The sequence below is a fragment of the Anguilla anguilla genome, chromosome 8 (genome assembly GCF_013347855.1).
Source record: "Anguilla anguilla isolate fAngAng1 chromosome 8, fAngAng1.pri, whole genome shotgun sequence".
Classification (NCBI taxonomy): domain Eukaryota; kingdom Metazoa; phylum Chordata; class Actinopteri; order Anguilliformes; family Anguillidae; genus Anguilla; species Anguilla anguilla.
The window spans coordinates 29387705-29531883 of NC_049208.1; the positions used below are offsets into that span (position 1 = coordinate 29387705).

Sequence of the window (144179 nt, forward strand, 5' to 3'; positions counted from 1 at the left end):
TAATTACCACAGTAACGTGGAAAAAAAATTCTCAGCTACAATCTACCTTTGAGTAGCAGTCTATCAGAAAGATATACCATTGATGCCTGATGACGTCTTATGCTTTTTAAAAACTGAATTAACTGCAATGTATGCGTGGTTGTGTACTAGCCTAGCATAAAGCTAACTGCCCTGCTAGTGCTTGAGGATTTCTGCATGCAAACTTGGATGAAGAGATGTGGCGAGTGTCTAAATATTTACATTTCTTTCATTGCCCAAAGGGGCAGGAATAGAATAAGCCACTTTACCTAGACGGCTACTGAGTCACCCGACGGTGCCGCTGTCAGCCTGCCAGAGTTCATTGCAGTGGAGGAAGCAGTGATCACAAGCTTGAGGTATTTGAACAAATGGTTCCCGCCGCACCCTGTCGGTCAGAGAATTCTTGCGCAGTTCACGTTGCTTTCCAAGCATTGTCTCGGCAGCAACATTCTAGAACATTTCCCAGGTCAACTTCCGCGGTGACCTGCATATTCCAAAAAACATTCATCATCCGTGTGCAGCGAGGACAGCGTGTTTCCACTGGACCTACGCCGGTGAAGACTGTCTTTGTAAACAACTCGGTTGTGAAACCGGATGGACACAGGGGGCACATTCACTCGCTCACACATCTGCAGTTATCATTTGTGGAGCACGGGTCAACGTTCCAGGTCTGCAGGGACCTCAAAGCGTTTATTCCACGAATTAAATTGCCTTTGATGCATGTTTATTTCAGTTGCACAATAGAGTGAGAGGAAATTTGTACTGCCAGGCCATTTTACATAACAATGAAACCAGTTTTTTCGAGAACTTATCACCCAAGTTAATCTCCCTGCTAGACTTTCTAATAAGAGTGAGAACCAGCAAGTGGGAGTCATCAGGCGCCAATGTGTGTGTGTCAGCCAGTGTCAACTCACCTGAACACCTGTGATCAAGGGTGAGAGGGGGCTTTCTGTTATCTTTGAGCTCAGAAAAGTCCCACATTATACATAATAAATCTCTTAGACCTCATTCAATTCTTACCTTTCGGACATTACGCATACTAAGGTACTTATTAAATGTCTGTTTGTGTTCATCTTAGCAGACTTCTTTGCCTTTGAGTCATCATACACTTTTATTTGTTTTTATGAAGAAATAAAAACTGAAGACTGATCTCTTAATCGAGTTGTTGACAAATTCTAAGGTCTTAATCACTGGTGATTCATTTGATTTTCATGGGGATAATATAACATATATGGGTTTATAGACTATTTGTGCCCCAAGGGTATATACTGAATAAATGGTTTGATGATATATCAAAGTATTCGGATGATGGACTTCAAAGTGTGGCGCAATTCTGTCATAGACCAAATGTTTTGATTGCTACCCCAATCTCATAATTACCATCTTTTGCAATATGAAGTAATGTTTTGGAAAACTGGCTTGTGGGGGATTTTACAGTGTGGACACATACTCTTGAAATGAGGCAGTGTTTGTTCTAAAGTGAGTATCAAGCCTACGGAAATGCTTTATGATTAAAGGTCATAGGAAGCATTTCCAGTTGCTCTTTGGAGTACAAACTACATGTGAAGCTTTGTTTGCGACCAAAAACTTTTTTGTTTGATTTCCTCTGAGGACACTACTATTGAACCCTTCTGTCAGGTACTTCTTAACAATTGTAAACAGCTTTATAAATATATAGCATTAAAGCTGCCCTGTGAATGAGTGTCTGCAAAGCAAATTGATATGTGGTAAAATATCATAAACAGAGTTCGCAGTGGGGAAGTTTTGTCTCAGTATACTACCATCCTTTCGTACCATATAATGAATCTTGGAATTTAAATATATGAATATACCGGTAATGTGGATATGGCTAAATTAAGTGAAATGTTAAATTGAATAAGATGTAGAAACATTGCCTTTTGTGTATTGAAAATGTGAAGACTTGTTTTCAAACTGTAGCTTTAGGGATTTGACAAGCACTCATAAACAAACATATGCTCTTGGTCCTAGGGGTCTTCCTGGTTTAAGCTAAAACATGCCTTACAGTTGGACAGTGCGCCAGTTTTTTCCCTTCACACATTCTATACTCTCAATATTTCACAGCACATAAACCCATTGAGAAATAGCTGCACAAAGCAGTTAACTGCTGCCATCTTGTGGGTATGTTGACGAGGAGAACTACATTACTATATTCACTACTAAACATGCACCACAAGTTTGCTGTACGTTTCCTAGTAGTGATGTAAAGTGTGGGCTACTATTTTCTGCCTTGATTTCCCAGAAGTATTCTACATAAACATTTTTTAAATAAATAAATAAATAAATAAATATAAGGAAACTCATTCATAAATTAGAAATTCAGGAAAGTTAAATCCATTGGAATGTATTGTTTTTGCAGGAGAATAAAATTTGTATGGGATTACTGAATCATATATTACAATAATATGAAATGTTTTTTTCCCCCATGCCGATTTAATTTTTTAACAAAGCTGGTAAAATGACCTGATAACATATGATCAGAATTAGTATATCTTGATCCTGGAAGTTTTTTTCAGAACTTTAAAAGGCATAATAATAATAATAATAATAATCTTTTATTTTGACATTTCTTTTTGCCCTAGTTGTCACAGGAAGTAGTAATTAAATTCTGTGCTCCACAGTCCACTGCACAGTTCTGTGGTCCACACTCTTTTCATCCTTTCTGTGTGGAAAGATGGAGGGAGTAAATAACATCGAGGATTTCGAGTCACGGCTTCTGGAGCTAGAAAAACGTGTGTATGGAGAAAGGGGAAGCCGGAACAAACAAGTGAAGGTAATAGACACCTATATTAGCTCACTAAAGTTTTAACGAATTTCTTATTTATTTCTCTGTGCTGCTTAATTATTCGAATTGCAAACGTTAATTCCTGGATAGAATAAGAGCATCGTCCCATCTAGTTTAGCCATTCTAAGTTGTCATTTGTGTTACTGATTAATGCAGTTCCGCAAATCAACTATTGATATCAAGGCATGGGCGTTCTGTATATTGAGGGAACACCGCTGTGTGAAGTGCTAAACTAATTCAGCGAGGTTATTTGAAACAATGTGGGCGTGGCCGAGCTACAATAGCCCCTTGTTGGGTTTCTCTGGAATATTGGTGCTACTGTGAAATCGGATATTTATCTTGTATCGCAATGTGCTGTCTATACGTATTATATTGGCACAGTTCAATTCAGTGTAGCTATCTCCTTAGCTAGCAAGTTAGGCTTACAACGTGTGATATGCTTTTAGTCACTTGTCACAGGTTCCTAACAGTGAATTGATCAGTATTTTTTCCTCAAATTCACCTTTCCCCCCCTGCCAGTGTGCTGATTCTCTTGTGAAGATCCAAACAGCGCTGGGAAGCACTGCCAACAAGAGAGAGCGCATAAAAATCCTACACAAAAAGAGTGAGTGCAGTAAAATGAATGCTCAGTTTTGGCCAGTGTGCTATTAACACTGAATGACCTTTCTTAATCTAGTTAAACTGCTGTCCCTGAAATTCATCATGTGTGTGATGAAATTTTACCTTCACTGCGGAGTACTGGTATTGTCATAAGACTTATTTGTGTTAAAGGGACCTTTAATTGTGGTTTCTCTGTCTCACACTGCAGTTGAAGACCTGATGAAGTATCTTGACCCTAAATTCACAGAGCACATTGCTGTTTCTGATAACATGAAACTGGAGTTTATTTTAGCCGGTAAGTGTCTGTCTTCCCAATGCAGATAGTCCCAAACAGCATCACTGTCTGGTGAGGAATAGAAGAACATCCTGTCAGGATTATGACAGGCAACAAACACTGAGGGAAATGGCTATGGAGTGTGAAATTGGAGTTCATATTATTAATTATCTGAACTGTTAGCAGTTGTTGCTCACATAAGACAGGTGAATGGGTGGTCAGGTTAGCTGTCAAGTGGCGTGGAGCTGAAACAGTGATGTACTTTGTTAAATAAAACATAAGCTTGGATTGTGGAGGAATTAAAGCAGCATGTACATCAGTATACAATAGGCAAAAGACCGATTATGTTTAACCACTACATGGTATTGCTGTTAAGATCATTCTTGATTAACTTCCCTCCGACGGGGCTGATTTGTGGCAAAACATTGTCTGCTTATAGAGGACGAGTTCCTGCTATCTCAGGCTGCGCTGCTGGAACAGGTTAGCAGTCTGCTGCCAGTCCTTGACAGCAGCTACATCAAAGGTCAGTGCAGTATGTCCTTCTCCATTTCAGACCTGCAGTAGGACTCTGTTGTATCAACCTGACTAATCTCAGCTCTCGGATCTTCAGGAGCTGCAGTGAAGTATAGATGCAGAAAACAAAGTAAAGGTTTTGTGTATTTTCTTCTGTCTGTTGGCGAGAGGACTAATGTAGCCTCTCACTCTTTCTGCTTCACAGCTGTTCCTGAGCATGTAACAAAACTGCAGCACCTGTCACAAATACACATGACACAGCAGGTATGGTGCCACCACCCTACCTCCTTCAGTCACTCAGGTACATCTTCGAGTGCTCTGGGACAAGGAGCTAAACAATGTGGGGTCTGAATGTTTGTGTCCCGTTCACAGGACAAAAGTGAGGCGCTGTCAGCCAAGGCCAGCAAACAATTAGAAGATTACAACAAGATGGTATCCTTTTCACCTTCACATGGTCATTGCTATAATCCTGTATCACCTCGGTGAATGGGACATTAGCTTGTATATGGATTTCTCACTTTCGGAGACTAATTTAGTCAACAATGGGTTGTTTTAGCAGCAGATGATCCCACAGTCTCACTAATGTCAGTACCAGTGGACTGATAGATACTGTATCAACTCCAGTGCCGGTTTAAACTAGAATAATCGTTATGAAGGACTTCCTGTAGCAGTTGCTGATATGGTGGTTAGATTAAGTGTGCAGTCAGGGTCCTAGGCTGATGGTCACAGTGAGCGAACTCTGGTGTCAGTGTTCCAGGGGTGAGAGTCACAGTGGGTGTGGGACCATGTTAGTCTTACTGCGGCGTTCCTTGACACCACTGAAGATGTTATTGCTCTCCAAGCAATTTTCCCATTGGGACGAGACACTTCGACAGCTGGAGGAAGCCAAGCAAGTCAAAGCAGTGGACTAGTGGCGTCGCTGTGTGGCCTCATTTACCATTTACCATTTGCCTCGTACGGCAACATCACTGCACCGTCTTCAGACGGCCCCTCACTCAACGCATGGCTGTATATGGGACCTATACTGCTGTTGCCTTTCCCACTCCAAAAAAAATTATTTCTCAAATATTTTCATGAAAATAAATCACCTGGGGCAGTAAAATGGTCACACAGTTCAGTGTTGGTCCATGCGGACAGCTGTCTATATCGTCCCAGTTCTGTTCCAAGCATGAGGACTCATTTATGTTAGTATTGTAACCAAATTGAAGCAACGGTTGGGCATATGTTGATTATATTACACAATGAATGTGTCTGTGTAGAAGTAAGAGAGGTAAATGGAAGTGATCTGCTGTGACATTGGGATTGGAAGCTGCTTTTTTATATTTCCAGAACCTGAAAACAATAAACTTAAGCTATCAAAGATGTCTAACATCAAATAAAAGTCTAGTAATTTATGTACTGAGTTTAAACATATCTAGTTGTGGATTTTAATCTTTGGAACCTATGGCAACACTAGTATACTGATATTGTGTGATCTCTTATTTTCATGCATCTAGGATATACAATATTTAAACACTTCCATGATCAAATACATGAAGCAGTTATAAATCAGTACAATAGTCCATATTGTGAAAATGCTTGGTATTTAATGAAAAGAAAGACCTTTAGATGGCAGTCAAACACAAGCTTCAGTAAATAATAATAATGATCATAATAGATTGCATGCAGTAATACACACCTTCTGAGCCTAAATACATGCAATTGTGTCGCATACTTGCCTCCAAACTAATTTTAATTTCACAATAAACGCATGTGCCTGCTGCGTCCTTGTCCATGTAGTCTAAAATACTTTAAACGTAAGTTTATTGGTTTGCGAAACAAATTGCCTTCTAAATACACGGCCTATTTCTTTATTCACTTTAAGCCGCTCCCTAGAGCTGCAAACAATAAGAATAAAACATCACTTGAAGCATGTACTTGCATAGTAGTTCCACTGAAGTCTCGGGAGTGTCTGAAAAATCAGCTGACGATCAGCTGCTTGCGGTCGTCCGTGAGCTGCACATCGACGTCATTTCCGGTAACAAAACGACTCCATCTTGCAGAAGTCGGAGAGGAGGTTGGCAGTTCAATTGTCGGGGATGTACTCTTAAAAGAAAATCAGGGGGTTAACGATAAAGATGTACGACTAAGGTCAGTAGAAGCAATCTGTTTCTTTCAATGGGTCAGAGTGTTAATAGATGCACACAGAATAAATCCACACGGTAGAGCCCAGGCAGTGTTGACATATTTGGCAGACGATTGCAATCCAGTAAACTAGTTGCTGTGCAAGCCGGCCACGAATACTGTCGCTGGACTGTATTGGTGATAAACCTACTCGGAGGATGTTCTGTTGATAATAACCTGTTAGTTGCCTCGCCAAAGCATTATGATGAGACGCCAGAAAGCCTGTTGAACTGCAAAATGCAGAACATCGATCTACATCGTAATACGGAACTGGTCGTAGTTTGCTACTAAGCAAGCATATTGTATGGACTACCAGCTATCATACGTTACCTGTCTCACAGCTAGCAATCTACATATCGAATCGTGTAAACTTTGCCCAGATTGGCACTGTACCTTGTCTAATCCGTAACTAACTTCCTAGACATTTTTAAAGTTTCTTTAAACAAAGTGGACACGGGTTAGCTGGTTTACTAATTTGAACACTTCGACAGCTAGCTAATGCTAATGTGGGCGACATTGGGATTTTTGTTTTATTTTACATGCCTTGAGATATACTACTAAAAAGAGAAATTCCGCGCATCCAAGCTTTCGTATCTTAGGCCTGTCTGTCACTGTCACAGCTAATTATTAGTCCCGTGAGATGCCGAACCATCCCACTGAACAAATTCTTTAGCGTTACAGCTAATCACTGCTAATTATACCGTGTTGTTTAGTATTGTAAGGTTTCTACTATATTCATGACGGCAAAATAGCTGTCAAATGTGTCTACTTGTGTGACATAACTTCATTTGCCCAGGCTAATCCCCCCTTCTTTCTTGCAGGCGGCCAAATGTTTTTAGGAACAGTAGGCTGCTCATTCCCGTCAGAGATCTTTTGCTGCAGAGAGAAAATCCACCACATCCCCTGTCTTTGACTGGTGTTGTTGTTGGTGCAGGTTTCCTGCTTTGTATCATGGAAATGTGGGAGCAAGTCTAACAGGAATTTAGCAGAATACATACCTAAGGGAGACGGCAGGATCAAACAGTAGTGACTCTTCCCCTGCTGCAGAAGGTGGGAGTCCTTACTATGAAACATGGACCAAGGTGTAGTTGACAGTCCTGTCACCCTTGTCATCAAGGCACCCAACCAGAAGTATGATGATCAGACTATAAACTGTTTCTTGAACTGGACGGTGGAGAAACTGAAAACGCACCTATCCAAGGTGTACCCCAGTAAGCCGGTGAGTACCTCTGCCCACTGTTTCAGTGGATGATATCACACCTGTTTTCTTTGATATTTTTGTTTATGGGAATTTTCTTATCCCTTGATATACCCCTGCGGGGACCACTGGTGTTTTGTAGAGAGTGTCTGTAAGACCACTGCCTCCCCAGCCCCTTCTGCATGGAGTCAGCTGTGTGCTCCCATAGTATCAGTATGTAATCAACACTCCTTTTCTCACTCTGTGGCATTAGATGGGTGAAATTGTGTGATTGTCCGTCCACAGTCAAGTGTACTGCAGTAAATATTCACTTCCTGTGCACATTGACCTCAATCGTTTGTCACATTAGGCGTACTTGGGGTTGGCTTGCAGTGTTACTATTAATGGGCCAAACTGGTATCGTGGTCATAGAGGCATATACCACGGGGAACAAATATACCACTTCATTAAGCTTACGCCACTGTGTAAGCAGTAACATTTTAATGGGCTAATTATTTAATAGGCTCATTAAGCACATCCTCTTCCATCCCGGCTGATGTGTGGTGAAAATTGGCTTCTGTGCATCACCCATGTGCAGGCTAATTTGCGGAGGTCTTTGAGATGAGCCCCTCCTTAGTAAAAGGATTTCGGATGCATGAAAAGTGCTACTTAAATGTAGTAATGCAATAATTTCCTACAGATTCCCAAGAACTGAATAGGCACAAAATTGTGGTGTTAGAGAAGAAATGCAATATAGATGTTGTAGAGATAGAAAATTTAGGCAGCATGTGGTATAGTGAGAAGTTTTCCTGTGAGAAATCGTGCTTATTACATCACCTGTTAATGTTGTGCTGTGAAATGCCTTTGTATTCCGATGATGCAATAATTCCTGCTTGACAGGCCATGTGATTAGGTTTAGTGAGAACTACAGTGTATTGTCACCTTAGGTGATGTAACTCAAGGAACTTTTAATATTCTAATTCTTTGAATTTTCCTTTGCTGAAGTTCAGTTCTGCATCAGAAATTCAGCTTCATTGCTCAGCTTTGCCAGGATCCCAAGTAGATTGTTAATGGAAACTTTGCAGCATAATGCAAACTTAACAGTATTTTGGTGGAGCAGATAAAAGCAGTGGTTAAGTGTGCTGAGTTACTGTTTAAAGTATTTTTTTGCATCACAACCCTTGTGCTTAGCCCAGTCTAATTGTTCAGATCTAATTGATCTTGTCATCTTTCCCTGATCCTGTTCTGGCTCTGTCCCCTCTGATTGGCTGTGCATTGGCTATGGAAGCTCCGCCCACGTCTCTCAATTATACACCTGTTCTGTTACTGGACTGCAGAAGTATGTGTCCCACAGGAGAGAAAGTATAGTAGGACAGAACGCCATAGGATCAGAGTAACTATTAGGCCTACTGTTTTTGATCGCTGGTTCTGGTTTCAGCTGCCAAAGGCCAAATAGCCTAGATGCAGTTCTTTATCATTTGATTAAGATTTGATTGGGGCTGCACACCTGTGAATGTTTGCATATGTATGGACGCATTTGTGCTTCTTTGCAGGGGGTGTGTCTGAAATGGCATGTGTGGACGTGTGTGTCTGTGTACAGATGTGTCTGTGTACAGGTGGTAAGACTCACGGTGGATGGGGGTGGCCTGGTGTCTGTAGAGCAGCCTGTCACATCTGTGGTTTGTATTGCAGTCTTCCAAGGATCAGAGGTTGGTGTATTCTGGGCGACTCCTCCTGGATCACCTGCAGCTCAGAGACGTGCTCAGGAAGGTATTATCACACAGTAGTTAGCTAGGTTAGCCCCATATAAGCAGGATTTTAAAAATATTTTAGCGATGGCTTACCATGGCTTCCAAAAGGTATTCTTCATCATTACATGTAGCTTATCTGAAGATCAAAAGGCGTTTCTTCTTGATACATGTAGCCTACCTGCAGGTCATGAAGGCTATCCTCACTCTACAGGCAGTTTTGCAGATCCAAAAGTATTTATACTGTTTGTACCTGTAGCTTACCTGTGGATCTCCGATACTTCTAACTCCTGCATGTAGCTCAATAACTGATTCTGTACCAAGAACTGTAATCTATTCACTTCAGGCATAGAGTCTAATCACCACATGCCTACTCTTCTCTAATTCATGTTCTCACTTATTTATCAGCGTTAGATAGCCTGATTATTTATTTCTCAATATTTTACCCTGACTGTGATCCAGGCTGATCAGTCTGTCTTTCCTCTTAATCACTCAGCAAGATGAGTACCACATGGTTCACTTGGTGTGTGCATCTCAGACGCCACCTGGATCCCCCCAGCCAGGCGGCAGCGTTGGCGCCCCTGGAATTCCCATCCCAAGTCCCTCGGTGAGTGACTGCAACCCCAGCTCCTCAACGATTGGGTACACCTTCACAAACATCCCGCCTCTCCCAGAGTGACCGTGACCACGCCCAGCTAATCTGCGTGTGAGCCCCTAACACCTAGGTCAATAGCCAAAGGACATTCTATATAGTTCCCTTTTCACCTTTTGGTAGGCTAGTGATGTGTGCTGTGGTTCATCTTGGTGTAATACGATTCAGTCCTAAAACCCTGGGTATGCTTTAGCTTTGGAAGATTGTGCAGTAGACCAAGCTCCATTGGAGTCAGAGGCACATTTCTTTCATCCTATCGCATGGAGTGCTTTTAAGGAGAGACCTTTGTGTGTGTCATTATTCAGACTGCAGACAGCTTGGGAGCTCCCTCTTCAGCTGCATCCCCCGGTCAGGACGGCCAGCCCAACCCTGATGGGCTGAGGCTTCGGGCAGGCTCCGCCCACAACTATGCCTACAACCCCGCCTTCATGCAAGGGTGAATCCTGACCCTGAACTTTTACCGCTGTTACTGTCTCTGATTCCAGCCTGTCCAACATATGATTTTCGGTGATGTGTTCTGAAATTTGGAGGTCTCCTACTGGGCTCCTTCAGTTTGTGTGGAGGGAGTTGGGAGTGCTTGCCCTCCATACCCCTGTCCAGCCCCAGATTACTGCTGGGTACTAAGCTTTGGGAAGGCTGCGGTGAATTTGGACTTATGTGATCTTTGTTTCCCATGCATGAATGTACTATTCGCTACAATGATGTTAAAGGCTGGGTGATGTTGTGCATGAACTGTACTGGGATCCGATTTTTCGCTGATGCTTAAGGTGTGTGTGTCTGTGTGTCTCTACGCGTGTGTGTGTGTATGTGTGTTTGTGAATGCCGTTAAAGTGTTAACAGGATTTCCCACTCCTGTAACTGGTTTGTGGGTTTCTCTTACAGACCCTTGGGGGCCCGGTTGCCGATGCAACAGGGCCTACCCGTGGGCGTCCCTGGCTACCCCATGTACAGCACTATGCAGCTGCTGTGGTGGCAGCAGATATATGCCCGGCACTACTACATGCAGTAGTAAGTCACATGATCATTCACACTACAACTGCAGTAATTCTACTGCACTACTGCCTTCCATTTGTATTACTGTAGTCCAGTTTGTTCACTGCCCAGTGACATAGGTGTTTCACATTATCACGCATTCTTTTTTATTTTTGTTACTTGCAATGATTTAAATGTAAAATGACTGAAGGTGCTCAGTTCCGTAAGTGAAGCCCATTGTGTGTCCTCCCTCCCCAGTCAGGCAGCAGTGGCCTCCACCCAGACCCCCAGCCTGGACCAGCCTCCCACACCCGGCCTGCCTCCGCCCCCCCAGCCCGTCCTGCCCAACAACCCCCCCCACGAAGAGCGACCCGCCAACCCCAACATTCAGATGAATGCCCAGGGCGGCCCGGTGCTGAACGAGGACGAGCTGAACCGCGATTGGCTGGACTGGGTGTACACCGTGTCCCGCGCGGCCATCCTGCTCAGCATCGTCTACTTCTACTCCTCCTTCAGCCGCTTCGTCATGGTGACGGGCGCCATGCTGCTGCTTTACCTGTGAGTGACGGCCCGCGCCTCTGTGCTTAACGCCGCGTCTCTCCGTTTGAGAGGCCGCGGCTCGGTGTTTAGGTACGTTTCTCTGAACCCACCCACCTCCCCGCAGGCACCAGGCTGGCTGGTTCCCCTTCAGGCCCGAGTTCGACCCGCAGAACCCTGGAGGCGGGGCTAACCGGGAGGAGATGGAGGCGGAGCCACACCGTGAGATCCAGGAAATGGTGCTTTGTCTCCGTCAACCCCTGCACGCTTTCAGCCCCTCTGTCCTCACTGAACCCTCCCCTCTGTCCTCTCAATCCCTCACTGACACACCTGGCTATTATCAAGCTCATTAGTTAGTTTAGTGTGCACAGTGATGGTAAATGTACAGAGGGACAGAACTCAGGGACTCTGGCCTTTAAGGTTAAAGAAGTTTGGCTTGGGTTGTGAAGTGATGGATGTGATTAGACTGCATGATAAAGCCAGTTCAGTCTCTGAGGGAAGATGACCGTAAGGTAAATTGGGTTGACCCCTGATGTGGCTTAGGCCATCCTCTGTCTGCCTGTCCCCTGTAGGAGCGGATAATGGACGAAGGGTTGGAGGAAGAGGAGGGGGACAGCGGGGAGGAAGGCCCCGACGACTCCAACGGCGGGCCCCGGCCTGGGTTCCTGTCCTCCGCCTGGTCCTTCATCACTACTTTCTTCACATCACTCATTCCTGAGGGTCCGCCTCATGCTGCCAATTGAACCCATGCAACACCACCTACTCCCCCAACCCCTCCCTGGAAACCCCACCCACTGGGGCTCCACTCCATGCTGCTGCTGCTAACGATCTTTTGATTTCTGCCCTTGGCCATTTGCTGAGCTCTCTGAGGCTCCACCCCTAGATTGCCAATCAGTCAATCAAGCTCCATCCCACGCTGTCAGCTGTACCCCACAAAATACACATATAAATACAAAATGGTCAGCTGTTTTGTAAAAAAAAATAATAATAAATACAGTCCAAACCTGAGGGAGGTTCCAAATCAACAGCAGTTTTCTGCTCAATGCTTAATGACATTTTTCAGGGGCGGAGACCAACAACCCCACCCACCACCTGACTGCCCTTGTGAAAGACTCCCCCCTCAGAAAAAGTAAAAGCAAAATATGGTTTCATCTCAAGGGGCATTATCCAAGAAACCAAAATTTTTAGATGAACGTTTCTTCATATGTATATAAGTACAGTATCTATTTACATGTATAAATACCTACATTTCAGTGCATAATGAACTTGATTAGTTTGAAAGAAGCATTTTGGAATAAACCTGCTTCAGTTACCTTGCTTATGTGTCTGAAAGCTTTTTTGTATGGAAGGTGGAATATGTATAGCAGTGGAAGATGAGAGTGATTGAGGCCTCTTGATTATTTTTTTCTGTCAAGAATCATTGATGATTCACTGTCCTTGAATTTGCTTTACAAATGAAAAATGTCCGAGTTGCAAAGAAAACACTGAGCAGTAATCGCAATACAACTGCAGTTGTAAAAACAATCTGAAAACATTTTAAAAAATAAACACGGATCAAGTATATCTCTACAAATGCTGCTACCTGGTGTCCCGATCTGTGCAGAATAGTTGTGCACATAGGTGACCCCTAGAGGGCGGTCATAATCCAGTATTGTAGAGAGTAAAAGATATTGGCCAGTACAGAGATTTTCTGACAACGTGGCATGTAGTTCAGGTATTTTTCCTAGAACTTTGCCCAAGTGGCTCGTTGGTCTAGGGGTATGATTCTCGCTTAGGGTGCGAGAGGTCCCGGGTTCAAATCCCGGACGAGCCCTTCTTTTGTTTTCTAAATAGTACCAAGACATATGTAGACGTGAGCAAAAACCCATAGTCAAGCAACCAATGTGTAAAATAACTTTGTATTTCTATATCCAGTTTTAAACTCGCCCTTGCAGACCACTTAAGACCTAAGAAAATCTGAAATCATGGACATTGCAGTCCACTTGAAACCCAAGAAAATCTGAAATCATGGACGTCAGCAAATATCCATAGTCAAGCAACCATTGCATAAAATAACTTTGCATTTCTATATTCAGTTCTAAACTCGCCCTTGCAGACCACTTAAGACCCAAGAAAATCCGAAATCACGGACGTCAGCAAAAACCCATAGTCAAGCAACCAATGCATAAAATAATTTTGCATTTCTATATCCAGTTCTAAACTCGCCCTTGCAGACCACTTAAGACCAAAGGAAATCTGAAATCATGGACGTCCATCTGTCAAAGTTCATGCTTATTTACGGAGCTATTGCTATTTCGGTGTTTCGTGCAGAAATCTTTGTTGATTCGGTACGTGTTTTAGATCACAACCAAAGAATTTGAACCCGCGTCACTAACGAAAAGCTTAGAGCCGCAATGTAGCATCTAGTTGGTGTGCAGCGCCGTTTTTGGCAGTGATTTGATTTCGGCCGAGTTGGCCTTATTGGGATGGCAGATATGCCATCCCGCCAAGTTACGGCTTGGTGGGGCGGCATGCCCCATACTTATAATGGTATCATCTTTATTTCCCTCAGGTTCTGGAAAGTACTGAGTACAAATATTCACAAATACTATTATTCACACTACCACTTGCTTCTGCATTTTAGATATAATTGTTCTTTGTTTTCCCCCCTTTAACTCAATGTAACGCTCTCTGTGAAGTTGGCACATACATACTTACTATATGAGCTAATTTGTAAAAATGGTTCTAATATCTACCGTAGCCTATAACAAAACCATCATCTACCGTAAATAAGTTTCGACATGTACGGGGGTGACGCAATGACTTAACTCAGGATAAATTAAAGTATGCTTTTCTCAGAAGATATGGCACATATCAAATTAATTTAACAAACAATCAGACATGCATCTTATGACCACTGGAAAAATGCTCGGGATCGAGCGCCCCCTCTTGGCCATGTGACATTTTTCATTTAAGGAAAGGGTGGGAAACCTCCGGCCCGCGGGCCGTATACGGCCCTCCAAGCAATGTCACCTGGCCCGCTGAATGTTTCCTAGATTTGATATAGCAGTATAATTTAAACCAGTATAATTTCCTGTTTTGAAAAATCGACGCTTATAATATAACAGTAATTTGCTAAACAAAATGAAATTTTGCCTTCGGAGATTAAGAAATAGGCCTAGGATACGAAAGACATTACAACGCATCAGCAACTGTTTCATCATCCAATTAAAATCTAGCAACGTCACTCGTGCAAGCCTTCAAATACGCTGGTGAACGGTTTAATTGGGAAATTGGCCAAACGAAGAGAAGTTGATAGGCCTACTGAAGGCCGCGTTTTTAAAGAGAAATGGACGGAGGATTACTTTTTTGTGGAAGTGAAATACAAGCCAGTTTTCTTAATTTGTGGAGAAGCTCTTCTCAAAAAGAGCAATCTTGAAAGATACACCTGCTGACGTGCAAGTTATGCTACTCTTGAATTAACAGTGGGAGCGGAAAAAATCAAGGCGTTGAGGAATAATATCGCTGCACAACAAGCGTCTTTCTTGCGGCCTAAAAAGGAGCTGGACAGTGTCACGGAGGCAAGTTGCAAGTCACTAAAAGCCTGGCACAGCAACGTGGATCTTCTGGATTTCTACAAGCAAATCATAAGCGTTGACGAATTTTCGAGTTTGAGGAAATACGCGTTGAGGATAGCATCACTGTTCGGAACCACATACCGCGGTGAACAGTTCTTCTCCAAACTCTCACTTGCAAAGCAGACTTCGTTCCAGACTCACAGACATCAATTTGGGAGAGCAAGCTCCGTATGGCAACATCAGTAGACCTACCAACAGACATTCCACAACTGGTTGAAGCAAAGTGTAGTCAACCACCACATTGAATTTCAGGTATGTTTTAGAATCAGTTATAAATCAAGTTTACTATGAACATTCAGTCAGCATAACATGGAAAAAATGTGTCTGTAATTAACATGAGTTCATAGCAGTTTATGGCCCACTGTCGTATATGCAAATATTAATCTGGCACCAGACAGGAAAAAGGTTCCCCACCCCTGCTTTAAGGGAAGTATCTTTGGTATCACCCTCTGATGCCTTTTGTAAACTACAATGATTTTTGTCATGTCCAGTAATCTTTAGGTAGCATATTCCAAGTTGCTGATAAGAGTGACGGAGTTAGGGAGTCAGAATACTGTCTTCGGGAAAACACGAATAAAGCGATGGAAACAGATATTGGAAACAGAAATTGGACCAATCAGAATCGAGTGTTCAGCCAAGCCGTTGTATAATTTCCAATAACGGGACAGCCCGTCGTGTTTATTCCTTACATAACACCGTTAACAAAACGACGTTAACAAATCACTGCAAGCAATGAGTCTGTTTTTATCAACATTAGACATTACAAAAGGGCGCATGCCACTGCACCGTCCAAAATGTAGAGCCAGGGCAAGATTAATTACCAGAGTTGCACGGAAAGGTAGCCTGCGTGTAACTGTTGTGAATGTCAAACATGCAAAAAGCATGGCGAGGGAACGCAAAATTAGCTCAAAATTAAAAAAAAAATCCCCACCATGACCCTTAGGGGGCTTCGTATTTTTTTCTTCCAGTCCAGGTTTTTTTTTCTTCCAGTCCAGTAATTTTTAAATTCCAGTCCAGGTTTTTTTTTCTTCCAGTCCAGTTTTTTTTTCAAATTCCAGTCCAGGTTTTTTTTTCTTCCAGTCCAGTATTTTTCAAATTCCAGTCCAGGTTTTTTTTTCTTCCAGTCCAGTATTTTTTAAATTCCAGTCCAGGTTTTTTTTTTCTTCCAGTCCAGTATTTTTAAAATTCCAGTCCAGGTTTTTTTTCCCTTCCAGTCCAGGTTTTTTCTAATTCCAGTCCAGGTTTTTTTTTCTTCCAGTCCAGTTTTTTTCTAATTCCAGTCCAGGTTTTTTTTTTTCTTCCAGTCCAGTTTTTTTTCAATTCCAGTCCAGGTTTTCTTTTTTCTTCCAGTCCAGTTTTTCTTTCCATCCAGTCCAGGTTTTTTTAAATTTTTTTTTAAATCTCACAACAAGTCATTTCTCAGGACACCTAGGCCTTTTAACAGTTCTAAAATCAATGTGCTACAAAATCCAGCATTCTAAAACAGTTTAAGGGGAGGTAACACTGTCAGTAACAATGACTTTTGGTTCCATATGGCCAATTTTGATATTTTTTGATATTTTGCTTCTATAACTTCTATAGTTTCATAAAATGAACAAACTAAAGGTAGATAATTGTTATAAATAGTTCATTAGATGATAATATAACACCATCGTCAAGTACACAAAGCATAAAATGAGCTTATGATAGCATCTTTTATGATTAAATGCCTCTGCAGTTTTAAAACTGACCTGGTTGAATCATATATTGTTAAAAAGCTTGTTTCCTGGAGCGTACTGCTAGAATGACCATAGGTTCAGACAGTTCATAAAACTTTAGTTAAAAATAAAAAGAGAGAGAGATGAAAAGTACAGTATGAGAATGTGGAAATATATTTCATCATTATTTATATGCCAATATTAAATCAATTTGATGCTTTGAAGGCACAACAATTGCATTGCCAATGAATATTAGGTTAGAAAATACAACGTTTGCCCGATTTAACGGGACGTATTAACCACGCCCACTTCCGGTCTTCTATCCGAATACAGATACACAGACAGATAATTTTGTTGTTTGAACAGATACAGATACAGATACAGATTCAGATAATGACGTCTCTGCACACCCCCTAGACGGAGTTGCATGCCGCTGCCATTTGGCGCGTGGGGGGTGTTAATGTCAAGCCCTGCATAGGCTTATAACAAAATTATGTTCAGGATGATCGGTTGAAGTGTTTCTTGCAAGCCTTTATTCCATTTATTATAAAATATATTTAATTATGTAATACATGAAAATAGTGAATAAGTGGTATACAATAAGCATAGCGTGCTGGATGCAGCATAAAATTGACCCCATGGATATGGTATTGGCTATGGGTTTTCTTTTGATACTGTACTGACACTGCAACGTCAGTTAAAATAGCAATGTACCTCTTTCCTAAGGCACTATGGTTCATAAGCTTGATGTTCATATACCTGAACTGAAATGAATATGTACAGACCAGATGTAAGGAGATTGCATCTGGTGTATGGAGCCAACATGCACTACATGGCCAAAAGTACACCGGGACAGCTCTAGCAGGCAGAAATTTGATGAACTGGCTTGTTGTAAACGTGGCATCCTATGACCGTGTTTATTTGAAAGTCACTGAGCTCTTCAGTACAACCCATTCTACTGCTAATATTTGTGTATGGAGATTGCATAGCTGCATGCTTGATTTTATGCACGTTTGCATTGGGTGTGGCTGAAGTTGCCAAACCCACTAATTTGAAGGGATGTCCACATACTTTTGGCCATATAGTATAGCCTATCTCAAGCTGTCAAGTGATTGATCTCACACAGGCACAGTTAGTAACAGCCACCTATAATTAGCTTGATGTCCATTCCCTGGGCACCATTGGGCCATAGCAGAGTGGGTGTGCACATTCACATTCTGAGCTAACCCAGCATTCCCCCCTCCCCCTTAAATGTAATATTAATAAAAAACAAAAAAAATTAATACAAAACAATGGGCTCGTCCGGGATTTGAACCCGGGACCTCTCGCACCCAAAGCGAGAATCATACCCCTAGACCAACGAGCCATCTGTCAGGTATATTTAAAGGTTAGTTTGGAAGTTCACAATCACATTCTTTTTTTCTTCCTAGATTTTACTGCCATCTAGTGTTTTTCCTCGTCATTTAGCAATAATATTTAGCATTCATTTTGAATACTGTAATACAGTAACAATTTCACAAAAAGCCTTATTCAAAACCATGGAAATATTCCCTTAAAAATTGTCTGTCCAAAACACTTAAATTTGTCCAGGCAATTCATTTTGTGGAGAGGTGAACCTTATCTAGAATCATGGAAGTTACTGATTACAAGAAACAATTTTTTCACATTATTTTTCACATATTTTATAATGTAAAAAAAATAACCCAAAAGGGTCAGTGTTTCAAACATAGATTGTATCGCTTACAATTTATCAATTATACATAAATTCGTAATGGATTGCGTACTCAGACCAGTTGGAAAACCACTAGATGGCAGTCAAGACATAAAAGTTCATTTTATCATGACGTGTGTGAGACTAACAAAACCTTTTTTCCTGGGCTTAAAGCCTGGATGAAAACCCTCAAGGTGAGAATAAAATATTGGGATCCTCCACTCTGCCCAACCCCATAGAAACCATCACAAAAAAGGCAAATAACGGGAAAATTAACAGTGCTAGATTTTAGTTGACCTGGGCACTCAGAAGCCATCAGTGCGTCCGCACACCACTGTTCCCCTTTCAGAATTCAAGTTCAACTTACTTTTTAAAGCAGTCCCTCTCTCCCCCCAAAGAAAGCAATGAGACCCAAGTGACCATTCCAATAGTAATAATAATCAACTCAAAAATTGGTGTATTTTGGCTTCACTTTCAGAAGTGCACATTTCAAAAGAAACCCAAAGGGATCCTGATTAGCACCTATCTCTGAGGTTCTACTCAAAGCAAGCAGAGATAGGCTGACACTATTAGTGGACTGGGGTACTCTGGCATTGTTTATATCGGATGTGCACTGCAGATTGGTTGCAAAGGCTATATTCTCACACAACTGCTTATCATGCAATTTTAAGATACAAAACAATGGGCTCGTCCGGGATTTGAACCCGGGACCTCTCGCACCCTAAGCGAGAATCATACCCCTAGACCAACGAGCCACTTTCAATGTATTTTGTAAAATACTATCTAGGAGAGTATGTGCCACGTTTATATAATTTTCACAATATTGGATCATGATTTCCCCCTAGTGGCTGTCTACAAGTAATGCACTGTATTAGAAATAATAGAAGCCAGTAATAAAAAACAAATGTTGAAATGAGCTGAAATTTCTTTAGCACATCTATGTTTTGAAATGAGATAAGTAATTGTTAACAATGGTATATAAATTCCTCAATCAAGTGCCTATCTAAAGAAAACAACATCAGGCATGTAATAACTTTTATTGCTCTGCTTCAACAATTACATTTTTCGGTTACAAAAAATATTTTATTCTCTCATCATTTCTAATATTTAGTGAATAGTCAGTGGAGAAAGGGACTTAGATTTTTCATTCACAAGAACATGACTGACAGCAGCTGTGAGGTGCCTCTAAAACATGGCTTTAAAGTACGACCCCATATCAAAGACAGATCAAAGACAGGGACACACTTGGTACAGTACATCTACAGTACATTACATCGCACTTGACATTAATGGATATAATACTACAGCAACCGTATTCGTGTTCTGTGACCTGTTGTACCACAATTAAGACACTACAAGCACAACACTGAAAGAGCAAAAATGACCAAACTGACATATTTCCCCCTTGGTAAGCTAATCAAACAGACAAAAAACTTTCATTAAAAAAGGCATCCAAATTAATATCTTAACAGTGATATTTCTCCTTTAATGTAAAAAAAAAAAAAAAGGCTTGGCAACAACTGGCATGATAAAAAAATGCATACAAGACCCCTCTCCATTGACAAAGACAATCAGCTGTAAAACATACTTCTGAAGTAATGTCTCGATGTATCGTCAGGGGGGCTTCCCTTGTAACCAGTAAAGCAGACAGTATCACAGTATGGCAGTGAAACATTCCTGCTGCATGGAAATGTAATTTGGGCATACATTTAAAACAATGCAATGAAAATCTCTTAGATTTCAACCAGGATTAAAGCTAATGTATTATTTCCCTTTCATTTGAAGAGTCGTTAGTACTTTCAATGCGAGGAACCTGAAACTCCAGTCCAAGTGCTACAATATCTGCAGGTTTTTGTGGTTTCCCTTCAAACGGTAGGTGTTGTAAACGAGGTATATAAACTCTTCAGCCAATCAATGACTCGGTGCTGAAACCACTGAGCACTGAAAACTGAAAACCAGCAGACACTCCAGGAGTTTGAGATCCCTGCTTTGTGTGAACTGTGTGCTGTAGCACTCAGTTCAGTACTTGCTGTTTTAGGCTTGATAGACATTGGAAAGTTCCGTTGAGATGGTCCATTATAGAGGAATGTTATAGCAAGTTATTGTATCTCCCTTGCATGTCAAGTGTTGTGTGTGTGAGTGTGTGCACGTGGGTGTATGTTAGGGTTAATTATTTTAATTTTATATGCCATAAGTCAATATTTATTGGAAAGTTATTTCCAGGGAAAGCTTTTTAGTTGGGTGCACTAAAACCACCACATATATGTTGCCAGCTAGCCAACTTCATTCATGCTCAGTATACCCAACCAATCACTTCCCTGATATACAATCCACATTGGATCACTTTAGGTGCCTTTTTAAACGCATTCACTAGGCACAAGAACAATACTGTTTACTCAGCGGTGCATTCATGGACAGGAACAGTGATAGAAAAAGACTGGTCCAGGATTAGCACACTCATAGCCAAGTGGTTGAATTCTGAACCAATGAAAGAGTGATGAATTCTAGACACAAATGCACACAGTTTCTGACACCATGTCAAATTATTGCTCAAATCTGTGCAAATAAGGGATAATGTATAAAACGATAAACATTCAAAAAAATAGATAATTTAATTTTTAATTATGGACTATATTTTTTTGGGAAAAAAATGTCAGTCTGAAAATAGCCTATTCTGTGCAAAAACCTTGTTAAATAACATAACCGTTAAAGCCACATTAATAATGAAAATTCCATCGTTTTTAAAAAAAGGAACTGATTAATAGCTATTTGAACAGAAGGAAAAAATCCTGTTAAAAAGCATTTATCTGGTTTGGAAGATGTGCATTATCCTCCTAAGAACCAGCAGTGCTTTTTTTAGGGGAAATGAATCTCTAGTCTTTATCCCAAGAACCGTATAGGCTATATTCTACCATGATGAAACCTACACCACATGGAACATTCAGTAAAAAATAAAATGAATAATATTGTAGAAAATATTTTCACTGCAACATGTTTTTGTCATGTATTCTGTAAAAAAATAAAAATAAAATAAATAAAATAAAAACTTTTTCTGCCGGGTCTCAGGAGGTTATATGATAATTGTGGAATGAATGCACACTGTAATGAGTATCATGATACATAAGAATAAAACTGACATTGAGGGTTCTAGAGGATCTTGAAATTGCTAAAAAGCATATGAATTCCTGAGTACATTAAATTAGGTACGCAGCAGTATATAGCGGTGTATTATCTCTCCCACTTATATGATTGTACAGTATATTAACCCTTTATTGGGTTAGGTGCCACATCTGGCTCTAAAAGACAAAAGTAAAGTATACATTCTCTGTCTCACAGACACAAAGATTATCTGAAGTGAGCTGAGCCTTCAAACATGTCATCCACCTCCACAACTGCATGGCTTTTTAGTACATAACAAGGTTATCCTTCAAAATAAATTGAAAGATCATGCAAAACAATATTTAAAATACAGCTGCAAGGAGGAGTATCCGGGGTTTAAGGACCACCCCCTATCTGTTCCTACTGTGAGGATGGACCACTGCATGAACTTGAGACCATTTATGGCGCAGCAGTAATATTCACACTGAATTTCTGATTGGAGCTCTATAGCTGCCTGATCAAGCATCTTGCATGACATTTGTGAGGTTATGTGATTGTGCTCGCCAAGTTGCATGGCATTTCGTCAAGCTGCTTAAATTCATAACCATTTACTCGGAAAGACATGACCTACAAGTTGATTGGATTATCACTGTGGCCTTTGACAAAACCAGACAAAAGGTCCATGAATGCAGAAAAGCAAATTTTGTGAAAATCAGTCAGATTTTGTAGGAGTAGCTTTCTAAGTGTTTTTTTTTTTCAGAAAATTTGAAATAGAGTGGAAAATCCATATGGTGGATGTTGTGGTTCCTTGAGGAAAATTTGTTCCTCATGAAGAGAAGGACCTGCATAGCATATTTTGCAATTCTCTGTAGAATAAGATGTTAGGGCTGAGCTCGTTAATGTAAAACATTTATGTGCACTATAGTGCCACCAGGTGGCCAATCTGCACCATATTTTATGCAGGGCAAGAGTTTAGCCATCCAAACCAACCTGGTCCAAATGCGAGGGAGAAAAACAATACGAAAAAATAACAAAATCAATAGGATTCCAATAATCCCTAAAGATCAACAGTACAAAACATGTATCCATTAACAGCCAATATTATATCACATATAAACTTCATGAACCCATAAAAACTCATCAACAGCAAATTAACAATGCTCCAAAGCACTGACTGGTAAGAATGGGTTGCAGTCAAAGACTATAGGGTACTATAGTTTTATATAGTAAACTTCTAAATAAATCCTGTGTTTATTAGGATTTGCTGACAGAAAAACATCCAGCTACACATACAAACACTGAAACATCATGTGTGTGGGTGGGAGCAGAATCACAACTTCAGACCTATTGCTTTGCTGGTCAGTTGATAGAAAACAGGTAATATTTCTTGACAGATTGCTCTTCCTTTATCAACTATTCATACTGGCATACAACGTGAAAGATAAAGGAGAAATAAAGACCTGACTGTAATCAATAAAATTTGCACATTTAAGCAAATGTTTCAATTTCATATAGACATTACGGTATTATAGCATCTGTACAGTAGCAGCAAATAGCATATAAATGCTGCCTCAGGTCAGCTGTAAGGTGTTTCTTTCTGTCTGTTTTTTCAGTATAAAATGGGGGAAATACGTGATAAAATGCAGCTGAAAAAACAGATGGCCCATGTTGACATGTTGAGCCATTTACTGTTTTGAAAAGGAAAGATTTTAGATGCGTAGGAGTGCATCTGAGAACAGAGAAAATGAATTTCTCTTTTTTATTTTTGAGAACCAATAAGAAGTGTCGATTCAGACAAACACGAATGCTCTTGAACCATGACAACATGGCCATCTCCTATGGCAGCCGTGGAGCTGGCTAAGCAAGAGCGACACAGAATGGAGCCTGCTCGACTCGGAGGGTCTCGGTCGACAGCGACAGGTTTGACCTCTGACCCCTGAACTTTGGGCCCGTCATTCTCAGGCTGTGGGGCAGGAAGTTGCGCCTCACCCCCGGTGATCAGAGGAGGGGGCGGCGGGTGCTCCCGTGTGATACCCTCACAGTGACGTCTCTACATCCAAACTGTCCTCGCTCTGGTCTCCCTCCACGGTGATCCTGACACACGCCATCTTCTCCTGGCTGAAATAGGGAGAGAGAAAGATGATGATGATGATGATGAGTGGTGTGCTGGAAGTTACTATACCATCAATGCACAACAAAGGTTAGGCTTGTAAATCCTTATATTTCAATTTGTGTTCAGAAAGCGATGCTCTCTTACCCACAGAAACGATAGTGCCCATCTTTGCAAGAACGTCATCAACTATACTATGTACAAAAACATAGTATAGTTGGCTTTGCTAAAAAGCTAGTGCAGGCACGTGGTACAATGACTTCTCTCCCTTCAACTCCCTCCCAACTGTTGCTGCTAGTGACACTCCTGGTGGTCGCAGAAGAGACTAGTGATGGATTGGTAAGTAGGCCCACTATTAGCTAGCGATAATTAAATAGCTTTTAAGCTTATATATCTGGAATTAAAGATTTGGGTATAATGTCTGGAGTTTGAGACTGCTGTTGAGTCTAATGTCAGTGTACAGTAGCTCAGTGTTACAACATTGAATAATCTGCAGGTTTGCATATACTGTACGATGGTAGAGCCTAGCTTATGTTGCTTTCTTTGGTGTTGTCGGGTAGTCCATTGTTACTGCACTGGACAACCTGTTGTAGCCTAGCTATGAGGAATGTCTACATATGACGTTACTTATGGATATGAATATGAATGAGTGCAGGATACACACCCATCTTGTCTGGATCTGCTGAACTAATAGTGTTTATTACAATTTAATGATTAAAATTGGGTTAAAAACCTGAAAGAAATATGAAGAGGACAATCAATTGTTACTCCTGGGGACCTTTAAAAACCCATAAGAGCACTTTAAAATCCATTCTAAAATCAACCAGCAACCAGCATAATGGTTTTAAAATATGACATGTGCACATTGCTTAGTTCTGATTAGTACCCTGGCTACAACATTTAGAACTTTTCACAGTTCATGAATTGCATTGCCATTGAATACAGCACTGCAATAATCCATTGTTATAAATGCACGCAACAGATTATAAACATATTCTTTGGAAAGGGAGGGTTTAACTTAGTTTTAACATTTCTTAAATGGTAACAAGCACATTTCTGATATGTGCATCAAAATCCAGGTCGCTATCACATAAAACGCCCACAATTTCCCTGTGAGAAATGACATTTAAAGCACTAGTTTTCAGATTGGATACAATCATTTTCCTCTTGATCTTATTACCAGTTTCCATAGCCTCTGTTTCATCTTGGTTCAATTGTAGAAAGTTATGAGCCATCCACACATTTATGTCCGAGATACAATTTAAAAGAGAGTCTACAGAACAAAGATCATTTGGCATGACATAACTGGGTTTCATCCGAATAAATTTATGCTGCATTTGTGGCTAATAGTCCCTAACAGGAGAATGTGTAGATTAAACAGGATAGGTCCTAGGATTGAGCCCTCGGGCACACCGAATGTAATGCTGACTCTTATTGAAGAACAATCAACAAGGGAGACATAATATTCAAGACCCAGCAGATTCTGAACCAAGTTAAAACTGTGACCGAAAGGCTAAGCCATTTTTCCAGCCTGGAGATACGGATTTCCTGGAATTTTCCAAAGATAGGATTTGTATTTCAGAAATCTGACAACTGCACGAACTCTAGCTTTTCAAGGATTTTACTCAAAAACATAAATTTGAGATAGGCCTGAAATTATTAATGGAAGAATCAAGGGTGTTCTTATTAAGAAGGGTTTAAATATGGTGACCTTGAATGTGGATGGAAAAATGCCAATCTGCAGGAAGTGATTTATAATATTCAGCAATTCTCCAGAAAGGCAAGTATAGACTTTCTTTAAAAACTGGTGGTCAGGGGCACAGTTGGATGGTTTGAGACTACTCTCTTCTTTAACAGATCATCATCAATGAGGTTAATGCTTAGCCTGGGAGTCATCTCTAAAAATGTGCATTCAGTGACTCCATAGTGTTCATAAGGGTCAAGCACGTAGACAAACATGCTTGAGATGAAGCAGATGGAATGCGAGAATCACAGGTGCATGTGATTTGACCTGAGGATAGTGTGGAAGGAGCCAAAACTACAGTACCTTGCACTGTGTCTTCGAACTGCGGCACTGTCAGAATCCATAGCAGCAGCTGTGTGTGCTCTATCTCCTGTTATCTCATCAGAAATGTTTATTACAGAGGGGTCAGATCTACAAGTGAGACAGAGACAGACATATGGACACACACAGGGGAAAAGATGAGGTACTCACTGGCAGACATGCAAAAATGTTTCTGCATTTTTGCAACTTCTAAACACTTGACCAATCACTGAGAAGGATCGCTACTCATTCCCAGTGCTGTGTGAATGATGTGCTGTATTAATGCTTTACTGTGGAAAAGCCAGTGCTAAATGGGTAAACTCCACTAAATTGTGGACGACGGATTATTCAATTTGATTTAAATGCGGACATAATTTAATATCTAATATATGCTGTGAAAATATTGCACTGGCCGTTCTGGGCATGGGAAAATGATAATAATTTTATGGCGTGGGCATGTCTACAGTCAGATAATCAATTAGAATAAAATATGAGCCTTAATGTCACCATGTCACTGTTGGTGATTCATGCTGTGATGATGTTACTCCATGAATTTAAATAGTTAATAATTTAATAAAACTCAGATCAAAGCGAAGGCCTGGTATTTAAACTTAACCCACCCCCTTGGGAGGAACTGCACAAAATTACTTTGTAGGATCTGCTTAAGAGAAAAATGACATGGATACAAACCTATGCTATGACTGTCATTTTACTGTGAGGCACTCAGAGGGAGATAGCCCTACAGTCACACCGCATTGCCTAAAAGGGAAGAACTCAAACATTCAGTTCTGTCCCAGCCTGCACATCCCATGATCCTTGGAAAGCATCAATGACCTGGCTTTGTGCCTGTCAATCCTTATAGGATTGCCGCCATCGTAGGGGATCGTCACCTCCTCCTCTTTATCCTCTTCCAGCATGAGCTGTGCTTCCTGTCGCCAAGAGACAGACGTGTCACAGCAGGAAGTCTGGTCTAGTCCCGTCACTATGAATTCTGTGCCAGAGTCAGTCAATGAAGCCCACTTAATTAAAACTGCCACAGTTAAACTTATACTATGCATAAAACTTCAAGAGCCCAGTCAGTCACTGATGTGGTGTCCACAGGATCGAGCTACCTTCTCCTTCTTCTTCTTATCGTCTTCCTTCTTCTTCTTGCTCTCGGGCATCAGATCGTCCAGCCAGCTCAGCTCCCGCTTGGTGAAGCCAAAGTCCAGCAGCTTACGAATGAAGACCAGAGCCAACACCTGAGAGAAAGAGAGAGAGGGAGAACTTAGTATATGCTTTGGCTCTGTACAAATATTGTTTTTGTCGTGCCAATAATGCTAAATTGAATTTAAATGAAATAAAGACAGAGAATAAGGGGAAAGAAAGAGAGAGAAGAGGACAAGAGAGAGCAAGAAACAAGGGGAGAGGAAGGAGAAATAAAGAAGGGATGAGACAGGCTAAATGAAACAAGGAAAAATGAGATGTATGTTTCTGTATAATGTGTTGTAAAAACTGTGCTATTGAGATTGAGAGAGTTTAAGAATGTATGTATTTGATTATTTATGTATTTATTTTTATTTCAGCATATCTACATTTTACCATCATCCTCCTTCCAACTGCAAGAAAAATTTTCCATACTTTAATAAAAAATAAATAATAAGCACTGATGAAGACAAAATGAAAAAAAATGGGCGTGTTGGTCAGGTGGGAGAGCTGTCGGTGTACCATCATGGGAAAGACAACAGCCGCTGCAGAGGCCTTGATGACCCACAGCAGCACCAGGCAGGAGAGCTGCACCAGGGTGAAGATGTGCACCTTCCACAAGGGGACGTAGCGCAGGTAGATCAGGTCCGGCTGGTGCTTCGCCGGCATGCCGAACAGCTTGATCCGATCAAAGAACTTCAAAGCAAAAAGAGAAGACAACGCATTAATGAGTGATGTGAGAAACTGAAGACATCCACTGGTGGGAAAGGTCAAGGCTTCAGTGATGAAGGACTCCAAATATACTGCCATTGTTCAGCAAAAAGAAAAGCAACCCATGAGGTGACCAACTGTCCAAGCTTCTTAACAAGATCTTCATTTAATCCTCAGGATATCCTCTCTCAGACAAAGCCAACAGTTCAGCCGCCTTCTAATAACGGTGCTGGAAGCAACCTGGAGCTAAAGGCTAATATTGGCATAACCCCCACTGCCCCCGGAGAATCTGTGGATTGCACTCTTACCTGAATGCCTTTCAGAGAAGAGGCTCCCATGTAAAGAAAGACGCCATATAAAACTGGCATGGGAATGAACTGAGGAGAGGCAAGGACATAAAACAGAAAAGTTCAAAACATATACAGACACCAACATTACAATAAGTTCCGCTATTATTTCTTATGCGGTCCTATATTTTTGACACTGAATGACACTAAAGCTGTTTAGGTTATAGCTTTTATATGAAAAACAGCACAAAGAGGTTTTCAAAAAATGCCGATCAGGTGTTGCGCCTCAACCGTACAGGCCTACAGAATTCCCTCTCACCTTGAGAACGGAGGTCATGAAGACGGACAGGCCCATGAGGACGAAGATCATAAGGCCGGTCACTCTCTGCTCCCGGATGCCCAGGAACTTGGGCTGCTCCCCGGGGGCGGAGCAGGCCGACTCCACCTTCAGGCTGTTGACGTGGGAGATGGAGAGGACGGTGGCCGCCACGAACCAGGGCAGGCCCATGATGGAGCACACACCCAGCATCAGAGACACCACCAGGAGGTCCAGGTGGTACCCACCGCCTTTCTGTGGGCCAGGAGCAGCTGGGTGAGTGTTAGCGCGACACAGGCAGGTATGGCACAGCACAGCAGGGTTACAGCACGGCACAGAGGATGAGCACAGCACAAAAAGAGCACAGCACAGTTACAGCACAGGTCACAGTGGACAGCACAGCACCGAGAGCACAGTAAAGAAGGTACTGTATATCACAGAGTGTATTGCACATTACTGAGATTGTGCAAGATGATGAATTAGCACAGGAAAAATGGGAATTGGTTGCACTGGCAGGACAGGGTGTATGTGGTGTAGAAGACGTCTCCTCACCTTCAGTTTGTGCTCCTTGCGGTTGATGATGACGGCGGTGATCTGCTGGTCCATGAAGATGAGGATGGTGCATAGTAGCGCAGGGACGAATGCTGCCAGGACCGTCCACCAGGGGTTCTCTCCCAGAGGATCGATCAGCCATCCCCGGTGCTTAGAGGTGGGCTGCAGGGCACAGCGTGACATCACAAATTACACTGGAACCCTCAGGGACCAAATGCACCGCAGCAGGCAGTCAGCAGCCAGATGCAATCCCTGACCTCATCAGCACACTGAAAAGAGACGCTAGGCCAGAATCCACGTTCTCACGTTTATTCAAGGTTTTCACTATATCTGGGACAAGGGCAGGCATTGGGCTGACTGCCACGGAATGCCCTTTGCTGGCAGCCACTGTCTGCGTGATTCTGTTACTGTATGTTATTCAATAGCATAATAAATCACAGAGACAGATTCTGCACTGGACTTAAGAGTGCTTTGATTTGTTTACCTACTATGCAATAGGACACAAATTAGTGACAAAATAGTCACAGGCATAACTCATGTCCCAGTCACAGGAGTCAAACCTGGCTATGTTTCCAAACAACCCTGGAGACAGACCATCATTACCTCAAAGCGGTCAGGAACATTCAGTTTTGGAGAGGGGACCCCAACCAGGTAATCAACCAGTACCATGATCATTATTGTGAGAAACACCGCAAAATCACTGATGGTGGAGCGCACCTACATGGGAGACAAACCAGCTTTAGCATAGCATAGCATTTCATCTCGGAGAGAGACGTATCTTTCTACTAGTCGAGAACAGTATTTCCCTCAACCTAGGCACACTCAGTTTAGTCCCGCAAGCAATATTTTCAGGAGACATAAACCCATTTTACTGTAGTCATACAGGCATTGAGACTCAGTTCTCAAAGCTATGCTGCAGACCAAAACTACATAATAGCATTCCTGGAGGGCTGGTGTGTATGCAGTTTGTGTATGTAGTCTGTTCCCACTACTTACCCTGGCTCAATTTGATAATTAGCTGTAAACACCAGCACTGGTTCATTTGTTGATTAGACCACAATGAAATGTTTCACATACAAGAACAATCTTCAGCTGGTATTAATGAGGCTATCAAAAGTGGAACTAGAATGTCAGACCACATACATGATTGGGATAAATAAGTAATAAAGAGCAGGAGTTGATATGAAATCCAGACATGGCTTTACTAGCTGAACCCTGTTGTGTACCATGCAGGAGATTTGAAAGCAACGGCATGAAGAAGGATGAGTCATCACTGTACCTTTGTGGGGAAGTAGCGCTCAGTCTTGAACTGCTTGAGGAAGGAGGACAGGAAGAATGTGGTGAAGAAGAGGATGATGGACCAGAAGAGGACGTCCGGGATGAAGGGGCCGTGGTGTCCACAGGCCGGGCCTGTAAATTCCCCATGGAAGTGCTGGCACATCTGTGCCGACAGAGAAAAGGGTCAGAACCGTGTGTGTGTTTGTGTCTGTGCGTGTGTGCGTATTGTGTGTGTATGCGTGTTTGAGGACACTCAGACACATTGAGTTCACTTCAGGTGAAGGATTCGGGTGTGATGCCAGTTTCCTTCCAGAACTGCAGGGTGTGTGTGTGTGTGTGCAAATGTGTGTGTCTGTTTGTGCCTGCGTGTGTGTGTGTGTGTGGACACTCACAGACACATTGAGTTCACTCCAGGAGAAGGACTCGAGTGTGATGCCAGTCTCATTCCAGAACTGCAGGGTGTGTGCAGAGGCGTTAGTAGGTTGAGAACACTGACACCTGGGAGCCAGCAAAAGAAAGCAGTGAAAAATTAAACTGGGATCCCTTCATTCTCCCCTGCTTTCCTTCCCTACAAAACCTGTCTTTATCAGTCTTCCACAACCTCTTCTTCCTCAATGCACCATTATATACCATAAATACTGACCTGCCATCTCCTAAACCTGCAAATCAAGTCACAAAACAGCAGCTTTGCTCTGAAATGCATGCACACATGCATACTGCAAACCAGCTCCTAAAACCACCCTGTTCTTCTTTAAACAGTACTGACACCAGTATTGTTTCATTGGCTTTTAAAGGTATCATTTCTACCTGCTTATAAATAATGTTTCTCTTATTTATTTCTCTATCAGCTAACCTATGGAGAATGGCCATAAACCTGATGATATCCACCACTGAAATGATGCTAAACCAATGCCATCGTTCCAAAACGCAACCGTCAAAAATACAGGTCCCAGTTCCCTCTGGCCCGGCCGAGTGTGATTTTCACTCACGTGTAGAAGGTGAGATTGTCCAGGTCGTTCTGCATGTTGATGGGGAAGACCTCCCCCAGCTGAAAGAGCTTCTCCAGGGCCTCGTAGATGAAGATGATGCAGATGAGGGCGGCGAAGGCTTCCTCTGTGAAGCGTGTGATGTAGCAGACCAGGGAGCTGGCGTCCGTGGCGACCAGCAGCAGGCACAGGAAGGCCGTCCACAGGCCGATGCATGTGCGCAGAGACAGGTAGGACAGGCCGTAGTCCCTGTGCACAGTGGGGAATCAAATTAATGCAACACAACGCATGGCCCCGCACTTTGCGTACGGCTCGACAAAACATGCTTGTGCCTTCTGATGGAGGCTTGGGAGTGCTATGAAGGAGGCAGGTGCAGTTGGCAACGAGTGACTGACATAGCACAATTGGCAATTCCAGACTGAAGGGAAAAAATTCCATCATGCTTCTTGACTGGAAATAGAGATTTGTAAGAATAAAACCATAATCAGACTACTTTTTACTAGCTTTCCATGGATTAGAATTATTTCCAATGTGAAAGAAGTCTGTTAGAAAGCAGACAAGAAGGTAAAATAATACTTTGGGAACTGCCAAATTGCTGGTGTGCTTACTGCTCCCTTATGCTAAAGGAGTTTAGAGCAGAGAGAGATTACCTTTACATGTAGTTAGGTTTGCAAGAAGCAGTGACTACAGGGAATTATAGTAAACTGAGCTGAAGTTTATCGGATTTGTTGAAGAACTCACTTGCAGAATTTGAAGAGGATCTTCTCAAAAACCAGCACCGGCCCCGTGCTGCCAAGGATGGTGAGCGGCTGTCCAGCAAACAGCGAGAAGGCCACGCCCGTGAGCGACGCTCCAAACAGCGACTCAATGGCACTCTGTCATCAGAGCAGGGAGGGGAGGGGGAGAGAAGGACAGGGAGAAAGTGAGGGGAGAAAAGCGAGGGAGAAAGGGTGGGATAGAGCAAATGGGAGAGGAAGAGAAAGAAGGGTAGAAAGGGAGAAGGAAGGAGAGATGGAGAATGAGAGACACACATTCCCATGGTGGAACTGACAGCAGACGCTAATGGTTACTGCTCTTCTGCCGCATTGTCCTCTGTCATGCCTGATTACTCTCCACACGCGTGTTCTAATGAGCTTCCTCAACAGCAGTTAGGACTAATGCTGGGCCCAGCTGTTTGTTCTGCAGCAGACAGAGCCTTTCAGAAAACACATGGCACTACTCGCCATGAAGAGTAACAAGTCAGAGACTGGGGCTCACAGTGGCGGGTAATGAAATACAGGAAGTGTTGCAGTGGTACAGTGACATATAACAGGGCACAGATAAGGCATAGAGCATTCAGTCACAGACTATTAGCTATTTACTATGAACAATATGGAACAAGGTATACAAGTAAGGAAAAAGCAATAGACAGTGTTAATTATTACAGAGAGTAATGAGTCAGGCTTATTCACTGTGAACAGTAATGATTTGCAATTTGAATGACTAGTGAGTTGCAGCCAGTGCTACTTATTACCGAGTGCTTACGTCTACCCTAAAATGTTACTAATAATGTACAGTTGCAAGTCAGGGCAGGTTTAACTTGCAGTGAACTACAATGATTCAGGGATAGTTACTCTATGATGTATTGCGCTGCGGTCAGTGTGACAATACATTAATTTTACCTTACAGTAGAGGACTGCAACCTTAACCCTGGAGAGGCATAGTGTCTGCTGGCTTCCATTGTTGCTGAGGACTTAAATAGATCAATTAAAGCAGTTTGTCCCATAAACTGAACTCACCTCACCTGGTTTCTTAGGTCAGAATTGCTTGTTTGCTGGTTGTAGCCCTTTGATGAAGGATATTTTAGATACTTACAGAAGTATGTGGTGGTGTGCTGGCTTTATAACACTGAATTTATTCACAGCTATTAACAAAAATATCAGTTTTTATGCTCTGTAGGTATTTCTTTCCTTGAGTGCGGCAGTCTGAGGTGCGCTACAGTGACAGGTAGTGATTTGGGGGTGGAATTACTATAAAAAGTCAGTTTTACCTGTGATACTCTACAATGATGAGTAGTGAGTCAAGTCCAAACTTAACATGAAAAGCAATGGTTCCGTTACAGCTGCTCTACAGTGAGAGGTAATGGGTTTTCACCAGTGGCACTCAGAGCAGTGACCGTTCAGGTACAGTTACCGCAGTACTCACGATGTTGCCCTTGGTGGCCTCGCCCAGCAGCCCTCCGAATGTGATGACGGGGGACATGCAGGCGCAGTAGAGGAAGAGGATGGAGGCCAGGCACTGCAGGCTCAGGGCATCGCGGATGTCACTCCAGTAGTACGGGACTTTCCGCTTCACATCCATGATCAAGCCTCCAAAGATCCTGACCGTGAACAAGACCCCAGGACTTGGGTATTAAACAACAGTGCATAATATCACTCTAAACTAAGCAAACCTATGACAACAGATTAAACTGAATTTCCTTCTAATTCAGAGGTCCCAGCACCTAATTCATGATGGGCTTGGTGTTAAGACATAGCTGTAAATCTGATCAAGGGCACTTTGCAGATCCTTCATATATTAATGCATACAGTATATGCATGCATTAATAATACACATACTGATTTTATTCAGGTAAAATACACTGATGAAGGGTACAGAAGCTTACATTAGCACCAGGAACCCCCTGTTCTAAGGATCCAGACTAAAGCCACCATGCCACCCCGATCACACTCCCGCCCTTCATAGCACAAATCCGGCAGCCACGTCAACAAGATGAAAGAAAGCAAAGCTGGCTCTTATCTCCTGGCAGTGAAGCAGAATAGCACTTTCCTCCTCTCTCTCTGCCTGCCCTCCCTCGGTCGCTAGCCTGTGCCTGACAGCACATGGCTTTTTATAGCAGTAGACTGAGGCTTTCGGCAGCCTTCGTAAATAATGCAGGTGCCTGCCTGCCTGCTAGCGGCCCCTGTGAGGTCATAACTAAACACAACTCAATGTCCTTTCACCGGCGCAGTTTACGCAAGTCTCTCATTTGCATTCTGTTTCTAACACGTCAAGCAGTACGCGCGAGTCTTTAAAATGGCATAAACGCGTTCACACAGTTGACCAATGACAGCCGGATAGCATTTTGTTAACGCTTAAAATACAGTGAAACTGAACACTGCAGAAATGCTAATGTGATTGTCCTTCCATGGATAGAGTTTGACATTTGCAATTGGTTATGAAATCAACACAGTGCATATAACACACATAATAAATCAACAGGCGTTTATACAGCGGCAGCCAAATCACCCAGCATCCTTCTCGTGTCCCAATACCACAGCTACGCTGGAGGTAGTGCTTGCATGGGAGACCTCATGGAAAACTACATTGCTGCTGTAAGAGGTGCTGCTAAGCTGGAAGCAGGCAGTCATCCCTCTGGACAAAGCAGAAATCCAATACCCCTGAATAGTGATGGGGGCACTGTGCTATAGAAGGGGCTGTCCTTTGGATGAGATGTTTAAACTCGAGGGCCTGACTCAGTGTAGTTGTTAAAAATCCCATGCCATTTTTTTAAGTAGTAGGGGTGTTAATCCCAATGTCCTATCGACTAATATCCAAAACTGTCTCTGTACCCCACATCATCCCCTACACCTTTTAGGCTACATAATCCTCTGCGTTCCATACCCACATGCTACCACTACACAAGGAAATTTAATTTTCAGCGGCATGCCTGCTAATTTCCTCTTGAATAATTCAAAATTAATTAGCTGTCCCTGCTGCAGCAAATTTAATCTTTACTTCTCGCATTATGGTAGCTTTGAGATCTTTAAACTTTGTTTTATGAATGAATCTCTAAACCACCTCCCCACTGCCAGTTTAATAAGACAGTGCTTTTATTTCAACTGAGCTTGTTTTCATATTCCAGCAGAACTGGCTGAAAGTCCCCTCCTCGGTCTGTCCTGCTTGTCCAAGGCAGCTTTGTGAAGCTAAGCTCCAATAGGTCATGACCTTCCAGAGGACCAATAGGGCCCCTGCATCCTGCTCACCGTCCCGTCCTCTGCAGCTCAGGCCCTGCATAGTGCTCCTCTTCCTTCATGGTCTCGGAGGGTGCGGCCGAGCCATTGGACAGAGTTGGCATCTTTCTCTTCATCTGGAAGTAAGAAAAGTCACCAATCCACACTGTGACCAGGAGTCGCCACGCTGATATTTACACTTAGCACCATTTTTAAAAGAAAGCTTTTTTCAAGAAACATTCACAGTATTCGTGTGGGTTTCAATATAAATGTCTATAATTTTTTTTTTTTTTTTAATCAGTCATCTTGTATTTCTGTGCTTACTAAGTTATTAATTTATTAAGTTACATCTCATTGATTATTGTTTTGGCAATATTTTACCTGTTGGTATGGATGGACAAAGAAGATCTATGTTTCACACATTCCTGTAACACATAGTTCACACATGCACCATAACCACAAAGCTAGAGTACTGACATATAGGGACTCCTTAGACTCAGTTACTACTTCATGCAGCATTATACAAAACAGCAGCTCAGACAACATACTTTCTTCAGAGAAACGATGAAATTTGGGTCCTGACCTGAGATGGTACATTCTTCGGGGGCTCGATTCGTATTGTGGGGTCCCATTCTCCTGGCGGCAACACAGTCACCTGGTCCAGAAACTCGTCGATTCCCGCCAGGAGATCAGTGCGGTCCTTGGCCTTGTATGCAACATCGTGAAATATCTGCCAAGAAGTCGATGATGACAATTTACAATATATTTGTGGTTTCTAAAAAAGTTATACCAATTGCTATTTTTGAAAAATATATATATGGGATATATTGGCCGGTCCCCTACATCTCCATGGAGATGTGATGACCCATTCTCAGCCTCAGCATGGTGAACACATATCTCCATTACCCTGACGCTGACCTTAGGCTCTTACCTCATCGGTCATCAACGTGGCCATAGACCTCCCAATCTCATGGTACTGAGCCCCTTTGCCATTAGGACCCAACATCAAAAACAAAAACCTGCCAAGGGAACAGCATTCGTAAGACTGAGAGGACAAGAAAGAGGTAATACAGTCCTTCACAGAACAATGCTCACTGTTAGCAATAAACCCAGAGCTGTGTGAACCTGACGGTGGGCAGAGAGTCCTGGGCAGAACAGAGCAGGGGCAAGAGATGAGAGAGGCAGTGAGAGGAGCAGAGACCGGAACTAATGGAGAAGTAGAGACTGGGACTAATGGAAGAGTAGAGACTGGGACTAATGGAGGGGTAGAGACTGGGACTAATGGAGGGTTAGAGACTGGGACTAATAGAGGGGTAGAGACTGGGACTAATGGAGGGTAGAGACTGGGACTAATGGAGGTGTAGAGACTGGGACTAATGGAGGGTTAGAGACTGGGACTAATGGAGGGGTAGAGACTGGGACTAATAGAGGGGTAGAGACTGGAACTAATGGAGGGGTAGAGGCTGGGACTAATGGAGGGTTAGAGACGGACTAATAGAGGGGTAGAGACTGGGACTAATGGAGGGGTAGAGACTGGGACTAATGGAGGGTTAGAGACTGGGGCTAATGGAGGGGTAGAGACTGGGACCAATGGAGGGGTAGAGACTGGGACTAATAGAGGGGTAGAGACTGGGACTAATAGAGGGGTAGAGACTGGGACTAATGGAGGGGCAGAGACTGGGACTAATGGAGGGGTAGAGACTGGGACTAATGGAGGGGTAGAGACTGGGACTAATGGAGGGGTAGAGACTGGGACGAATGGAGGGGTAGAGACTGGGACTAATGGAAGGGTAGAGACTGGGACTAATGGAGGGGCAGAGACTGGGACTAATTGGAAGGGTAGAGACTGGGACTAATAGAGGGGTAGAGACTGGAACTAATGGACAGCAGAAACTGGGACTGGGGGTGGGTGTGAGGTGGTGGCCAGGTGGGGAGTGTACCTGGTGGGCACAGGCACTTCAGTCAGGCCCGTCAGGAGGACAGCCGGTGACAGCCGGACAAAGGCAATTATGGGCCGTTCCAGGAAGTCTACCTCACCGACCAGCACATTAGAGGCCTCAGCCCCTGGAGGGATCTTCCTCATGAAGTTCATGTCCACCTGCAGTAGGACAGGGAAGGTTAGAGCCAGAACTGCAAGAAGCAGACATAGAGCTGGCAACAGACACTTAGCTGTAGGAGGCAGCAGAGGAGGTGAGCTGTGGAGACAACAGGGTTGCTAGTTGAGGGAAGATGTCACAAGATCAAACCCAACTGGACAGAAGAGACACAGATCCCTCTTCCCCCCTCCCTTACTCTCTCTCTCTCCCTCTGTCTGTCTCTCTCTCACTAACATTGCTTAGTTCTGCAAAGTCAAGCAGGAATCTTTTGTTTTTATGGCACATGACATAAGCTCGGCTACAAAGCTCGGACTGAAGAGGGAACTCACAGCTGCCAAGTGCTTGATCTGCCTGGTTTAGTTTATAGTTGAAGGGTTTTATATAAACTGGGGCATGCCCGGTACAAAGGAGTCAGGAATGCTGAACTTCTGAACTCTTTGACTTTTATGGACAGATCACTGGTGTGATCTCAAGCAATATATACGAAATACTCTGAAAATCAACAAAAATCTAAAATTCATGCCACTATAACGCATATAATGGACTAACTGTAAGATTCAACTAAAGGCTGACCTCTTTCAAAGTGTACACTACTTGTTTTTATTATCACTTATAGAGTGACAGGATCCATAAATCCTGGGCCTTAGCTGAAAACTGTGCTTTAAGAGTGAGCTCTCTTAGAATTATCTGTCCTAAATGTTGTGACAACCTGAGGTTCCTAGCCATAAGACCCCAATAAAGTAAAGTGGTTTGAATGCAATCCTGGAAGGCCACAATTTTCTATCTCACCTTCACCTGCTCCGAATTCACACACACAACTTGGGGAGAGAAGCTTAAATGATTTAGTACACACAGTGAGTCCACTCAACCGTTAGTGATTAGCTGAAAGCCTGCAGACATTGTGGCCATCCACCTCAATAGAGAGGCCTATGTATAATGTTGCTAAGCCCATGTGTAATACTTGTATAGGTCTACTAGAGAGATAACACCTTGCTGAAGTCCACCGTGCTGTTCTCCCGACTGACCCCTCCTCTGTTCATCTTGCAGTCGCCGGCCTTGCTGTTGTCCAGGTTACCAGCGGCACACTGTGGGGAGACCACCAGCCCTGCAGTGGAGGACACAGAGTGAAAAGGCTGTTAGGGGGTTGGTTGGGCGGTACGCATCGAAGAATACCTCTCTCAGGGTTTCTGACTAAAACTGGGCTTGTATTGACCCCCCGCTTTGAAGTATTAGGCAAATCAATCGTAAGTGACATCTCTTAATAACACTGAAAACAACATTTTTCTCTACCATGCCACAGTTACATCTCTGTTATTGAAATTAATATCAATTAAGGTACACAAATACAGTATTTCGATATTGGACTTTGCTAGTCTTGACCTCAAAACAGGCCAACAAAAACTGCTCAGATTTAATCATTCACATGTAAAAGTAAGGCCTATTGATAGAAACAGACAGGCCCTAGATTACGTTTCCAGCTGAACAATATTTTCAGAGACCACCCTCATCCAAACCAACAAGACCCTCCCAGGACCATGAATAACCAGACTGACGTAAAAATATGACCAGTGCTGGCCTAAACTCATTATAGAAAGATTAAAGGTCATTGGGCTCTCATGGTGCATTGCCAGCTCAGTACTGAGAGAACTCTATCCATGCTTATACATTTGTGAGCTCTGTAAGTGCATGGGAACCAACTGTGTCTTCTTGTTCTCAGAATGAATACTGACAGCAGTCCATGTAAACATAATTTCAACCTGCAATAAAGGTAAATCCAATTAATGTACAAAGCAGGGGGAAACAGACCAGGGCAGTTAAACAGACCATTCACATATTCAGCCTGACCCTACAGCGGTAAAATGTCAACAACAAAAAAAAGGCTGTGCCTTTTTGATATGGAAAGACAGCCATTAGACACAGTTACACAAAGACAGACACAAGGAGCCAAATGCAGCAGGCTTGGGGCAAGGGTGATAGAAAATAAAAGGAAAACACATCCCAGAGACAGCACTATGTAGTGGCTAGACTCTCGGATACCATACGTAACCTCAGCCAGCAATCACTAATCAGACAGACTTGAGATCTTTCACTGAGCTGACCCTGATCCTCCTAAGACGGAGAGCAGTGATGTCACTGAAACCAGAGACCGATCACTGGCATTCCTCACAAAGCGCAACACAACCACAGGGATTTGGGAGGGGGTGTTGAGTCCAGGAGGAGTAATAAAAAATAATCCAAGGAGATCAACTGGGGAATGTCTCTATCGACTACGGCGTGAGGAATTTACCAACGAGCCACAGAAAGTGTCGCTGGGTGCAAGGAGTACACGTTTCTCATGACTCTGACTGTAAAAAACCCTTGGCATGTCCGTGCAGACACATTCCCTGGGTTGTTTTTGTTGGACCACCGAAAGTGCCGTTTAAGAAAGGTCATCGGAGCAGTGCTGCTTATCGTCAGTGAGCGGACCGAGAGGGGCTGGCCTCTGGTTGCCCAGGACCCGCGAGTCGACCACATATAAACACCGCGTATCTGGAGCCTGCTCCCTGTGTTCTCTTGCAGCGCTCGAGAGCAGGATGACGGAGAGGGAGGTCACAGAACTTCAGCAGCTAAAATAAGACCCATTACCCCCTGCCTCTCACTTTTCCGTCCAAACCAGAGCCTGTGATTCTTTTGACCCCATCCTCCTCTATTAATACATAACAGACAAGAATAAAGAACAAGACCTTAATGTAGGCAGTGCTGTGCAAAGGCATGCTGTGCTTATATTTACCATGCTGTGCGCTGGGCTTTGGGTCTTGTGTGATTTTATTAGCAGGAGGAAAAAATAAACACTTTAAAAAGATGTCAGATGGTGATAGGAAACTACAGACATGTAATTCTTGTCCATGAAAAATATTAAAAGTTTAAAGTGAAAACAACAAAAATGCTAAACTTTGCAAGGCATGTAGTACATGCCTTAAGTTAGTGCAATAATTTAAAAGCTTTGCGTGACTGTACAGTGTCTAACAAGCAAACAAGTGGAAGTATGAAGAGATACTGGAAAGAAGAAATATAATCAAAGAAACAGGTTTTGAACCAACCACAGAGCTCTATGTGAATGGGAGGCACACGACAAGCCTGGTCAAGTATACATAAATGACAAAGCAAATCCATTCCAATTCCACACAATCTCCATTACACCGAAGAGTCTCAAACTGCAGTGATTGGCAGCAGATATGCACACGCACAGATATGCACACGCACAAAGAGCTCAATGAGGGTTGCTGTTGGAGAGGGCAGAATGATGTAAGGGGGCGGGGAGAAGTGATGTAAGCGGGCATGGAGAAGTGATGTAAGGGAGTGAGGAGAAGTGATGTAAGGGGGCGGGAAGAAGTGATGTAAGCGGGCAGGGAGAAGTGATGTAAGGGGGCGGGGATAAGTGATGTAAGGGGGCGGGGAGAAGTGAGGTAAGGGGGCGGGGAGAAGTGATGTAAGGGTGGGCGGGAAGAAGTTACGTAAGGGGGCGGGGAGAAGTGATGCAAGAAGGTGGGGAGAAGTGATGTGGAGGAATTCACCAGGCAAATGGTTAGTGATGATGGGTTTGTAAACAGCGATGTGGGGGAGGTGAAGAAAGAGAGGTTAAAAGAGTGATGTGGAGGGGGGGAGAGGGAGAAGGCGGTGGCGGTGGGGAGGACTGCAGGCTCGGTGAGGAGACAGGACTGAGGAAGCGGCCACATGCTGGTTGCTGTCGTGTCTCTGTTCAAGCCGTGACTCACACTGGCAAAGCTACACAGATATTTGCCTTCTGGTGGCAGTGGTAGTGACGAGCAGGCCAGGCCTGCCTCCTCTTCCTCGGTGGGGGGCGGAGACTCGTCGTCCTCGGGCGGGAACACCACCACCTCGGGGATCCCGTCCCCCTGGGCACAGGACACCAGCAGCTGGGGGGTGGGCTTCTGCGACGGGGGCAGGACCAGGGGCGGGGAGCGGCGAGCGCTGGGCGGCGTGCTTTGGGGAGTGGCGAAGGGCGAAGGGAAGGGGGAGGTGCTCGGCAGGAGGTGGTTGAGGAGAACGGAGACCCGCGACTCGCGCCTCTGGAACAGGCTGGAGGTGGAGGAGCCCGGTTTCAGGAGGGAGAGGCGGGAAGAGGACAGGCCTTCCCCTGGCAGCCGGAAAAGAGAAGGAGCATGACAGGAGAACCGAGAGAGAGGAAACATACAGCGAGAAAGGGAAAACAGATGATGGGAATACACTGGTGTATTCTTTCCTTGGGACATTAAAAAGCAAAGAAGAGGAAGGAGGAGGTGGTGTATTGCGGGCAGGGATGTGGGGGGTGGTGGTGGGGGTGTGTCTATGGAGTGCAAGTCAGAGGGGTTAAGGCAAAGGACACCGCACTGGACAGGAGGCTGTGTGAAACTTTAATTCTACTGTGTGAGTTAATTCAACTCTGGCAGAGCACATATTACTCTGACTGAGTGCACTGGGCCCCTCATGCACTAATATACTTTGTTAGAGTTAAATTAACACTGGACATTTTATTGTGCAGGGCAGGAGGGTAATAGACCGGTGAGAAGGGGGGTGTGTGCAGGCCAAGGGACTTGCCAATAAATGAATAAACCACCAATCACACGGAAGGAGAGGCGCATACGAAAAGACGGCGATGCTAGGGAGGCATTCGTGCCCAAAAGCAGAAGTTAAGATAGCATCAGCTCAACAGATACAAACCAGTTCAGAACAATACGCCCATTCAGTGATTACCACTGACACGTCTGTCCAAGCAAGTTCACGATTGAAATTATATCCATTCATGCAGTCCAGCATGCTTCTGGGTATGAGTGTCACATGGTGTGAAACATTTTCTGTCACTTCACCTCGCCTATACATATAAGTAGGTTCCATTGTAATTTTAAATAAGAAAATGAATTTAACACTATAAGAAACCCAGAACAGGTGGTGTTAATAAGGTTTCCTTCACCACTCACAGACAGTTAATTTACTTAGCACAATACTACCCATGTACAGAGCACAGTAGGCAAGTTCATTACTCAGTTGCCAGGTTGGGAGCAACAACAGAAAACTTCTGCCAATTATCCATGTTCCCAGAGTGTTAGGCTGTGCTGCTTCCCCGTCTGAAAGCGAGCCCCTTCTCACCGTTTTTGTCCAGCAGGTGGGGGTCAGAGTGCTTCTTGCCCATGTCAGCCAGGGAGCGCACGAGCGGGATGCGATTGCTCAGCTTCTTCTCGTTCTGGTGGTGGTGCTTCTTCAAGATGGCCTCCCGCACCTGCTCCCTCAGGGACTCGTCCAGCTGATTGGACGCCACCATGCTGTCCATGATCATGTCTAAAGGCAGGCATATGGGTCAGCGCATATGTACATACCAAACCGCACATACATGCACGGTACTAACACACATGTGCAGCTATACTGTCCATAGTGATGTCTGAAAGGAGGGAGAAGTCTCTCTCTCACACGCACACCCATGTACACGCACACGCACACACACACACATACACGCACACGCACACACACACCCGCACAGACACGCGTGCATACACACAGGAACGCAAGCACACACACTCACCTGCTATGTCCTCAATAGTGTTGGCCCTCATATCCAGCAGCACGGTGCCGTTGAGGATGCAGCTGCGCAGCTCGAACAGGCTGTGCAGGGACAGCGTGGCCACGTAGGGCTTACTCCAGCGCTCCCCGCCGTCCTCCACGTCCTCCTCGAATTTCAGCCACCTGCACGCCCACACAATCCATTAACGGAGCGGCCCCTCTGCTCCGGGAGCACTCACGGACTGCACTCAGGGGTACGCCATTCTGCACTACTCAACCCACATTCACCCATTCAGCAGGGACTCTGATTCTTTGTTCAGAGTACAGACCGTACAGGTCCGCAATAGAGCCAACTACAATCCCACCATAAAATTAAATTGACAAAAAATATCATAAAAATATTCAAATGTGTCAAATTTGTTAAAATGCGTCGTTAAATGTGTTAAACTATGCTAAGTGTGAAATATGTGTTGAACATGCTTTAATCAGCTGTTGGTCAGACTAGACAGCTAGTCCAGATCACACATTTTTGGTTTTCTATGTTCTTAGATACCATGCTCAGAAGTTATATTAAATTACCTTTTACCTGCCATCATTATGTTTTATTTGTGTCATACGCACATCATTTCCAGTAGATGCTTTCTGACTAAGGACTGTGTGATACCTGTGGTGTGATATTGAAGCTGATGAGGATGATAGCGGGTCAAACTGACTCAAACTGTCAGTAATTAAAAGAGAGGGTGGCAGTGTAGCATAACGGTTAGTGCACTGGGTTTGCAAGGTTGATGGCTAGTGGGTTTCAAAGCAATTAACCAGTATTGCTTCTGTAAATATCCAGCTGTTTAAGAACTGCATGTAAAAAGAATGCTAGCAGAATAAGTGTGTGCTAAATGCCTGAAACATAAATGTAACACTGAGTCCATTAATGAACTATTACCAAATTCTAAAAATAAAAGCGCATTTCATCAAAAATGCATTTAACCTAAAGTGATGCAGTGTGTGAAACTGTCATTATAATGTGCTGAAACACAAAAGGTAATGATGCAATATGTGGATGCAGGCAAAGCAGCCTAACATCTGCCTCCTTCTGAGTCAAGCTAGAGACACACGTGGCTGCAACTGCCTGCTAACACTGCTGCAAAACCCTCAGAAAAGCTTAACAATATCAACCCCATGGTGTACCAGGCCTCACAAAGCCGATTCATTTCACTGTGAATTGCTATCGCCCCTCAGATTGCAGTCCTTCTAGTGACACTCTTATCCAGAGCGACATACCACTTATCCAGAGTTCAACAACATTGCTGAATGGATAAAGCAGAGAAGCGGCAAAGAATTATGTCTTATATGACAATCAGGAAATCTGTTCATAAATAAAACCGAGAAACCCGAAATCAGGAAAAAATGTAACAGAATTTATAGAGTGCTCCTTTAGATGTAGATGGTGTAGATACATCTCTTTCCAGCCCATGATTAGCACACCCCTCTCCTGTCTCTGCCTATGAAATGTGGCGCAGACCAAGGTCCCGTTCGCTCATTGGCTGAAACAGGGGCGGGGCTCTGACCTGGCCGTCTCCTTCCACTCGTATTCCCGGCCTTCGCGGAAGGACAGCTCGTCCAGCTCGGTGAAGAGCTCGTGGGGGACGTGCTCCTCGTCATCATCCTCCGTGCCCAGGATGAACTGCACCCGCTGAGAGGGGGTGTCTGTGGGAGAGGAGGGGGGCGAGTGTCAGGAAACGGGGTGATGTGGGGGGGGGTGAGGGAGGGTGGGAGGGACGGTTTCCGACACTGTTCAGACGCTGGGCTCCGCGCATTCTTCTGACTCATGCGGCTTTGTGCATCCCTCCGACACCTACGCACATTCTGAGATGGAGTGCTTGGCAATGCCGGCACAACTACCACATCAGTCTGTTCTCCCAAAGAACTGTCTGTGCTTTACTTTACGGCTGCTTTTTATTCAGGTTTGGAGCATGAAATGTTCAACGTGCAATTTGAAAAGGAGCCTGCAGTTGGATGCTTGCTGAGTTAAGTGTCCAAGTAAGTCAGTTAAATGTATGCAACTACCGACGTCCCTGGTATAAATAGTCTGACCACTTCACTGCCTGTGAAGTTAAAATAGAATGTATTTGTGGCTTCTGGTAGTTGTTGTTGCTTTTGACGCATTTGGGCTGCAAAGGAGAAACGAGGCTGGAGGTTTTTTTTTCCCAAGCAGAAGTCCTGTGACGCGACACCTGTGTTTGCGTGTGAGGGTGCCTAAGCATGGCCCGCGAGCATATGCCGCATTATCGGGGGGGCGGATGACAGGTCGGGATAAAAGCAAGCAGGGAGCACAGAGAGAGATAAAGGCCGAATCTCAGCAAAGCTGACAATATAACAATGAGGAACAAGGGGCAGCCCAGAACATCAGCTTCATCTCCATTTAATCCGGCTTCCCTTCTCCTGCGGGCGTGCGCTCTCATTGGCTAGAACGGCGTGCGTGTGAGAGCGCAAATGTGTGGGACAGGGACAATGCTGCTCAATGACTCATACTCTGCTGCAGAACAACAAAAAGCCAATCCTGTCTCTGCTATCACTCTCGCACACATTTGTCTCCGAGGAGCGGGTTTTCATTAAAAGAAACGCCATCTCGAGCGGCATGAGGCTTAGAGGGAAACCAGGCAGCTGGATGTGTAAATTCACTCTCCGAATACAATTTTCGGGGCTGATCAAATTTCACCCAAAAATAGACAGTATTACGTCACATCCATTTTTTTGTAAATCTGAAATTTAAAAGCCTACCAGAACAACAGCTTTGACTGCCAAAAATAGAAGTACCCCCTTGCTCGGTATGTGGCTGGTATGCGGTATAGGGGTATTGCAGTTCTATACACATATAGGATGTCATTAGGAGTAGGACCGTGCAGTAATTACCCTGTGCAAGAGAGTCTCTGCCATCCTCGCTCTCCTCTTGTGGCTCTTTCCTCTTGCGGTGGTGCTTGTGACCTCGATGGCGGTGCTTGTGCCTGCTTTCTTTACCCAGTGGAACATGGACTCCCACGTACACAGCCCTGTGGCCTGCACAGGGGAGAGACACACAGGCCCGGACCTTCAAGGACCAGCTGTTCGTTTTAAAAGACGCATGATTCCCTAATTTATTTTCTCCTTTGGGGAATAGCATTTAGGTCCTGAAATTATAACATATATTTTTTTCATATTGAACAACATATTTTCAAAATCCTAGCTGAGCAATATATGTCACCACATGAGGTACACCGATACCTCTTCAGACAATAAAAAGAGGGTAAAGGAAATAAATGCTTGCAGCAATGTAATAATGTTACTATTACTATTCACTGCTGTACATTTTTATGCATAAACGCAATTCAATAAAAATGCCCTGATATTTGGATTTTATTTTTCCACACCAAATAAGGTATTGGAATTCCTTTAATTTAATTTGGAAAGTGTCTGAGTATGGAATTCCCAAGGGATGGACAGAGAGATGAAGAAAGTGGATGGAGAAAAATAAGAGGGGGACTAAAAGAGCAAAGATGAAGGGAGAAAGGAATGGCAGGAGAAAACACTTTTATTTTCTTTTAAGTTTATTAAAAAGAGGAATGTTTAAATAAGGGTCAGCCATATTTGCTTTTCAGTAGTAAATGTCTCACAGTAAATGGAGACACAATCCTGCCTTTTGTCATGCCCAATGAAGCTAATTTGAATTGACCTGAATTGAAAGAGGGACTGTGAGAAGGAGGGAGATAAGAGAAAGATAAAAGAGAGTCAGGGAAGACTTGGGGGAGGAAGAAAGTGCTCAGCTGCTTGACAGTGGGTGATGATGGCAGTACCACCCACTCTCACTGATATGAAATGAGATTAAGTCCTTCATTGAACATGCCCCCCGCTGTAGATTCAAAGCAGTACTCACTGTTCTCCTCAGAAATATTCACTCAGACAAGTGATTTCTCCCACGAAATGCCGAGTCTTCTGTTTAGACTTTGCCATTGCAAAATGTATTTTTGTCGTAACACAGTCTTCGTAGGCATGAGGGCTGAAGAACACTGAGATTCATGCACAACGTTTTCAGCATGTGCACTGAAAGTTATGGTTTGTTTACGCAGAAGCAACGCGTGCCCCACAGCCAGTACACTGTTAGAAACATAATTTCATAATCTAAAATGCTTCTCAGTCATCACTATTATAGCTTGTCAGATTACTGGCTGTGTGCTGGGCAGAAGTTATACTGTCCACGTTGAGTCATTGTGGGTCCCACTGGCTATACTGAGGGAATGCTTGGCCAGTACAGGTCAGTGAATAGGTGAGCTCGTTTTGCTGCAGAGAATCTAACAAACCGGAGATAACAACACTATTTTTACATAATACTTTCGGCATGTATGCAATGCCGAAACAGATAACAATGATCATTGTTGAAACAATATCTTAGACATTGGGTAGCATTGCTTTGTGCGGGCTAAGATAGCCAATATTGTTTCATATAACTTGGCGCAATTTGAAATCAATACATTTAATGGCAGGTCTAGATTTGAATGAATGACTTATATAGACAGTGCTTTGGGTGAGCAAGTTCTTGTACATTGAAAACCTGTTTTTCATCAGATATGACATTCATACCACCGATTCGATATGATTGTATCACAGGTGCGGAACAACTGCAACAGTAAATGAAAACACCTACAATGTGCATAGCCTACGCAGGTTTTTTCTTTGTATACTGATGTTAGTCAAGGGAACACATTTCCAATGATAATGTGAGAATAGCCACATACTGAGATTACGAAACATGGGGCTTCATTTATGAAAAGGAACTTTGTAACTTACCATGAAGTGAGTTGTGGTCCAAATCGATGAGGAAAGCTGCTTTTGTTTGTTTCTTAACATCCAGTTAAGCTTTTACAAAGCAAATAGCCTACCATACAGACCAATCTGGTGTGTGCTAATTATAGATGCCTGCTCTTTACCATTAATCATTTGGAACATCCTGAACACAAGCAAATTAGCTGAACACATTGACATTAAACACTGAACTAACTTTAAAGTCAAACACATCGGTGAGTACAATTAATTTATTCAATAAATATTAAACACCATTTAAAATGCCTAAGGACACTACATGTAGATGTTTTTCAACACCATCTAGTGTCGCTAATATCGTAAGCTGAAGCCCTCTTCTTGACCCCCTGTGCACCAGCCCTCTCGTTTTCCCTTGAAATGGCATTCTGTGAACTCACAACAGCAAACAGGCATGTTGTTTGTGATAGCAACTCAGGCGGCATAACTGCAGCAGCTGTCACATTCATACAGACAGGGACCTCATATTCTTTTTGTCACCTAGCATCCAATTCCTCCTAGAATACACTCTGAAAACCATGCCAACTTTTCTAGGACAGATAACTTCTTTAATGAGGTAAGATGGTGATTTATTGCCAATAAAAATAAAGCCTTATAACCGAAAATTACTTCTGGAACAGTTTTTTTACTTAGCTTGCTGAAAGTATTTCCTGCAAAGGTAATCACGCTGCTCTGTTCATTGGGGAGGAGGCAAAGGACTGGATTGCACAAACAAACCTGAAATGTCTACGGTAGCCTCATTGTACATTTATCCAAAATTACATTTATGGCGGCAGTCCCTAACGTTTGCAAAAAGGACATGACTCCTTCATCTTTAGGAACAGGTACCTGTTAGAGAAGGTCACAGATGGTGACTTGAGAGATGGTTGGCTATTGGGTACAGAATTATACTACTTGAAATATTAGAACTCTCTTCTGATGTTTTTACTAATGAGACGTGTTAACATTGCCAACATTTTAAGGTGACAGTGCCTATCCACTGCATCCATGGATCCTGCCACCTGTCCAAAACCCAACTCCACCAGACATGGAACGGCACAACAATGTTGCTCTCCTGGAAAAATGTATCTTAAATACGACGGTGCATTGAAATGAACCTGCTGCGGCTGTGCTCATTTACATAACCAGTCTTAGTAAATACCTCGCTAAATTGAAAACATGTAGCAATGCAGAATTTTGCAGCCCTAGCGGTAATTTGCGGCATGCTTAGTAAATATGGCTTTAAGTGTTCAACCCATATAAGTGGATAAATGACATAAGTGGTGCAACATAGATCACACCAATATGTCCTGGAGGCTGTGCACATGTTAGTTTTAGAGTATTTCTTTTTGTTGATAATGAACAATATATACAACATGGAAACCTGCTCTTTTTCTTTCACACACACCTAAAGTTTAGGGTCTCATCAGGACCAGATTGAGGCTGCTTATGATTATGTGTCTAGACTTTTTTCCCCACAGTGGGTGACAGTTGTAGAAAAAAGGCCAATGCCACTTGATTCCCTCTCCCGAATGTCAGCCATCTTAAGGAAGAGTGGATGAGAGTATTCACTTACTTTCTAGTTCTTCTTTCTCAAAGTTTGTGTTGCTTGTGGAGCTGGTCTTCCCATGATCAACAACTGCCTCATCATCTTGTCCCTAGAAAGGAAGGGAAAAAAGATCAATAACTTGCGATGGGCTGTTTCTGACGAGCGGCCACACAGACGCAACGTGCATGGCGTACGCTGCCTGCACAGTGCATTAGCACACAGGCAACGGTGATGACAGATCACATAAAGTTAACAGCCACAGCACAACTAAGGCACAGACACTGGAGCCATTAACACCAGCATCCTAGTATACACACAGATGGACAAGTTCACACACACTGTTGTGCCAAGTTCATTAAAATGACAGAGGCTGTCTGCCTTAGATGTTATATAACAACAGGTGTGCTGGAGGACGATACACACCTTGACAATCACAGGCGTAAATAATTCATCAGCCCCAGTCATTCTCTCGCAGGCATAACCATGATGACATTAATAGACCTGAACATTCAAAAGAAGGCAAAGGGGAGGTAGGCTATTAAATAGCACCCAGTACAACAGGCAAGGGTGCTGAGCTCCTGAGGAGTTGAATCCCTGGGTAAATACTTATTGCTGTTTCTATCATAATAAGGGGTGCAATACGCATATGAGCTATCAAATATACTACATCAGGAAGTTGCACGCATATGTAGGGATATAGATTTAAATTATTTGGTTTGTTCAACTGAAATACTGGTAAGTGCACAACCCCTGAAGTTAAATGTGTAAACTGAACCACCAGTCTTTCACTGATGTGAAGATGTAAATTCTGCCCTAAACATAAAACAGAAGCTATTGTTTCCCATACCAAAGTATACCCTTTGTCATTTTGGTTTTTTACATAATGCCAGATGCCTTATCGAAGAGTAGTTTATTTTTATCCTGTAGAATGTTTAAAGGCCCTCTCTGGATATCTGCCAGTTTAGGGATGCATGCTCATTTCTGTTGTTTGAACTGGTTGGAAAAACAGTATGAGAAATGCCCATGCAAGGCCATAACCTTCACTGTGAGCTGTAGAGATATGAATTGTTTTCAAACAGGCCTGGCGGCCAGAACAAATAAAGTATATCACTTACTGCTGGGCTGAGTGGATCTATATCACTCCACACTAGGCTGACAGAATCTGAATGTTACTATAATGATTTGGCAGAGATGGCCTATATTTCACAACTCTAGTGCTGCTATCATACCCATGCCAGTCTGTGGTCAATACTGATTCCACACAGAGGTTTAGATATGGATAGTCTGGACATGACAAATGTGATAACAACACAATGGCCTAATACTGAATAGAAAGGAACCTGAGATGGAACTAACGGTGTCAAGTGTCAACTTCAAGTGAACCTGAGCTCCTAGCTATGCTAATGTGTCTGTCACAGCTTTCTTATGACATCTTACACAACTTTGTCAACATTATTTCCTCTCCATGACACACAAATAAGTGCAGAGAAAAAGACATGCATGAGTAAGTGCACACACATACTTATATGCACAGGCATGCACAAGTATTCACCTGTACACACAAACACACATACATGAGAACATAAACAATCTCTCTCACTCTCTCTCTCTCTTTCTCCTATACACACACACACATGCACGCACACAAACACACACACATGCACACATCCATGCTGTCAGAGCATGGCAGGATAAGAATGAGGACTGAATTGACTGAGGAATAAAGGACAAATAAAGGGAGGTGAAGGAGAAGCCTTTTGTGCAAATACAGCAATGCTCTTATGCAACAACAGCCATTTGTGTTTATAACTATACTTTAGTCTCGGAGATCTGTTGAATACTCAGGGTAGCTCCTTCTACCTACTCTTAATTTAGCCTTTTCAGTGCATGTTCTGCCATGTAGGGGTTTGCTATTGCTGCATTAAAGTACAACTCCTATAATGTGTATACAACATGGACAGGACACTGGAAAAGTCTGTAAACACTGTCTTCACCACTGCAGACTACCTCAGATAAGTATGTAATCTAGTGACATGAGGAACTGCATTATCTTACTACCCGATACACATTTCTACACTGAAGCATCCAGAAGTTTACGCAGTTTTACAGAAGTAGGAAGGATGACCTTATAGCTACAGTGATCTCCAATTAGAGCCTCTGAAGCTGAGAAATGTCTGGTAGATTAGCACGCTTATTTTGGTACCCCTGTATTTACTATGACACCATGAGCTGCCTATTAATACATTTTTAATAAGCAGCATGCATGAAAATGAAAAGAATGATACAGCGATCACTTCAAAACAGTAGGGCTGCCTTCTGCTGAAGACAAAAAACTCATAATTAAATTATCAAAACAGTTAAAATATGTCTGCTGTAGAAATACATCACCAAACAACAATGATTTTTGGGCAGCCTAAATATATTTAGGACCCAGATATCTGACAAAGCTAGCTGACAGTTGGTAAAACAGTCAGCTAGCTTTGTCAGATATCTAGTTTTTAGATTATTGCCTTTGAGAGAGAGAAAGTATAATATGATATGGCAAACCGTAGGAAGGTTGCCTGTTTCCTCTCATCTGTCTTCTCTCCCCCCCACAGGCATGGAAAGGAAATAGTCTTGGGGCAGTTAGAGCCACGCTGAGGATCTTGAAAGTGTTTTCTCTCCTTTGAAAATTTTATTACTTTATTAGCTTTTTGGAGGAAACACAGAATGCAATCTGTGACATTTAATTGAAATCATTAATTGAAAGAGTTAATGTCTCTATAAATAATTATAGGCCTACAGTAGGAATCAACAGTTTTAGAAGCAGTTCCACATTGGAAACCAATGTGATGCAATTTTGTTTTGTTACATAAAAAATATTGTCTGTGAGGGTAGAGGTTACTACTGGCTGGATTTAACAGTTATTTGTCAACAAATATCACCTATGTTGTTAGAAGCAAAAGTATTCAATAGTTCAGCTGTATTACCTCCTAACATATTCATGCTTGGTCTTGTTAGAGACTAAAACCATTCATCTTTTGATGATAATATCATTGTGCTTAGCCGTGCTTCCAGCAACATACATTTATCATGTTTCAGATAAGGCAATCCTTGTCTGACCTCTCTCCCATACCTCCACCCTTCCACACCTCACCCAATCAGTGCAATCATGCTCTTCTGATCATTCATCAAGTATGCATGAGCCAGGAAAAGAGGGGGAGTTCCCTCCCCCCTTGCAACTACATAAAATGTGGGCCTTTTTTGTCTTTTAGTCAACTATTTTTGGCTGTTTTTCATCAGCCAGGTAACGTCTGTCAGGGTGGACATTTTGGGTTGATTTCTGTTGTTGGCATCTGGGGAATCTGAACCTTGCATCTGGACCTGATGTTTTCTTGGTGTTTGGTGCATGTTTGATGTTTCTGTCTTAAAGTTTATCTAGAATTGTTTACATTGTCATCCTTGGCTTTTTGGAATATTTGCTGTCTTTTGGTTTTTGAAGTCTGGTCTTGGTTTTATTGGGACTATTTAGGAGACTGCCACATTGTCATAGCTTCCCGTTGTGTTGGCTTCTGACGTTCTCAGGACTCGAAACCGCAGACAGTCACAGGAGAGCTGGCCTCTGGGGATATCTTGTACTACAGCAGTTATTTTGGCTCCTGGTGAGGTATTGTGCTGGATTAGGACAGGGCTAAATTTAAGTGCTCTGTTAAAGTTGCCTCCCACAGTAGAATACCTTCCAGTGACAGTGAGTTCCACAGGTCGGCCTGCTTTTTAATTAATGTGACTGAATAAAAATTCGGCTGGCTCCAGGCCTCAGCTGACCCCGCAGACTAAAAGCATCCCAATCTGGCCAAAGTTCAGCAGTTATGGAAACAATCTCTAGATGAGAGCCGGTTCCAAGATTCATAAGTCAGAAACAACTTAAACAACCAAAAATATGCAGTTTACAAAGAATAGAAAGTTCCGGAGGTCTGCAGGTAAGAGAAGTAACAAATGGAGGAAGAAAGTTTCAAGTGCTCTTTTAGTATGAAAAATGTTTTCAACAGTCAGTGAAAGACCAGGGTTCTAGAGCAGTTTGTGAGAGAGAAGTTGCAGAGAACTTTCATCCTTTTGCACTGGTATTTTTTTGAGCCAAGCCGTATTCCACGGCTGGTAGACACGGCTCAAATTGCTTTTGCATGATACTCGCTTCGCCGCTAGCAGTCATGCCACATACTGCCATGTCAACACTGCAGTGCCTTTTGCGTACCCCCGTTTTAAAAAATGAATTTAAAATTAATGACATGCTATGACAAGGAGCTGCTTTTATTTCTGATGCTGGGGTTGTGTTTTTCTTTCAAAAAGAAGCATACAGTACATTTGGCCACACAGGCATGCAGCATTGATGGATCTAGGCTGTGTGGGCACCATTATACTTAAAAGACAAAAAACATTGGTTTTACTGCAATAAAATTATTCCTTTTGTGTTTAGCAATATTCGCATTGTGTAGCTTAAAGTAAATAGGCTAAATATAACTAACTCATTGAATAAATTATCAGTTCAAGATCAAACCAGTATAAATATAGGCATTAAAAAAAATACCTGATTTTTATAATAGGTAAGGGGTATATGTTTCCTTGTCTCATTTTTTCATGGTGCCATTAGCTTAACTTTGTTTTATGTGTTTATTTGTTGATTGTGTTGCCTGCATTTGTCTGTTCCATGGTTTACTGGTATGTCCTTGTGACAAAATTCAGAAGCAAGTGCTGCTGGTGTACTTGCTAGCTCCAAAAACTATTGCAGTCAAGTCAACACCAGAAATGAAATCAGGCCATTTGTGAATCAGGACTTGCCAGCTCTGACAACATTTGAGCAAATACAAAATCTTCGGAATGGAAAACTGTGTGTGAGAGAAAAATGATCCAATAGCACAGTTTGTGAGAGATAACAGTCTTAGAGCATGTTCAGCTGAAAAGAGGTTCTAAAGCACCTTCAGTGAGAGAACGCTTCTAGAGCACAGTCAGCGTGAGGCACAGGTTCCACTTAATTTTAGTGTGAGGGCGATCTCAGAAACAGCCTGTGTGAGAGAATGGTCATAGAACTCGACCAGTGACAGGAGCAGATTCTGGAACATGGTATGAGGCAGAAGAGTTCCACAGCTCCACCACTTTAAGAGTCCAGTTTCAGAGCTCTGCAGGTGATATAGAAAGGCTCTAAAGCCCTGCCAATGACACTGCCAAAGGAAAGTGCAATGCTGCAAGGGGATCACTCCATCTCTTGCTTGCTTATAAAAGCCTTTTATTCATTAAGTGAAAGAACCCATCTCACCCCACCCTCTGCGCAGCCCTGCATATACAGAAAATTCATGTTCCATTCTATTGTGAAGCAGAACCATTTTAGCGGAACAGAGCTCTTCACTTTGTTCGGTGAAAGTCACTGCTGTACTTTGCTGTTTGTTGTTTGAAAACTGAGGTAATGCAATGTGCTCTATGCAGCTGTTTAAGAACAATAAAATACTGCATTTCACCCAGAAGCAGCGGTGTTGTAGTCAGGCTCTTACACAGAGGAAAGCTTGAAGGCTGAGTGGGCACTAACGTAGGAGAAATTGTAGACCCTTCCCTACCTGAGACCTACCAAGACCTTTGGACATTCAACACCGTGCTCTTTATCAGTGAAGCATGCTAACTAGTTTGTAGCTGTCAACCCCAGATTGTGTTATACTGCAAAATGCAGCAAGGGTTTATAGCATTTCTGCAACATTTAGTAACTGTCTGAGGTTGTGCAACTTGTGTGTGAGCTTGTTTGAGTGTGCATTGGTGCGTTTGGGTAAATATATTTGTGTATCTGTGTGAATGTGTGTGTGAGTGATACAGATACACAGAGAGAGAGAGAGAGAGAGAGAGAGAGAGAGAGAGAGAGAGAGAGAGAGAGAGAGAGAGAGAGAGAGAGAGAGAGAGAGAGAGAGAGAGAGAGAGAGAGAGAGAGAGAGAGAGAGAGAGAGAGAGAGAGAGAGAGAGAGAGAGAGAGAGAGAGAGAGAGTACATCAGTCTCAGTATAAGGTCCAATACTGTTCTCCTTCCAGGCGTGAGAGCTGCCATTCTAAAGCAGACTACAATGCCACTTACTCAGACAGCTCCTTCAGGAGCGCTGCCTCTGAGTCGAAAGGCGTGAGAACATTCCAGAATAATCCACAGGACCAGAGAGAAATGCAGCACCGCCTCTCTGGCCACGTGACCTCTGCCTCTACGACTCCAATTATCTCCGTTTCCCCTGGCCAGACTAACAGTTAACAGACCTGTCTCTGCCTAGAGACACAAAAGTTACTCAGCCGAGACCTGTGACGTAGGATTACTTTAACTGTCCAAACATGGATAAATCAGCGTCCTTTGCTTCCCTTACTATACTCCAACTCAGGAAGGAAGGATTTGACCTCTTCAAAGGAATTCATATTGACTGAAGTCCCAGTCATTATGAAACCACAGCTCTTTGCGTCGTGCGTAAGCGACATGCTAACACTGCAGCGGAACGTGGCACGTATCCAACATTAACCCAGCTGGCAGACTGGAGATCCAGGAACTCATAATAACTCTAGAGGTTGCATGTTGCCTTCTGATCAATTCCGTGAAATGAAACTGACACTTTTTTAATCCTCACAGTGCCTCTTCTTTAAAATGATATCTGTAGGATGCTGCCCTTTATGTACAGAATGAGCAGATTTACATGATAATGAGCCCAAATGAAAAGGTTAGCTAAAAATAGCTGTAATAACAGAAGTGTGAGGAAACCGAGAGATGGAAGAGCCTCCATTATAAATGGAGTTTGAGAAATGGGACAGAGTGGGATGGAGGAAGCAGAAGAGCAGGCTGAATGCAGAAGCCAGGAAGAGATCCGATCAAATCCGTTTTCCTCGCTGGAGAACCTCCAGGACATCAGAGGAACTTTCCACTGCCGGAGATAAAAGCCCGGAATAAAGCTCTTCTTTGAATTTATTATTCCACAGCGTGCCCCACAATGTTCAGCAGAGGAGCTGAACTTATACTCCCTGTTCACGACCACGCGCGTGTGTGTGTGTGTGTGTGTGTGTGTGTTTATGTGCATATAGTATAACGTGTGGCTGAGTATGTATGCGAATATTAGGAGCAAACGCGGAATTGCAAGTACCTGCTCGCGCCTACGACTGTACATGTGATTCTGTGTGCATAGCATATAGCCTGCAGCTTGTTTTTGGGTGTGTGCATGTGTGTCTGTGTGTGTGTGTGCGTGTGTGTATGTGTGCGTGTGAGTGTGGGTGTGTACGCATTTATTTACATAGGCATACGAGACACACAATGCAAGCAAAACCAGGTACAGACCAGGTAAACATTAGCATTTCTAAATGCATCCAGATCACCCAGATGGGCCTGATACTATCCAGCAGCACAGGCAATGAATCTTCCCCTACAGAGACAACAACAAGGAAGAGGCTGCAGTCTACAGTCTCCTCACAACAACAAGGACCCGGTATTGTGAGAAAATCCACTGTATTTCATGAGTCATGTTATATTACTGAAGGTTATTCACTGACGGGGACTGACTAGCTAGCAGAAGGCAGTCTGAAGCAGTCCATGTCATGAGAAAGTGGATTTTAAGTGGTGTAATCCCATGCGTGATAACGGAAGCAATGCTGTCTCTTTGTGCCCAGAGATGATCGATGATTGCCTGGCATAAAAAAACAGATACGTCTCTAATGCATTGCGTAGGCTGCAGTAACTCTGCCAATTCAAAATTTTCATTTGATTCAAACCTGGAGGTGAATTTCATTCTAAAGGCTCCTGGCAACCTAAAAATGAATGCTTAACATTTCACTGTGGCTAAAATGGTGAGATTCTCATTTCCGTGTCCTATCAACCCACAAAGGACAAGAGTGAATAATTAATGCACCTTTAATCCAGGCGACAGGGCTATGATGTTGTCTTAGAGAGCAACAATGCACTTGAACTTTAAAGGCGCAAACATCAAAGCAAAGCGGCAAAGTGTGTGGACGCGTGAGTGTGTGTATGTGCTCATTTACGTGTGAGTCTGTGTATTACTGCGTGATTGTGTGAATGAGTGTTTGAACCTTTGTATTCTCATGTGAGAGAGTGTGTATGAATGATGGATGTGTGTGTGCGTGTGTGTGTGCCTGTGTGTGCACGTGTGCGTATATGATTAAGTGCATGTATTCATATAGCTGAGAGTGTGTGCTTGAGTTCTATGTGTGTTAAATGTATGTGCATAAATTAGTGTGTGTGTGTATGGTTGACGGTGTGTGTGTGTGTGTGTGTAAATGTGTGTGGGCGTTTGTCCCCATAGTTTTCTACCTGAGCCAGCTTTAATTATTCACATAGTTATTTGAATGAGCATGCTGTGCTGAGAAGGCTGCTACTACTCCTCCATCCTTTCCTTAAACAGCACTGGCCACTGTGGACTGTCAGTCTGTGAGTCATAGAATATGTGATGCTCCTCTCTCACCATTTTATTCCATCTCTTCTGAGCTTTGGATTGTCTTAAATAACTGAGACCAGCACTGTTTAAAAAAAATCATAATGTAACAATCAATGATTCCCTCTGTTCCAGCCTACAGATTGTGAAATATAGTGCAGCGTACATGGTTTCAAACAAATCACAAGCTAATATAAAAGAACAGAAACAGTTTGTAGTCAGTGGCAACATTTGCAGCGACAATGGAAAACCTTGCTGGGAGGAAGAGCGTGCTGTTATTTACGGGATACCAGCCAGTCCTGCCCTAAATCTCAGCTGTGATTTACGGAGGCACAGCCACAAATACGGAGCCAGTGCACTACACCTGCTTCAGAGAGCTGACTCGCAACGTCTGAAACAAGATCAAGAAGAAGCATCTCCCTCCAAAACAGCCTCCCTTCCTCACACAGCCCGGCTATGAGCTATTGCTCTGCTGGGCGCTAATTCGCATAATCATTAATGAGTAAAGTCAACTCCACTAATGCATTTAATCATCTCTCAGCAATGAGCTACGAGATCGCACCGTCTCCCGTGAATGCAATACAGGGAGACACGGGAAGACGCACGTCAGAGCGCTCGTTAGCAAACGCTAACGTCGATGAGCCGATGAACGGAGCGACGACCAGCGACGGACCCCTGCTTAAAGCCCTCAGTAGAGAGCGGGACCCTGCGTCTGAGGCCTCGGCTCCGGGGCACACAGATAAAGGCAGTGCTAATATGACATTGGTGTCCTCTGCCTTGTGATTCACGCTGCAGGCAGGCGCGTGCCTGTGAAAAGCCTGGGAGAATTCGGCGGCAGGCTCCCTGCCTCCCGCTCAGGCTGCCGATGCAGGGCCCCGTTCCAGCCCCACGGGGTATCGGCGAGGAGTCACGTACCCCTCTTCTGGGAACCCGTCCCTGGGGTTTAACGCACGGCCCAGAATCCGAAGGCAAAGCCTGTCACGCGTCCAATCACTGCTGAGCAACAGGAACACACACACAGACCCGCACATATGCGCACACGCACGCGCACACGCTCACTCGAGCACGCGCTGCGCACGCTCTCCCTCAAACCCCCCCCCCCCCCTTCTGGGTCCCGCTCTTTTTTTCTCGACCTTTCTTCGTCCCTCAATTCCCGCCCTCCTCCATCTCCTTATTTCCCCTCTGTCCTTGTCCTCTACTCCTACCCTCCCTCCCTCCCTCTCTTCCTCCTTCATTACCATTCTGCCCACATATCCCGGTTCTGCTTCAGCCTATTCCTCCTGTCCCACGCTCTCTCTCCCTCCATCCGCGGCAGCCTCGTCCGCCCGTCCCCTCTTCCTCTCTCTCTCCCCATTTTCCCGGGGGCCGGCGGAGAGCCGCGGCGGCGCCGCCGATAAGAGCACTTCAGACCCAGCCCGTCTCCGCACTCCTTCCCCCTCCGTGGAAGCCCCGAAAACAAACGGCTCGGCAGCCTGGGAGAGGAGGAGAGAGACGGAGAGGCTCGCGCGCGCTCGCGGGGACCCTTACCCTCAGCACATGCTCCCCTTCGCCGGCACCCTCCATAGCAACTGGCGACGAGCGGCGGCGGGAGACGACGCCTTCTCCCTGTCACTCCCGTGTGCGCCTCCCCCGTCCGGGCGCTCCGATCGGCGGTAGGAGTGGTCAGGTGCGCGGCGGGCTCTCCCACGGTGCCGTGCTGCAGCTGCCTCCGCCAAACGCACTCTGTTTATACAGACAGAGCGCTGCCTGCATCAGACCTGCTCCGGTCACCGGCTGCTTAAGCGACAACCAATCCCAGCCACTGTGAATATTTCATCCTCCCAGCCAATAGCACACGCGCCCACAGCCTCTCTCATGCATGCTCATAAATGCAGGCGAGCACAGACACACACACACACACACGCACGCACACACTTACCCTGTCTCTATCATCAATATTCAAATATTCACAAAAACTGAAGAAAAACAAGGGGGGGGGGAGTGGGAGGAATCAGCTAAATGAATGTGAATAGACCTGCCTGTCCTCTTATCATCTAGTTTAATTCTTTTAATAGAACAAAACTGGTTCAGATCAACAGCTATTTTACAATTCACCATATCACCCTATTACCATATTTCAGATTTCAGTAGAAACTCTCCTCTTTGAATCACAAAAACAGCACGAACCATTGTTCTCTTCATAAACAAAACAGCATCCGTGCCCTAACACTACCACACAGGGCTGTAATCTTCAAAGGATTATCCCTGTCTGTCTGTTTGTACTGCACCCTAAGTAATGCAACTTACAAAGAGCTTATGCTTTACCATGCCAAAATAGTGCATAAAGGCCATTATCTACTCAGTGAGCAACATATGTGGACTGCAGTTTGTCTGGCAGTGACACCATTTTAAGATGACAAACTGATGAAAAACAGACTAGGTATAACCAAATCTTAAAACTTATATCTGTTTTCAAAGAGCATTAACATTTTAAAAATCAAGGCAGTCAACAGAAACGTGTGGAGAGAGTGCCACCTGCTGGTTCATTCATGCTTCCACAGAAATAAAAATATGGTAAAGCATGAGCATTATATTTGTGTTAGCGAAGCTATAATTATGCAAGACACAATCTTAAAATAGGCTAAATGAAATGTTGGCAGCAACACACCATGACACAAAATTCTGCTTACTGTTTACATTACATTACACTAGATTTATTTGGCAGATGCTCTTACCCAAAGCGATATACAATGACTGCATACCGAAGGTCATTGGAACAACTACAGAAAACAGGTCTGTGAAGGAATGATACTCATTAGGTAACAGTTATCCATAGCCATGAACACATTAAGTCCAGTTTATTTAAAATGAATAGGGATGGTGCCATTTGGCTCATAGCAGATGAAAAGGTAATATACCCCATTCCCTATAGTGTGTGTAGCTTCTACCTGAGTCCTGCCTTTGGCTTCCTTTGTGGGGGGTTAGCCCGAATTATACTGTGAAGCATGTTGTGACAAATTCTTTGTAAAATGAATGAAAGAAATACATTTGAATTGACATATAAAATTATGCACATCAGATATTTTCTGCTGGAACATTTTCCAGAACCCAATCGAGGGTGGAGAGGCATAGATCGGTTCAGCCAATCAAGTCGATTAAAGTCCGTCATGAGGGAGTGAGGACACCTGACCTGGGGACTGCACAATTTAGCATGTATTTGCCGCAGTTAGAGAGAAGCTCATCTGTAAGCATTTACCTGCAATGGCTGACTGTCACGTGTTAATAGGAACATCAGCATGAGAATTATCAAAGTTGCATCCCTATGCTTCAGAATCATACAGGCCTGACAAATATTAATGATAATTACTACAAAATCAGTAGATTTTTTCAGATTTCAGAACCCCAAAGTGCTTTCATCTGTGTATATGCTGAGATTATAGGATTGTGTCTGTGCTCTCCACGTGTGTCCAGCAGGGTGCTACATTAGAGGCAGAGATTAAACCGGAAACAGGGATTTCAGTACGAGTCGAGCAAAAATGTCAGCAGCCATGATTAAGGCTCCGAGCCAAAGTCGCTGTCAGGCGGAAGAGATCCCTGACGTACAGAGAGGTCTTCTGGGATGAGATGCAAAGGGAGGCTGTTACAACGTTGTCAACCTCAGAGTCGTGTTACTGGCTTTCACTGTGAATTCAAAACCAGAACAACTAAAACAATCAAAGTGCAATGGGCAAAGTGTTGCAGCTACATTGGTCAATGTGATGTTTTAAAACAATATCGGCAGGGCCGAACTGAATAATGGCATCTGTGCGCCCAGAGTTCAAAGGCGGGGCCTCTGCCTGAGTGACAGCCTTCTCTGTTAGTGTGAGGAGCAGAACTGGACAGTAGAAGTGCTGTGCAAAGACTGTGCTCACCCAGCGCTTTAAATGGAATAGAAAACAGGACCTGGCTGCGCTGAGACTGCGCTCAGATCCCAGATAAGGAAGAGGAGGAGCTCTGGCTTTCATGGCCACTTGTCCTGCTGTGTGACAGAAGCAGTAATTATCCTGGGGTAACCCACACATCCCCAGAGGAAGGCACGACAGCCAAGACAAGATACAGTCACAGGGATTAGTTTACAGCCTCCCTCTGTATGTGTGTGTGTGTGTGTGTGTATGGCTCACTTGTGTGGTTGCACAAGAAAGAGTTTCATGAAGGAAATGTCAGTTGCACTGTAGCAGTAATGCCAGACAATATGGCATGTGTGTATCTGAGATTCACAACAACCACATATAAGGGGCCAAAAATAGCACACAATGATTGTTGTGCACCATGTAATGAGTAACTCTCACAAGTGTCACGCCTTCCACTCAATATTTTACAAAGCTAATCAGATAAAAACTACAAATGCCTGCCCTCAAGTCAACCCAATATTTATTCTAAAATTCTGACAGCATTTAATCCTTTGTCGCTAAATGACATCATAGCAAAGCATTCTAAAATTAAATAGGATAATCTAATGACAATAGGCCAACATTACAGACAAGACAATGTTGGCGTACTTTAAAAACAGCTTGATAGAAGTCAGGATGTTCTATAGCATATTGTAGATATTTTATTTAAATTTAAATAATTTTAGTTTCAATTCAAAATTTAAAGCAGGAGGCTCCCATTTTTCTAGACTGTACACTATGATTAAACACACTGCTAAAAAAAATACTGAAAGCAAAATAAAGCAAATCGACAGCAGGCAGAGCATTATCAGGGAAATGCAATATGTATATTAATGTGCAAAATCGAACAAAGGACAGAAGATGACATCGATTTATTGTGTTGAATGTGAGAGGGCACTGTTGATATTATCATTTCAGTCACAGCCCCGTATTAAATGTCAGTAATCCCCACACAGCAGCATGGGACTTAGACTGAGATATTTATTGCAGCATTCAGACCTGAAAATAGCACCAGTACTACCCCAGGCACCGTCAACAGGAAACAAAGCCAGGGAAGTATTTTAGGCTGGCGAGCTCTGCTTTCCCCAGGGTATCCTGGGTACTTTTGTCCACACAATGTGAGATTGTGCACATAATGGTCAGGGACCTGGGCTTGTAACTCTGATGTTCAGTTCAGTTCCCAGCTGGGGGTGCTGCCATTGTGCCTCCAGGAAAGGTACATAGCTTGCATTGCTTTAGTAAAAAAATCCAGCTGCATAGATGGAGTGTATGTAACAATGTAATCTGTTAAAAAGACACTCTTATCTAGGGCGACTTACAAAAGGTGAAGTATTGTCCTGATGCAACTTTGTTTTAGCTTCTTTGAAAACTTATACTGCACCACCAAGACAAAGGCCGTCGTCTGCTGAAATAATGTTGTTAAATTACAGCTTTTATCATTGATTTGTCAGAACCAGTAAAAGAAATGTAGCTGGCTACCTTAGCTACAGTTAGGAAACAGATGCGAGTGCAGCAGTGGAAGTCTCCACACAGAACTCCTGACCTCTTCTCTGAGGTTTTCCCTTCCGTTTGTTTTGTTTTGGGGGAAAGTGAGGGATGTGTTAATGGATAGAACAGCTGGTGATTTCCAGGATAAACAGCTATTTCATTTTTTTATGGAGGCAAGGGAGTTGGGATGAGTCTGACCCCTACTTGTCTTTTTCAGTGTCACACCCGCAAAGGTGGCAAGTGGTCAGAGATAATGGGCCGTGCACTCATATGGGGAGCCTGACCCAGATGTAGAGGTGAAGGTTTATTGAACTACAGTCACTTGAAACCAAAGCAGTTCCACTAGTGATAGCCAGACGTGAGTTAAGTGTCATTACCTGAGTTAGTGGGATTGAAGTGAACGTCAGTAAATACAAAAAAAAGCTTGTTTCTTTGTATTGCTTTGCTACATGAAATGAAAAATATTACTAGCTGCACTACTCACCCTATCTCTGACTATAATAAAGGGCACTTTTGCCATCTTGGGGCAGGGGGCATATGCTTCAGCATATGTTGGTGTGCATGAGTGCATGTGCCAGCAGGGAGGTAAAAATATTGCTGCGTAAGAGGGACATTTTCTTTGGTCCATCTGTCAGATGGTGATGATATAAATTATGCATGTATTTATTATGCTAGTGAGAATGCTGGCTACTTTATAGTACAATACATCAGTACAATACATAAAATACTTCTATTTCATTTTGAAATCACAGACTCAGTATTCCTTGATCATAGGTAACACATTTGTTACAAATTTCAACTTCAGCACAACTTAATGTACCACTACTTAAAAAAAAATATGCAACACTTTATAAGTAAAAGTAGATCTTCTGGAAATTAAAGTGATGGTTAAGAACTAAAGAACAATATAGAGTAATACAAGTTCAATGAAATAATTATTTATATACACTATATGACCAAAGGTATCTGGGCACCTCTTGGTGTGGGGATGTTTTTCATGGTTTGGGCTAGGCCCCTTAGTTCCAGTAAAGGCAAATCTTAATTCTACAGCATACAACCACATTCTAGATGATGCTGTGCTTCCCCAAAAGTTTGGGGAATGCCCTTTTCTGTTTTAGCATGACAATGCTCCCAGGCACACAGCAAGGTCCATACAAAAATGGTTTTGTTGAGATCGGCATGGAAGTACTTGACTGGCCTGCACAGCGCCCTGAAGCTCTTCTGGCTGAAGGGAAACAAATCCCTGTAGCAATGCTCCAACATCCTGTATAAATCCTTCCCAGAAGTGTGGAGGTTGTTACAACAGCAAAGGGTGGACCAGCTCCATAATAATACCCATAATTTTGGATGAGATGTTAGATGTCAGGTGTCCGCATGCTTTTGGCCACATAGTGTGCTTTTTCCCTCAAGGAAATTACTGCACTTTGATTCCTGATATGTTTGCATTGGAAGTCACTCTGGATAAGATCTGCTAAATGTCAGGAAAGTATAAAGTAAGAAATAAAAATTCTTCACTCATGACATACAATGTTTGTACATAAACTGATATGTGGCAATATGGTATACTGAAAAGAACAGAAAATGCTATACAATAAAGCCAGGTTTATATAACATTCATACAGCAGGCATCCAAACCCCAAAGAAATATAAACCCTTGTATCCTTTCAATTGGAGTCCCATATAGAATAAGGCCCATATCTGGAATCTTTTTCTTCAATCCAAAAATTACATATTTAGTCTTTGATGCTGAGATCTTAAAGCCCCTTTTATTTGCCCACTCCTCAGCTTGGTTCAAAGCTGTCTAAATTCATAAAAATAAAATAAAATAAACGCGGAATATTTCTCCCATTCTTCCCTTAGGATAACCAAAATCCATGGTTAAGGTTTTGAAAAAATGGACTGGGTTTATAATCTCCTCCAATACAAAGTCATTCACATGCTTAAACATTTCATTACACACTCCATCCCTACCTGGGGCGGTGTTCGCCCCAGTCTGGACTGCATCCAAGTTCTTTAGTAAAGCGATCGTGGTTTACTATGCTACCTTCTGGTTGAGCGCACGCTGCTGCATCTGGCTGCCGCTGCTCTCCCGTCTCTCTATTTGTATCGGCCCTTTGATTGATTAGTCTTCATTAAGTCTACTAAGTGTTTTAGCTTCCGTTTTATGTACTTCGCCGCCTCAGTCATGTCTTGTTCATATTTTTTGCAACAAGACTAGGCCTACTAAGTTTCCAAATTGCGTTTGATCAGTTTAACAAAGACTGAATCGACTGGATCCCTCCTACCCCTCACTTTTTGCTGCCTGTTGTGCACCCCCGCTGCTGCACCTCTCGCCGCCGCCAGCCCCCAGCTGTGCTCCCCGGTCTCGAGACCTACCCGCCTTCTCCGCTGACACCTGGTTGTTTCTGATCATTGGCCTTTCCCGGCCTAGCCTACCCGCGACACTGCACTCCTGCTCACCTCGAATCGCTTCTTAAGCGTTGCTCCGGTCCTTTCTGGCCCTGCTCTTGCCGATGATGCTGGTTCTACACCCAGATGGCTGCTACTGCATCGGATTCCCTGCCTTGCGTCTCTACCTGCTTGCCTGTGTTCCTATCCATTTGCCCGCCACTGGCCCTGTACCGGCTCCCCTCCAACTCCATCGGCCCTGCTTGGTAAGTGCGTCTCCACTCGCTCGCTGAACTGTAGGCCGTCAGCGGTATGTTTAGCGGTTAAGTTTCACTTTCTTGCTTTTCTAACTAGCTGGTCGAGGAGATTTGATGACTGGATTGTTGGCAGTAGCCTTGCTTGTGTTTTTGGGAACTGTGGAACTGAATGCTTCAACTGGTTGAATTTCCGTGGCGTCCTGGTTGCTCCTAATTGTGCGAAGCTGCTACTCGCAGTAGTTTATTTATTTATTTATTTATTTATTTATTTATTTATTTATTTATTTATTTATGTATGTATGTATGTATGTATGTATTTATATCTATTTATTGTTAATACAGTTTCTCTATCAGTAACACTAAATGTTTACTTATGGCTTGAAATGTGGGGTCCCTGGTTTTTGCACCTGCCGATAAACCTTTTAAACAACTGGGGTACAAGAGTCGCTCCTTTTAACACGCGGTCTCTTAGCAGTAAGGCTCTGATTATTAATGACTTTACCCATGATGATAAATGTGTTGATATCTTGTGCTTGACTGAAACATGGCAACTCCTCCCGGTTTTACCTATATCTGTAAACCTCGCGCTGTTGGTAGAGGCGGTCGTCTGGCTGTACTCCCTCGCACTGATTTAATCCTCAAGCAGTTTAGAGCTCACCTCGTCTCCTCCTTTGAATACCTGGTTTTAAGCTCTCTGGCCCCACCCCAATACTAATTGTACTTGTTTATCGTCCTCCTAAACATGCTCAATATTTTTATTTGAGATGCACGAGCTCCTCACCACTCTTAGCACAATTACTCTTCCTGTTTTCATGTTGGGTGATTTTAATATTCATGTGGATTCTGCCGATTGTAAATGTCCTGCTGATTTTCTGTTCATGCTCGAATGCTTTGATTTTGTACAACATGTAAATTTCCCTACCCATAACCATGGTCACATCCTGTATTTAGTCTGTTCCTCTGGTCTCACTCCTTCAAATGTTCATAGCTTTGACTTAAACATTTCTGATACACAAAGCTGTGCTTTTGGATATTGCCCTGCCTGACACCGGGTGCAAACGCACCATATCATTTAGAAATGTTAAGTCTGTGAATCCCTCTGTCTTTATGAACATTATTTCTGGCTCCCTGTACCTCCCTGGCTCAACACCTACAGTTGACCTAGTAGCTAACTATAACGCTCTACTGTCTACAACATTGGACTCCCTAGCCCCTATTAAATCCTGCAGTCTCCTCCTCACGCTCCTGCCCCTGGTTTACTCCTGAGCTCCATGCGTTGAAAGCTCTTGGACAGCATCTTGAGCGCCTAAGTCATAGAACAGGTTCGGAAGTTCATACCCAAGTTGACAATGACCATCTTACCACTTACAGAGAGGCCCTTGCTACTGCTAGACCTACCTACTTTGCTGACATCATTATCTCCGGAAAGTTAATCCTAAAACCGTATTCTGTCATAAATAAACTAACTTGTGCACCTATGAATTCTACACTACACCTCTAAATTTCAAAATATTTTTCATTCTAAAATCACTGCCATCAACTTGCAGCAGCTCTCTCATGCCTGCCATAGTCTTGACCGCTCAGATCCGGCCACAAAGTTCACCTATAGCTCCGCCTCGGCTCCTAGGTTCTCCAGCTTCAACCCAGCCGACACAGTAGAGTATTAGGAACACACAGACTGGAGTGGCTCATACAAGTTATTATTCTGCATGTGTCTTTTTAATTGGAATGCTACCACATGTCCCAGAACTTTAGCCATGAATGGTAAATATAAAAATCGACCTTTAGTTTGTCAGTGAGTCAGGATCAAGGCCGACCTTTTCAAAATTGGGGTAATGGAAGCGATTTTCAGGTAGTCAGAGGACAGTGACCTGTTAATTATATTGACAATAGAAGGGCTGATTGCAGGGAGGCAGGCTTTCAGTGAGGCAGGATGTGGGCTAGCAGCAGCTAATGCGTTTGGAGATTTGATCTGTCTAAACTGCAACATGTCCAAAACTCTGCTGCAAGAATGCTAACTCACACTAGAACCTGGCAACACATCACACCCACTCTAAATAACCTACACTGGCTTCCCATCAAGGCATGTATCAATTACAAAATTCTTTTGCTCGCCTAAAGCTCTCAATGACCTGGCCCCTCCCTACTTCACTCACCTTCTAACGGTGTATACTCTCCCACGCACCCTCCGTTCCTCTAATACTGGCACTCTACTCACCATCCCTAAAACCTATCTACGTAAGTTTGGTGACAGGGCTTTCTCTGTGGCTGCTCCCTCTCTGTGGAATGCTCTTCCAATGAACATCGGGGAAGCGGAGAGTGTTGATATCTTCCCAACTCAAGACCCACCTCTTCATTACATTACATTACAGGCATTTGGCAGACGCTCTTTTCCAGAGCCACGTACAACAAAAGTTACGCATAAGTTACCCTTAGCTTCTCTATTGCCTTGCTTTGTAGGTTTGTTGTTCATATGTTATCTTGTACTGCCTTCTGTTCTGTATTACTGTCCTATGTATACGTTTTGCCTTCTGTATTTACTGTACTTGCTGTTTTTAACCTTTTAACTTTGTTAAGTGACCTTGGGCTCTGGAAAGGCACTATATAAATAAAATGTATTATTATTATTATTATTATTATTATTATTATTATATCCACTTATTATCCACTCCATTTTGATTTAGTTTCCACTGCTCAAGTTGCAATACTTCCTTCTTGTTAGGCCATCCTCTCCTATTGCCTTATAATTATGCACATCCTCACCAGCTCATCAGCCTTTTCCTCATTATTCACTGCCTTGTCACACCCATCGTTCAGTACTGGAATAGTCTACTTATTTTCGCTGATATTTTATGAATTCTTGCCTACTTTACATGCAATTAGAACTATGGATGGCAGTATCCCTGTCCCCCAGCTGTTGTTCTTCTTCTTTTCAGATTTTAAATGCAGCCTCAGTGTTGCAAAGCATATTACTGCCACCTACTGGCCACTGAAATTCTCACCCTACCGATTACACCCTCTTCTGCAGAGAACAAAACGTCCAAGCCAGTCTATATATATCACTCAGCTGTTCTGCCAGACCCAGGATGGGTCTCAAAGAGAAAGCAGTCACACCAATCTCTGCCAATCCCCTAAACAGTTCTCTCCTTTCCCTCACCAATTTCCTACAGTGTAGCAGCATGTGAGCCACTGTCTCTAATACATTGCAGTCCCCACATTTTATCAGAATGCTTCCCCACTATCCAAAGTCTTGCCCCCAGGCCACAATGGCCCAGCCTGAGCTGGGTCAGAAGCACCTCATCTATGCTGTTGCCCCCCCCCCCCCCCCCCACTCTCTCTGCCACTGAAGCCTCAGTCCCTCAACTGTCATACTTTTAATTCTGCCTATCCCATCCTAACAATTAGTTCCTTCCAGCTCCTGAGACATTCAGCTATTTGCCACCTCATTCCCCTCCATTCCCACATGTGCTGGGACCCAGAGGAACCCCTCCTCACATCCCAAGTGAGACACTCAATGCAACAACATAGTAATCCTGCAGTAAAAACAGTAAGATTATTCCTGCGTCTTTCACCATTCTGACTCCATATTGAGGAATAAGAACTGCACACAGAGCATTAAACAGGTTCAGCATCTCATGCAGTACTACCTCATCAAAATGTCGAAACATTTCATCATACAGTCAGTCTTTGCCTGGTGCTGTATTACCGCCCACAGCTATGGCTTGACATTATTCCACTCTGGTGAAGGAAATGTTATAATACCCCAGACATTCCTGACCTACCTCCTCCTGGGCCAGCACTTTCTGACACTCCTCCAACAAAACAATTCTCACACTGCAACTAACAGCATTCACACTGCCCTCACTCTGCACCACCTTTCTGATTTGTCTGTGCCACCACCGGTCCCATCTGGAATACTGGCACTGTCATCCTCCTGCCAATCCCATTCACCTGCTTTCCACAAGCATCCCACAGTCTGCTCTCCTACAATCCAGCTTTGCGCTCTTGATGACCCTCCTAGCCAACGCCTTCAGATTCCTATTCTGAATCAAATTTCAAGTCATAGGACACCGCCTCAGCTCCCTGTAAGCTCTGTTCCTTGCTGGCATCGCCGCATCACAATCTTGATTCCACCACGGAACCGTTTCCCTCCCATCATTGGAATAGCCTAGTTACCTGGTGAATTCCTGAACAGAGTATGATGTTCTATCAGGCCACAGAGGAGTTGTCTACTTCAGCCAGCCCCCTACCACACTCCTCCACAAACCTAACCCGGCTGGCCTTAGTGAGATTAAAGGGCCTGACTCTTTCATCCTCCTCAACCACCAGCTGCCCTCCCACTCGTGTCCCAATGGGAAAGCGGTCACTCCCCATGGTATTCAATCCTAACACCTTCCACTTCCCTTTACCAGCTAACTCTGCAGTGATTATTGTTAACTCTATGCATGACACAGTGTTCCTACCAGCCTGTAAACGAGTAGCCTGTCCATCTTCCGTCAAACAAATTCCAATTGCTCCTTGCACCCTTTACCCTGGTCAAATGATACTATTTTGGACAGTATTTTTAAATTAAACAATTTCTTCACACCAAACTAATTACTGTCCAGGGACCTTTTTCTGAGCCTCACAGAATAAGATATAACATACAACATATATTCCTTGCACTCATATTCATTACTTTGCATTTTGGTGCCCAGTGCTATGTTTGACTATGGTGCCAGAAGCTCCGTAGTCAAACATGGCAGCCTCCATGAACTGGCTTGATGTGCCAATAAGCAGCTCCCATAAGAATCCATGGAGCTGGTAAGCGGAAGCTGTCTCCAGTTTTATACTGTATATCTCGATGGGTTAACCACTCCTTTTTCACCATGTCACCTTTTCTCTACTCTAGACTATCAAGATATACAGTATATGATATGTATGACAAAATTCTTCTTCTGTGGGGCTGAGAAAAAATTATTGATCCCTGGAGAGTAATTCGTTTGGTGTGTTTAAAATTTGAAAATACTATCAAAAATGGAATAATTTGACCAGGGTAAATTTGTAGTTTTGAATGGACTTCAATGGGGATACTTGCTTTTTGGCACCAGAGGCTTATTAAACAGCAGTACCTCTGGTAACCACTGAGGGTCGCAAGCTTCAGGAGAAATGTTAATCCCCGGTTCCTAGGAGCAGCTGCTCTAAACCCACCTCGTATAGCCATAGCCCCTCCCTTGGAGATTCCACTAAAAGGAAAGCTCACCATCTCTTGTTTACAATTGAACACCCCATTTAATTACTCCTTTTATTTCCTAATAAAAAATAAACAGTGACTTATAACAAATACACCAGAGTACTGAAATGCACATCACTTAAATCAATGCAATTAATAGGCCCTCTCATCATATTTTCATATTTGTGCCAAAACACTGCAGTTTCTGTCATGTAGGCTCAGTGACACAGCTTGCAACTCACGTTAAGGGAAACAATCTCCTAATTTAATACACACGCATTTATTGTCTGACTCCTATTACTGACAATGATGAATGCTTCCCACTTTTTGAACATGGGTGCATTAAAACACAAAACATAGTGAAGTGCTGAATTACCAATTTAAGAGCAAAACACTCGCATTGTGCCAAATAGATCTATGTAAATAGTTAATCAAGAATACATGTTATCAATTCAGTTTTTACATATGGTACAATTAACTTATTGTATCTTAGATGGCTGTCTATGTGGGCTAAGTAGCCTCTGGAGTAGTTGTGGGTCAGTGTTTGGGGCTTGAGAGTAAAAGAACTGCAAGTAAGAATGGCAAGTAAAATGTTTTTATTAGAATAAAATACATGCAGTACGTTGGCCACAATTATATATCAAACTTTGTATGGTGCCAGTTTTACCCACAAGAGGGAGCCCAGCACCCACTAATCTGTCCTCCTATCTGTGCTTATACAAGCCCTAATGAACACACTGGCATGTGAGTTCCTTGTTTGATTTCTCACAACTTCCTGGAATAAAATTAGTTGGAATAAAGTACACATAGTGCTGGAGCATACCTGGGGAGCATGGCTTCATATCCAGCTTTATCGCATCGGGGCTATCCAACTGGCTGCCATGAGCTGTCTACCTTCTGCTTTTGTTCAGTTTGGCTTATGCTGTACAGCTTAGTAGCACAGCACCATCTAACTTAGTGATGTGAGGCATTTTGGTAGCTAGCTGGGTGTGAGCCAGTTGGGTAGTGTGAGATTTGTCTAGCTTTGTATCTACTTCTCTCCCTCAATTCGAAAAGCTGAGCTGAGCCAGTTTGAAAAGCTTTCCCATGAATTTCAGAAAGCTATCCATGTCTCGGAAGGCAGATAGTGGCCTTCAGATAATAATGCTTTTATCCTCAGATCAGTTAGGCTACAGGGGTGATTTCATGATGATACAGTAATGTGATATCATTTGGAATTGCACTGAAACCCCTCCTTTTACCTGACTGCCATGGCTACATGGTCAAATTGTGCCTGTCTGTTGCTGTGCTTGGATTGACAGGGAAGTGCAGTTGTGCACAGTCACTTGCACCTGTTTACGAAGAGTACTTCTGTGAAAATTATGTATTTGACAGCTCGATAACTCAAGAGTCTTTGTGAAGAGCTTAGACCATTTGACCAGTAAAGGCAAACCAGCGCAATATCTGCCAAAATACAGACAACAGACCAACATCGTTGTGTGTCATGACTTAGCGGCCAAGATGGTTGTTGTTGTTCTTGTTCTTATTTTTAGTAGTAGTAGTAGTAGTTGTGGTTGTTGTAATAGTAGTAGTGGCAGCAGCAGTATGTGTAGTACTATTAGTAGCAGTAGCATGTGTAGATGCTGTAGTAGTTGTCACATAGGTATATGTAGGTATACTGTATGTGTGGCTTATACCTGCCCGTATCTAAAAGCTATATCCAGCCCTCTTGTAGATAAATATCATGTGAAATGCGAGTCACCCCAGCGATTTCAAGCCCAGGCCCAGGACAGGTCCTGTATGTGCTTGCATGCAGGTGTGCTTGTGAATTGAAACTAAAATGAGACAGAGTGACAGACAGATGTAGAGGTTTGGCCTGTGTTCTGTTGCACCTCTGCTTGACTGGGGTAACAGAGCTCTCACCTCCTGAATGGTGTGACCTTTGCTTCGTGAGCGTGAAAGCGCGTTGGCTGGTCGCCACTCTCTGGCAGACAGGCACATACGAGCAGCAGAGTTGGTCAGTGGTTCAGGTGGTTGACTTGTGACTGCAAGTTTGATGGTTCACACTGTCATGTATAGAGCACTTGATTGGAAGCACTTCAGTGTATATTTGGCTTGCTATATAAAGGCATACTGAACGAATTATCGTGATCGTGATCATGGCCACAATCATCAGCATCATCATCCGAAACTATGCGAAAGAGCTGCCTGCAGTGAAATTTACTAAGAAATTGAAGTATGATGTCCTCCACTGTCCTTCATGTATTATTGATGCTCAGTGGCACAGTGTTAAAATAGAGCCAGATATAAGAAATGAAGTGGAGGCCAAGTTTAGTGATGTGAATCAATCTGACCTATATGTTGTGTTTTCTCTTTTTATTGGGGGGAGGTGTTGTAAGAGGACACTTAAAGGAAATTTACAAGAAAACAAATCTTGAATACTAAAATATATCATTGAATCTTGAGTCAATTGTTTGATCTCCGATCATCCTGTATGAGACCACATGACCCAATACCTGAAGTAATGTTTTTTGCCCATTTCCCATATTCATTTTCCAGCATTCTGATGAATTTGTAGACAAGACGTGACAAAACGCTATGGTCGTGATGCTAGCTAACCGTGTCCTACCATGCAAGTGTGTACTGAAATTTGTGCTGCGATCAATCCCTTGCCACAATCGCAGGTCCTGTTACCATTTGCTGGTGACAGTCACTGGTTTGCACTCTCAATCTGGTATTAACAAGCTGATTTCCTGATTTGTTGCTAAAGTGTAGTGTCACAGATGTATTACACCACAAAGAAAAGCATGAAAACCCAGAGAGAAAATAATGATTGTGTCAAGAATCTCACCAGAATAGCAGAACAAACTTAGCTGTGAATGTCAAGAGAAAGTATTGACTTTTTGTGGGGTATATGGGTAGTATGTTTTTTATAAGGATTCTGGGAGAGTGAAAGGGAATCAGCATTGATTTCTGAAACGTGAGGCTACAGACATGGAGCACTATCACACAGAGCAAACCATGATGATGCGTTATTTTAAAAGTGTTGAGGATTTGATAGTTTAATTGTGAAATGGACAATATAATCAATCACTTCACTAACAGCTAACTACAAGTGACTGATTTTATTGTTTTGCATTGCCTATAGTGTAATAGAAAATAGGCAAAACGTTAATAAATGAGTAACAGTAATCTTATTTTAAACAGAGAGGTTGCACACTAGATTCTGGGCTTTGTGAAAACAAAGGCGTTTCAGAAACTTACCCTTTACTGTTTCCAATTTCCCTGCAGGATTAAGAGTTGTTTCTCATGGGGCAGAGCTCTCCAAGGTCCTGAAACAGGATCCTGCATGGCAAAAATTCCACAGCTGCTGGAATGTTTCCCCAAAGCACTGATAGGTTCATCTATACTACATACTACAAAGCCTTTCCACTTGTTTGCTCATCATTTCAATTAGACTCATTTCAGAAATATAGTCCTCTCAAAAGCTGCATGTGTTCCTGGAAGGGATGGGGTCTAGATATACTGTGTGTGGGTATGTATGAGGGTGCTTTTACAAGCCTTAAATCAGAATCATACATATTAGCAACATCAATGACTCTTAGGAGTTGTCGCATGGCTCAAAAGTCTGCCTTCTCTTACAGGCTGCAGTCCTGAGATCCACAACTCAAATGTAACGAGTAAACTGAAGTACTGTCACATTATGTGTGAGATCTTAAATGCACATCACTGGCCGTGCTCCTATAGCCCAAATAACCCTGAGTGTTGCTCACTTAACCCTTACACTCTGCTTGAATTTAGCTTAGCATTGTGTATTAATAATATCAGTCTGCTGGCTCATTCCAGTAAGGCACCGTGCTGTGGTGCGGGGATGAGTCCCGCGGTCTCAGATCGTATACGGACAATTCCAGTGGAAACTGACCGGCAGCTCCGTAGGGCTAAGTGCAATTGGCGGTTGCTTTGCCTGGGGTATGGGAAGGTTCTAGCGACCCCTGCTGGTCGTTCGGTCGCCCGTAAACGGCATGTTAAAGCTGCACCTGAAAGGTTTTCCTCTGACCCCACTCTGTGCGAGTTCAGCTGCAGTCTGCAGTGTGGCGATACCGCGTGCTTCAGAGGAGAACTGCGGTTGTCTGCACGCTCCCGAGTTCAGAATACCCAATATTTCAATATTTGTTTTTTTTTTTTTAAAGCTTAACTTGGATTTTGAAAGTTTGAGTTCAAGTTCAAATATTAATTGGTTTAGAAATTTTGCATTTCATAGTTTTAAAAAAACGTACTCAATTTTATTTTTTTTTATAACAATGAAATTTGTTTTCTGAACAAAACAACTAATTAATTTTAGATTTAATTACGACTCAAAAATCCAAGTTAAACTCAGAACTCAAAAATCTAGTGTGGCCTTGAAATTTTGAGTTTTTACAACATTTTTGTTTTTACCGTTTTAAATTCAGGCTGCAGTTTATTTTAGTGTCCTATAGATACGCAGTTCCTTATTGTGCCACAGTGCATTTCTGTAGCAACAGCAAGTTCAAGCGCGCTTTGGCCACTTTGTCTCTGACACAGGAAGCTTCCCATTGGTCATAGCCTCATGCGCGAGAACCACAATGTTTCGGTTTGAGTTGAGGAAACAAGTTGTGTGGGTCACAACTGTCCAAATCAACTTCCTCACTCACAAGTATTATCTTGCCATATTCAGTATAAAATGAAAGCCAGTATGTTCTGGTAACAGGCATGTTGTGTTTCAAATTCTGTCTAATTCTTTTTCATTGTCAAATACAGTAGTAAATACCATTTTGGATCTGGTGTTAATGGATGTTGTGTTCCAGTTTCCCACCCTTTTCTTTAATAGTAAAATGGCAGCAAAAGTTTGAAATTTCTGTTCAGCAAAGCCAACCCAATCAAAGGTGGAATACCAAACACTTTTGAGGAGCATCATTTTGGTAATGCGTTCCTGTTTGTGAGACTGAAATGAGACAAAATATTTAGCACTGTCATAAAATATTGTTGAAAGTTAAGACTGTTGTACAGGTTCAGTGCCTCCTTGCCCCACCACGTAAACAAGCCAGGAGTTTCCTGACCGTGCTGTAGTAGAGTCTATTGATTACTGCTGTTCCTGCAGGAATGCATGTAAACAGTGTAGGGCCTATTGACTTTTTGGAATTCCGGCTTGTCATGGTTCCCAGGGCTCTGTGTTCTATTCTGCGGGGCAGATCCATTACGTAAATACACAGTTACGGATTATAAAAACACTAACACTCGCACAGAGGAACACTGGCACCCTGACACTATGATGTAGAGTATGCATTTAGAATAAATTTAATGGCCAGAGCCTGGGACCTATGAACTTTACCTGTGGCACTTACTGGAAAACGAATAGGTACAGAGCGACCATTGGTATGCTCCTGATACAAAAAATAAAGTCTCATAGTGAACCACAGTGTGAGATGCTACGTCCTTTTTTGTGACTATCAAAACTTTCTTTCTCATCTTTATGAGTCACAGAGTCCTTTGTGGGTTACAGAAACTTGTTGGTTTTATTATTATCTGGGCTTACATTGTTTTATTTGTTGACAAGCTGTAATGCAGCTACATTACAGCTGCATGTCATCTTTCCAATACAAGCATTTCCTTTCACTTGAATGAAAGCCTTACCCAGAGATGTAGGCCTACTGTAAATACAGTATTTATTCATAAAAAAGTAAATTGGCAAAGGTCTTAGGCCCGCTTCTTGGGCAGCCTCCCAGCCTTACTGGACACGCTGCTGCCGGTCCCACCCTATTATGGACGACACACCTGCACATCCACGAAAACCCTCGGACCACCGCTGGTGTTCTGAGCCATTGTTCCCAGAAAAGAATGGCAACAATCAGGGTATGTTTCAGCCTCGTCTTGGCCTCCAGGAGTCAGCTTCTATCAGCTTCCCAGGGAGGCATCAGAACTCTACCTCATTAGAAGGTGTTAATTGGAGTTAGTCAAGACGCTTATGTTTCTGTCAAGGATCATGACAGCAGAGTTAATTAAAATAAAAATGTGGGTATTTAAAAGAATTCAAGAGGGAGAGAATAAAGATGGAAAAATAAGGTCTTAAAATGAAGACTCTGCTGAGACTGGGGTGGAGAGGTGCCAGTCACAGGGAAGTTATGTAGCTGGTCAGCATTTCCTTTCTCTGATGTCCATCGCAAACTTCTGTACTATGCATTTTCAACACTTTGTGAATAACTTGCGTAATAATTTCAGGTTATCTCCCACGTCTCGAGACAATTGGCACTTATATGAGCCTTGACGGTGATGCTTCTGTGATACCACTTATATGCTAACTGTACCCATCTCAAGCGCTTATTTGCTGAAAAATGAATAATCCACTTTTGTAACTAACATTTTCTAATAGCGTCTGCTGATTTACTAAATTGTGAATAATAAGTTGTAAGTTATTTTTTAAACGTTCTGAGTAATATTAAATTGCAACCCTTTATTTGCACGGCGCAGTACATACTTTCCATAACTGATTGATATAGCGAGATTTATTCCCTTAACTTTAGGTATTGTGCCCAGAGCACTCCGCAACAGAAAGACCACAGGCTCCACATGACAACAGACTGTGGTAAGATCAGGCAAAGGCACGTGTCTCAAAAGCTACAGTTCACCGTACAGCAGACTACTTTTACGGTCAGCCCGCTAAACACAGCCTAGATTATTGCGCGCCCTATTCCCCACGTTTGCTCTAATTAGTTTATAAAACAGACAGCATTTTCTGCCGTCCGATTCGCTGTAATTGTTAATTAATCATAATTATTTAGCAGTTTTCATTGTGCATTTCAGTGATTATTAATTATAATTCGAACTATTCGATCTCCAGAAAAAGATCCTAATTAATGTCTTTTTCTTTATTAGGCTATTTACTTTTGTTCCGGTCTATTTCTTTGAAATGAACAGATTACCTAGTGCTATTGCCTTAAATGCTCCAAGCCTACAATGTTCAAAAGAAGGGAATTTAGGCTTTGTAAAATGGGCAAGTTCTCGCGTTTAAGGGTACAATTAGCCAACATGAACAGCTGCATGCAGTGATTCCTCGTGCCTAGGTTACGTTATACAGTAGATCCTAACTATGGAATAAAATGCGAGCTGGTAATAACAGAGGCGAATCTAAAATAGATTCCCATATATGCTGACAGATACTATGCTAAATGGTTCTTAAAATAAAAATAGGAAACTAAACGGTTTGTGTTCCTCTGTGCGTTACGCGTTCGTTTATGTAATACAGTCTCGGATCAATGGATGTATGCTGGTCTATATTAATCGTTGAAGAGGAAGTCGCGCTTGAGGTGTAGTCCATAGAAGGGTTTGGGGTGGGGTTGGCGGGGGGGCGGCTGTGTGTAGCTGCGCGAAAAGCGGAAATAAAACATCTGGGAGGGGGGGGGGGGGGGGTAGCTGTGTAAAAAGCGGAAATAAAAATATATGAATACACACCACAGACAACAAGTTTGCGTTTCTGTCCCATTCCTGAAGACACAACTATCAGGTAAGATTTGTCAATAAATGGGACCTTTTCAAACAAATCGCGATGCCTAATTGTTATCTACATTCAGATCCCACCTATTTTAACCACTAGAAAAACATTTACTTCCATATGCTATATCTGCGTGTTCAACAATCTAATAACCAAAGCCTGATTTTTGCAAAGAGGGAGCTTTAGCTTTCTGAAATGTGCGATGAGATACAAAAACAGTGTTGATTTCAGCAGAAGCGCTGGGTATCTGACGCTGCTATAGCATATAACCACATTTCTCAAGATGTGCGAAGTCAACCCGCAAGTGCACACGTCATGGAAACACAGAAAAGCGTGTATGCTGTAATTAGCCTACAAGAACAACCGTCAAACGTCGGTTCATATAGCAGATATCAGTGACAAATAACATAAAGTTAATGCGTCTTAAGGCTACTAGACTGGCTGAATGTAACTGAATAGTCTGCATGGAAAGGGTTTTTGCCCTCTTCTTTTTTAAGACGATAATTGGACTGATAGGAACAGCTGGGTGTCAGTGAAATTGGAATAAATGTGATCCCTCAATGTACCATTTTTAGAATAAAAAAATGTACTGATAACGTAGAGTTAAACGTTCAGTCGTTTTCTAATCTACATAGAAAAATAAAATAAATTGAAGTGTAGCAACTTTCACGTATTAGCTATTTTGGCAGAATATATGCTATCTAAATATGTTAATGTATATTTCATAGCCTCATATCTACTTATTTATTCTTTTAAAAAAAAACTTGTGAATTATGCAGCGTATGAAGTTATAATTGTGTAGGATTGCTTAGCCATCTCCGTTTCTTTTTATTCATAAATTTTCATGCATAGTCGTGTGCGTGTGTGTATAATTTCTTTGTTAGTGCATCCAAGCAACATTACAATTCTGTGAAGTCTTCATTAAACTGCATTGCTATTATGATCAACGAAATACTCATTATATTTTAGAGGTATGTTGTTGTATGTTGTTAAACAGCCATATTTTGCGTGCGATCATATACTGCGATTTAAAAACTTCGCTACAGAGAGAGATAGAAAGTGGTGGTAACAAGCTACTGCCGATTTAAAATATAGGCCTGTATTTCATGTCTCATATGGACATTTCAAGAAAAAGGCTAAATAAGAATAATTCCAGATTTTTTTTTTCGAATTACATTTTAAACAGTTCTTTATTCACAAATGCCAGTGCACAATATACGATTTTGCATAAAGCAAGAAATGCAATGTATTAATTAAAAAAGAAAATTTTAAAAAACTTCAGGAGAAAAGTAAGTATGCTGAGTTTTTTTTTTAATTCCAGTTTTCATAACACTGCCAGGTAGACATTTTGTACAAGATACTTCACATTCTATAGTGCACAAAAAACTTCAATAAATAAAAAAATCACATTTGTATAAAATAAGTTCCATGGAGGGCATGCATAAAAACATTGGCCACAATGAGAGGAAATAAGCAGGGTTTTCTAAGATAGTTAAAAGCTTTGGCACTTTCAGGAAAAAAAAAGAACCAGTTAAAGTGTAGGGGCATACTGCAGGCTAGCAAGGGATGATGGGCAGCACTCCAACAGAAATACAAAAACAAAATGGAACAAAGACATAAAAATAGTGGAATATTTTAAGGGCTTGTGTAGAAGGCATAGTATCCCATGCCTTTGTGGCTCTCCTTGCTGTAATCGTCAGTGTTCAGATCCTCACATTTGATCGAGGGAGAGTTCTCTGTGCTGGAGCTGGTGGGAGACACACGCCTGCGCTTGCAGACCATGGAGTAGATCCCAGAGTCCACAGAGTCCACGGATTTTAGGGAGTGGGGGGTCTCGACCCAGGGAGAGGCGCTGGCGCTCTCCTCCCGAAGCTTGTCCTTGTTGGACAGGTGGTCTTCGGGGAAGCTTGGGGGGCTGGGCCTCGGGGACCAGGGCAGGCCGGTGGTCATCTTGCGCTGGTAAGTGCCCCTGGACCCCCACCCCGCCGCCATGGACGCGAAGGCGGAGTCCGGGTAGTAGCCGAGGGCGTGGCTGGTCTGCAGGTTGAGGGACTTGATGCCGTACGGCAGCAGGCCTCCGGCGGAGTAGTCGCTGTCGTAGGTCAGGTCCAGCTTGTTGGAGCCGGCCTGCTGCACCGGGGTGACGAACCAGCGCTGCGTGGACGCGGGCGCGGCCTCCTCGGCCTGCGGGGACAGGATGCCGTTGGTCTGCGGCACGGCGCGCTCGCCGTTGTAGAAGCGGTTCTGGGGCAGGTTGTTGACAAACTGGTCCTGGAAGAAAGGCTGCATGGCGTAGCGGGCCCCCGGCACGATCTGGTGAGAGCGCGGCCCGTCCGTGGGGGACGGAGTCAGCCTGTCGTTCTCTGGAGCCTGGTACATTCTGACATGAGAGAACCAAGAGAAACTATGAAAGAGTGAGAGAGACTATGGGCTGTTTTAATCAGTACTCACCCTTTGTAAATATTATTATTATTGTTACTATTATTATCAAAAGCCATTGTCCATCCTGTGTGTCCTTTTCATACAGGATGTACAAAAGCCACAAAACAATTTGAATATAAAGCAACTTTCAGAAGTGAATTGTGTTTAAGCTGCATCACACCACACAAACCTTCCCAAGTTTGTTTAATGCACTGCTAAGTAAACTGAATTTTATTTTATTTGAACTGTGTCAAGAACAAAGGTACTTACGAATCATAATTGTCTCTGAAGCCTTTGGCAAAAGGGTTGTGATCGATTTTCAGCTGCGTGATCTGGAAATCAGACAAAAGCGCTTAGTGGCCCTCATCGCCAGTAGCTAAAGCAGGCAAGCACGTTGCATGACTGTTTGGAAGCAGCAGGCATGAGGGGCAGCTTACGTCTGTGTTCTGGTAAGCGGTGACGGCGATGAACTGGTTCTCCGGAAATGTGAAGGTTTGCGTCTTGGCCTCGCTGCTCATGTCTTCCACCCCGTCCTCGGTGACTTCCACAATGTGCAGCCGAGGCTGATATTTGTGCAGGGATTGGAGAACAATCATCTGGGGAAAGTCAGAAACGTAGATGTCAAGTATGAAAACACAGAGGAAAGGGATAGGCTCTAGAGGTTAGAGGTCAATTCATTTCCATCACGTACTCTCCACTGAGTAACCACAAACTCTCCTGGGTTAAACACAGAGGATATATTGATAATCATAAGAGATCTGGATAGGAATGAACTTCCTTCAGAGAGACAATACAACACAGCAGAAACCAAGGGATGAAGATCAGGGAAGCCCATCTCATGTCAGATGCCTTTCTGAGGTGCCATGTCATTAGATCAAACTGATAATCTAAACTGGGACAAATTTATACATTCAAAATATTACAAAGTAATAAGTTTGCTATTTTCTGATTGTTTTCTTTCTTGGAGAATCTTTATATATTATGACACCCTGAATCAGGCTCGATGAATTGATTAACTTAATGCTTCAGGAGATTCAATCCAAGATAAAAACAACTGTGAAAGTTACAAGTAGCAAGATGCATTCAACAGCTCTCTGAATTTTCCAGCAACAAAACACCACAAAACAGCACGTGGATTCACCTGTGAGTTGTTGTTATTGGCGCCTTTATTGTTCGTCAATTTCAGCTTGCCGAAGGAGATCTCCTGCCTCATCCAATGGGCTCCCGTGTTTGGCGATTCAGGGTGGACATACATCTTGTTACCTAAAATGTTTTGATATTTAATTTTATTTATTTATTTTTCTTCTGAAAATAAATGAATTATTTTCGTTTATTTTTAAATTGTATTTAAGTATAGGATTCCGTTCCATAAAACATGTTCCTTGACCTTAAACGTACCTTTCGACATTTTCAGAACGAAGCTTCGGTTTTATAAAGGCCAAAAATTTACAGAAAAATTTATACCGACAGTATGCTAACTGTATCAACTGAATTCAATATCACTAAGGATCGCTAAACGAAAACGAACTGTTTTCGTGTGCATTGCACATCGCCTTGTACAACATAGTGTTTAGTAAAACAAAGTTAATCGTAGACACGAATATTTCGCCACTGAGCGTAATATGGTGAAAATGTATGTTCGACTGGTGAAAGCTTTGTTTGCATTTATTAACCACAACCTATTGATTCTTTTGTCCTACAACTACATGTGCTGACAACATCAATAAACGCATTTTTGATTGAAGTTCTAAAATTACTTATTACAACTTGTATTTGACAATATAGACCTATATCACGATAAGCTCATTCTTATCTGAGGATCTTGAAATTAATGCTGAGAAGGACACGTTTTTGTAAAACAGTAATACTGTCGAGCAAGTACACAATCCTGCTACGGAAGTGCCCGACTTTCGGCTTTTTGAAATACGCAACTACTGAAAGGTGAATGACGATTAAAATGTCCTTTTATTCTTATATTTTTCCTCTGTAGGCTACTCTAAAAAAAATTTCTTCTAATGTGCACATTGTGCTATTATTATTATTATTATTATTATTATTATTGTTGTTGTTGTTGTTGTTGTTGTCATCATTATTATTATTGTAGTCTACATGAAATTTGCGAATTCAAAGAATTGAATTTGTACAAAAAAGGACGCACATTAGAAATTTAAAAATGCACGCATATCACGCATAAAAATGCATGAATGACTGACCTAAATATTTAATGTTACAATTCCCAGACTAAATACCAAACAATGAACAAATATTCTTTGATTGTGCACATTTGTGTAAAAAACAAAAACAAAAAAAAAAACAGAATGCTGACTTTATTAACGCTGATACCAAAATACCTAAATCTTTCTATTTTCATACCGTTTCTAAAATAATTTTTTAAAACGTACAGTTACAGTAGCCTACATTTTCTTGCTAAATAAAATGTGCAGCGTACAATAAATATTTAGTACTCACAATTAAAAACAGTTTGTATTAATATTAAGAAACCAAGCAAATATACGCATAGAAAGAAAAAAAAAACTTTTCTATTGTATACAGTTGTTTGACACGAGCCTGCCGCATTATCTTACACAGTCCTACCTTGCATGTTATTATCCGCTTTTCCACAGGTGACCCATTTTCCTCCTTGGAATCGCCAGTGGTTTGGATCGGCCAACACAACTTCGACAAAGACATTGTAATGCGCGGTAAGGTTCAGTCCGGCGATGTTGAAACTAAGGAATGGGAACATCCGCCTGTAGACACCCAAAACAGCATGTTCAGAATTTCAAGTGTCAAAGCCGTATAGGGAAAACTTAATCTTCTGGTGAGGAGTTTACATACATTTGCTTATTACACGCTGACGTATAAAATATTGGTCGCCGATTACAATCAAAAACAAGCCCATGTTTTCTCAAATATATTCACCCTAAAATAGCAGCATACTGTACATCAGGCCAATGTTGTAGCCTACGTCAAGTTTAGCAAGTAAATATGTAAATTCTTTCGACAAGAACACATAAAATCTACGACAAGTTATTGTACTTGGGCTATGAACTAGAGCTTAATATCGTATCAAATGTCCCTTAATATGTTCGCAGAACAGAGAACATATGATTATAATTTTGATACTTCAAGAATATCTAGCCCACATTGAGAATTATGAACAGAATAAATGAATCACCACGTTCGATAGATGTGTTGTGAACGAGATACATTGACAACGTGTCCCAATACATTCTACCAGCAGTGGCACAATCACCCTGTGACTCTTACCTGCCCTGCTTGGTGATTATCATCTCCGTTTGATGTCGGTGAAACTTCAGCCACAGCGGTCGGTTGCAGAGATAGACCTGTGCTCGAGAGCCAGCGCCTGTCCCCGCGATAGGCATGGAGCCTATACTTGAACCTGTCCCAGGGTATGAGGGGTAGAGACAACCCGGACCCTGTCCAAACTGATACCCAGCGCCAAACTGACTGCGTCCGGCACAAACGGCAGACGAGAACCCAGTCGGCGGCAGGACTGATCCATAGTGAAGCGAGGCCGAGTATCTGGATCCATTTGCCCCGGTATAAACTGTCCCGGTCTGCCCTGCATAGGGGAAGAGTGAACAGGGATTCGCCGCATCTGAAGGCGGCTGGGACGATGAAATAAAGTATCTATCAGAACTAAGTTCGTCTATGTTGTACCGACGGCCAGTTGAGAGGTCGTCCTCAACAATGACCGGTGAACTTTTTCTTCCATCAGGAGCGGATTTATTCCCGGAAAATGTCTCACCTTCTCCCTCGTTTATCATAGCATTTCCCCCTCCGCTTAAGTACTTTTTGGGACCGTTCGCTGATTCGGTTTCTGTCCGATTCCCCTCCTGAAATTCTAGCTGCGTTGATCCAGGACTGTTATTATTGCTTTCTGTTGATGTGACATTATAAAAGGTCTTCGGCAAGTTGATAGGCGCACTGGGCAAAATTGATTCCAACTGCATGATTTAAGCAAAAAACGATCAGGGAAAAATAAAAGGAGTCCAACTAAATAAAAGACGACCAAAAAGCAATGACTGTCGCTCTTGGTACCTATTTTCCGTGTGTGCGTTTCCCTGCTGCTCACCACGGTTGACCTAGTCAGCCACACCTCCAGGTTTTCACAACTCTTGTTATAATCTGCAAGTGACAAAATTGTTTCAGGGCTCTTATATATGATCGCCTTATTCACACTTACAATGTGCGGCAAGCGTCATGGGCGGTGCTTCTGGATTCCCATGGCATTGCCCACATACTTCGATTTCCTTGCCCATTGGCCAAACGCGCTGACATTAATTTAATTAGACATACACTGATTAACATGGGTTGCTACAGAGCTATTTGAAGAGCCATGTGAATACATCATCGATTCATTGATCATTTTAGCTGATTATTATTATTATTATTATTATTATTAGCTAAAATGCCTAAAATCGAATTATCACTTATCAATATTCTGTTTTATTTTATTCTGTATTATATTGGTTACTTTAACGTTCAAACTCTCGCGCATTATATGTATTGCACATTAAAAAGGAAATGCAAAATTATCAAAATAATAATGGTAATAAAAACATTAAACTGCGTTCCTGAGCACTTTAAACTCTGTGGACAGCGTATAGTGACGCGTCAAACTTGAATTCTCTATTCGTGCACTGTGGTTTAACCTCAGGAAGCCAAAGCGTATTCGATCTCGGTTGCTCTTCTGTTTGCGGAAAACGCTGTAGTTTCAAAGACAAGGACCAAGTACAACAGATTTCTAATATCGGGCGTCTTTATCACAGACACGTGTTCATTTTGTTTATGGTTCGCGAATCAACCAACAAATGTGCTTAACGATTACAATAATTTCCAGCATATTTCATTTACAGAGGCTATCACCTGTCTGTTAAAATTATCCATGAATATAAAACAATATTTCAAACAATGTACAGTCCCAATGTACATATAAATATTGTGTGTGTGTGTGTGTGTGTATATATATATATATATATATACACACACACACACGCACACACAATATTGTGTATGTAGCCTATATACATGTACATGTATAAGTTCACATTTGTTGATTTTGTTGGCAGTTAAACCATTCACTGTTAACTGAACAAATAAGAAAATGTGGGGCTTTAAGTTAGAATGATGAGAATTCCCCTTCTCCTTGGTCGGAATTCCACTTCAGGCTTTTCTTTAGAGCGAGTGGCAGATCTTATAGGTAGGCGACCACACGGTCTAAGCGAGTAGGCTGAGTGGCGCTGTATGGAAAATGTCTTGCGTGCTTAGCTACTTTTATGAAGTCATAAATGGTGTCTAATTTTACAACCATGCCCGCTCCGTCTTTAATTCAGTAGCCTAATGAAATGAATATATATTCCCGATTACAACATAGGCCTGCGCGCGCCAATCAATGCTGGGTGGTTAAATGATTAAATGAAATATCCCTCAAAAATTGCAGCACTTCTGGGCAGCACTGGCAAAATGCATGTGAGAAAAGTAGCCTATAGCCCATAGTCCATCATAAGCATCAGATTATAAGTAGGCTGATGTACAATTGATCTAGACAATTAAACCCATTGTAAATGTACTACCAATTCTGAGGAAATCCCAAACTTGTAAAAATCAGTTGAATGCTAATTCTCTGTCTGACTGAATATAGAACGTATGGATAATCAACCAGTTAGTTATACGAGGAGAGAGCGCCGAATATAAATCCCCCCGGATCGCCCTTATACAAGCAGAAGGAAAACGGCCAATTATTTTTCCGACTGAGGGAACTCGTGATATAGCGCGAAGAGACAGCCCCGCAAGGAAACACGGCATTATTAAAACTGCTAATACACGTGCGCATTGGTGATATGGAAATGCGTCTAGAATCCGGTGGGTCACATCAGGCTTCCGTGGGTCATAAATACTGTTATCAGCTAGGGACTCTCATTGTGTGAACTGTGTGTGTGACATTTATCAATGAACCTACGAAGAAATACATCCAATTGTTTCTTTTTTTTTTTTAAAGCAACCAGATAAGTTGGAAATGAACTGTTGAAATGTTGGCCTATTGGCAGGCTATTACATATTTGTATTTACAGAATAAAATGTCTGATACAGGAAAACACTAGATAGCATAGCTTAATTTTTTTTTAAATAGAGTAATAACATATGGAAACTGAAGTGCAGCTTACTAAAAACGGAATATATTTCAAAAAATAAAAAATTAGAAAAATTAGAAAACAACACAAATAAAATATAGGCTAGGAAAAAGTTGATTCAAAAAAACAATGACTGAAATTAGCATACATATATTTTACTGTTTCTTAAAAAAAAGGTAAAAAGACAGACTTCACATAGATTGCCTAAATGATATTTGCACTCTCATGTGATAGTGAGACACATAAACACAGGGCAAGTTTAGGGTTTAGGATTTTATTAGGATCCCCATTAGCTGATGCAGAACATCAGCTACTCTTCCTGGGGTCCACACAAAACACAAAAACATGACAACAGATAAGACACTTGCAGGCAAAACAACCACATGGAGTTGGTCATTTATCAGCCTTATTTAGAAAACTACAGGATGAACATAAATAGCAAAATCAACTTCAAGAAAATACTTTTCTCAATTCTGAGAAAGTACTTAAAACTTTAACAGACTATATCTGTGCCCTAACGGACGTATTTAAACTCTGTATGAGTTTATTTAACAATCATAGTTTTTCTGTGTATATGAAAAGAGACACACCTTCCTAGTTATCATATTTTTTTCCATTCTCTTTTAACATTATATTGGAAGCCTACTGGTTAACACATTGTATGCTAGAACAGAACAAGTGTAAGTAATCTGGCATGGATACAGTACTGATCCTCACATATCTCATTGGAGTAAGTGTGTGAATTAGTTGCAAATGAGCATCTGTTTCATTGGGTTGATTGTGTTGCTGTACATACAAGATGTGTCTTCAACTAAGCAATGGTTACAGCTGACAATAACTGTCAGGCCACCTGTTGCAACGACCACCGCTTGAAAAGTGATTGATGACTATCAGTGTTGTTAGGCATGAATATGATATATTCATGCATATATCACATCTCATAGAAATAAGCAAATGTGTTATTAGACTACGAGTGTGGAATAACCTGTGTGTGTATTTGGGGTGGGGAGGGTGTGGAAGGGGGAGGGGGGGGGGGTGTAAGATGGGTGGAATTGGGGGAACAGGGACAGAAATCTGTGAAAAGCTGTACAAGAGCACGCAGCTGGAACATGATTGACTCATGGGTGTAAAGAGGAAATAAAAATATGCCCACTGGGTATTCTGAGGTCTTCTGAGGCAATGCGGGATATGTCAGTCAAGGCCTTGGTGGTCTGGGAGGTCCCAGGATGCACTTTTGTCCACATAATTGTCAAAGATTGACGCATGGCTGCCTGTCATTTAGGAACTGATTTATAAAAATTTCCTCCTTTCTCTGTTCAAAGACCCGACCCCAACCTCCAATCTACTTCTTTTTTTTTTTTTTTTAATTTTTTTTTTTTTTTTACAAATTATTACAGTGGAAGACAGCAGGGGTTGAAACAGGGTAACTCAAAATCAATACTTTCCTTTTAGACTGGTTGGGGTGAATCCACAAGGGACGGTCTTTTATGTTCTTTTTCCTTAATCTCAGAGGCTTTGGTGGCATAAAGTGTCTGGAGCACATACAATTCTGACAAACCATTTACAAAGAATAGCAGAGGCCCTTCTCTGCTGAACCTACATACAAAATACAATCTGTGGCTGCGATATTTTAAGAGTGTTGTGCAATCCAAATGAAGCTTTCCTACAGGAATTGCTTCCAGTGATAAATTAGTACTTCTACTGAAGTAATGCAAAACAAAGGAAGATGGAGCAACAGTCCAGTAAACAACAGATAATCTCAAAGGCTCAGCCCAATAAGACCCAATGATAGGGACAAGGGAAGGCCTAATTCTACACTCTTCCATGAGCCTTTGATCACATCGCAGTGGGACAAAGAATCCGTTACTAAGGCAGAGGACAGATTTAAGAAAATGTGCATGTAAAATATTATATATTAACATCGCTAGAGTGGCAGGCCATAAAAGCAGCGCAGTATTATTTATTTATTTTTGGAAATTGATTTCTCCTCTCTTATGCTCTTGTTTCTCCACCTGCTCTATTGACCAAATAAAGTCCTGCTTTTACCTCACCTGTAAATAGTGAAATGAATTTTAAAAACAGTTTTTACTGATGAACGGCAGTCGATAGATACGCGTGATCGGTGAGAGAAAATCAGAGCCACAGACCTGCGGATAGCCATCCTCTGACCTGACAAATCACACTTCCACGCACAGACAAGAAGTGACATTAAAATTTCATTGCACCCCGAGCACCGATCTCTTTACACCCCTATTTGCTCTCCCTCCTCGAATATTGGGACTACCGTATGACAGCGAGTGAGTTGGAATAAACCTAACGATACTTTGCAGACAGTAGATACCCAATTAAAGGGAGCTTAATAGAAATGCGCGATATTTTATTTAGCAAAAAAAAAATAGCTGCGAAACTACTACTTCACTACCAATAATCATATTTTACATTCAACCCCACTCGAATGAACAACACAGGTTACCACTTAAGAAAGCTCTGCCGCATTTCTACAAAACAAACACATTTAACAAATGCTGTTTGAACCAGTGAACAAAATAAATGTGATTTATGTACCACATACACTTAAATCCGTTATAAAAGTAGGTAGGAGTTAACATCCTACTGCAAAGGAGCTCCCGTTTTGACCTGCCAGCGTGTTGCTTGACCACCTAGAAACATCTCGGTGTGTTTCAGTTGACCCTTTGATGGCCCAGGGCCAGGGGCAGCACAACAGGGGAAGGGAAGTCTTACCATATTGTTGTCAGAGCAGATAATCAGTAGAACACATGAAAGGAAAACATTCCAATTTCTATGGGCCAAAAACGGCGGCTATAGCCTTTGCTTGAGAGTGAATCGATGTTCCTCGGCGCGAAGACTAATAACGCAGTCTCATCAGTGGATCTCTGTGCACGAGACCCCCGGCAGGAGGCATGCTGGGAAACCGACCAAGTACGGCACGCTGTGGCTGCCGAGCTTTCTCTACTCTCTAATGCCGTCGTTGTGTTTTAGAGAGTAAAGAGAGTAAAATATTTCCTCTAGCATGTGCGATGCGTGTGGCGCGTTATCCATATCCTTTCTCGCTGTCGCCTTGCCACGGTCAACTCCGTGGACACACTTCATTCAACTTTCAACTTCAACATTCTTTCCCACAGTGCTGAAACAACTTGGGCACATAAACACAGATCTTAAGAGCTCCTGCCAATATACAAATGCAAGCACACATTTGTAAATAGTCAATAAAATAAGAAAAAATGCTTCTGAGTTGGAAATTAATTTTTTTTTTTTTTTTTGGGGGGGGGGGCGGGTTTACAACAAAATGCTTTTGAAATGTAGGTGGGCATCACTGCTATATGATGATTAGAAACACTTAAATAACACAATAACATTTCCGAAATGTATAATTTGTCGAACAATTACCAGCAGAAATTGTAAGGCCTGAAAATAGTTATTTGTGTGGAGGGGTAATTTGATTCAGGGCTCCGTGGATAGATAGGTTGACTGTAGGAAGTTGCTTTTCAGTCCCAAATAAATTATCTTCTAAACGTAAAATGAAGGCCCATCACTCACTGAAAATGGTTTTGATATCTCAACAACCTCCTTCTCTAGCTGCCTAGAGGGATAGGAAGGGGACAGTCCTGATTCCACAAGGAGCTGAGCTGTTACTGCTAGATCAGAGCATTTCCATAATAAAGAAGCCAGTAAAGGAATTATGGCTTGAAGGAATGGCCCAGATTTACCTCTGGTAGCGCTCTGTCAGCTTTTAATCTGCGTTCTGTAATCTGATTTAACACACAGTTGGGCCATCAGTGCTGGCTGTTATATGTGGAGTAATGTCTAAATGACATCAGGGCTTAGCAGACACCTTTAATCAGGGAAGCTTTCACTAACATAGTTTCCATTTATATGGCTAGATATTCTCACAACTGACTGAGCACTTTCCTCAAGGACAACAGCATTGACCAAGCTTGTATCTTTCTGCTACCAAAGTTTTGTATTTCAGAACTATATTGTCACCTAAAGGTTACTTAGCATAAAGCAAGGTATCGTAGATCAATCAGTTTGCCCATCCAACAGGCAGTGAACATATCTGTGATGGATACGAGCTGATTTTACACTATCCTGCGATAAGCTCCTACAAATCAGCGGCACTGTGTATGTGTGTGCATGTGTGCGTGTGTAGGTGTGTGTGTGTGTGTGTGCGTGTGTGTGATGTTGTCTGAAGCAATGGTAATCCAATGTAAAGCTGCTGTGCAGTGCAAAATCATATTCCTGTGCTTGCATTCGCCATTCAGGAGATGCTCATGGCTTGTGGCTTCTGCCCTTATCAGAATGGGGTATGCATGCTGCCCACCTGTTGTGCTTGATCCAGTGACTCCCAGCATGACTTCAAGTTACACCTTTACAGAATGAATCACTAAAGCCTGCAGAAAGCTAAGCCGCATGGCATGTATTGGGGAAGGCGAAAGAATATGTATTGTCTGTATTTGTTTATTATGGCATCTCACTAACGTATGCTAAAAATGCTATGGATGGAGCCAAAGCCTGCATGGTGTGGTACCTGGAAAGTACAGGTGAAATGGAAACACAAGGGTGGACTAGGGCCAAACAGATCCTTTGTTTAAATTGGGCTGCTTGGCATAGATTCAATAAATGTTTGTAATACTGAAGCAATAGATGTAAATGTTTTTCGGAAGGCAGAGCAGTTTCGAACCTAAGAAGACCCGTTTCGAATAGACCCACTTCCTGTGGCAGCGGGGGCACAGGCTAGCACATCACTGAACCGCAGTGACCAGGTCACCCCTGGCACACATCACACATGTGCTATCAGGCCGTTACAAGGTGGGCTTTTATCACATCGCAAACCCTGACTCAGAAATTGCATTTCTTTTTTTGGATGGGAAACACAAAGAAATTTACACCACAGCAATGTTCACCTCTTTCCACAATGTAGTTAAATCAGTCAGTCAGAAGTGAGAATGTCGAGTTTTGACACTTCTCACTCCTGGTATGAAAACCTCTAATGAAGCATGGAGGGCAATAACTCCAGCCGACAACACAGGCATATGCTGAGGGAGGGGATGCGATATGCATGCATGAAGGATTCAGGCTGACCTCACAACAAGGCATTCCTGTGGATATTATGGATGCAGGTTCTTTAAAGGTCATGTATGATGAGCATGCGCTTTAAAGAAAGGCTTGGCAGCAGGAAGGTGCAGAGGTCAGGAAACAGAAGGCTACGGGCATAAAGCCTGGCTAGGTGTGACACTGCTGCTGGGCTCAATGTTCATCTTCCACTGCCTCGGGAGGAATCCAACCCTGTAATATTTATTTGCTTTTCTGAGGGTATGGTTTTCGAATCAATGTGCAATTAGTCCCCAGAACAGAACTGTATTTAAACACTCCCTGAAATTTGGCCCACCGCACGCAAAAACACACACACACACACACACACATAAATACAGAAGCAGAGAAACATGCCGCACACACACACACACACACATGCACACACAGACAAACGGAAGAAACCCAGACCTGCAGGCTGTCCTAAGAGCAGAGGATCTCCTCAATATTGTGCTGAGGCGCAGGCCGCCTCTCTGTATTTACATGTAAATGGCTTACAACAGTCTGTGCCCGCGTTCGCTCGCCCGGCTCGCCGCGGCTGGGACGGATGCTGGGAGTCAGATGGAGAGGCTGCATCAGATGGGTTCAGATGGTTCCAGAATCCAAGCCTTGGAGGAAGGAGTCTGGCAGTCAAGGGTACACAGGCTGCAGAGAGCGAGCGACTCCCACCTAAAACATGGCCATGGCCCGCAAGTAATGAGGTGGCTTTTCACTGATGTACCTGCAGAATCTCAACTCCAGGGTATTTCATTGCATGTACTTTGTTATGCGTGTGTACCGCATCTTAGGGGCACGCCTGCTTATTTGTCCATGAACTCTTAACATGCTAATGTTGCGCATGTCTCTCATTGATACAGAGGGTCAACCTGACAAAATAATTTTGTCCTGGGTGTGACAGTGATTGCGATGGAAAGTTGAATGGAAATGAAAATTCAGAAAAACAGAAAATGCGTCCTTACGACGGTAACGGATTGCCTTGCGTCGAGGGAACGATCGATGTAAAGCTGAGGCGATGGAAGCCTCTTGTCCCCTTCCTGGAGTAGCGCTTGTGAGCCGCCGTAATCACGCAAAACAGCGCCCCCCCAAAATCACACTTGGAATTTCCCTCTTTTGGATCATGTGAGAAGTGTCTGAGTGTCCTTCTGTGCTAACAGGTTAGACGTTTTAAAAGACCAGGCTCATGGGCCAGTCTCTGCTGAACATTCTGTCTCACAAATGGCATCTCCTGTGGGTCATGTGACTGCTTTGGACCCGGTTAGAGTGGAACAGCCGGGCCGTACTTGGACCAGAACCCTGTGCTAATTCTTACCAAAAGTCTGTTGTGTGGTAAGCACTGACTCTCTTTCCCCCACAAATGCATTTGTTGTGTTTCTTAGACAAACTAACACAGATAAAGGCCCAGATTCAATCAACATTTGTTCGTAATGTTGACTTTGAACTTTATAAAGCAAGTTTTCATTTTTGTTCCTTATAAGCACAGTTTGGTGAGTTCTGCAATGACTGGATTTGGACTCCTGTGTTTGTAAGGAAAAATGAACCTGCCTGTTCTCCCTCCATCCTCTCCAGCAACCCAGCCCCCTCCCCTCCAAGTCAGCACGTCCCACACCAGCACTGGTGGAGGTGACACCTCCATAAGGGTCTGACTCGAGAGTCCCAAACTGGAATGGCGAAATTGGAATGCAAAATGTTACACCTGATCAAAAACAGCATTTTGTTTCATTCATTCATTCATGCATTCATTCAGGCATTCAGTCATTCAGCATTTCATTTTAAAGAATACCATTATGAAGCTGGGGTCACTGAGTCCCATTTCATGGATGTAATATCATGCGTTTCAGTTATTGATGATCTGGGTTACTTATAGAAATGTACCTGTGACTTTTGAAAACAATATTTCAAGACCATTTCAAGTTCCACTTGCCTGAGGATGGACTGATCAACTGATTGATCGTGTTAATTAATTTGTAAATTATATAATGTTTGTCAAATTGAAAGTAGTTTAACTATGATTTGGCTCATGTGCATATATTTTATTCTTTCTTTGAAAACATCCTTTGCAAAAGATGCTATATCAGAAGCTCAGAGGACAGTCACCATGGCTGTCATCACACAAAATGTTATCAATGATGTGGAACTTATTGCTTTATCATTACTTATCTTAAATGGTTACGATGGAGATTCCTCACAGCGAGAGCAAGAGATGACTAACAGAAGCTCCAGATGAGGGGACAGGGACATAGCTGTGGCTGAAGCAGAGCGTAGGAGGTGGAGATATTCCGCTTTCTCACAAGTTATCGCACCCTCGCATTAAGTAGAGATGGTGACCAGCTAATAAAAAAGACAACATGGCAGACCACTTGACAAGTGGAGACAGATGGTGAAGAGAGAAATGAGGAAGGCGGAGAAGACCTGGAATGCACTTTCTTTACCGCCCAAGACGGGTTTAACTAGAGGAGTCATGCTGATTCCTCTTAATTGACAGGACAGGGGTGCGGTGTAGCAGTTAGGAAATGTGACAAGCAACCCAGGTGGGATACTTCTCTTGTCCTCTTCAGCAGAGTGCTTGACCTGAGCAACGTTAGTATAGCTGGCTTTATAAATGGATTGTACATTAACAAATAAGGTGTGTAAGTCACTCTGGATAAGCGCATATTCTAAATGTGTAAATGTGAATGTTTCTCCTGGCGGGAGGCTCCTGCTAAACAAAGAGAAACTAGAACAAAATAAGGTGATGGCTGGACAGAAGATTGACACCGAGAGGCTCGAACAGAAGAAGATCAAAGGAAACCGCATCACTGATTAGTTCATTTTTTTTCTTTGTCTCTTTTTTTTTTTTTTTTTTTTTTAGTAGCTTGGACCGTATTTGCGACTCCCCCTCACAGCTTCCTGTCATGGCCTCTTCTGAGGGTTTGGGCGAGAGTGTAGCCTGTGGGTAACCTCGCTCCAGCTCTCAGCACCTTTAACACCTCACTGTGCAGTCAGGCGGTCAATGGGGGCGCGCTGGGGCTTCGGAGTTCAGTTAGGGCGAGCTACTCCGCTGTTGTTGGCAGGGAAGGGGGGGGGATTCCTTCTCTGCTAACGCTGGGTCTTCTTTTTTTGATCTACAAGAACAGTGTGTGTTTAAATGCCCAGTCAGGAGCAAATTTATTGTATTTCAGGGCTCTACCAAATCAGTTCTCAGTTGATCTACCTAGTTAAGTTAGGGAAAGTAAAATAAAAGTAAAAAGAACAAGAGATTTTCTTCAGTAGGGGCTAGATAGTCATGGCAAAGGTGGATATTGTGAGCAATGGTGTGGGGGGGGTGTGGGCGGATATGGCAGTAGTAGAATCTCGATAATGTGGGGCACGCTTGGATGCAGTTCACACTCTTCTTGTTCTCTTGCATCAATTCAGAGAACAAGCAGTGCCACAGATTCACTGATCCTTAAATCATAGATGGACTCCAACGCCGTAGTAGCTAACACAGATGATGAGATTATAGAATTTGCGTGATATGAAAATTTGTAGAATTTGCTCTGAACTGAAGCCGAAGAACAAGCAGACTTCATTTCCTTGACAATCCCAGAGGGCCGTTTCTGAAGCAAGGCCAGTCCGCCCGGCTCCTTAGCCCATCGTGGTGAGCGGGAAGAGGAGCCGGTGACCCCACACCCCTGGCCTGTCCTGCTCCCCTCCTGCGGGGAACAGGAGGCCAGACCTTGGGCTGTGCCAGGCCCGTCGCAGTCTGTGCTGCTAATGTCAGGATGGCACAGGACGGTGGGTGGCTGCCATTGGTGAATCCTTTTAGCGCTGGATCCCAAAGCGCCATCAGTTGGTAGCGTCACCTTCAGCGTATTTGTTTTTGGCCAGAGGGGGAGCCTGCGTCATGCTCACGCCCACACATGTACATGGTGGTCTTGTGGCCACTTTAGATTTGTATTTTGGATGCCAGAAGGTCAAGGCTTTGGGATGACCCCCTACCTCCCCCCCCCCTTGTGCCCCACTCCCTCTTGGCACCCCTCCCATGGCTGTGTTCATGGTTCGGTCCCAGCTCCGGCACAGGGTAGCAGCAGGAGCAAACCATCACATTTGGTCCCCAGCGTGGGGGCGGTTGGTGAGCTGTCATGCTCCAACTATCCTATGGAGCTTTTCTCCTGCGTTTCAGTACAAATTTTTGACTAACCTCATTTGCATCCGCTAATTAGATCCCGTTAGCATAATTCAGACACATAACACCCTTTTGAAGCTAATGAATAGATACATCTCCAGACAACTTGCAAAGAACATATAACGAGGTTCAAGTTACTCACAAATACATGTTTTTATGGGAGGGAGAGATACGATATATCACATTTCTTACCTGAAAAGCCATAGGGAAGATCAGTGGCTGGTTAAATGCAAACACAAACCATTAACGATAATTTAAAAACATCCCTATGTCTGTTTCTGTCAGAGGCCTCAGTAAACACAGATGAATACTGCACCTCCCTGAACTACATGTTGTTACTCAGTATTGAATTGTTGCGACAGTAAATCAATGCTCCTAAATCAACTGTTAGTTTGTAGAAATATTTAATACAGTTGATTATTGGCAAAAAGAAATAACTGAAAGTGGGTTCTATCGACCACTGAGTATATAATGGATTGTGTACAAGTCTTGTCCCCTGATGATAATTCATTTGACTTTATTCAAAGGTAGAAACAATGTTGCTCTGTGCAAGCTATACAACTGAATAGTTATATGAAGGTTAAAATGGGCATCTTCATTTCCAAATAATAGATTACCTCACAGACCACGTATGACTCAATAGCATCAAAGAAAATGACTGTTGTGAGTATTGATATTCACAATAACAACAGTCCTGTGAATGGACAGGTAGTGTTGTGAGCTGGAATGCGACGGGCACAGTGAGGCCAAAGGAATCTCATTGGCTAATCCCGTTTATGCGCTGTTGTGGACCACCTACTGTCAGGGAGATACACCCAGAGCCAATTACAAGCAAGTCAGGAGGCGGTTGATGTACTTGTCATATCTAGAATGTTTGGTCACGGTGTACGGCAGGCCTGTGAACTAGTAAACAGGGCGAACACTCATACGACTTTTGTACAGACCCAAGCGGAGCAGCATGGCTTGTAAGCAAAGGGCTCAGAGAGCCTTGACTCACCCCCATTTGGCTCCTGGATACAGGACATGACACCACCAGGGAAGCACAGCTCGCCGGTCTCCGCATTCTGGTCTTCGCGAGTTGATCTTTCGCATTGGGCCGCACTTGTTCCAGGCCCTGGTATAGCAACAGTGCCTTGCATTCATTAGCGCCTTCCAAGCTGTCTTCACCTTTTCCAAGCACTCTACCACGCACCGGCCCCCGTCACCCAGGCCGACTCCTCTGCTATCGGCCCCGTGTTACTCAGGACTCTCCCTGCTCCGTTTCCATGGCCTCACGGCCCTGGGAAGTTTGTTTCCCCAGAGACCGTGATGAGATGGACTGAACGCGGCAGCCATTTTACAGGGAAAATCACTGCAAGACATCATAGTGCAAATATGGAGGTTCAGCCATTTTCTTTGGTGTAGCCTATTCACTGCCAGGTGCAAACTAAGTAGTCTTGTTGGCCAGAGATAATTGAAGAAAGGAACAAGTCAACTTTTTTGAAATGTTCAGAAAAAATGGCGCAGTGATTACTGGTGGGTGTGGCAGAGCTGCAAGGTGAGATGCTGTATGGCTGAAAACTATAAGGGAAGGGGGAGGTCCAACCCAGGAGAAAGCAAAAAATCTAGCCTCCCTCTAGTTATATTGCGCTGTTTATTAGCACCCAGGCCAGTTGTTATTTTTTTTTTTTTTTTTGCATCCTCTGCATATTTGCATGCCTTAATGACCGCGCCCACGGGAGGCGAAGCGAGAGGGAGGGTGACAGGGCTGAACCCGAAAGTCCGGCCCTGACGGAGGCCGTGGGAATGAGCCGCCACAGAGGTGTTTCCTCGCCAAACTGCAGAAATCATCCAGAGGCTGTGTCAGTTTGGGATACCTCAGAGAGCTGCGACCAGGGTGCAAAGAGAGCAGCAGGACCTGTGTTTACTGTGTCACTGCTATTTCACCAAGCCGTAGAATGTGTCTCCGTCTGAGATGCTTCAATCAGGATTTTTTTCTGACTCGGAACTCTTTTATGATCAAACTAATTTTAATAGTCCGAAGGGAAATATTTGAATGACGTACGAGATGATGTTATTCACGAAGCTCAGCACTTTCATGTCAGTCCTTATTGTGGTGGCCTATGGATTGAGCACAAATTAAGGCCAACGAAGCATCTCCAGGTCACTATTTTGAGCATATAAACACATGGTGTAGATAACCGGAATTACAGATATTAAGGTTTTCCTTGGACACAGAATTTTTAGTTCTTGGCAGAAATGTTGGTCTACTGTAAGTGCATATTGTAATTTCATAGTTTTTTCAATTTCCCAGTTGTCACAGCACCCCCATCTGGAGTCTCTGTACATCCATTTTGGACAGCCCCTTTTAACATTAGATGGGACTGAAAGATCTGATGAAAATGGGATCTGTAGCTGACCAGTCAAATCCTTAAGTAGAGGGATGCATATAGTGCCATGCACTCCTGCCACCATCATAGGGCAGAAATATCCTCTTATATGTCCTGAGATGTAAAGGTAAATGCAGCAAATAGTAATACATAAACAGAGTGCATAGTAGCCTTCACACGGCAATTAACAAATAATTATACATTCATGTAATAACGCGAACATCCTGTAAAGCCATACTAATTAGCTCACTTAAAAATAAAAATAAATAAAAAAAGCTTTATTCCAGATTAATAAAAATAATTCCAAAATATTTTTTTATTCCCTGGGTAAGGCCAGAAATGTAATAGTTTATATACTTTGTTTTAATCTGTATGGGTTTCCACTGTTCTGGAAGTCTATTAGATGGGGTGTGGTTCACCTAGAACTGAGGTGTCCGACCTTACCAGAAAAGGGTCAGTGTGGGTGTGGGTAATTCTACTTATCAAGGTCCTGACTGAATTTTTGGATAGGATTGGACACCTGTGACTTGAAACATATTCGGAAGCTCTACAGGAGGAAAACAATAGTAATTTTAGAATAGAGTTTCTTATGAGGGCTCGTCTGAAAGTTTTAGGCCACCTGTTTGCCACTGTAGCAGATTTATAATAATGAATTAAAAAATAACGTGTGTCGTCCTTCTGTCCATTGAAAATAGAAGGGTTGCGTGTCTGGATAAAAGGCTAGTTCTCAGAGGAGGGACCCGCCCCATGGCCTAGTGAAAAAGCCTGATGGCGCCGGCGTGTGCCAGCATTGGCTGAGAGCCCCAGGAGGTGGCTCATTATTGTAACTCCTCTGGTGGATCGGGTACCTGCAGCCTGCCCGGAGCAGAAGCCACTCCACTCCCCCACTGCACTGGCTGACCTGTGGAAGGTGAAATACATTTCTGAGGAAAGCATTTTCTTATCTGCGCTCCTGAGTTAATAGATGACAATGTAGGAATTTAAAGGCCTACACATACAAGTGGGAACTTCATATTGGGAGGAAAAAAAATATAGGGGAATAGTGCAAAATTCTTTATTTACATGACTATTCAATTAAATGAACATTTTCCACCAATGAGTGCACATATCACATGATTTGTATGCTGGCTGTTAATATTTTGGAATAACAAAAACGGGCTTCCGAGATATGTGAAATGCGAAACACGAAGGTATCTACGGGTTGATTAAAAAAAAAAATTAAAAAATAGATGAAAATATGTGGCGATGAATAAAAAGGCGCTGTAGGTCAGTCCACAGCCTGGCGTGACACAGTGGACACGGGCAGAAGGCTGGCGCGGTTACCTCCGTGACTGAGGCTGGATCCGCTCGGCGGTGAACAGCACCTTGCGTGGGGCTGAACAGCAGAGACTGCCTGCCTTGGACAGGGGTGTCTAATTTTAGAGACGGCAGCGAGCGAGGACCCTCGCTGGGCCTAAAGTTGGGCACGCGCCACCATGCCGGTGTGAGACTCCGAGGAACAAACAAACTGTGGGCGAGGAACAGAAGATTGGTGAATGCAGCACCCACAAGAGTTTTCCAAGTGAACAATACTGCCATTGTTTCGCAAGGCCAGCTATCTCTCTGATCTTATTTACAGGCAAGGATTACATTTAGACACATCGTGCTACCTCTCTTGGACTCGAAACTCGATTCCATTTCATTCATTTAGGCGTTGTACTTCACAACTATAGGCTTACTATTGCTCTGTAGCCCACTGCATGTTGTGGAAAGACGACAACAACTCTTACAACAACAACTAACACAAGCATTTGTTAAAATGTATCAAATAAAATTGCAGAGAATATTTATTGTTTTATTTTATATTCCAACCACATCAGCAAAGGCTGCAATTGTATGGATATATTATATTGTATATTAAAACAACACATATTAAAGTGCTATATTTTTATATAGCTCATATGTAACAATATATTTATCAGGAAGAATATACAGCAAGACAATAGGAAATGTTTCTTAGATTTATATCATATTTTTAAAAAAGGTCTCTGAAGACCAGCAATATTTTCTGCTACCTGGTTTAATCCACTATGTTTCAGAGAGGGGCTATAAAACAGACTTAAGCGGATTACACCATATTATACACCTCTGGACACAAGGCAAAACAAAAGGTCAGAAAGAGGGAAACACACAAACACACATACAAATGAACAAATGGATACATGTGTACTCATCACATCTCTCTCTACCTTTCTCTCTCTCTCTCTCTCTCTCACATACACACACACACACACATACAAATGAACAAATGGATGCATATGTACTCTCATCACTTCTCTCTCTACCTTTCTATCTCTCTCACACACACACACACACAAAAACTAATTCCTGTGTATACACATACACACAAAGGCACACACATGCTGATAAACATGCCAGCGTGTGCATGTAGTGTGGACAACCAAACGCAAACACACACATGCATGTGCACTCATATACACATGTACATGCGCGCATGCACACACTCTGTCTCGCTCTCTCTCACACACACACACACACACACACACACAGACACGCACAGACTTCAGTATTCCAAAAATTTATTCCAGCAATTAGCTTTATTTCTCATTGAAGGGGGCGCCTGCTCCGGAGAACAATGTGGAGATCTTGCGGGGGGCACGCTCTGATTGTACGAATTGTCACGCGGCGAGATGGCGCCGGGTTCCGTCCCCGTCGACTGTTCGCCCGTTCCCAGATTAATCTCGCGCTAGCGCTGCGCTAACGTCGCCGCTGCAGGCTACAACATGTCAAAGCCTTTATTCCCGGCTCACAGCAAGCTGTTTGGGCAGATGCTAAATGCAAACGTTCTCCTACCACATTGGACGTGCTGGCCTTTGTCTGCCTCCATTCAGCCCCCCCCCCCCCCCCCACTTCATTTAATAGGCTGTTTAATACTCATTGAAACAGAACTAGTGCTGCAGGTTAAATACATCTTAATGCGTCCGCTAATCCCTTATTAAAGGAGATGTAAAACTTGTTGAGAGCTGTGAGACTGCATTCATTAATTAAGGGGCCTCTGCACTCTATCATTACCCAGAGCGGAGAGGCTGCAGCTACTAAATGGTGTGAAAAGAGGGGGAAGAAGGAAAAAAAATGATTTACCCACAAATATAGCTGAACAAACCCAAGAAGTTATTGAATTAGTATAAACATTCTTTGATTTTGTTTTTATATTAGAATGCGTTTTATTGGAATCAGTAACATGTTATACCAGATTTATTTTCAAATAATAATAATATGAGGAGAATGACCATATATAATAATAATAACAATAATTATTATTATTCTAATTATTATTATTCTAATTATTATTATTATCTTTTATTACACGCACACACACATGCATATATAGACATTTTTGCACTGTTTTTTTTGGCTGTTTTTTGATCAGCTGTGTATATCTGAATATCTCTCTCTATTTATTTCTTCATCCATTCATCCATTTTCTAAACTGCTTATTCCTGGTTATGGTCACTGGTGTGGGGGATTTGGCAGGGGGGGCTGGAGCCTATCCCAGCATGCAATGAAGACCAGGTTTGAAAGCCTGGTCAGAACATGCCCCCCCCCCCCCACACCAAGCCTGAATTTTAAGCAAACCTTTCTGTTCTCTTCCAAATTCGTGTGACCGGGGACCGTAACACCTTTTGGTTTATTCATACGTTCATACAATGCATGAGATTTCTCATGCTTTTGGCTAATACGTATATTTTCATATCATACAGCAAATATTATTTCTTAAAAAGAAGTCACAGTTTTTTGTTTTTTTATTTTCGCTTGACATTTGGAACGCTCGGCTGTACCTGCGAGGCTGTCTCGCTGTCACAGCACCATCGGCAGGGCAGAGCGCAGACGAGCACGCGCTCCTCTCCAAAGGGCTTCTGCCAGGTGCCTTTTTTCCTCTTCCCTCTGCCCTCCGTCAGCTGAGCCGCACAGTCGCTGTGTCGGTGGAGCTGGCTCAGGCCGTCCACAGGCTCCTGGCTGAAGCACACCTCGCTGTACTCCAATCCAGTGTTTTAGCAAGGTGAGGAAAACCTAGTCTAACCAGATCTTTAGCATTGGCTTGTTGTTGTGTTCTTTTCATTTGATTTGACGTGATGCAGTATTTCACGGCTTGTCTTAATATGGAATTGGAATGGAATGGAATTGTGAGATCTCTTTTATTAACAATTAAATTCAATAGTTTTTTATCATTACAAACGTATAAATAAATACATTCAAATTTTGGGGGAAATGCACATGCTGTCCTCCTTAGGGGCAAATGTATTCACATCCACACCATTACATGGTACTGTCTGTCACAAGGAGAATTAACTTATGAGGGTCCATACTGAATATAAGTCACCTCAGGATTAGGGTTACATGAATTTGAAGGTAATAGAATGCTGATTTCCATAGTGCGTTTATGTTACCAAATTGGACATTAATATCTTACTCCTGTGCAAAATGTTTAAGAAGTTGCTTAAGCAAAAATTTAAAAATGAGGTAGGATGTAGAAGCTTATCCAGGTAAAGACTTTTTAATACTAAGCCATAAACACACCCACTTGATCATTTAACTAATTTGAGACTGACCTGAGCGAACACACAGAATACAAGGCACACTCCTTATCTTACATGCTAACCCCATGAAATTCCTCTGTAGAGTCAAGGAGGCAGATTGCGATAATCTTGAATTTAACTCCACAGTTCCTCCCCGCCCCCTGCCACCCCTCCACCCCCACTGATACTCCTACTTTAATTTCCCATCATTTTGAGAGCTTTTCTCGCTGTATATTTTATCACTTTCTCTTAAGGCTTGTGCTCAGTTACGCCTCGGCTCCTCTTAATAAACACAGCCAAAAAAAAAAAAGAAAAAAAGAACGACAAGACTCATCTCTGAGGAAATTTGGTGGAGCAGGCATTTTGGATAGAGACAAGCAGAACAGAAGAGTTTCACGCTGTATTTGTAATATGTATTTTCACACCTGTAAATATCAAATTCGATACTCTGCGAAACCATTTCCTTCAAAGGAAGCCAATAGCATTGAGATACTGGAAGCAAAGTCGCAATGTTTGGCAATTTAAAAGAGTCATGTGACCACAGTGGATGGACTGGCTCTGCGTTGGATTGCGAATCATGCTCTATAGCAGTATAATAAAACAGTAACACTAACCAGCTCCTTAATGATAGCAAACAGTTATACATTGTTTGAACAAATCTGGAACTGAACTGAAAGATTCTGAACAAGCACATGGGAACTAACCATTTTTAGCAACGAAGCAACACAGAAACCTGTATGACATGTCTTTAGCATATTTTTATTGTGTCATAGATTCCTTTGTAAAGCAGAGCCTCAAAGCCATCTTTCACAATGATGTCACCAGGAAACATTAAGATTCATAAAGCTATATGCAGAACCGGTTTGCATGGACACACAATGTAGTGAATGTATGAAATATAAAAGCAATGGAAATGAAAATTGTTTGCAACACATAGTAATCAGTGTCTGAATAATACAAACTACCCTGCTTGAGTGTGAGATTTTCCAAAGCAACATGTTGTGTGAGTGGATGTGAAAGGAATCTACCTATTTTCCTTCCTCAATAAGTGGTTTTCTGCTAAAAGCAGTTCTCATGTGTGGGTGTATGATTACACCCAGGTACTGAAATACTTTCATGTGCGTTTTAATGAGATTGCATGGCGGTAGCAAGATCAAATATAAAAATACTACAAATTCAAATATTTATATCACTTTGAATAACTGCCTGCTCTTTTAAAACAAACATGGGAAAAATGTCAAAGTTGCCAAAGGATTCAAGGTAGAGCAATACGTTTTATGTATTTTTATTTTGTTTTTTAAGTGCTTTATCTTTTTTGTGCTTTCTAAAACATTTCTTCCAGGTAGTTGCGTATGTGTGCGTGCATGTAGGTGTCTCCGTGTGTGTGTGTGTGTGTTGTGTGTTGTGTTGTTCATAATATAAACCAAGACAAGCCCTGACAGGCTGGGTATATTGACACATAATATGTCTTGAACAGGTGTGAAATATCAATCAATTCCACAGATCAATGTGCAGGTCCTATTAATGAGGCGGTGGGATTTACTGGGGCAAGCCCAAACGTGAATTGCTCTGCACCCATCCACCCCTCACTGTTACGGCTGCCATGCCCATTGTGCTAGCCTACAGTCATGCCCCACATACCGTCCCCCACCTTCTCATCCTCCACCCCACACCCCCACCCCCAGGTCAGGGTGTCAGAGTGTGGTTGCTCAGGAGTAAGAACCTAGCTCCAGCCCCTCAGCTATGCTCCTTTCAATGTGTTAATAGATCCAATGCCATCTTCTCTTCTCACATTGGAGAGACAGAGATGGTGGGGGGGAAAGGGGTGGGGTGGGGGGGGAGGGTGACAGTCTGCAGCGATAGAAGGGATTGGGGGGCATATAAGAGTCAGGGGCCAGAAGTTCAATAGATTATCCACTGAGGGTAAGAGAATAGCGAAATAAAAGATTTATTTTCCTAAACCTACAAGGGACATTTATCGGGGAGAGGGGGTAGGGAGGCGGAGGTGTTTCTGTAGAGATCACTGTGTCATCAGTGGTTCATCCATAACAAAATTTTCTCATCACTTATTCACCGCTGAATGAGTCATATGTACAACACTGAGCTATTCATTGTCATAGCCGGAGAGGGGATTGGATTTTGGGGCTTGATGACAGATAATTGCTTTATGCAATCATATTTGCCCTTTTCTCCAACTATTTATATTGCATTTGTAAAAGGAAGGGAAACCGACATTGCTTTACATACAATTACAATTGGTGTACTTTAACTTTGTCATACTCTGATAAGTTTCCAGTAAATAAAAAAATCGAGTTTCACTAGATTTAGAATAGGTTTTTCTGTTTGTGGGCTGATATATATGGAGAAATCTCTAAGGTTGATGCATGGGAACCATTTTAAGTGAGTGATTATTTTGCTTTGGTCAGATAAAAATGCTACTCTTTTTTTCACAAACCAACTAAGGAACTTCTTTTGGGTGTGATGTCATTATACACACCATACTCAGATTTTTGAGTCACACTGGTTATCCATTACAACACTTTATACTACAGCTACTGTAACTGTCTTTATTGAAACATTACCCATTATATTTTATACTGGATTCAACACAAGTTTGTGTTGAAGAAATGGATTGGATACTGCTCAGGATGACACTGTGGCCTCTTGAACAAAACATGGCAGCCTATTTGTGAAATTCACGTGATGTAATGAAATTTATCAGAAAACAATACATTAGGTATCAGGACTCCAAACCAGAAACCAAAACAAAAACAAAATTCATGCATTTTTAGACAGATTACAGAGGAGTTCCAGTCCTTCAGAACAGGAAACTCCCACATCTTCCACGTCACATTTAGTCATTTCTTGGAGACTTCTGCTGTACCATGGTGTCATGATCCTGGTTGCTATTCCCCTCCGGACCATGAGGGGTCATCAGGACACTTGGCTCTTTGTTGTTCACCTATCATGTGTAATGTGTTGTGTAGTGGTAAAGCGTTTGACTCCTACACAAGAAGTCCCGGGTTCGATTCCCAGCCTCGGTGTACAAGAAGTCCCAGGTTCGAATCCCGGCCTCGGCTTACACCATGAGATGAGTCCGTCGACAGCCCCATGCCCCGGCCCATGTACCTGGCTCGGTGTCTGTTGAGTTTTTATAAGGAAGCACAATGCGAAAATCACAACTGTCACAAATGAATTGCCACTGGCAAACTCTTGTTTGGAAGCTGTGTCACATGAGGCAGTGCGGCATCATTCGCAGAGTGTTAACTTCACAGGTTACATTATTAACACATTATCCTTCCCACGTTTGACGTGACAAGTTCATCAGTGGTTTACCTCAGTTAACATGTGCGTCTAAATTGGGCTTGAGAGTGATTTTAAGTTATTTGGGAAAAGTCAAGGATTTAAAAACAAACATGGAACAAGTAAAATACAAGAATCACTTTCTCACCACTTTGCACATTCTACACTTATTATGCTGGGTCTCATTTTCTCTCTGAAAAACTTTCCTTCTTCTTAAATGTTCTTTGTGGTGACAGGAACTAATGGTGGCACATTCTTTTGAACCGGGCACCACTGCAGTGAAGCTCAGCTGAAAGCAGGCGTGTCACATGCACCATATGAACCCGCACACTACCTGAACTTTTACCCAGCATGACAGAAAGAGGTACAGCCTGACACTAAAGAAAGACTAACAGTCTAGTAATTGATTGATCTGTCTACTTTGTGCATTGAGTGAAAGGCATGTAATGAAAACATTTCATATATACAGTACAGTATACACATGCCTTTAATCAATAAAAGATTGTGTGATAGGCCGGTAGTAATTTTCACCTTTGACCAAACATGTATTTTGATTTCATGGAAATCATATACCCAGCAGTGGACTATTTGGCTTTCATCAGAAGAAAACTTTTTTGTAAATCCATAGTACTGCATGTGTGTGTGTGTGTGTGTGTGCATGCATGCATGTATGTGTGTGTGTGTGTAGGTGTGTATGTGTGTGTGTGAGTGAGTGTGCGTGTGTGTGTGTGTAGGTGTGTGTGTGTGAGTGTGTGAGTGCGAATGTATAGGTGTGTGCATGTGTGTGTGTAGGTGTGTGTGCGTGTGTGTGAGAGAGAGTGTGCGTGCGTGCGTGTGTGTGTGTGTGTGTGTGTGTATGTGTTCAAACAGTCAGGCAATGATCTGATGGACATAACAAAGCCAGGCTCAGGAAGTGAAGAGACCAGACAGGATGTGGCATGTGAAAGCTGCCTCAGAGCGGCCTCCTTCCTATTCACAGCCAGAGAGCTGAAAATGTCAGCTTCCAGGCACAGCTAATGTGATATACCTTGCCCTTCTGTCACCATGCTGACCTCACAATCAGCTACAAACATTTGACTGCAGTAAAAACATTCTGTATGGAGTGATATGCAGTGAGAACGATTATCTGCCATTCCATCAAACATCTGACTGAGCCATGTAGACCACCCTGAAAAATGGCTGAAGTACACATGACACATGTTTTGCTTGTATTTTGAACTGTGTATTATAATTAATACACTTGTGGTCTTTTTACAAACCATAAACCGCCTGTTGTAGCAGTATATTTTCTGCAAATAAAGCTAAAACTAAAACACTGAGTTCTGTAACTTGACCTTAAGACATTAGGCACTGCTCATAATTGCAATCTCTAACTTCTCAAAATGAGTTCAAGGCATCATATGATCTTAGCCTTTACATCATTTCTGAATGTACCGGGTGATTATTGAACAAACAAATGGCCCTTGTTTCCCTGTATCTTCGAAAGAAATTAAATGTTAAAAACAATCTTGTCCTGGAGCATTTCACAGTATAGGGCCCTATAAATTGTCATGAAAAATTATGTGATTTTTGCATAATTTCTGAATGTACCAGATGGTTACTGAGGCCAAATGACCGTTTTCTCTGTCTGGTGAAGTTAAGGGTTTAAAGGTAACAAGTTATAGTAATTTAAATAAGCATGAAGATATTTCTGTAACAGGTTAAAGTCTAAATGTCTGCACCAAGGAAGTGTCAAATTGGTATAGGAGCTGTGAACCAACAGGCTTGGTGAATTAGAGTCAGAGAGGTGAGAGGAGTTTTCCCCAAACCCATTCAGACTGAACGCCCCCCGAGGGTCGTATGTGCGCAAAGGTCTTCCTCCATACCTCCATCTCCCAATGATGGCCCCGTCAGGATCCCCCTCCGGCCGGGCCGAACGATGCCACTCCCATCATTTAACGTGCGAAGAAAAACACGAGGATTTAACACATGGGATGACACGAGCGGGGATTCTGGGCTCAACCTGCGCCCTGGCGCCGCCGCCCGACACAACCTGTCGTCCCGGGGCGAGAAGCTGACGGGAATGGCGGAGGTCAGGCGAGGCTGATGACATGCCCCTTCTCCTCATCGTCCCTACGCTCGTCCGGTAACCCCCCCCCCCCCCCTCCAAACACACCTCCCCTCTGCTGCAACATTTAATGGACAGCTTGATGAGAGCAGAAATGAAGCTTCACGGGCCATTGGAAGCTAACGAGTTTACTTTAAGCCGAGTCAAAGGGACAGGAGGAAACCCGGAGGCGGGTGTTAGTGGGACGGGGGGGGGCCTGGGGGGGGGGGGGTGGGTTTCGGCTCATACCTTTCTCTTGAGACCGCGGGTCACCAAGCACCAGCGCGTGCCCACACGCCCCCCCCCCCCCCCCCCCTCCCCCGCACCGCTCCCCCACACCAGGCCAAACCTCTCACACCTTCGCTGGCTCTTGTGGTCGGGCTGGGAGCTCATCTGTTTAGAAAGCAGATGCTCTTCCATCCATCTTTAAACCAGAGGTGTGAGAAATGAGCGGGAGGCGGTATTTTACACTCTCGGGCCTTCAACAGCCCCAGTGGTCACTGTGATCACTTTGAATTTTTTTAAAAAAAGCACATTCATAAAATGTCTTTTATGAGATTTCACCCACTGAAGATGAACATTTGTGAATGTTGTTTGGCTGTTGTCTTGTGTCCAACATTCAGCGTGTCCTATTATCATACATGGACAATAGCCCACACTAGAGTACTTTTCAAGATATCAGAGATGGGTATTAATGCATATTAATGACTGACGTAGCTCTTTCTCGCTTGAAATAAGGCGTCTAGGCTGAAACAGGAAGGGTTTATTGAAAAGACACGGAGCTGTTTGGGGTTATTAGGAATGAGCAAATTGGGGCACTGCATGCTGCTGTATCGAGACCCCTTCTTAGGGGGGGCGGGGCTATGGCCACTCAGTTTGGCGGGTGCAACAAAATGGGCGCGAGAGAGCGGGGGCTGGTCAGGCCAGCGCTGGACGCAGATAGGTCATTGTTCAGGTGCTCATCTGCGACTGAGAAAGCGCGCTTCTGCCCTCCGGTAGGGGGCGGGGTGAGTGGGGGCATGACCTGGCACAAGCCTCCAAGCAGCGCTGCATATGATTATCTGGCCCAAAGGGCAGCTTGGCTCCTGTACCACCTGGGCACCACGTCGCGCGCCGCGGGGCAAGGGCAGGGGGACGGTGCCAGCGCGGGGGCAGGACTCCCGGGCATGTCGTACTCTGTGGCGGGAGGAGAGGGCTCGGCCGGGCCGTACAGACCGCCACACAGCCGTTGCTGAGAGACGGAGGGAAAATGGCGGCGTGCGCCGATCCGTGGTGGAAGGACCTGGTGCTGTCACAGACGCTGTTAAAACGAGCGGGGCAAAAAAATTCAGGGGTCGTTTTTTTATTTTTTTTTTCGGGTTAAGCTAATTCAGTTTCCTTTTTTGTGATCGCCAGTAAGCAACGCAACATTTGAATAAGGTCGTATAGGGGTGTATGGGGAGAGACAAAAAGGAATAGTAATGAATTAGCTCACGATCTGGAGCAGAGCAGACATTGACATAATTCCACGTTGTGTTTATTTTTAAATCCTTGGTCCAGAGTCAGTAGGCTATGATTATGATACAATGCATTTAGCATGAAAATGTTTGTCACTATTCACCTAATGTGTCCCTTGGTGTCCGGTCTACGCTGAAGCAGATGGAAAAGGTTACGCTAGTCCTCAGGGGACTTCATATGCCCGTAATGCTGCATGAAGTTGTAAATAAAAGGAGAACCAAGTGTCAGACAAATCACAATCGAGCTCAAGATCCAGGATCACATGAAGACCATGGTCTCTAATTATATTCTTTGTTACTCATATTCATTTCCTAGTCATTTGGAGGATGTCTTGGATTAAGATTTTCATCTTAATGTTTTGTAACAAAAGATTTCAAGATCTAAACCAATCTGGTTTTGCAGAACAGTATGTCTGGCAACAAATGTCTAATAAAATGTAAGACAAAATAACAAATGGTGACCTTAAACTCAAAACCTCAAGACTGAGGTGAGTCTGAGGCAGTTTTAGTACTCCCTGAGATGAGATGTCTGTCAAAAACATGTTTGACAATTGCCTGAATACTTGTAATATTCAAATTTTGGTATTAACATTTCTCTCCACGTGTGATCTGCACAGCTCGCAGGACATTGATACAAGTTTATAGGTTGGTCTGTAATAATACTTAATGTGGTAATACCCTTGTAGGATACGTTTCACCAAATTACAGGACAAATCACACCAAGCTGGGAAATCACACAGACAGGGAAAGTCATATGGTGACAGGCAATGCAATTTATTTTCACTCACTGGTGTGGAAGGCATGTTAAGTAATTCTTTATGTTTCTGGGATAAAAAGGAACCATACTTTCCAAGAGCCATCACACTGATTTCATGCCAATGGCCTGGACAGCTGAAGAACAGCACAGAATTCAAAACACCTTTAAAGCATTTTTCTGTTTATCACACCCTTTCTGAAAGAGCTTTGAGTGCACCAGAGTGTTATTTCTGTCTGTCTATCTGCCTGTCTGCCTCTTGCTTTCTCTCCCTCCCTCTATCCTCTGGGTACAGGGTAGGGATCAGTCTCCTCCTTGGCTGAATTGTTGGACCAGTGGTGCCCCCCCCCCCCTCCCCAGCCTGAAAGTTGTGTGCTGCTTCCCCACTAAGCTGGAGCCCCTCCCCTGATGTTCCTGTCAGTTCCTGATGCCTGCTTGCAGAGCGGCCTCTCTGCCGGAGTATTAGGGGGCGTTTCACACATCTCTGCATTAGTCTACAGAGCACTGAGGGCCCAGAGTTAGCGATAGTAACAGGGTACAGTGCAAGAGGTTCACCAGAGGGCCGAGCCAGCCTGAGAGATCTCACACATACACACACACAAACACACACACACTGGTCTGATGCGTTTTAAACTCTGTTTGTTCACTTTCCCAGTTCCTTGCCACGCTGTTTCTCAGTTTGGTCACATGAGCTCAAATATATCCACACACCTGCTTGAGAATGTGGGTGCGCACTGGGCGTTATGAAAGTGCATGGCCGTTTGAACCATTTTGATATTGCTGCCATGCCATTTTTCTGAATGGAGTCTCTTCTCTACTCCTCATAGATCACCTACCTTTTCCACAGGCACTGCAGTAACACCCATTGCTGGTTTTGTTCCTCTTGTACAGACAAGAGTAGGACACAGCCGTGCTCTCCTTCAGCCTGAATACACAGCACAGGAGCCGCTGCTAGCGCACCTGCACTACAACGTCTGGAGTGCCCACTTAGGCACAGGAGGTGAACGTCCGCCCCTGTCTCCAAGCACCTTGTACAGCTGTCAGGAAAGGAAGACCCATTCCGCAAGGAGCAAAATAAAATGGCTCAGACAACCCCAGGGCAGGAGAGTAGAAGATAAAAAAAAATGAGAAAGGAAAGAAAGAAAAAAACGCGACCCTGATCAATACCGCGGCTGTTCGGGGGCCATAAGATCTCCAGCCGTGCCAACCGCGCTTCCTGCATCGGTGACGGCACCGCCAGGCCCTGCCCACCCGGGGGCCCGGCAAGCTGGCCGCCGCGGCATCTGCCAGCACATCTTTAGCGAGCTGGCAGCCAGGAGCGTCCGTCACAGGTTGTAATCAAACCCTCCTCACGCGGCCTCCTACCCCCAACCCCCGCACCCCCACCCCCAAAATCCCCCTCTTCCGGCTGATTAATCATAATGTAATTTTAATTAAAAACCACAGTGTCAAAGGGTTTAGCTGCTCGAGAAATGAGCCCAGATTGCGGCTCAGTGGCAGCCCTCACTAGCTCAGAGGAAACGCGTCCTGACACTCCGCGCGCCCCGGCCAAGATAAACAAAGGCGGCCGTCGCCGGGACGTCGGCGGCTGAGGCGCGCTGTCATGACGATCGGGGTCCTGGTGCGAACGCCGGAGTGAGGCCCGACAAAGGCGGAGGCATATTTTCGGAATCTCTCTGGCTTCCGGGTGTTTGTCCTGCCTACATGGGCTCGCAAAAGTTGCTCTGGGAGGGCAAGAGTGATGATGGGCATGACCCATGGATGCAAAGGTGCCGAGATGTCTGCTTCGCTAATAGCTAACATAACTTACAGTTCCATGATACGAACGTTATACAAAAGGTCAGCTAGCTGTCTTTTAAGTTTAAATGATGATAAAATTGTGAACCAGGATTTAATTTATAAATCTACGTACATATATCCTGATAATAACAATGTGTGCTTGTCCACGTGCTTACATAGACATCAGTTTGCTTGCGCCGAGAGACACAATGCAGCTACACTAATTATATTATTATTACCATGTTCCAAAAACTTGTTCCATTATGGAATAGTTCTGGATTCAGCCCCATATAAATCAGTATTTATCCATTACAGTACAGTACAGTATGACCTCACTATGCCTACATACCCCAGACCTGCCTTGTGTCCTATGGAGGGGGTAAAGGAACAGGAAGTCATGGGGCTTGTCTAATTGGGGATTTTAAAAACAAGGACAGGTGATTTGAAGTGAACGGGGTAGTCCCCCACGGTGGCCCATTGTCTGTCTGGCTTCTGGTGCAGTCAGGGGTGTTCAGCACAAACACAGAGCCACATGTCTCCCTGGATTTGGTGGCGTTTTTATCGGTTTCTCCGCGAACGGTCCTTGGTTGTTATCTGTTCTCTGAATGCTGTGGTGTAATGAGCTGTAAAGGGTTACACAGAGGAAAAATTAGCCGTGTGCTAATGGGGAGGGGAAGATTGATCTCACGGTCCCTGATGTGTCCATTTGCTGATCTTACACAGGAATGTGTATGTACCCAGTCTCAATTCGTGACACATTTTTTTGTGAATTGGCAGAATTTAGATGAATTATTTCGTGCATTATTTTACAATCATGTTATTGTAAAAAAAAAATTTTTTAATTATATGTTATCACAGTCAACTCAGTAAGATCAAATTTAACCCATATTTTCAGATAGCATTAAAATATGTAATACATCATTAAAGCCTCTGTACAGAATACCAGATCAGTCAAAATTTTGCTATATAAAATAAATAGTTGAAGTTTACGTTAATAAAGACACTGGACAGATTTGAAAGTGAAAAGGAAGGGGTTTCTGTGATACAAACATTTATTTGACTGTGCTGCTCATCCCTTTGGCAGTGGACGTACGCAATGTGGGCTTTCTTTCCTGAGAAATGAAGGGGTGATCTGAGAAGAGAACAAAGAGCAAAAGGAAGGAGTGCGGGGGACAGGGGAGGGGATGCATGAGCCCGGAGTACGGAGGGAGGCCCGGACCGCGCTCCCGAACGCAATTATTGTACAAGTTTCCCTAATGCTTTTTGGGAGTACAATCCGCACCCTGGGACAGGAAGGGCTAAAAGCTGCCTTCTCCGGGGATGTCACGGGGGACGGGGTAAGAGCCATTGGGGCCCCGGCTGGATGACCTTTGAAAGGGGAAAGGGCCACTGAGGGTTTCTGGGGTCCCTGGACAGAGGGGGGGAAAGGTGAGAGACTGTGAAGCCTTCTACGAGTCAAAACAAGAATCTGATTTCTTCATCTAGGTGCGCTGCGCCCCTCACAGCAGTCCTGTAATGGCTGGCTCCATCTCTCTCACCTTGCAAAGGTGGTTGAGGGGGGGTTAAATTGAACGAACAGATTTCCTGTGGATATAACTCTGAATGTAGGCCACTTGCTGCTGCTGTGGAATAACATAGGGACACTTTGGACAGCTGTATAATTAATCAGCTAATCTCTCTCTCTCATTCTTTTTCTCTCTCTCTGTCTCTCTCTCTCTGTCGCATAAGCACGCACGCGCATGTGCTGTATATGCACTACTCAGTATGTAACTGCACATTTAAATGAGACCTATGCAGCTTACATGTTAGTGAAATATTCCAAACAATAATTTCTTCATGATGAATCGACATGCCACATGCTATGGGCTGTAATTACCTTTGAATTTCTTGTAAAATATAATCACTGGCTGAAAGACAGAGACTCGTTGTCAGTGACTCCCTGAGGTGAGACCTTCCTCCCAGTTCTTATAATTTTATTCGATGCTTAACATATCCTCCTGATTTCCAACTGCACACTGCAGTGATCTGTATTAGGCTTCACATTCATAAAGAACTATGACACAAGGACAACGATTCTTCATAATTTTGGGTTTTTTGTTTACCATGATTACATGAACTAATATGAAAGAAATTACATCTTCTAATATTGATTTTTAAAGTACAAGAGTACACAAAGAACCTTGTTATGTGTTTTGTCTTCCTGCCTAATCAGTCTATTTGACATTGGGTAGATATGCATGTCAAAATGTATACTTACGAGAACACTATAGCAGGGCACTTTGTGCTTAAACAAGACACCTTAAAGTGTAAACTTAAAATGTGCGAATGTGCATATGATCAGTCAGGTGCTGTATGAAACCAGTGAATGATCTTGAGGGGACAATGTAGAAAAAAAGGAGTTTCCAAAATGGACAAAAATCGAAGAAGCAAGATGACATTTAGCGCACAGGTGACAAAGCTGCGGCTGGAATTAGCATCAGAATGAACATGGGGAAAAACCACACAATTACCGCCATGAAAGGCCCTCGGCAGAATCAACTGTTGGAGGCAGTGGGTGATTTCTGCTGAACTCTGTTCACCGCGAACCGGTGGCTATTCTGCTCTGGGGTGCCCAAAAGAGCCCCCCGCTGCTCTCCTGCAGCGCTAGCCGCTAACCCATCTGTTAAGTCGCCATTGTGCCCCGGCGCTCCGAGGTGGGGCTAACCTTGTGACCAAAGACACGAGGTCGGCTGGACGCTAGGAGACAAAGTGCAGCGGCAAAGCAGGACAGGCAGGGGGTCCTGGGGGGCTGTGTGTGTCCGGCCTGTGACACAATCGTGACCCATATGTCCTCGTATGTCTTCTGTTTCATTCAAATTACGTAACTTCGGCGCGTGGAGGAGAAAACAAAAAAAGGGGCATTGTCCGGCCGCATTCATGCCGGCGTGTGGGACGGGTGTTTAACGAGGATCGGCCCGTTAATACGGATTCTAAGGACTGAAGGCTGTCTCGCTGTTTGTTGCTTTTGGAAAAGATGGTAATCCCCACCAGGAGCCTGACCCCCACAGCAGAACTGCAAACAAAGGTCAGCCAGAGAATATGCCATCTCACCATGGACACCAATGTCACACTGTTAGAGGTTGTTTTCTAACTCAGGCTTTTAATCAGATCACCATCAAAATGCATCAAAAGTTTGGTACATTTCCCTAATTTAGCATTTAATTTGTTCAAACCTCACTGCAGTAAGCGTATCTTATTAAATGGTGCCAGCATTTAGTCATAATGGCTTTAAATTATGAAAATGCAGTCACTATGAACCTAATCTGTGAACTTATATCATTCCCTTAAATCTTGATAAAAATGCGTGGGTGTACCTTTAGCGGAAAGGCAGGGCTCTCTGTCCCTTTAAAGCACAGTGACGGGGACTGTTGCCGTTTGTCAGCAGCAGATCTCCATGCTGGTGCACTTGGCATTGCCGCAGAGGATTTAACTTTGTTAAGCTGTTTCTGCCAGCTCCCTGGAAATCCCACTGTTCGTTTATATTGAACTTGCGGGTAAGGGAGCTCCTCCCAGCTCCCCTGCCTACTGGTGCGACTCGGGCCCTGCTGGGGGATGGGTTTGTGCATGCTCGCTCGGGGAGAGCACCTTTCCTCTCACACTGGCCCGGCAATATTAAAATCTCCTGGACACCTGCAGATGGCTTGTTTTTGCTCTTGTCCTGTTCTGATGAGATCTAATAACTGCAGCAGTTGTGTGTGTGTGAGAGAGAGCGGGAGGTAGGGAGGGAGAGAGAGATGGGGAGAGAGGGTGGGAAAGTGGGAGAGAGAGAAAGGGAGGGAGAAAGAGAGAACAAGAGAGACAGATGCAGTCTTGGACACACAGATGCTTTATTTGTGTTTTGCCATTTACACAAGTATATTGAGATTCCCCAGTTGAATCCCCCCCTCCTCCTTCCCCCTATAAATACACACATGTAACTCCACAATACTGCTGTCCAATTTCAGAATATGTGAGCACAAATGCCCATTACTGGTAGGTTAATATTGTCTAAAATGACCCATACCAACATGGAAAACTGGCTCCTCTCAATACAATATGTGCCTGAGCTAACGCAAACAGAAGTGCAAAGAAGGACAACGAGAAAGCCCAAAATTCTTATTGGTGGGGTATATTGAGACAAGTAAGCGTGTATTCTCCTGGATCCTGGTAATTCTGCTTTGGAAAGGTCACAGAATGGGCGTCCTGCTCTTGGCAGAGCCAAGCCAGGAGGTGCTCATGCATGTCTTGCAAGGCCCAAAGTCATTCATCACGCTGAGAAGGGAAGATCGCGACAATTGCTTGTGGAGCAGGTGCCCAGGAAGGCCATCAGACATGACCTCAGTGGCATGGAACACAGATGGAGAGATGGAGAGAGAGAGAGAGAGAGAGAGAGAGAGAGAGAGAGAGAGAGAGAGAGAGAGAGAGAGAGAGAGAGAGAGAGAGAGAGAGAGAGAGAGAGAGAGAGAGAGAGAGAGAGAGAGAGAGAGAGAGAGAGAGAGAGAGAGAGAGAGAGAGAGAGAGAGAGAGAGAGAGAGAGAGAGAGAGAGAGAGAGAGAGAGAGAGAGAGAGAGAGAGAGAGAGAGAGAGAGAGAGAGAGAGAGAGAGAGAGATATGCGATGTGAATTTCCGATTGTTGCCACCTTGTGCATCCTCTCATCTCTCAGGAGCCTGGCAGTCTCTTGCCAGTGCACCAGGCTTTGGGGGCTGGTACACAGTGACCTCACACTTCCATCAGGGTGGGCATGGCCCATCCTTCTAGCCAGGAAGTGACACACTGCCATCAGATCCTGGTGGAGAACAGGGGTCACTGAGCGATCGTCCAGCGGTCACTCTGTGATCTTAGACATGGAGCTCTATTCCCCTGAAGCTGCCAAGTAAAGTGGTATGAGACAATAATTCTGGGGATGCATTTGAAATATTACACATATAGCTAAAATAGGCAAATAATTGCTAATTAAATTGTTGGGTGATTTCAGAAAAAAATAAAATAATCCCTGAGTGGTTCGTTGTTCAGTTTTTAATTTCTGTAAAACAATTCAAAATGAGAAACTTTCTAAACCATTTTCAGAATACGTTTTCATTGAGAACATCAGCAACAACTGATTTTCGTTTGGGAGAATCTCAGCGTTGCGAAGACTGATATCCGGAGGGCAGTGTAATCGCCATGACTGAAATAGAAGGCCTGCTGTGTGACGCTTTAGTGCCATTCCCTGTCGGGGCCAGCGTGTGGGCTCTGAATGTTGGGCTGAGGTAAGTGCTCTCGCGTCCTCTGACAATACGCTGCGGCAACGGGGCCCAGCCCGGAGCAGTCGCGTGTGCGCTGGGGGCCGGGGGGCCGGGGGGCCGGGGGACCGGAGCGAAGCTGCCAGCCTGCCCCCCAGAGCTCCCTCTGTGGGCTATGCTAATGTCCCCTTCACTGGGCTGGGCCTGTTGTGCACCCTCCATGGGGACTGGGGTCTCAGCCTCATCCTCAGGATTTATCTGTGCTGATTCCTTTCTTGTTCTTGAAGATCTGTTTCTACCTGGGATAAGCGGTTGAGAAATGAAAAACAGTTAGCAAAAATATAGCTATTTAAAAGCTAAGGCCAGTGTCAATACAATGAGCCATAGTACACAGAGGTCACACCTACCAACAGAGATTTTATTCTGGTAGACTATTGGCGTTTATATATAATATGTCAATAAGCTCAGTTGGTAATCAGTAAGAATGCAGTGGACATTAGCACATTTTACATTGTTGAGTTCTTGTCTGTGCTCCAGTGTCTCACTGCCTTCACAGGGGTGACAAGGCAGTAATACAACTTGATCTGGGTCTCTTTTAGAATTTTGCAATACTTGGTCGGAGTAGTGAAAGATCATGTTGACCCAATGAATGTAATATCATATAGTGATCCTACATTTGAGTAGTATACAGCTATAACGACAGTAGGACTGAGTAGTATATGAGCAGTACTGTATATAGTAGGAGTAAGACTGAGTATTGTATGGGCCTAGAGACAGCAAAAGCTCTTCGTCTGAGTAGTATATGGATTTAATGACAGTGTGGCACCCTGCAGAGGGCGGTGAGATCAAGATTCTCACACACCTCCCAAGGTTCTGCCTGAGGGCTTCTAGCAGGTTTGATTTCCTACCTCACATCTGGAGTTGAAAATGAGAATCTCTAAATTAGGCTTGCTTGAGCCTGACCCCGGCTTCACACCTCCCATTCACCACAACCTGTGAAAGTGCAGGGAGATCTGTGGCCTTGGACGGACACCTCTCCATCTGACTGTCTCAACGGCAGCGGTGCGCAAACTGTTCGAAAAGGAGGAGATTGGTTGGCCACCATTTAAAAGCAGAGGACTAATAAAAACAAGATTTAAGATATAAGCTAAATTTATATTTAAAAATAAATATTTATTTTAAATGTACAAAGATACAAAATTTAAATACAAAAATGTATATTTCACTAAATATTGGCCATTTATTTTCAAAAATCTGATTATATATTGAGGGGCGGTACAGTGGTGCAGTTGGTAGCACTGTTGCCTCACAGCATGAAGGTCCTGGGTTTGAATCTAAATTTCCCATAGGTATGAGTGTGTGAGTGAATCCTGAGTGAAAATTTGGAATCTCAAATCGCACCCAAATTTGGAGTATACAATTTGCGAAACTATTCGCAAGCATGCAGCCCCTGCTGCCAGCTCGGGAGAGTGAAAGCAATCCACAGTTTTCCTCCGTAACATGCGCCTGCCAGCCAACCGCCTGTTTTCACACTGCAGCCTCAAGCTACGCACGCACAGAGCAGGGGTGCAGGAGGCCCATTCATAAGCATGCGTAGATAGTTAGCCACGGGCGCACGGACAGCCAGCAGGGGTCGCTCGAGCAATGAACAATGCTATATATCCCTATAAACAATGCTATATATCCCTATGGACAATGCTATATATCCCTATGGACAATGCTATATATCCCTATGGACAATGCTATATATCCCTATGAACAATGCTATATATCCCTATGGACAGTGCTATATATGTCAGGTGAGGCGAGGGAATGGACCCAAATGCAGAGTCAAAAATACTCGAAATCCAAAAGGGTAAATCAAAACCGAGAACTTTACTTTTAATAAGAACAAAACCCAAGGAGATACAAAAACAAAGCCACGCAGGGCAAGTCTCAAATTGTCAAAGCAAAGTTCTTAAAACGCAAAAACAAAGAAAATCCTGAAAATCCAAAACAATGCAAAACCAGAACACCGGCAGCGTAGAAAACACTCTCGACAAAACACAGTCAGAAGTACACATGGGGACACATACCGAAACACAATCAGAAAAGCACACAAAAGGATCCAGCACGTGAGTCAGGGAAGAAAGGAACTTAAATAGACAAGACACTGACGAGACACAGGAGGGCACAATGCACAATCAGGCCACAGAGAGGGAAGGGAAAACGAGACAACCAAAAAACAATAATAGAATAATTGAAAACAATAATACAATTAAACAGGGTAACTGAACAGAACTGAAAACTGAAGAGCCGCCATCTGGCGGCCCAAAAAGGGAAACGCAGACAACCACAACACCATGACAATATATCCCTATGAACAATGCTATATATCCCTATGAACAATGCTATATATCCCTATGATAATGCTATATATCCCTATGAACAATGCTATATATCCCTATGGACAATGCTATATATACCTATGAACAATGCTATATATCCCTATGAACAATGCTATATATCCTTATGGACAATGCTATATATCCCTATGAACAATGCTGTCTATCCCTATGAACAATGCTGTTTATCCCTATGGACAATGCTATATATCCCTATGAACAATGCTATATATCCCTATGATAATGCTATATATCCCTATGAACAATGCTATATATCCCTATGGACAATGCTATATATACCTATGAACAATGCTATATATCCCTATGAACAATGCTATATATCCCTATGGACAATGCTATATATCCCTATGAACAATGCTGTCTATCCCTATGAACAATGCTGTTTATCCCTATGGACAATGCTATATATCCCTATGAACAATGCTATATATCCCTATGAACAATGCTATATATCCCTATGAACAGTGCTATATATCCCTATGGACTGTATTCCTCCCAACGCGAGGCCCTCTCTGCGCTGCTCCTGTGGGACTGCCGGCCAGTCAGCACTGGCACGAGTCGGATTCATTCCAAGACCGAGGTGCTCACTCATGCACTGCAAGCACCACTTTTACCAAACGAGCTACCCGGCAGCCCGACAATGATAACTAATAATAACTCATAATCATATAACGTTAATATTTCCTTTCTGTCTAGGACTAAGCCTGATTATGGCCCGAATTCCTGGCATTTTTGTGCTCACTTAAGTATGTTTGAAACAAATATTTATGCATACTGAGAATTTTAACAAGATAAACAAAATGTCCCTGTATAGTGAGTGTTTGTAGAGACAGCGTAACAACATGAGAAGATATACTATTACTTAATTATTTGAAAGGGTTTGTGTGGAAGGAGGTTAAGTGTTGTAATTGTTAATGTACAATTTAGAACAGCTAATTAATTTGCACATATCCATGTTTGTTTTCTGTTAAATGACTTAACTCTGTGTTGCTGAAATGTACGTTTCATTTCTGCAGCAGCACATGTAAGGAAATTGCATGTGTAACTCCTGTCTTGGGGGAGGGGGGGTCACAGTTTATTCAGACACACCCAAACACAAGGACTGCTTCTTGTCATCTTTTTCTGTGCCAAAACTAACCACACTGTCTTTACATTCTAAGTAGGGTCAAAATAGGCACAGACTAAGGAGCCTTGTTCGTATGTGTTAGACATTTTTTTAACAGGGTCTAGTTAAAGAATGTCTTGTCCATCTTGGCCTGCCCCATTAATTTGGTGACACACTTGCAGCTGGATTCCTTCGTACCAGATTTCCAGTTAATAAATCTGTTGGAAAATGAGAAAATAATGGCTTACAACTAGCATGCATTCAGTTTGTCTAAGTTTTTAGGAGAAACCCTGTGAAGGAAGAAGCAGTTTAGGTTGTCCAGCTGCATGTCTGAGCAAACTGCAAAGCATATGAACTGACAGGTCAAGACTGAAGCCGTTGTGTTTGATGCAAATATTCAAAACACAGACATCAAAAGTACAGTTGTGTGCAGATGCACGCTCATATTTCATGTCTTGCATGTATCTTGAAAATTCCCTCATCTTTTTTTCCAGGGATCTTTTCCGTGATACTTTTACTGGTGGATGACTGAAGTTTTGGAAGTTTGAAAGTTCCACTAAGTTGCTTCTTGTATGATTGCATATTGCTGTAGTCATTTCAGACATTCCCTGGTTCAGAATGGCATTCAGCGCTGTTTTCTTCCCATTGGCTGATGCTTTTTTCTATCAGCCTTCTCTAGGCCATTAACAGAAAAGCCTGCATCTGTCTGTGGACACCTTTCAATGGGGGGCAACTAACATCAGTGCTAGGACTCTGTGGGGAGAGTAGTTCTGTCCCACAGCTTGGAAGAGGAGGAGGAGGAGGAGGACCTAGAGCAGTTCAGATCTGTACTTGCAACAGGATCATTATGGCAGTGAAAGCAGCACCCCCTTCTGTAGCCAAGAGCACTGCAGAAGCCCTGGAGTGGGTTTGGCATGTTGTGTCCACACCAAACCCAGTCCAAGTGCACCAAAGCACACAGCTAGATATTATAGGCCATTTGGATGGCTGTTAAATACCAGATCTGTTGGTATTTTAAGTGGTAGCCGAGTCTGCACAGCTGGTGGATGAAACAGATTAAAAGATTTTGACTTAAACCTTTTTATTAATCTTTCTGCCTGTCGATTAACTCAGTTACCTGAACCTTTATTACAAAAAGAATTCTGCATTAAGACTGTTTTTTTTTTTTTTTTTTTAAATAAATCAAATACATTACAACCATACACCACTGTCAATACAGCAGTGTCACATTGACATGAAAAGTAATACAATCAGAAAATGTAAACTCCAGCTATGCAGATCAAAGTTATGTACGGAGCAATGTAAACAAACTGTTGATGAATGTCAGTTGCTGATGAAGAGTGAATTTACATTTTAATGTGATTGATTTCTTGCAATTGCACACGGCGGTGTAACAAAATTTCTCAAGACAAATTGCGAGAGTTGACAGAAGCAACAAAAAAAAGTGAAGCCACAGATATAAACTTTAAATTTAGACAAGAAGAGAATTGCACAGCAATATGCCAGCCCCACTGTGCTCAGGGAGTGTTCACAGAGGAAGACGTGTCATTAACACCTCCCTCTGCGTGAGTCTCAGCCACTTTTTTAATTAAACCAAACTAATGCAACGCAGGAAACGTGTGCTCAGATACTGTTTTTCTTCCTCATTAGCATAAAACAGTATGCTGTGGTATTCACTTTGCATCTGATGAAACTTTTCACATTTGCCCTGGGGCCTGGTGTTCATAATGCTAACAGGCCTGTCGGGAGATCTGGGCATTTCATCAATTACAATGATCGCGCAGTCCTCGGGGAAACAAGTGCCTTTGCCGATCAGCTCTACTAACTGCTTTGAGAAATGCTGCTTTACCGCAACTTTAGCACCTAAGATACGAATCTTCATGGACATCACCACCAAGAGACTTTCAGTTTGTCTAACTGCTCAGGGCTATGAGGAAATCTATTTATAAGCCAAGGGTGATAAACCATATGAATTTGAAATTTTGCTATGTAAAATGCATATTAAGACACAGTTTATGTATTTACTTGTGTATAGCATTTTTGTATTGATCAACAGGATGATTTTATTCTAGTAAAGATGAAAATATGAAACCGTATAATAACTGCTGCATTTTCCTCCAAAGCCCTTCATGTTGCAAACAACTTCAGTTTTACCAATAAGGATTTTAATTTTCTAGTTTGTTAAAAAAAACCAGGCCAAGCAATTTATTATATTGATATGCTTTAGCGCCAGCTGCAATGAGCATCTGCTAAATTTGGAGATTCCAGAATAGCTGTTTCATCCCGTCGATAAGTACTTAGTTTTCTCCCTTTCTTTTCTTAACTTTTTAGATGGTTCTCAAGCACAGTAAAAATGGCACGGCAAAAATGATAAAAAGGGAACCATTTGTAAGTTGGTGTAAATATCTCACCTTGCATAACTGCATGATGCAGAGATGTACAAGCTTAAGCAAACGCGCATCCCTGAGCAAAAGACAGAAGAAGTGGAGTCCTGTCATTGTCAGAGAGGCGGGCGCCGCCAGCAATTAGGGGACGCAGCCGCCGGTGAAGCGGGGCGTCCAGCCCGCTTGGCCCCGGTTGGGGTCTCTGCAGTTGATCTAATTTGCTCTCGTTAATTGGTTCGCTTTGCACGCGGACACTTGGTGCTCACAGCTCCGGGTTGAAGGCAGCTAACGGGAGTGTCTGTTTAGTCGGAACAGGCCCCAGACCTCCTGCACCCCCTCAGCCGTCGACAGATGCGCGGGCACAGAGAGCCCAACTGTTCCCTATTCACCAGGCCCGCCGTGCCGCTAGAGATGCACAATGGGGTCCGCCGGTCCCATTTGCAGGAAAAGTTTTTTTTTTTTTCTCTCTCTCTCTCTCTCTCTCTCTCTCTCCCCCCTTTTTCCGTTTCGTAATTGCCCATTAATTTTCCGGCAGACTGGAGGACGAGGCCTGTGAAGCGCTGAGCGCGGAGGCTCCCGTGTTAATGTGGAGAGCGCGTCAGTCAGCGCTCCACCGGCACTGGGGCTGGGGCCTGAACACTCCGCTGGAGGCTCGTGAACTTGATAAACTTGATGAGGATGCAAATGAAACTGAACAGCAAAGTGTTATGCACACAAAGACATCTTTTTTTTTCTCATATCGAGTACTTTGGCATTTTGATTTTAGCCGTATAGTATGTACAGACGGGTGACAAATTAAAGGAAAAACCTGAATAAATGGTGGAGAAACATAACAAGTGCAGATGCATTCACACAGGTGTATGGAAGCATTAACAATTAAGCAATTAAAAATTAAGCAATGTTGGATCAAGATGGCAAGAGGAAAAGATCTAATTGACTTTGAAAGAAAGTTCATTATTGGAGCATGGATGGCAGGAGCTTCAGTCAAAAAGACTGGTGTTTCAATAAGAACAGCGACTAAAGTGTCATCTGTATTTAAATTTATGGGAAAGACATCAGTAAATAGGGTCAGAAATTGTGGGTGAAAGTGCACATTTGATGACTGTGATGTTTGTGCATTAGTGCAATATGTAGGAAAAACAGAAGAGCAGCTCTTCCTCAGGTGACTGACATTGTCAATGCAGGACATGATCAGACTGTGTCAGCAAGAACAGTTTGTCAACAGCTACATAGAGAGGGATATTATAGTAGGGTTGCAGTGCATAAACCCCTCATTACAAAGACACATTTGAGAGTTCATCAGAGCAAAAACCGTAGGCACTTGTCTACAGAGATGTGGAAAAAAAGTGATATGGTCAGATGAGTCATCCTTCACCATATTCTTGAGAAGTGGGCGAGTGCATGTGTGACGTACACCAAGAGAACGGTACAGGCCTGAATGCTTGACTCCTACGGTGAGGGGGTCCGGTGGCTCTGTTATGCTGTGGGGGAATTTTCTCGATATGGTTTGAGTCCACTTGTCCCATTTAGAGCAAAGGGTCACAGCAAATCAATACAAAGTTTATCCTATGTTGAAACATTTCTATCCTGATGGCAGTGGTCTCTTCCAGGATGACAGTGTCCCCATTCACAGGGTACGAGGGGTCACTGAATGGTTTGATGAATATGAAACTGATGTGAATCATATGCTGTAGCCTTCGCAGTCACCTGATCTCAACCCAATTGAACACATATGGGAGACTTTGGAGCAGATGTGTTAAAACAGCACTCTCCACCACCATCATCCAAACACCAAATGAGGTAATATGTTTTGGAAGAATGGTGATCCATCCCTCCAGTAGAGTTCCAGAGACTTGGCTAAAATCAAAATACTGAAAATACAGTCTATATATCAAAGGACCAACATTATTATTAAACATATTAAATAGATAATGTGTTTACAGTAGAGCAGTAAAGGCAATAAATATTTCTTATTACCTTTTTAAAGGCCATTTGAGCTATGGCAGTGAGAAGAATTTTTATGGGTAATTTTAATGTTGACTTTGGTTTTAAAGTTGTTTCAAATGCACATATTTACTGTGTGTACCACATGGCTGTTTTTATGCATAATGTGGATGCCATTCTACTTGAAGATCATGATGACAAGAAATCATAAAAGCCTCCAGCAAATGCAAAGATTTGATCTGAGATTAAATTTAAATAAACCTACAGGGATCTCTTATCTAACTTGGGGGCAGAGTACTTCCCTCTTTTTGTGCCCAACTTCCCCATTTCATCTGTGGACAGATTAACACTTCAGAACTGAGAAAACGTCTCATTTCACAAGATTGTAGTAGGAATGCAGCATTGATTCTTTCGAACAGACGCATGAAAAATTACAAATGGCAATGCAGTTGTCCCTGGTATACAAGTAAGGACACTCTAAAAACTCAAAGTCATATACTAATCGGAGGCCCCATATTAAAATTGTAGGTGTTCTGGTCCTAGCATCATCACATTTTCATGCAAATACAAGTAGATTTAACAGGTGGATCAAAGACTAAATTAAAATATTTTACTCACCTGCAAACTGAAATGACTGATTTGACGCAATAGAGTATTTTTACGCCAGGTGGCAGCTAGTTTTAACCCTATTGGAAAAACTCATGTTTATAATCTGTGGCAGTTAATTAGCTTGTTGGCAATGATAAGTTGCATGTAATTACAGTGCAGTATTTGGATAGTGACAATATTTTTTTTGTTGTTAAACAATGAATATGAAGTTAAAGTGCAGACTGCCTGTTTTAATTTGAGGGTATTTTCTTCCATTTAGGAACTGCAGCCCTTTTTATACGTAGTCCCCCCATTTTAGGTGACAAAAAATAATTGGAAAATGGGCTGCTCAGCTGTTTCGGGGATGTTTCTTGTGTGTGATGTTGCACCATTGTTTCATGCACAAGAAACCTAACAAAAGGTCTAGAAATGATTCTAGGTGTGATATTTACATTTGGAGTATGTTCTTTTGCAACGTGGGGACCAACAAAGTCAATGCCAGTGAGGCGGGTCATAATGGGGTGGAAAAATCTGAATAAGTCAATCAGAAACGTAACCAAAAATTGGGTGTGTCATACGTAGCTGTCTGGTATATTGATAGGAAACAAGAATACACTGGTGAGCTCAGCAATGGCAAACCACAGAAGACCACAATTTTATTTTATTTAACCTTTATTTACCCAGGGTAGGTTCACTGAGCATGGATGCTCTTTTGCAGGAATGCCCTGCTTCACACTCATACACATTCACACATGGGAGCTGCCCAGTACAACCACAATCCTCTATTGTTGGCCACTGAGCAGCTACACTGGAGGGAGAGAACATTTTTTAGCCAATTAAATCAATAGTGGATGACTGAAAAAAATATTAAGAAAATCCCCTTTTTAACTGTTGAATGGATCAAGAACACTCTCCAGGATGTAGGCATAGATGCGTCAATATAAAATAAAATAAAATAAAAAGAAGACTATGCCAGCATAACCCCAGTGGGTTCACCACAAGATGCAAACCACTGTTAAGCATCAAGAACAGAATTTTTCGAGTTTGCTAAAAACAACATTTAAAAAGTTCTGGAACAATCTCTTATTGACAGATGAAATTAGTATTAACCTGTACCAAAGTGATTGAAAGAAAAAAGTGTGGAGAAAGATATGAAGTGTTCATGATCCAAAGCTAACCATCTCCACCTCCACCTCTTCTGAAATATGGCAGAGGTACTGTTATGGCTTGGGCATGTTTGGCTGCCACTGGAACTGGCTTACTTTATTGATGATGTGACTGAGGATGGCAGCCACAGCATGGTGCATGCTCAAGTGTACAGATCTGCTCAGGTCTGACCAAATGCCTCAAAACTCATTTGACGCTTCACCTTGCAGCAAGGTAATGACCCCAAACACACTGCTAAAGCAACCAAGGAGTTTTTCAGTTCCAAAAAGTGGAATGTTCTTGACTAACTAAGTCAATCACCTGACTTGAATCCAATTAAACATGAGTTTCACTAGCGGAAGACAAGACTGAGGGCAGAAGCAAAAGGGCGCTGAAGGGAGCTGCATTGCTGCTCTGATGCACTATGTATCACTAGGTACTGTAAGATACCAAGCATCTGGTGAGATCTATGGGTCACAGACTTCAGGCAGTCATGAGATGCAAAGGATTTGCAACCAAATACTAAATATGCTGGCTTTATTTAAGATTATGTTAATTTGTCCCATTGCTTTTGTGCCCCTAAAATGATGGGACCATGCATAAAAAGGGTTGCCATTCCTAATTGGGTTCACCCATTATGGATGTAAATGCCCTGCAAATAAGGCTGACAGTCTGCACTTTAACCTCATGTTCATTGTTTCATTTCAAATCCAAAGTGCTGGAGTTCAGAGCCGAAACAACATAAATTGTGTCATTGTCCAAATACTTACAGACTCCACTGTATAAGATTTATCACAATAAAAACTTAGGAACGACCCTATAAGAGCTTATTATTTGATATTCTTATTTTTCCATAACTTCTGGTTTTGTCTACTTTCAACCTGGTGTTATTTTTCTGTACTTTCTTGTATTTGCATTTAGGTGTTGACCACCACTACTTGTCCATGTCAGCTCAGGGACAATTGGTTTGTTTTTTCACAAAAACAAAAAGACACCCCGGCTCAGAAAGGGGGCGGCAGTTCCCACCTGGGCCCCCTCACACCAGCCACGCATCATCTCAGACGATAGGCATGTGTGTGGAAACCCCCTCGTCTTTACACCCTCCCCCACGCGCCATTGTTTGTATCTTTCTCTCACGTTGGTCACGCCTCACTGTTGACTGTGAGTGTGCATGCTCGGCCACTACAAAGTGAGGAACATTCCCTCTGTGCAAACGTCTTTCATGTTTCGACGCTGTGTTCTTGTTTCAATAGCAATGCCAGTGCTGAACATGGTAAACAAAGTGTTATGAAAACTAGACTACAAAAGGTCAAAGGTCAGCACGTTTACTTTAAGTTCTTGTTCCTTTCTCTTTTTTTCCCAAAACCATTATTTTTCCCAAAGCAAGGTAATATTTTGGTGCTGCATGCATCATAACTGCAGTGCTGGCTAATGTGTAGCTAACTCGTAACACTGTCCACTGCAACAACATCATAGAAATGCCGTGTTTACTGCTTTGCTGGATTTTTGAGTTTTCTTCAAGTACTGATGGTTCAGTGTATCAAGAGACATCCAGGTACTCAAAGCCCTTTAAGGAAGCATACTGTAAAGTGACACAAACAGTGTATTTTTTTTTTTTTGGGGGGGGGGGGGGGTACAGCTTTCCTCACAGTAGAGGAAGGCCGAGGAAGCTCTTGTACCTCTCCCACATATTTATTGTCAATGCCATTTATGTCATTTGACAAAGCATACACCAGACCAGCTAGCCTACCATGTTGATTTCTAATGGAGTGCTCCAAGAACAGGTCAAATCTACTGTGTGATGGGAAAATCATGAGGAAATGCATAGGCCTCTGGAGGAATTTTTGTGTTAAAATAACAGACTGTGACTATATTATGTTAATGTAACTATATCTTTAAAGGTGTGATCATAATTCTCAACCTGATTTTTAGGTTTATAAAGTTTTATATCATACATGTGGCCCCCAGGGATTTTATGAATTAATTGCGCATAAAAGAATATGATTAAAAAAGTGAGACGAGTTACAATTGTGTGAAATGAGAAAATCCTTCTTTGGTCACACAGCTCTCTGCAGGATTGTCAGATGTGTGCCCATGTGTTTTTATTTCAGGCAATCTGCACCTCGCCCGACTCCCGCAGAGGCATGATGGGAAATGTTTGACTAGCCAGTGTCCGAGCCAAACTGAGATTGACATTCCAGTGAGATATCACCAACCCAGGTGATCAGCTTAAGGGCCACTCATGTAGTCTGGTTTTTTGTTTTGTTTGTTTCTCTAAAAAAAATCATTGCACGGGTTTACAACGGTTTATTATCTTAGGGGTTTGCCTGGGGGAAAGGCTCAATAAATGAATGCCCAGCTTTGGTATTTGAGCCGTGGAGTTTAAGGTACATCTGGCATAATCTTTATGGTACGTGTTCAATAGTGACGTAGGGTTTGTGTATATTTCATTATGCACACTGGTATGCTGATGAAGAACTGAGAGCTGAGAGGCTCAGAGAACTGATAACGTCCTGCAGGAGGATACTGTGTTGCAATGTGTTGGCGTGCTTTGATGCAGTTCCAAAATAACCTCAGAGCACACTGTTTCTTTCTCTTTCACAGTATGACACAGAGTTTGCTCAATGTTCCTTTTCATTTAAAACGAGATCTGTCTCACATTCGCTTGGCTATTGCTCTCGCAGAATGACAAACGCTCTGTTCCAATGAAGCTGTGGTGCGGACACTAAATTTAGATCAGTATCACCTTCAAGTACTGGTGTTTGTCTCTTTTTATCCCTCATACAGATGGTCTTCTGTTATACGCTAATCCATATCCAGTCACAGTTTTATTATTTATTTTCAGTTGTACATGAGTTGTTTTGATGCCAATGCAGTGTGAGTCACAGAAAAGAACAGCAAGGAAGCTGTGAAAATCGATTCTCAAAAGCACCAACCTTCACCAGATGTGGTGAGGTCTTTGTCATAGAAACCATTCTTCACCTACAGGAAGGACCTTAGCGATGTGTATTAATTTATTAATTCATCATTGTATTGTATTTGAATTTTAATGATTGGCTGAGCATCCTAACTTTACAAGATCTTAAAAGAAAAGGAAAAAAAACGTAACGAACGAGCGAAACAAAAGCTAACGCAGGAGGTCTCATTTCCTAACCTCCTGAAGGTTAACCCCGTGTCTCTGCCGGGTGGCAGTTGTTCATTTACATAACGTGGCGGAGCGGGCCTTTAGCGGGTGGATGCGATGGTGGCGGGACGAGGCTGCGGGGCAGATGGGTCCGTCTTGCGCTGACCGCGCATCCTTACACCACACTGGGGCCCGGGCGGAGCACGGGCCCAGAAAGCGGGCTTCCCACTGAGGCCTGGCACCGGAGTGGCGGCTTGGCCCCTGCCCATCCCAAAGTTGACCAGGCCCCGAGCTGGGCCGGCCTCCTGGGATCTGGGAGCAGCAGGCTCCAAGCTGGTCCGTGGGCATGTGTGCCAACTTAGATGCCAGGGGAGGGAGATCAGGCACAAGAACTTCCATTGAGCCTAACGGTGAATCGTCGTTGCACCTTCAGCATAACCTCCATCACTCCTTACACACCATCCATGAAGACTAGAGTGCTCTTTAACAATGTATTTCCTTTTACTGTTGCTGCATTATGTAGCAGGTAAACAGGCCAATCTGGTCCTGCTTTCCAGTTCAAATAGCCATTCCAGAGTGTCTCTGTTGGAATTGTACATTTGTGTCAGTTGCAGGGATTAAAGCTGAAGAACTGTGTGATTGAGCTTGACAGTTTTTTTTATTATCTAAAGGTTTTTTCTTGCATACCTACCAGATGTTTGCAATAAATACTCTGCACTGTCACATTTACATTTACATCACCGATACAGAGCAACTTACAAAAATGCTTTCATCTTTGGTATAAGGTAGCTTCGCATTCGCATATTAGAGGGCAAAAAACTTTGCTTGAGTCAAATGGCACACATTAGTGTTAAATTTTTTTTTTAAAGGGTGCCACATAACAAGGGTTTGAGAAGCAGGTTGTATCTGTCGTTGCTTTTGTTTCAAGGTGAAGTACTGTTATACACTTTGCCGAAAATGAACGACTTCAACTGTGAAATACATCAGAGGTGCTGTTTTTTTGGACTCATGAAATTTGTGCCCAGTTGTGAGAAAAAGGAATGTGAGTACTCTCTCTATCTATGCCAGTAAACTGCCTCTCTTTAGGCCTGCGATTTGTTTTATTTAAATTTCTCTTAACATCATTCTGTACAAAGCATGCATTAAATCAGGGTTCTTCACCAGTTTTGAAAGATCATGGCTTGTCACATCAAAACATTTCCCTGGGTTTTGTGGTCTCAGGCCTACCATCAGTAGATGTGGGGCTCTGCTTTTCCCTGCGAACACAAAATGGTGATCTCATCTGTGTCTTGCACTCCTAATCCACCCCTGACAGAGCTCACGCTGGGCAGCTCATTAAAACTGGCCTGATGTGAAGACTGCCCACTGTACAGCGCTCTGTGGTAGGGCATATGCTTAACACACGCAGGCATATAGGGGTTTGTTAGGTGTACAATAGGATATTGTACCTGAAACCTTTGAGGCTTTATAACTGACTGCTAGTTATGCTCAGAACTGCATTAGAATGGCCACTTCTCGGTTGGATAACCATCGCGCACAATAGAGGAACTGTCAACCCTTGGAACTTCTGAAGACATTGTTTTGTTAGTTTGCTATCTAGTTAACTTGGTAATTATGCACTACACAACATCTAGTAGAAAGTACAGTATGAAGTACTTGAGTGTAAAATACCAATTTCTACATATCAAGCACTGTACTGCCGATGACCTGTCAATGACCCCCTAGAAATTGATTTATTACTGCTTGGTATTTCAAACCAAACAATTATGAGTGTTTATCTAAGAACTATAGAATATAGAATGTAAAGTGTATCTCATAAAAAACACGTTTTCAACGTACAAAAATGCCAAGTTACTCAAAAGTATTGAAAATGACGCCAAGTTACGGTACTACAAACAATATAGGCTATCTTGCCTCACCAAAATGACATAAGATGTATTTCAAAGCAATGCTACCCAATATTTCCTCAATTCTTTCAAGTCACTTGGCCCTGTGTTTTGTAATCTTACCATTTTACAATATCATGCAAACTTTGTGTCAGATCAAAGAGTCAAATATTTCAAATTGCCTCATGGAACACATTGAAATTAATGTACAAAACTGCTGCTGAGTAACTACAGGAAGCATATTTCTCCAGAAAACATGTTTGTACTTGCTTGTGAACTGAATTTGAGTACATGTGCAAGTTATTGTATATTTGCTACATACAATAAATACTGCATGTAAAATACATATTGTACATACATACATAGAGAACTTCTTTATCCCCATGGGGACATTTCCCTCGCAGCATGTTACATTCACATTTACGAACACACACTTATACCAAGAAACATACTGTCATTCACGCAACAGAAAGGCTGGGCAGCGAAATACATACATACCAATACAAATTGGACATATACACGCCTATTCAATCAATCTTGACTGTGAGAGAGCCATCCACACATATGTTTGGCCTGTCCATGTAGTGCATGGTTATACACACAGGGCCAAGTGACTTTAAAGAATTGAGGAAATATTGGGTAGCATTGCTTTGAAATACATCTTATGTCATTTCGGTGAGGCAAGATAGCCTATATTGTTTGTAGTACCGTAACTTGGCGTCATTTTAATATCAATACTTTTGAGTAACTTGGCATTTTTGTACGTTGAAAACGTGTTTTTTATGAGATATCATTTCTTTTTGCAAAGCGTTTTATTATGAGAGTGAGAAATGCGAATTAACCCTGTAAGAAATGGTTGTGGATTATGGCTATCCTTGTGTGAATTTGTACAGTCTGATGAGTGTGTACTGTTTAGCAGTTTCAGTTTGCTATATGTGTAAAACAGCGGCTGTGACAAAGGGTGCGGTGGCGTAGAAGTGTAAAACGTGTCAGAAACGCATATGAAATATGGCCAGTGTATGTACTCATGGATTTGACGTCCATCCAACGAGCCTTGACTGACAAAAGAATCAGCAAGCCCGTAGAATTATAACTCCCTAGGTCGCAACTTGTGTAGCCTTCTGTCCTGCTCCGTTGTCTGTTATTTCGTGGAGATGCACTTTTGGTGTTTGTAAGGTTTGTAAGGCATCTTGATAGGCTTATCTGCAGGTAGGAATCCTCTTCGCTGTTTTGCTAAACAAGAACCGGAAAACATGATAGTGGAGAATAGGAGCAGACGCATATGTCCCAGCAGGCTTTGCATATGAGAAAATAACAACAGTGTGAGAGAAATTAGGATGAAATAATGAAATTGCGTAGTTGAAACAATATGTTTTTAGCAGAATGGGCATGTAGGTGAAGGTTGACATGATCACGGAGTATAGTGCAAAGTAAATGGAGTGACCATGAGCGAGCTTATATTCCTTATCGAATGGTATATATAGCAGTCGCTATAAAGCGCCAGCTGTTAAAGTGGAGGGTTAAGTAACGTGTGAAATGTATTGCACCGCTGTGTTTTTTTCATGTTCAGTACTAGTAGTTATAATTATGAGTGAATCATGTTTTTAAATGTAATGTTTTAATGGGGAGTTGCAGAATGTACATACGTAGTAATTGTTTGTATGTGGCTAGATAGAGAACAGGGCGAGGTAACATGAATGTAGAAACGTGGCGTTTGCTGATGAGAAAGTTTTGTACGGTAGCCAAGTGAAGAAATGTAGTTAGTAGAAATGGCACAGCTGTGAACTGGTGTAACTTTTTAATAAAAGGAATACATTTGCCGTCATGAAATGCATATGGGTGGCCATGAGTGAGTTTTGATAAAGCAAATATAAGCGTAAGAGAACGTTAGTGTAAAAGAGGAAATTATCTGCCTGAGGACGAGGCAGGATTCAATCGTTCAACCGGAGGTTTACCAGTCTGTCACTTTGTTAGGGCAGCACCATGACATAGCTATGCAATGCGTGAAATATCATTAGCAAACCTGTCCGTGGTTTTAAAGAAGAACACAGGCGAGTTAGCACAGAAGAGCTCCCGTTGAATCCATATGGCTTTGCAATATTGTAGCCGGTTAACAATTGAACGTGCAGACGGTACGTCATAATACAGTTTGGGGAACGGCTGGTAGATATGGTGCAAAAGCAATAATTGAGAAGTAGTAGACAATTATTAGTGAGGGTAAAAGCAGGTTAAAGAAACGCGTTCCTAGCTGGGCTTGAACTTCAGACCCTGTGTTCCCAAGACTGTAACCTTACCCACTAGGCCACAGGCAGACTAGCTGTTTGTACTGAAAATGTTTCAGAGTAAAAAGGTATGGGTATTCTGCGTGTGTATGCGAGTTTTTCATTGGGTCATGTAGGTGAAGATTTGGCGGGTGTCGGTAAAATGTCCAATGGGGAGACATGTTATTAGTGGGATAGGCGGCAGGAAAAATAAGAATGAGAAGAAGAATGAGAAGAAGAAGAAGAAGAAGGAGAAAACGCAAAATCCCCTTAGTTTGGGGCTTTATTGTGTGGACATGTGAAGTTGTTTATGAAATCTGTCTGTTGAAATGGGGTCAGAATTTAATGTTTTTAAGGGCTGAGTGTCTGTGGCTGTTGTGGTTATTTCTGTGGGGAACCCTGAAAAGTGCCAAACTCTCAGTGCTGTATAGGTATGGGGCATGCCCCCGCCAAGGCGTAACTTGGCGGGATGGCATACCTGCCATCCCAATATAAACATTTATAACCAGCAGTAAGTCGACCAAAAGTCAAACGTAGATCATAACTAAGCATCTGAAATATAATATTGCGAGGGAAATCGTCCAATGTATCATAAAAATTCTTAACAATCAGAATTTGTGCGTGAGGCTCGGAAGGTGAACAGGACTCGTTGGAGCTGTGAGTGCCTCGTTTGACTTAATCGAACAGAAGGAAACGCGTACGCATCCTCCGTGGACTCAGTCAGACGCAGGCCATCTTTCTGCCTCAAGCGCCCTCCCTCTCAGGCATACTACTCCCCGATAATCCGGGGAGGGGGGAGCCTTCCCCAGCGCGCGGGGGCAGCGGAGACCTCGGATTTGTTCATTTCGATGTAAAATGAGGAATATTGATTTGTTGCTCGACTGGGGTGAGTTACTACGAATTTCCTCGTGTCCCATAATCGGGTGAGAATGAATCGACGTTGGCGCATTATGCATCCAAAGCCGCCTGCGTCAGCAGGACCGCGATCAATCCGGCAAGATTGGCCGTGTACGCACTGCAGAAATACCAAGCTCTCGTTCATGCCATCAGCGCGGTGTACTTTCCTGTCAACAAGCCCATGCATGCCCTCACAAACTTATTCCTATATGGGATTCACATGGGCCCGGTCGATCCTGTCTTGTTGACCATCGCTCCTGTTTCTATTTATTCTGTTAAAAAAGGTGCACTGGTGGGAACTGTAAAAGAAATCAATTCATTTGTTTATTGCTATGCATGCAGGGCACATACAGTTAAACTGGTATATGCAAGACACAGAGCAAGATGAAGCCACACCCTACTTTTTTTATTTTTTTATTTGTATTTAATTATGAAGAAGTGTTGCAGAAGACGAACAAGACAAGCCTAGTTGGTTGGTTGCTGTACACCATCATTGTCATCAGCCTAATTCAAATCATTTTATTCATGAAGGTTTTTAGACAGTATAGCGTACTATCATTTTAACATCTGTATTTGTCTTCTTATGATTATTATGTGAAAAATGACTACCTGTTTTTGTACTTGTTGCTTGATGTATTTACCAAATATTACATTAAGAATCTTGGTTAGCAGCTAGGCAAGGCTCTGTACCTGTTTTTTTATTATCTATTGACATGCAATTTGTCCCCAAGAATTTTCTTGAGTCCTAACTCTTGATAGGCTAACTACTCAATGTGTGGATGGCCTAAAAGTGAATTTCAAAACGACTGTTTCCACTTGACGATCTCGTGTTAGATACGCAGCAGTTACTTTTTTCTTTTTTTTTTTTTAAGTGACAAGGTCAGTTTCCTGTGTGATTCTCACCCTATGTGAGATGAGTCATCAAAGAAGACACTGCTACCATTCCCTGCAATCACATTGTCATACCACTCAATTCCTTTAATCAATTTATTGATGCAATGATGTGCTGATGACACTTTTTAACTCCTATAGACCACCTGTGATCTGTAAGTACCAAATAACAATTTGGCACACTATTAATTGAGCATAATACTATTATATGCTATTAATCTAGGAAAGTGTTTGGTTGATACTTTATTTGCTATCCACATATCTCAGTGACTGATTCATCAAAGCTGGCTAATAAATGGCTGGTACCGTACAAGTAACAAGATATGATTTATTTTCTCAAAGCCGCACTCTGCATAGTTGGTTCCTACACAGAGGTCTTTAAATGTAAGAAACATAACTCAACCTACTGTGTGCATATGCACTTGAAAACAGAGCTGTTCTGATCACACTGACAACACAGCAATTACATTACTGCATAAGAGGGCCTCTCAGTTTCACCTGTAGGTTTTTTTTCTGCTATTCGCTTTACATATACAAACTCGACGACGCACAAATACACACACGCACGCATTCAAGCACACACACGCACACATATGTTGGCCTCTGTGATATGTCATTAATAACTAGAATAAAGAGATTCAACATATGAACAGCATGAAACCACACTAAGCTTTGTGATATGCATTTTATAAAACATGCTTAACCTTATTTGTATACCCTGAAACAGCAAGGCAAAGTGAATCTTTTCTGTGAAGGCTTGGCTCTGTGGAAAGAGCGTGTTTGCCCTCCCTTGTCTCAGTGAAGCTTGAAGGCAGTGTCTTAAGCAAGTCCCACTGTCCCTTTGTGGACAAGAACCCTTTTTATGTCTATACATGTTGACATAACCACTCCAGAGTCATCTCACCATCACTTCATTTTGAGACTTCATCTTCAGATGGGGTTGGGGGGGGGCGGGGGACGGGGGGCACTGCAAGGGAGGGGAGAAAGAGTGGTGTTTGCTGAATGGAAATGACAAATTGACATGTGGCGTTTTGTGAGGTTCGCTGGAACCTCTTGACTGCTGATTACCATTTGTTAATGAACGCGTGGGCTTCTTTCATTCTCTGTGTGCCTCCTCCGCTCCGCACCCTGCTTTGTGCCAGGCCCCTGTGGCTGATAGAGCAAGGTGCGCTGTTAATGGAGACACGCACACAGCAGTAATTAAAGCAGCGGGGGGGGGGGGGGGGAGGGGGGGGTCTGTGTATTGCCATGAGCATCCACCCCTCTCACTCCCCTGCTCCCCTGATCATTATATCTGCAAGTAGCCCAAGGCAGTTTTGCCACCTTCTTAATGACGCCTCAGAGAGGCAGGGCCCCGGTCCCACCAACCTGGGACCACTTGGGGCCAATCAGGGCTCGCTTCTGTCGACCGAGACACCCCCCCCTCCTCTCCCCCATTCCCCGCTCCCACCCCATTCCAGATGACCACGGCACCCCACTCCGTGTGCCCGTTTACCCCCCTGCATGTCTGTCCCCACTTCAGAATCAGCTTAATCACCCAGGATGTGATTAAACCCTTCATACCTGTCAACTTCAAAGGATATTTAATAAAGATTATTACAATATGTATTAAAGGTTAATTTGCCATGGGTGTCTTGATAAGGTTTAAATATAAATGTTTGTTATTAATGTCCTTCGGATGTCAGATTGAGGAAAGCACAATATTTTATGGCATCCCACTTGTGTAGTGACAATATGGCCATGCTAGTTTATATTAGATGACATGTATCTTCTTTCTCTGCCTTGATTTGGTTAAAAAAAAAAAAAAAAAAAAAGCTTGCCAGACTTCACATTAAAATGGAAATGTCCAAATTTGTTTTTTTTCAGATTTCTGAGAAGAAGTGTGATTTAACATTTGGAACAAAGGCATATTATTTTACATTTGTAATTGAAAAATTCACATGTGGTTAAAGTACACTTTCTCAGCTTTGATTTAAGGGTATTGTTGTACACATTGGTTTCAGCATATATAGGCTAAATTACAGCACTTTTTATACATAGCCCCCCATTTCAGGTCACCATAATGTTTGTGACACATTAAAGTTATGTAAATGAAAGTAGTCATGTTTACTCATGTTAAGTCAGTGCTTTGTCACATATCCTTGCATGCAATGACTGCTTGAAGTCTATGACCCATAGACATCACCATGTGCTGAATATATTTTCGGGTAGTGCTCTGCCAGACCTGCACTGCAGTCGTCTTTGGCTCCTGCTTGTTTCCGGGGGCTAGTTGCTGAAGTTTTTTCTTGAGCGTATGAAACACGTGTTCAATTCAATTCAGATCTGGGGGAATAACTTGGCCAGTCAAGAATTTTCCAAGCTTTGTTGCTTTAGCAGTATGTTTGGGAGCATTGTCTTGCTGTAGGATGAAGTGCTGTCCAATGAGTTTGGAGGTATTTGCATGAACCTGAGCAGATAATATACTTTTCAGAACGTTTGCTTGAATTTGAGTAGATGCAACGTTTCTCAGAATATTTGCTTGAATTTCAGTAAATGAGATGCTGTACACTTCAGAATCCATTCTGCTGCTCCTCTCAGCAGTTACATGATCACTGAAGACAAATGAGCCAGTACCTGTGGCAGCCATACATGGCCAAAGCATAACACCCCAACACTATGTTTTACAGATGAAGTGGGAAGTGCTGAGCAAACTATGACCTTGCCATCCTGCTTTTTTCAATAAACTAGTGGTTTGCATCTCGCAGTCTAGCCTCTGTATTTCCTTTCGTGAAGTCTTTTGTGGATAGTTCCTGAAGACTGTTTCTGATTTGTCTTCTGACAGGTGTTTGGGGGGTTTTCTTCATTGTAGCGAGAATTCTTTGGTCATCAACTGTAGAGGTCTCCCTTAGCCTCCCAGGCCATTTGCGATTACTGAGCTCACCAGTGCTCTTTCTTCTTAATGATGCTCCAAAGAGTTGATTTCGGTAAACTGATTAAGATTTGGCCAGTGTTTTAAAAAAAATTGTTTTTCAGCCTCATAATGACGTCCTTGACTTTACTTGACACAACTCTGGTCTTTATGTTGACAAATGCTAATAACAGACTCAAAAGGCAATCAGATTCCTAGAATCCAGACTAGAAACTGAAAGCTGTCTTATAACTGCACTAAAGAACCAATTGAACACATCTGACTCATCAGAAACACTCATGATGCCTTTTGTCCAAAACATTATGGTGCCCTAAAATGGTCAATGTGTAAAAAAAAAGTTCTGTCATTTATACATGGTGAAACCAAAGTGTATAAAATACCCTTTAATAAGAGCTGAGAACCACTTTAACCACTTGTGATTTGTTTGATTACAAATCTAAAGTTGCGGAGTACAGAGCCAAATCAAGAAAAAATATGTTTTTGTCCCAAACATTATTGATAGCATTGGATGTATGGAAAGGCTATAATCATTCAACCATGTTATAAATACTATTTGATTGCATCTTCATTTAAAATTGAATTCTGTTTTGTGTTGTTGGACTGGATTAGAAACATGGTCTGTCTTGAGCATAAAAGGACAGGTCATATATGCAGTGACTTTAATTAGTCAATTTAAAAGTGGTTGAAAAAATGTTTTCCTTTAACTTTGTTTTTTCATAAGCCCATAACTTACATATTGAAGACATTCAGAGAACAACCATACTTTTGTAATTTGCACCTTTGAGATATTATCCTTTGCAGCCTAGAGCTACAGACTGTGGTAAAACCACAGTGCCTGCCCTCAGTGCAAGGTTTCTTCTAGGATTTGTGAAACACAGTGTCAATATATCTTATGCTATCAATACGTTTCCTTTACTAATGGTGCTTGGCTGATAAAGGTAATAGAAAACTAGTTGTTTGGAGTAAGTGCAAAATGTAGTTATCAGTTTGGCTTGGTGTATTAATGGTCCTTAACTGTGAAGGTGTATTAATAATTCATACTAATTTTCAAATGGGCCCAATAACAAAATGTGCACTTGTACTACAACAGTAGGGTAAAAAGTACTGTCTGTAGATACAGCTGGGGAACCAGCTGCAGTGTTTTTTTTTTATAGCCTTAAACAGTGAATGTGCTCGTATAGCCACGAAGGACACTGTCAGAGATGCTACTTCCTTAAAGCTGGGCGGGTCTCTGCTGCCGTCTGATTGGCCCGCACTGAAATGGACGGCATGTCTTGGTGGTAATTAACCTGTGGGAACAGCCCGATGGAATTTTGCGGGAAGGGAAGAGTTAAGGAGAGGGAGGCAGAGCCGAAAGTGCCGACAAGAGCAGTAACGAGGTCCTTTTCCTTTCGATCACACACTGTTCGGTGCTCTCACTACAGCGCAATTACATTTGGAAGGGAATCCAGTCAGCCTTGTGCATCTCTGTGTGCTGTCATAATCAGATCTCAGCCGTGCATTCCAAAATGTATGCCACAATTCAATATACAAACGTCCACCCATGATTAGCTTTCATTCCTTTGAGGGTCTGACTAGTCACTGGGACAAAATCTTCCTTTGAAAGGAAGCCATTTTTAACACGACTGTAATTATTCTGATGAAAATAGAGGGAAAGTATTAAGTATGACTTCAAAGTAGCAAGTTATAAAGTTGTGATTTTTCCTCATGCCCTGTTTGGGCCTTAGTAAAGAAATTAATAAACTGTAAAAAGCTGTGCATATTAATTCAAATAAATATGCAGTGCTTAATTAAAAATATCAATATTCTTTTAATTAAAATGAACTTGAAACACGTTTTAAAAAACAACATCTAAACAATGTAAAACCTATCATATAGCACTATATTAGGCCTACATATAATATTTACCTGCATACTGAATTTCAACTATGCTTACCTGCAATGCATTTATTGTCCTGTGCTTCCTATTCAAAAAGAAATATGTGCATTTGTTTCAAAATAGTGCTAAGACCTCACAGTCTGAGAAAGTTAATCTCTTGTATTGGTGTACATTTTCTACCTCCTCAGTCTCGTCACATGCGCCCAGAAGATAGTCAGTAATGAACCTCTCAGCCGTCTCCCTTTCTTTTTATAAAGTTGTCTTTTCTGAAGGAGAGATTAATTTCACCCCAGTCAGTGCGATAATTGCAGTACAGGAGAATTAACTACTTGCACTCAGCACAATTTAAAGTGATGTGTTTTAACCGATCCAATCTACTTCAAGTCACTGACAATCGCGCTGCAAGCAGTTAAAATGTTCGAGTTCAAAGACTTTGCAAAGGAGCTGTTTTTACTAATGACATCAGTAAAGAGCAAAAAAAAAGTTTTACATCATTAAAAGCATTCTTGCTTTACATCAGAACACTGTGCTCAATTTGGTAATCATGCTACTGTATTTAATATCCTGCACATTTACAATTTACTGCACGTTCTTGAAAAGTAATATACCAAGGAATAGCATAAAATCAAATGCTTACTAAATGAAGTTTACTTGTGGGCAGACTTACTAAGCTGATCAATGCAGCGTAAGGAAATGACAGTACAGTGACAGGCAATTGGCATTAAACCTGAATTACAGAATAGGCATTACTGATCTAAAAAAACTGGATAAAGCTGAAAATCATAGCATCAATTATTATTTACATATGCAGTGACATTGCTGGACTGTAAAAGGGTGTACAGGCTGTACATTTGTGCGATCCATGGCTCCTGCTCTCCATTTCAGCAACACAAACATTATATCACAATACCAATGCTCAATCTAAGCATTCAGTCACAGATTAATTAAATTTCCTCTGGGAAATAATTTGTTCAGGGGTCTTTTTTTTAACGATATTTATAATAAGTTTTAGAATGATGCACCTCCTAAATCACAATTGATCACATTCTATGGCATAGACATAGCATGATTTTCAGATTGTTAATAATATAATATTTATTTTTTGTGCAGATTTTACCAGACTTCTGCTCCTCTGTTCTCATAGACCTCATAACGGGATGCAACATGGTTTGATGTTCAGTCCTCTCTCTGTCCTACTGTCAAACAATTCAGTTTGAAGCCTGAAAAATGAGGTCGGCTCGTTCTTCAAATACCAATGGCCGATATGCTACGCTACACCATTACCACGGTAAAACACTGAGCATCTTCGTGCCGAGTTGTAGCGGTGAGTTCTGCCGCAGGTTCAGCCTTTGTCGGCTCGGCTCGTTCGTTTGACGGGGGAGCGAGGGAAAGGGCTTCGGCTTCCGACGGGCCCTTCTCCTCTGCACGTCGGGCTTGCATCGGGTCTGGTGTGAAGAATTAGCATAATTTCATTTCTGCCATCTGCTTTTCAGGACATTCAGAACTTTTCTCAGTTTCTGCTCCACCGCTTCTCATTGCAGCTCCTTGCATGCGACGGCCTCTCCCATAGGCATGCCGTGGCACGCAGTTTACCATTTAAAGGCAAGTGGGGAGCAGAGTTTTTATTATTATGGTAGTGTATTATCATGGTAGTATATGCTATTTGTTTTTTAAATGATGCATGGCAATGTACAGTGAAAGAGTTAAATATTTATAATGTGAGTACAGTGAGAACAGCATTACATTTGAGAACAACATTTATTATTTTTATTATTATTATTATTATTATTATTATTATTATACATAATGTCATTGGTGATCTTATTTTTAGGCTAATTTAAATTCATAAGGAGACATTTGAGTTCCCTTTCCCAAAAGCCGATCAAGCTATTTCCATAACTTTTCGAAACTTTTAATGTTATGCAGTGTAATTTCACAGCCATATGACACGCCCTGCAGCTGAGACTCAGGGCTAAAAATTCACATAAGTTCCGTTTACATATCGCACATTTTTTTGCATTTTGCACCCATCGTATGCGAGCCTGATGGACTAGGGTAACCTGGCTGTGTGGCTTTCCAGTCCTCTGTGGTGAGAGCAATGGCACAAGATTACTGTTAAATCACCTTTTTTATACCTAAAAAAACATGCACATAATTTATTTTGTATTACTCTGCATTCATCAATGGGATATCAATGATGGTGATCGCTTGGCAAGGTCATATATTGTGCTATTTTATATCTGAAAGCATATGAATGACCATTATGTAAGAATTTTCGATTTGTCAACAGTGATAAGTCATGGTACAGGTATCTGCTCATTGCAGGGGTGGATGGCAAGACCAAAGGGCAAGTGAAGGTCTGTAAAATGGCACTTTTCCATTCTGCATGTGTATTTGACGATGGTGTGAGGGACACTCCCCAAGAGGGAAGGAAGACAGAGGCGTTTGGCAGGAGGGGTGCTATAGCAGGACGTTCTTGAGGCCAGGGGTACTTTTGGTCTGTAACCAGGGCCTGCTGCCCTGGGGGAAGCCTCACACTTTCCTGTGGTCCCCCACCCCACTTGCCACTTCACCCCTGGGATATTTCCTGAAAGTGACCTTGCTCATTCAGCCCTCATTGCCCCTCGTGCTTTTTCCAAAAGCAGCGGAATTGTTGAAGCCATAATTTGTTTTCTATCAATTACACAACTTGACTAAGCAGCACACATTCATTCATGTCCCAGTGTCTTGAAAGGAAGGTACAATAAGTCTAAAAATAATAATCTTATTAAAATAATAATAATAACAACAACAACAACAATAATAACAACATCAATGACATAATAATAATAATAATAATAATAATAATAATAATAATAATAATAATTATTATTATTATTATTATTATTATTATTATCTGATTCAGATTTACTTGCATCATGAATAGGAAATAGTTAAATGTAAACTACAATTAGCTGTAGGAACTTGTGCATTGAATGTTACCCACTGTATTCAACCTGCTTATGTGCTTTTTGTATTTTACACTGTAATGTCTGAGTAACTTTCTCCGGGTAATTACATCTGTCAGCAAAACTCAAAACAATAAAGAATTCCTACAAGAATGTATTACCATTTCATCTCAATAAGCTTGCTTGA

At 42.7% G+C, this 144179-nt stretch overlaps 4 protein-coding genes and 3 non-coding genes across 9 annotated transcripts; 3 read left to right on the forward strand and 4 right to left on the reverse strand.

The window, feature by feature from the left end:
- Positions 1-2645: 2645 nt before the first annotated feature.
- LOC118234750 (dynactin subunit 3-like) lies at positions 2646-5970 on the forward strand. Of its 2 annotated transcripts, XM_035431544.1 has the most exons (7): positions 2648-2809; positions 3341-3425; positions 3630-3716; positions 4135-4218; positions 4414-4472; positions 4581-4640; positions 5033-5970. In XM_035431544.1, exons 1-7 carry the CDS (start codon positions 2711-2713, stop codon positions 5117-5119), a joined length of 561 nt encoding a protein of 186 aa, XP_035287435.1. In that variant the 5' UTR covers positions 2648-2710; the 3' UTR covers positions 5120-5970. The 2 variants fall into 2 exon arrangements, with proteins under 2 accessions (XP_035287436.1, XP_035287435.1); XM_035431545.1 differs by lacking the exon at positions 4135-4218 and having other exon boundaries at positions 2646-2809.
- Positions 5971-6199: 229 nt separating this feature from the next.
- On the forward strand, positions 6200-12774 carry LOC118234748 (homocysteine-responsive endoplasmic reticulum-resident ubiquitin-like domain member 2 protein). The gene is made up of 9 exons (XM_035431543.1): positions 6200-6338; positions 7193-7590; positions 9241-9318; positions 9793-9903; positions 10254-10384; positions 10831-10956; positions 11179-11478; positions 11585-11696; positions 12030-12774. Exons 2-9 carry the CDS (start codon positions 7444-7446, stop codon positions 12198-12200), a joined length of 1176 nt encoding a protein of 391 aa, XP_035287434.1. The 5' UTR covers positions 6200-6338; positions 7193-7443; the 3' UTR covers positions 12201-12774.
- Positions 12775-13198: 424 nt separating this feature from the next.
- trnap-agg lies at positions 13199-13270 on the forward strand. Its single transcript has one exon. It is a non-coding gene; the product is annotated as a tRNA-Pro (tRNA).
- Positions 13271-18065: 4795 nt separating this feature from the next.
- On the reverse strand, positions 18066-18137 carry trnap-ugg. Its single transcript has one exon. It is a non-coding gene; the product is annotated as a tRNA-Pro (tRNA).
- A 1028-nt stretch (positions 18138-19165) lies between these two features.
- Positions 19166-19237, reverse strand: trnap-agg. The gene has a single exon. It is a non-coding gene; the product is annotated as a tRNA-Pro (tRNA).
- Positions 19238-19502: 265 nt separating this feature from the next.
- Positions 19503-59313, reverse strand: LOC118233787 (sodium bicarbonate cotransporter 3-like). 2 transcript variants are annotated; one of them, XM_035429732.1, is made up of 26 exons: positions 58975-59313; positions 49053-49134; positions 45560-45703; positions 44215-44353; positions 42675-42835; positions 42245-42433; positions 40899-41255; positions 38107-38222; positions 36962-37119; positions 35953-36040; positions 35605-35751; positions 35055-35158; positions 33235-33409; positions 31792-31925; positions 31054-31299; positions 30457-30562; positions 30066-30227; positions 29390-29503; positions 28787-28948; positions 28238-28489; positions 27940-28008; positions 27443-27616; positions 26848-26976; positions 26570-26664; positions 25739-25846; positions 19503-23699 (listed from the first exon to the last, which is right to left on the reverse strand). In XM_035429732.1, exons 1-26 carry the CDS (start codon positions 59008-59010, stop codon positions 23618-23620), a joined length of 3729 nt encoding a protein of 1242 aa, XP_035285623.1. In that variant the 5' UTR covers positions 59011-59313; the 3' UTR covers positions 19503-23617. The 2 variants fall into 2 exon arrangements, with proteins under 2 accessions (XP_035285623.1, XP_035285624.1); XM_035429733.1 differs by lacking the exon at positions 40899-41255 and having other exon boundaries at positions 58975-59312.
- A 20167-nt stretch (positions 59314-79480) lies between these two features.
- LOC118232912 (eomesodermin-like) lies at positions 79481-84773 on the reverse strand. The gene is made up of 6 exons (XM_035428156.1): positions 83878-84773; positions 83203-83357; positions 81749-81870; positions 81045-81203; positions 80878-80939; positions 79481-80566 (listed from the first exon to the last, which is right to left on the reverse strand). Exons 1-6 carry the CDS (start codon positions 84582-84584, stop codon positions 79822-79824), a joined length of 1950 nt encoding a protein of 649 aa, XP_035284047.1. The 5' UTR covers positions 84585-84773; the 3' UTR covers positions 79481-79821.
- Positions 84774-144179: the final 59406 nt, after the last annotated feature.

Bases quoted from the DNA above. Each gene is read 5' to 3' on its own strand.
- LOC118234750 (XM_035431544.1), top strand. From the start codon at position 2,711: ATGGAGGGAGTAAATAACATCGAGGATTTCGAGTCACGGCTTCTGGAG. The intron at 2,810-3,340 runs GTAATAGACACC...CCCCCCTGCCAG, and splicing joins GCCGGAACAAACAAGTGAAG to TGTGCTGATTCTCTTGTGAA. The intron at 3,717-4,134 runs GTAAGTGTCTGT...GTCTGCTTATAG, and splicing joins ACTGGAGTTTATTTTAGCCG to AGGACGAGTTCCTGCTATCT.
- LOC118234748 (XM_035431543.1), top strand. From the start codon at position 7,444: ATGGACCAAGGTGTAGTTGACAGTCCTGTCACCCTTGTCATCAAGGCA. The intron at 7,591-9,240 runs GTGAGTACCTCT...TTTGTATTGCAG, and splicing joins AGGTGTACCCCAGTAAGCCG to TCTTCCAAGGATCAGAGGTT. The intron at 10,385-10,830 runs GTGAATCCTGAC...TTTCTCTTACAG, and splicing joins AACCCCGCCTTCATGCAAGG to ACCCTTGGGGGCCCGGTTGC.
- LOC118233787 (XM_035429732.1), bottom strand. From the start codon at position 59,010: ATGGAGGGTGCCGGCGAAGGGGAGCATGTGCTGAGG. The intron at 28,009-28,237 runs GTGAGAGGGAAT...GCCTCTCCTCAG, and splicing joins TCATGACCTCCGTTCTCAAG to TTCATTCCCATGCCAGTTTT. The intron at 26,977-27,442 runs GTACACCGACAG...TCTTTCTCTCAG, and splicing joins CTGTTGTCTTTCCCATGATG to GTGTTGGCTCTGGTCTTCAT.
- LOC118232912 (XM_035428156.1), bottom strand. From the start codon at position 84,584: ATGCAGTTGGAATCAATTTTGCCCAGTGCGCCTATCAACTTGCCGAAG. The intron at 81,871-83,202 runs GTAGGACTGTGT...AAAACATTTTAG, and splicing joins AGCGGATAATAACATGCAAG to GTAACAAGATGTATGTCCAC. The intron at 80,567-80,877 runs GTAAGTACCTTT...CTCTCATGTCAG, and splicing joins TTCAGAGACAATTATGATTC to AATGTACCAGGCTCCAGAGA.